The 108,175-nt window shown below is 37.2% G+C and overlaps 5 protein-coding genes across 5 annotated transcripts; 2 read left to right on the top strand and 3 right to left on the bottom strand.

Moving 5' to 3' along the window:
* Positions 1–1,047: 1,047 nt before the first annotated feature.
* Positions 1,048–37,909, bottom strand: vps37d (VPS37D subunit of ESCRT-I). The gene is made up of 4 exons (XM_084114322.1): positions 37,577–37,909; positions 22,755–22,926; positions 9,181–9,263; positions 1,048–2,515 (listed from the first exon to the last, which is right to left on the bottom strand). Exons 1-4 carry the CDS (start codon positions 37,742–37,744, stop codon positions 2,033–2,035), a joined length of 906 nt encoding a protein of 301 aa, XP_083970448.1. The 5' UTR covers positions 37,745–37,909; the 3' UTR covers positions 1,048–2,032.
* Positions 37,910–39,118: 1,209 nt separating this feature from the next.
* nup88 (nucleoporin 88) lies at positions 39,119–53,379 on the top strand. The gene is made up of 17 exons (XM_084113236.1): positions 39,119–39,372; positions 39,450–39,619; positions 39,700–39,825; positions 40,219–40,305; positions 41,310–41,483; positions 43,077–43,263; positions 43,352–43,502; positions 46,334–46,432; positions 46,521–46,611; positions 46,795–46,899; positions 47,755–47,907; positions 48,948–49,073; positions 49,903–49,968; positions 50,177–50,257; positions 50,406–50,532; positions 50,677–50,795; positions 53,101–53,379. Exons 1-17 carry the CDS (start codon positions 39,136–39,138, stop codon positions 53,162–53,164), a joined length of 2,163 nt encoding a protein of 720 aa, XP_083969362.1. The 5' UTR covers positions 39,119–39,135; the 3' UTR covers positions 53,165–53,379.
* A 1,192-nt stretch (positions 53,380–54,571) lies between these two features.
* On the bottom strand, positions 54,572–87,013 carry rabep1 (rabaptin, RAB GTPase binding effector protein 1). The gene is made up of 18 exons (XM_084114792.1): positions 86,834–87,013; positions 85,395–85,523; positions 82,034–82,237; positions 79,659–79,819; positions 79,415–79,534; positions 78,868–79,003; positions 75,465–75,643; positions 74,755–74,865; positions 72,038–72,496; positions 70,466–70,570; positions 70,243–70,359; positions 69,440–69,538; positions 68,783–68,923; positions 65,410–65,599; positions 60,214–60,269; positions 59,232–59,330; positions 58,853–58,969; positions 54,572–57,110 (listed from the first exon to the last, which is right to left on the bottom strand). The coding sequence occupies exons 1-18, from the start codon at positions 86,877–86,879 to the stop codon at positions 57,009–57,011; spliced, it is 2,571 nt and encodes an 856-aa protein (XP_083970918.1). The 5' UTR covers positions 86,880–87,013; the 3' UTR covers positions 54,572–57,008.
* Positions 87,014–94,934: 7,921 nt separating this feature from the next.
* On the top strand, positions 94,935–105,141 carry scimp (SLP adaptor and CSK interacting membrane protein). The gene is made up of 5 exons (XM_084114794.1): positions 94,935–95,231; positions 96,382–96,493; positions 99,046–99,106; positions 99,194–99,276; positions 102,607–105,141. The coding sequence occupies exons 2-5, from the start codon at positions 96,382–96,384 to the stop codon at positions 102,843–102,845; spliced, it is 495 nt and encodes a 164-aa protein (XP_083970920.1). The 5' UTR covers positions 94,935–95,231; the 3' UTR covers positions 102,846–105,141.
* derl2 (derlin 2) lies at positions 103,257–107,769 on the bottom strand. Its single transcript, XM_084114793.1, has 7 exons — positions 107,608–107,769; positions 107,131–107,196; positions 106,077–106,150; positions 105,878–105,971; positions 104,642–104,837; positions 104,370–104,460; positions 103,257–103,726 (listed from the first exon to the last, which is right to left on the bottom strand). Exons 1-7 carry the CDS (start codon positions 107,698–107,700, stop codon positions 103,621–103,623), a joined length of 720 nt encoding a protein of 239 aa, XP_083970919.1. The 5' UTR covers positions 107,701–107,769; the 3' UTR covers positions 103,257–103,620.
* Between the last annotated feature and the right edge of the window lie 406 nt (positions 107,770–108,175).

The raw sequence follows: 108,175 nt of genomic DNA, 5'->3' as shown, positions 1-108,175 counted from the left end.
TCCCTTACTCTTAGATATGCGTTTCATTGGCGCTGAGCACATTACTAAAATGGATTTTATGCTAAGCCACGTTTATTTGTAACCCTACTCAACTGTAGCTTAAAAATAAAGGCATAACCCTGGAGCAAATCAGCCGCGTCTATGAGAACTTAGTCAAAGACAACAGCGTGTCCATACATTCTGACTACAGACTCCACTGCAATGGCTGAAAAACCTGAAACAACAAATTGTTGGGCTTTCAAAGACTTCAGCTTCAGCTGTGTAAATAATAAATAAACCATCTGAACCGTTCTCATTGTAAAACGAGTCTTGCACAGACAAACATACATAATCAGTTCATCTAATACACTTGTACATCTTTTTTCTTTTGTATTACTTGGAAGAAAAATCCTTAATAAAACAAAACTTGTCTGATGACAGAAAAACAATAACGAATAATCTCTGGGTCACATTTCACCCCAAAATAAAAAAAAAATAAAAAAATACTGCACTTTATTTTCCATCAAGAAAACTAATATTTTTGCACCGTGACATTAGTTTTATGTACAGTTTAACATGGTTTTTATTACTGTAATGAGCCTGAAATTCACAATATTCTCAATTAATAATGAATTTTTTCAAAGAATTTTACTTCTTGCATACATAACAGTACATTACAGTACAAATATATATATATAATTGTAATGAGAGTTAGGGGAAATTTTTCTTAATTTTCATTAAAATAATGTCACAACCCATATATTTATATTATGGTTCTTTTCTTAATTAATTATTTCATTCATTTGATGTTGAGGTGAAACCTGACCAGATTTGTGATTGTTTTGACAGATTGTTTTTATTTTACCCAATATAATATCAATAAAAAAATAAAAAAAACTCATGAAACTATTTAATTTTTGAATCTCAGGTAAATTTGTTGTTTCAAGAAAGATTCTCCGTGTAAAGTAGCGCAGTGGAATGCAAAAACACGTTGTGTGTGAACAGATTTTTATAGAATAGTAAATTCAAGACCAACACCAAGGAAACAGAATACAAAACAACCAAATATTGGTTTAAAATAAACATCATGATTAGACTTTATTTAACATCCATTAACATTACAAAAAGGTGCCATTTCACAAGTCCCTCAGCGGTCCGAAAGACCTTCCAGTCAAAAAGTAGTGTCTCATGAAACAGGGCCCTTCCCTCATTCAAACAGCAGCTAAACTCCTGCCACGTCCCGACTAAACCCACACAAATACAAAACACAACCAAGTTAAACGAACAAGCCACAACGACAAGCAACATTAACAAATACTTTATGGCTTTCTGCTATCCTCCCTTTTTGGGTACATTAATGTTTGATGTAGGGCTGCACGCTTAATCGCAATTTCCACGTAATAGCACTTAAACCGATTTGGCTTATCGCGATTTTGAAATCGCAAAGGCTGCGATTATTTTTTATGCTCTGTAAACGCTGCTCCATCTGAAAGCACTGTGAGTTTGACTCACTTATAACGTGCATTTGAAAAAGCAACACGTGTCAAACATCTTTCCAAACATGAGCATTTATGAACCTCTTGTCCGACAAAAGACAACATTTAATAACATGCTTTTACTCCAAACTCACTTCGTAACGACAGTTGAGCATCCTTCTGAGATGATGTGGCTTCTTACACAGAATAAGGCAGTCGTGTGTTTATTAGTCATGTTTAATCAATCAAAGCGTTTCAATCTTCTGTTTATTCAGCTACAGCCTGATAGGGATTTCCTGGAATGATGTGCGTTATCCTACTTTTACGGCGAGGCATGTTTGGCGTGTCTGTGTGAGAGCGCCCTCTGGTGTTCAGATGGAGCAGTATTTACTACCGATCAGCCGTGCTGCACTGACGAGCTTTGCCAAATCGCGTGTGGTTTCATTGCGATTGATTGTGCAGCCCTAGTTTGATTTCATGGCAGCATCAGTATTATACATCGACTCGATGAAGGCTTCACGTGGTCATTGCGTAATCTGTGGACTTTTGCTTTCACGTCAAACTCGCGATGCTGAGCGTTATCGACACGGAGGCTCGGACTGATGGGGACTGGGCCTGTACAGCTGCTGCAATCGGACCGGTCTCACCGGCCAGCCGGGTAACTGTCCTATTACTCTCAGGCCAACGGGCTGCCCGGGGCAGGAGTGAGGAGCGCCAGGCCCTGAGACCTGCGGGTGGCATGAGCGCGAGTCCAGAGGAGGTAGGACTGAAGCCGAGGAAGAGGAAAGAGGCAGCAGGATGGCCGGGGTCAGGCCGTATCTGAGCTGGAAGACGCGAGGAGGGCCGTGGTGAGCGCTGATGCCGTTGGGACGGGAATCCTTGTGCTCCTCTTGCCTCTTCTGCTCCTCCTCCCGTTTCTTCGCTTTCCTGTCGGGTCTGTTGAACTCCTGGAGCTTCTCGGCTTGAGCGCGGCGGATATGGTACGTCTTCCTGTGGCTTTGAAAAGAATCAAGGAATTCCTCCAGGGGAACGTGGCCCTCCATGAACCTCTCCAGCAACTCCTGTGAAGGTCAAATGACAAATAAACAGGTATTAGAGGGCGGGAAGTCAAGCCGGATTCATAACAAGTGTGACGCAGTTGTCTTTTTGACTCATCATGTTCCAAGGCAAATAAAAGCACAGTTGCATAAAACAAGTTATTTTTACACCTAATATGAACCTTAAAATGACTTTTAGTGGCATCATTTCAAGCTGTCTGATTGGTTCTATTTTTGAGTTTAATAAACCCTGCTGGGAAAAAAATTGCTTAAAGGTAGAAAACAGCCTAAGGAAGATTAAGATGGTCTAGCTCTGGGGAAACCCTTAAATGTAAAATATTTACTTAAGTAATATTTTAATAATTCAACAGCACATTCGTATGTTGGTTAATGATCACAGGGCAAATAAACAGATCAAATGCTTTAATATTTTGTCATTTTTTTAGTAAAGGTTTAATTCTGATTTATTTTATTATAATTAATTCATATATAACACTACACGACCAACCTCTCTGTGTTTTAGGAACCCAATCAAATTGCATATAATAATAATAAAAAAAAAATATAAGAATATACCGAATAAATAAAAGACCGAAATATACTAGTGTTGTAAATTATAATTCTACTGTAAAATGAATGAATTAAAATGAATATTAGATCATAATAATAATTATTTTATTTTACACTACAAGTGGCAATACTAATATTTAGACCTTTATTTCTTGAATTCTTCACTTTCAAAGGTTCAAAACCTAAAGCTTTTAACATTTTCAAGCTTTTATTTTTGCAGCCTTTGAATTGATAATTGCACTGAATAGAAAGAATTGCACATTTCAGTTTTAAGTTTGGCCTATTTATTTATTTACATTTTTTCGTGAACCTCTGTTTGGGAAATCTGGTCTACTTTAGTTGATCTCCCATCCTGACCAGCATAAAAGTTCCTAAAACCTCTCTAAAACCATAAAAACTACTTTAGGCTTGTTTAAGATGTTTTTTGTTTGTTTGTTTGTTTTTTACAGCAGGGAAAATCAATGAATTTAGTCATTGTTTTTTTGCATTGTAGAGTTTAACGCACAAACATGTCTGCACAAATAAATGGCAGGATAAATTTAACATGAGCTCATGTGTCTGCCTCTGGTGGAAGGGGCAAGTGTCTGCACTCTGTCTGTCTCAGTATGGGGGGACTGAATAATTAATAAGCCTAGTCTGCACAAACCCACCCCCAAATGTACTCGCAGGCAAAACAATAAAGTCTTTTAAGACACTGCCCTTGGCAAACTACACATCAGTGTAGGACAATAACATGCAATGTGTGACTCAAATAAATAAACAAATAAATTAATTAATAAATGAGGTTCCGCAACATGATGTCCTACCCCATCTCCGTCACATTGGCATTTTATAATTGCAGGTAAAGCTACCATTACACAAATATAAAGTAAAAGGATCCAAAAGCTATTGCATGCATACAAATAATAAGTCTTCTAAGTTCCTCTTGTCCTTTCAGAAAATATAAATATAAATGTGATTTGTACATTTCAGAAGTAAAACTTAGTGGTTGCCAAGGCGTTGCGATACGTTTACTCAGATGTTCTGACTGTTTTTAGCATGTTAACATGAGGTTGCTATGGGTGTTCTGGGAAGTGTTGTTACTGTTTACTAAAACTAAAACTATTAAAAATAATTTTCGCTATTTGAAATAAAGCAAAGTAAAGTACAAAAAACTACATGAAAAACTTTTAGTTTAGAAAATTATCACACACACACACACACACCGGTGATTTAAGTGACTTTGAACATGGGATGGTTGTTTGTGCCAGACAGGCTCAAGGTTTTCTGAGCCTTTCAGAAACTGCTGATCCACTGGGATTGTCACGCACAACCATCTCTCGTCATGTCAGAAAGCTTAAATCATCTCAAACTTTTTTTTTGAACATGACAATGAGTTCACAATGCTCAAATGGCCTTCACAGTGACCAGATCTCAATCCAATAGAGCAGTCGTATTCAAATGGTGGACCACAGTCCATGTCCGGACCCAGCAAAAGACCAATACGTACTGAACAGCATTAAACAATATCAATAAAATAATTTTAAAAAGTCAATAAAATCATTTTAGTCAGCTTTCAAACAGGATCAGCACCAGCATAATGTCTCGCTCTCTATGAGTACGGCTTGTTCAAAGAAAAGAAAAGTTGATAGTGAAAATGGACAGAAAATAATGCATTCATTCTCCCCGCAACAAGTTCAAAACCAATGTGCCTTATATACTCAGAGTCCATAGCGCTCGTCAAAAATGTCATATATTATTAGCTGAAGATGTGCTAACTTGATGAGGCCATTAAGAATGCACCGTGCATTTCTTGAGCTGTGGATGAATCAACAGACACCACTGATAATGCCCAGCTTCTGGTATTTGTGAGATTCTAAGATGAAACAAAGAAGGAATTCTGTTGGGTTTAACAACTCTTGAATCACACACAGGAGCAGAGGAGAGGACATCCATGAGGCCATCAAAGGGATGCTGACAAAAAAGAGGGATGGATCTGAAGTCGTGGTCTCCGTCATCGCAGATGGATGGTGTCTATGATGGCTATGATGACTTGCTACTGCACAGCAATGTCAGATGGCTCAGCAAAGGCAAGGTCTTAGAGCGCCCTTGGGCTATTCGGGAGGAGATCAAAGCTTTCCTATCAGAGCAAAAGAGTGAAAAGAGTTTTTGGAAGATGTGGAGAAGATGCAAACAGCTGCATATTTGGCAAACATTGCATCACATCTTAATGAGCTCTGCAGGGATAGAACAACACAGTATATGATTTGATAACAGCTGACCGGGATTTCCAGAAGAAATTGGAGATTTTCAAGACTGATCTCCAAGGTGAACTTGTCCACTTCCCCAAACTTTTGGAGCAAACCCAGGGAGAGAAAGATATGACCTACCATGCTAGCTTCATACAGAAGCTGATGGACAACTTCAAGACTCAATTTGAAGGAAAATGCTTCTGATCATACAGAACCCCTTCTTGGTCACAAATGAGTTTCCAGAGGAAGCAAAACAGAACTTCAGATGCACAAATTTTGCATCACTACAAATGAAGTTGTCTGAACTGCAAGAAAATGTGGCTTTGAAAGAGCAGGTTGGTAACTGTGACCCTGCCACTTTCTGGGGGGTAGATGGTGTCGGCAGGTGATTTCCTTGTTCTAAACAAAGTGATACTACACATCCTGACCATGTTTGGTTTCACATACTGCTGTGAGTCAGCATTCTCCACAATGAACATTATTAACACCAAGTACCACACCAAGCTTAGCAATGAACAGCTGCACCACAGACTGTCTTTGGCAGTTGCACTCACACCATTTTTTTCCCCACAGTTCAAAGTATTGGCAGGAGAAAAAAAAGTTTTTCCCATCAGTCATTGATGCGAGGTACACTGAAAAAAATGATTAGTTGAATTTAATCAATTTTTTTATCGTATGTGGTTGCACACAATTGATTTGACCTACATTTAAACAAATGCATTAAGTAGAACTAAAATTGATTAAGTTCAACTTAATGCATTTGTTTAAATGTAGGTAAAATCAATTGTGTGCAACCACATACGATAAAAAAATTGATTAAATTCAACGAATCATTTTTTTCAGTGTACAGAGTGACTGGTGCATGCATACAACAAAATCTGTGCAGTCAGATTTTTTCCTCTATTGGACTCTCCTTTGCTCTCTAATAAATGTGCACTTAGATATTATTATTATTTATTCAATTTAGTGAAATGCCCAATGCATGTACAACAGTGACTTTTTTGCATACAGATTAATATGCAACCACTTTTGCTCAGATATGTTGTCACAAATGTGTAGTTTAGTTTATTTTTGTAAGTGTACCTCTTTGTTCAATACTTTTAGTTTTACTGTAATTTCCTATTTCTTCTTGATGCAGCAAGACAAATAGTAATAGCCTACAAGTACAGCCTGTACAATTATGTCCTTAAAATGTGTCTGAATGGTCTCATTTAATATATTTAATAATAGTCCTGAAAACAACTGATCCCAAATCATAGTTCGGACAAGTATGGTTGTTACTGTGCTGTACTAAAGCACTGATAAATGACAATATCTATCCGGACCTTTCCCATTAAGGAATTTTGTGTAACTGGATGTTCTCAAATTGTGTTTGAATACCCCTGCAATAGAGCACCTTTGGGAATTTTTGGGAAAATTGTGGGGTTTTTTGGTCCAAAACCCCATTTCAATGCAAGTCTATGGGATTTTTTTCACTCGTTTAAATGTTTGGCAGGCAAAAATCAAATCAAAAATATCAAAACAATCATGGCAAACACTACATTACAAGTTATTACTTAGGGTCAGGGGTTTGTTGAAATCGCTCAAGCATGAGCAACAGTAATGATGCCTTACCTCAGTGGGGTTTCCCAGTGTAATCAAAAGTACAATTACTATTGCATGAACACAAAGTTACAAGTATCCAAAAGTTATAAATTCCCCCAATTTTTTTTTAAAGGACTGTTTGTATTCATGGATTAAGCAGAGCCCTCCGACAGTGTTTCATGTGGTCTCCTGCTGTTTATTAGCTCTTAATAATTCCTCAATCAAGGCATCATTAAAATTTTATAGTTTCATATAACAGCAGTCTATGAACGGCTGCTGTCAGTCCTTTTCCAGACTAATAGAATATGCAAGTCCTGCGGGAATCCACGGCTTTAAACACGTGTCGTTCTGATGTTTTGTCTGGCACGGGTCCTGCTGAAGGCTGGCTCTCCGTACAACTTACTTACGACGGAGTGAGATCATCAATCAGACGGCAGGGGCATAATGACAAAGTCACAGAGCTATCGATCGGGCCTGCGTGAGGTGGAAGACACAGTGCTTGTTTACAGCTTGAAGACGGATAACCCAGCGTGGATCAATCAGACACAGCTGAGGGAGGCTGAGGCAACAACAAGGGAACACATATAAGAAGTATTTGTCCAATGGCACACGTTGTGCTGAGCTTTTTTAAGCCCTTTGTTGAATAGTCTGTGATGCTAACATATCACGTAATGATTAGCGATGTTCAATTTGCGGAGAAATCGTTCTTCTGAGTCAAATCTTTTCCACGAATCCATTCAAATGGTTTGTAAACACGTAGTTTTGAGTCAACAACTCACTGACTCATTGATCTGTATGTGAAACAGTTTTAATAAATAGCATTTTATTAAAATACAAAGAAATTATTTTTTGCCTTGCTTTTTGTTCATTATATTTAGGCTCTAAATTTATCATTTTTACATTGTTACGAAAGATTTCTATTCATCAAAGAATCCTGAAAAAATGCATCATGGTTTCCTCAAAAATGTTCAACGCTGAAATGTTTCTTGAGCAACAAATATGCATATTAAAATGATTTTTGAAGGATCATGTGACACTGAAGACTGACAAGTCAGCATTGCCATTACAGGAATAGATTACATTTTAAAATATAAATAGAAAACAATTCATATCATTGTAAATGTGATATTTCACAATAATACTGTTTTACTGTATTTTTAATCAAATAAATTGACTTTTTTCAAAAACAAACAATTCTTACAAACCCTGAACTTTTGAACAGTAGTAATTTGCAACAAATACCTGAATCCTTTTTGTTTTTTAACCTGAAACCGTTCAAAGGAATCGATACGTGCAAACAAGCCTGATTTCCCAACACTAGTAATGAATGTTAACAAGGAACATGAGCACATGGATGAAAAACAGGGATACACAGACATTCCAAGGCAAAATGAAAAGTGTAATTATATCCATACAAACAGATGAAACCATTTTCATGCTTCTGAGACCATGAGGGCTGATATTACAACTGTTGTAATCATATTGAACAATTTGTACAGTCTATTAACTTCAAACTTGTCCTTCATCAGTGCTACAGATGCGAATGACAGCTCAAATTAAACAACTTCTTGAGTACTATTACTTTAAGCAATCAGAAATGCATTTTTTGCCTGGTGGGCAAAAAAAGTCTCATAGACTTATATTGAAGAAGGGAATAATATTGAGACTTATTGAGTATGGTATGACTTGGGCCAATAAGCAACCACCCTAGCAAATGCATGACATTACACTAAACTTCACCCAGAACACCTGCTAATTCCATATAGGTTTAGTTTGTATATCTACAGTAGCAGGAAAAACAGTTGAACACCACGTGAGGAGAAATGTTCTTAATGAAATGTTGGGAGTGCTGGTTTTCCACTTCTGGGACAAACCACAATGCTGGAGACATGACATCAGCTCTGATGTGTTAGCCTCATCTCTTATTTATGACATGGGCTTTATGGGCTGTCAATGCTTTAAATCATTGATTAGATCACAGATCCATCTTTGTAAGTAGTTTAGAGGTTAGTGGATTTTTAGAGTGGATTTTCACCTTCATGTCACCCTTATATTCAGAGCGGTTCTGTGTAAACACGGATTGTGTCATGTAGAGTAAGGACTTTCTGCACTTTTGTCAGGCTTTCATTCTGCTTTGTTCTGGTTCAGTTCACAGGGCATGTTCATTCAACAGTGCATTCAATGCTAAAAAATAACATGTCAAAATTTTGCCAGTCTTTTGATACGGAGCGGGGAGGGACTGAACATAAAAGACACAGAAAGAGTTTCTGGAGATATAAAGGATGCAAAGGACTTTCAAATCACCTCAGACTGTTCTTCGGCACGTGCGACCTCCTCCTGGAGCAGATTGTGGGCAGTCTGAGGGCTCCGCTTCTCCGTGAGGGCCTCTGGAAAAACCACAAACATTTAATCTCAGTCAGTTTCAATTCTCAACATGACACTGGCTCAGAACTGTGAGGAGTGAAAGTTGTTTCTATAGATATCATTGTGACTCTGTAGCACCCCAGTTGCCCCGGTGCTGAATCTACTGCCCCACAACAACAAATGTGAAAGACAACACAAAATAATGGAGATCATAAATAGACAACCTCCTGTTACAGAGTGAGTGAATGATTCTTTTGAGCCAGCTGTTTTCAGTCCATTGGTTGAACAGATTCACAAAACGACTCGATCACTCACTGCCGAGTTATCATCTCATTTACCACAATGAGCCGTTATCGATATCTGCAGGGGGAAAAAAGTTTTGCATTGTGTATTTTATTTTGCAGTAATGATATTCACTAATGAACTAAAGGCCCACATGGAAATTTTACAAAAAATTCAAAATAAAAAAACACAGACGGGCTGAATAGCCAGACTTCACGCTTTGACAGTAGGTGGCGCTTACAGAGAAACAGAAATACAGCAGCACAAAATGGCAGCAGTACGCAAATAAACGTTTCTAACACCAAGAGTACAGAGACAAGAGAGCCGGTTCCGGATTCTTCCTCTGCTATTCACTGTCCATAATGCTGTATACCAGGGATGGGCAACTTCGGTCCTGGAGGGCCACTGTCCAACAGAGTTTAGCTTCAACCCTAATCAAACACACCTGAACAAGCTAATCAAGGTCCTCAGGATTACTAGAAAGTTACAGGCAGGTGATTTTTTTCAGGGTTGGAGCTAAACTCTGTAGGACAGTGGCCCTCCAGGGCCGAAGTTGCCCATCCCTGCTGTATACAGTACGTGAGCGCCAGCTCTGAGCATGTGACCAAAGGCATTAATCTCATTACTTGGCCAGTTTTCATTGCAGTGCGAAGGAAAAGTAAACACCTCCTCATAAAACTGAACTCCCCCCCCAAAAATACCAGTTATTCATTTATATTTAAAGGTAGGGTAGACTATTTCAGAGGCTAGCAATAGCAAGCTAGCTTTGAAAGCATAAGAACCCACCCTTCCTTTAGAGCGCTCTCTAAAGCCACACCTCTTCCAAAACACATGAACTCACACACAGCAGAGTCTGCAAAGCTTAACGAGAGACGGCATTAAACTACCTCATGTCTCAAAGCACATAACGTTACAATAATAATGAATGTAAACAACTTAAAGAGCTCTGACTTGCACCACCTGACTGCTGCAGATTCATTTCGGCGTTGATAGTGTTGCCAATTCTAGGACAGCTCAGAGTAGAATGTCATGGCAATTTTGTTTTTGTCAAAAGATTAAAAAAAATTGTAACACTAACACTGATCAACATACATTATTTCTATCTGAACCAAAATCCAAACTCAAAAGGAATTAATAATAGAATTGCGCAAAGCATAACAGTCCAATGCAAATGAAAGGGAAAAAGACTATATACCACAGTTTTGAGTAACTTTACACTACACATAAATCATTACAATGTTATCATAATATAGCATAGATCATATTACGATAACAATATCATTGGAAACACTTTCAGAACAATTTTTTCAAGCTGATAAATGATAAAAACATTGACAGCCAATCAGAATCCACCCAGTTTAAAGAGCTTGATAATTTACGGTGACAGATACTGTAACCGCAGAGTGCGGAGTTAACAGGTCACCCACTAAGCTGTCAGTCTGTCAAGAACTGTTACACATTTGAACGTGCAAGCGCGAGCATGAGATTTAAGAGCTATGCATGAGAGGATTACCAGAGAATAACTTTTAATTTTCTATCTGTTCTTCGCATAAAGCTGTCGTATGACTAAATAAAGATCTGAAACATCAAATCAAATCAAATCAAGTATATTTGTATAGCGCTTTTCACAATACAGATTGTATCAAAGCAGCTTCACAGTATTAAAATAAAATAATACAACAAAGTTTGTTTCTAGTGGAATTTATTGATTGATAGAATAAAATTAAATATCCCCAAAATATCCCCAACTGAGCAAGCCAAAGGCAACAGTGGCAAGGAACCGAAAAAACTACATCAAGCGGCCTAATGGTGTCCTAAAACTCCATCAGGTGACCTAATGGAGAAAAAAAAAAACCTTGGGAGAACCCAGGCTCAGTTGGGGGCCAGTTCTCCTCTGGCATTTATGAACTAGAGGCCGGATTGTAGTTTGAAACTGTGAGATTAACAATATTATATGAATGCCTGGCTGAAAAGATGCGTCTTTAATCTAGTTTTAAACTGGGAGAGTGAGTCCGAGCAACGAACAGTATCAGGAAGGCTATTCCAGAGTTTTGGAGCCAAATGTGAAAATGCTCTCCCTCCTTTGGTGGATCTGGATATCCTAGGTATGACCAAAAGCCTTGAATTTATTGATCTTAAAGAGCGCGATGGATTATAGGGTGATAGAAGATCCGTTAAATAGACTGGAGCTAAGCCGTTTAGGGCTTTATAAGTCAGTAGCAATACCTTGTAATTAATACGGAACTTTATAGGTAACCAATGCAGTGATGATAAAATCGGTGTTATATGATCATATTTTCTTGATCTAGTAAGAACTCTAGCGGCTGCATTTTGGACTAACTGTAGCTTGTTTATTGAGGATGCAGGACAACCAGCTAATAAAGCATTACAGTAATCTAGTCTCGAGGTCATGAATGCATGAACTAACTTTTCTGCATCAGAAACTGATAGCATATTACGTAGCTTAGCAATGTTTCTAAGGTGGAAAAAGGCTGTTTTTGTAACATACGAAATATGATTTTCAAAAGACAGGTTACAATCGAGTATAACACCCAGGTCTTTTACTGTAGAGGATAAAGTAACAGGACATCCTACGATGTCAAAGTTGTATTGTGAGAGGTTCTGTGGGCGGTTTTTTGAACCGATAAGTATTACCTCTGTCTTGTCTGGATTTAATAATAGAAAATTACGCGTCATCCAATCTTTTATATCTTTAACACACTCTGTCAATTTGGATAATTTAGCGTTTTCATCCGGCCGTGATGAAATATATATTTGAGTGTCATCAGCATAACAATGGAAACTAATTCCATGTTTCCTTATAATATTTCCAAGTGGCAGCATATATATTGAGAATAATAGAGGGCCCAACTCTATTAATACCATGTTTCTATGTGAAACATGGTATTACAACACTTTTAAAAATTACGTTTTTTTATTGCCATCTATGATTCCATTGGAACATCCATGGAAACTTTTCATTCCACAAAAGGTTCTTTATAGTACAAAAATGTTCACTGAAAGGTTCTTTGGGGAACCAAAAATGGTTCTTCTATGGCATTGCTGTTAAAATCGCCTTTATTTTAAAGAGGCCATTTTATACCCTTTTACAGTGTCTTGATTTTGTTTTTAGGGTCTATTACAATAGGTTTTCATGCTTCACGGTTAAAAAAAAGCAAAAAAATTTCACATACTTTACATTGTTGCAGCACCTCTCTTTTTAGTCTGTCAGTAACGCTCTGGTTAATTCCTGTCTCTATGAAGCCCCTCCTTCCAAAAAGCTCAGTGTGTTCTGATTGGTTGGCTGGACCAGTGTGTTGTGATTGGTCAACCGCTTCGAGCGTGTTCGGAAATGTCACTTCCCTTACCATAACCACGAGTTTCAACACACTAACGCAACTTAAACAGGCCTGACATGCACGTTCCCGGAAGAAAACTCAAGACTACAAAGGGGAGTTCCGAAACACTGATATAGAGAATAACACCTTTTGGAGTGACTTAGTGCTTTGCAACTTTTCATGCTCAAACAGCAACATTACACACTAACGTTAAAAACAAATGTAAAAAAGCATAATAGGTCCTCTTTAAAAAGTGTACTTTTGTAGTTCTTTTGGTGCATGTTGTAATAAATGGAACATTAATGTATTAAAAACAAAACTTCAGCTGACAGTGTCCCGCCTGCAAACAGATCTCTCAGGGGCTGGTAACTGTGCCAGCACGACAAAAGAACGCCACAACAGTGTGTGAAAACATATCATGAGTGTGTTCAGCTGTGAAGAAGCTCCACTGCTTGAGTCTTTGTGTAAAGTGCAGGACTGAAGCTGCACTCAGGTCTCTTTACAGTGTTATTGCAGTGCCCAGAGGGTGAGGGTGGACGCAATCACTTTTTGTTAGCTCATGTCCACTGATGAGAGTGAGGGGCTCGGGACCTCTAAGTGTTGTGCTGGGGTTGCTATGGCAACCAGCAATTATGCTAATGTGCAGATGTGTTGAGTCTACAGGGGATGTGAAAAGCTGAACAGGTCAAGGCAATGACACCATTTGCGCTCCAATAAGCCAGGGCTGCTCAACAAACAAACCTCTATTACAGGACGTAAATGCTCTTGAGAAAATTACTGTGGAGGAACCATGGTACAATGAAGGTATCAGATGGTAATTCAAATGGTACTGTATGATTATCATAATCTCCAGCACGGTATCCCAACACTGTAAAAAATTGCTCATTTTAATTAGGATTTTTTTTTTTAAAGTACCACAGTAAAAAGTTATTAACTGTACCATTTATAAAGTGAAACATTACAGTATATATCATTTAATTTTAAAAAGTATGAATTGCTTAATAATGGTATGCTTCAATAGAAGAATGGTATTACCATGCCAAAGGTTTAGAAATGACACAATTATTATATATAACAATTTTTTTGTGTAGTGACCGAAAACATGACAACACCATAATACCACGTCCAAATAGCCATGGTAATACCATTCTTCTATTGAAGCATACCATTATTATACCATTGCCATTCCATTCTATATAATCTATTTGAGATTCTCCCACTGACTCATATATGATGAGCTTCACAGATCAGTCAGGCACACGCCTTGCCAATATCTCATAAAAAAGCCTTTTATATGTCCTGCTCTCAGAACACGAATAATCAAAGGCCCACTATGTCACATGCATTAGTGTGTATCTGTACGTTGTGACCCTGTGACTGCAGAGGCATGTCAGCGTGAGCGAGGGGGGAGTGGCACACCACGTGAATGACCCCGGAGACCCACACGATGAAATGGTAATGGAAGGCGACAGACAGCCAAACAAACACTTGGGGAGCAGCTGTGGGTGACCTACATACTGGGGAGAAACCATGTAGATGTGCTGCGGGGCGTCCGTTCCACGGCAAGAAGACTACTGGAGCCAGAGATATGACCTGGGGCTTCTGTGATCTCGCAGTCACAATGGCTACTGATGGATATGAAACTAAGGACCCAACACTATTATTGTGACATTTCAGATCACGGCCCTCTGCTTGAACTGGTCACGTGGATCCAAAACAGAACCATTTCAACCAATTAGAAGCATGAATGGAATGGCCAATCAGAGAAAAAAATCAGCATTCATCTGAGCTGACCTTCAGAGATCAATAGACCAGAGACAGGTTCTGCCCGCCCTCTCCATGAATACATAATGCTAATTGATTTCATTGACTGAACACAATTGTTTTGTTCCAAACAAAAGGTCTTTTGAGGTCTGACTTTAGAATTCTGTTAGCATTTTTAAAAGAAATGCATTCATATTGAATGTCTCCGGAAGGGGAAAATGTTTTTTTTCTCACAGGACAAACCTTGCAAAAAAGAAGTACACTTTAGCATACTTTTAAAAAGAGTACTTATAACGGAAATAACGTAATTCCTAAGAATGTACTTAGATGAAAACAATGTTATTGGTCACTTAATTGAATGTTAATTTCAATTAAATGTAAATACTATAGTTTAAATGTATATGAAATGCAATGAGCTGAACTTCCACTTAAGTAGAATGTGTAATTTCATAATTACCTCTATGTCTTATAATCAAGCACATGCTTTGGTGTGTTAGTCAACACATCAAAATAAGTGTACTTCTTTAAAACTACTTTGAAGTAAAACCTTTAATTTGACATTATTACAATGTAATTACTTATTTGAAGTACAAATTCAATACAATTAAGCACACTTTTTCAAAAAGGAGTCCTTAAGTGCTGGAGCAATGATGTATTTTTGTATTCTTGTATTTGTATATTCAAATTTCTGATCTAGCCAAGTCAGAAGTGTGACAAATGAAAACAGCATAAAATATTCATGCCACATTGCATGCTGGGTACTTTCATAGTACACATGCACTGTAGAAATACAGTATGATATTGCAGACATTTCCAAGAGTGCAGTTAGATACAAGAGAAAACCTACTGTGGAATTACTGTGAAAGTAATGCAATTAATAACCTGGAATATACTGTAATTACATACTAAAGAATTTAACAGTGTACTATTATATTATCTATTAATATTTTGAATTAGCTTTTATTATTATATTTTCAGTTCATTTGATATGTGCTTTTGTCATTTACACTATTATAATATTTAGAACTAGCGTTTATTGTTGTATTTTCAGTTCATTTTAATTTTAGTTTAACTTTTAGTAATTTTGTTATGTGCTTTTTCTATTTAACTTTAATTTATTTTTATTTCAGTTTTAGTTTTTAATAATTTTAGTTAACAATAACAACACTCTATATCAATAGCCTATTTTATTGCCGCTTATTGACTTTTATTGCCGCTTCCAGTGGATGTAAATTAACCTGATTTTACTTGCTCACAATCAGTTAATAACCTACTTTTTTTGTTCCAATAAATAATATTTTTTGTCATGCCAATAAAGCCTTTTGAAGTGAACTGAAACCTAATTATTTTTATCTAGCTAGGTGAGTATCCTAATTATTGTGTCAGTAAAATATGCATGAGCATGCCTCTAAGCACGAGATATTAGCTCGAGCTTGTGAATGATTAATTGAGGATAAATGAAAAATGAGAAAACAGATTCTCCAAGTCTTGAGCAGTGAAAAGGACTTAGCATGCAAGACTCAGTGGACCAGTACATTTTTCAACGCTACACACCCTGTCAACCCAAGTCACATGTCAATGGATTGGACTCATTACTATGCACGGAAGGAAAGTGCTATTTACACAAGGACTTCTGTCAGTGTAAAGCAACCTTGAAACGCAACACTTTTTGTTGGTGGCGCAAGCTAATGCTCCTGTGTCATCACATCATTCATTCATTCATTCAAGAATATTTCCACTTTCTATAACTCACCTTTTCTTTCTATGAATAATGCTGTGTACTGCCACAATGATGAACGGTATACAAGTACAAGAGTGACAACTGTTTGGAATAATTGATTATCTGAAATTTATTCCACACAGTTTAGTTCACATTGGCTTCGTTTAATGGAATTCTTGGCACAACTAATTCTAATAGGCTTGATAAATGTGTGAGCATATACACAGAAAGTTGAAGCGCTCTCTTCTCTGCAAGCGTGTGCGCACACACTCCCTCACTTCCTGTCAAAATAACAGAACGGTGGGTGTTCTTTTGTGGTCTTTACAGATAAATACCACCGGCTGCTTTCCTGTCATCAGAATGAAAGGAATAACTTCAGATGGCGTATGTGCCCCGTTGGGTTTGCACGCGAAAACCTGCACATCACATCCTCTAAAAGGCTATTTCAACCAAATCTGTATCAATCAGTTTGCTGTAAAACACAAAAGAAAAAAAAAACTGCATGACAGGCATCAAAATGAACCATAAAAGCAGTCCATATGACTCATGCACTATATTCCAAGTCATTATTCACCGATTCAGGAGAAAGTCATAGTGGTTTGGAACAACATGAGGTGGAGTAAATTGTAAATTTTCACACTTCTCCTTGATCAAACAGACATCTGCTTCTGCACAGCAAAATTCTGTTCAAGTGTCACTTCTGATGTAGAATCAGAGGGGAAAGTACACCAGCGCCCTTCTGAAGAATGTACTTGTGGAGGCCTTTTGTTCAGGTTTTCCTCGGGTCAAAACAGACAATGTGAGGACGCCACGCAAGCCCAAACACAGGGATACAGGTGCCTGAGGAGAACTTTCTGGCTAATTAAATGCTTGACAGATAGGTCAACACATGTTTTCTTCAAAAGAATAAAAAAAAAAAAAATGGCAACACACTCAAAACTGACTCAACATTACTAAATGTCTTTCAACAATCTCGTAATGACTCGACAAAAATAGACACTAACAAAGAAGTACTGCCGCATTATGTTTTTTGAACATGTATCATGGTTCAATGTAGTCGAGATTTGGAACATCTAAAATTGTATATATATTTAAGATTTTATATCTATCATTATATACACTACCGTTCAAAAGTTTGGGTTCAGTAAGATTTTCTTTTAAAAAATGAATACTTTTATTCAGCAAGGACACATTAAATTGTTCACGGTCACTTTTGATCATTGTTACAAAAACAAAATTTCAAATAAATATAATTTGTATAAATAAGTCACTTTATATAAAAGTCTCTAACTCTAAATGTAATTGCTGCTCTTTTGAACTGTTATTCATCAAAGAATCCTGTATCACAGTTTTAACAAAAAATATTAAGCAACATCTTTGCCATCAAAGGAATAAATTATATTTTTAAAATACATTAAAATAGAAAAGAATTGGTGAGCATAAGAGACTTCCTTCAGAAGCATTAAAAAAGTTTTACTGACCAGAAACTTTTGAATGAAAGTATATGAGACACCGCTAAAGGCATGACGCACAGTCTATTAATACAATATTATATTACACACGTTCATTAATTACCGTCCTTCAGCTAAACAAGACAGACATTATAACACATTTGAATAGCTGTCCAGGTCATCCATATAGTAAACATGTCTTTCAAATCATAGCTTTTACTATATCACCATGCTAAAACTGATGCAACAGGTATTAGATACAGTATGACAAAAATGGATCATTAAGAAATACTGTCTAATACCTAGTATATCAAGGTATTACCATTGAAGCTTTTTTTTTAAAGGGGAGCAAACAATCTACCATATTACAGTTTAAGCTTATTAGTCAGATTTGTTAAGAAAATATTTAGGTATTTCCCTAATATTCAGCAGTGCATTTAGTTTCCCTCCTATTCAGTGTCACTGAGCTTAAGCCAATGTGAAAGAGTCAAACAGAAATGTCAACATAATGTATCAAGTTTATTTTTTCTAAGGGCTTTTGGCATGGAGTTCCCAGTTTGGGTTGGATTCTCAGGAGATTGATTTCAAAAGAGGCCCCTTTCCCCACTGAGTGATTAAGGCCTCATGTGTGTGGTAGCTCAATGGACCTAATCCAGCTTTGATAACTGCCCCTGCATTCAAACACTGAGAGACGGCCAGAGCGACTTCACATCCTGTTAATTACCAACTCCTCCATCAGTAAGAACTATGCGCTCTTACAACGTTCCCCGGCCTCTTTGGCTCCCCCAACATGCCTCTTGGCCCTGTGATTTACAGGCACTTTGAGACAAATATGCCCTTTTCTCACTCGCAATTACGGCTAACCCCCCTCTGGAGGGTTTTTCTTTTGTAAAGGGTGGAGCGGTTGACAACCAGTTTGGTGAGAGTTCTGTGTGTATGTGTTGAGAGGTCAATGACAGGGTTGTAGTGTTTGTAAAAGGTCATCGGTTCGGGCCTTGGGTAAGCAGTGTCGTTACGCTAGGTTAACAACAAAAGGGCACTCATGGTGCTCTTTGCTTTTGAAGCAGGATGGATAGTGTGTCGTATACCAGCGCCGTTTCACCCTCCAGAAAATTTACAGGTCAAGAATGTGCCATTGACCACATGTGAGGGGGAACAGAAGGATTAGAAGCAAAAATGCCGAGAGCATTAGAAGCAAATGGGAAAATCTGAGTGGGAACAAAACTGGCCAACATGGTAGCGCCGGGACTTGTATCATCAAGCTACACTGAATTCATATCAAGAAACTAGTAGTGCACCTTCCAGAGCCAAATTCTGCTCCTAACGTCTGTCGCTGCCACAGCGTATTACGCAATAACTCGCAACCCTCTGAGCCACAACTTCGGCCTCAGCTGATGGAGCAATCCAAGAGTTTTTCATTCTTGCTTTTGGCTCTAACGAAATGAGAATCAGATGTTTGCTGTTGGGGGGAACAGTCTCTCCCACCCATCCAGCTGCAGCTGGAGGCACTGGTACATGTGCACTTCATGGTGACAGGAAGGTGAACATTCCACCCTCCTTCCGTCACTGGCCGGCAGCTGCAAGGGCGAAGAAAAAAAGGTCCTGTGAAACAGCGTTTCTCGAGTGGACCGTTGCCCATGTGGCCATGGAGATGGGAATTTCCTGTACAAGCTCTGTCAGAGCGTGTAAGCGGACTAGCAGATATCTCCGCTGATCTTTTGTTGCTCTGTCGGACACCGAAGGAACCCCACCGTCTCCTCCTCTTTTCTGCCCGCTCACGACAGTTCAATTTCCTGCTGGCATTTCACTCCGGCAACTTTTTTCATCAATCTCTCTCAAGACTTCGGTTCCCAGACGCTGCCGGGCTCTCGGGTGAAGGGGTGGGTTCGGCAGGTTGAGACGTTCTGACTATCATATGAATCTTTGCCTTTTCTTTGAAAGGCACTGGAGGTGGGGTCTCAAACAAAAGCCCTTTCATATGGATTTGCATCACTAGTTAGGCAGCACAATGGTGAGGAGGGGCCAAAAACAGTCAACAAATAATTCATATCAGCTTCTTTGGTCAAAGGGCTGGAATGCAGGCCCAAAAGTACAATGGGTGGGTTGATGTTGTGGGCTACAGCGGAAATATACAACCTCATCGTACATGAATTAATGCAAAAAGAAGGAAAAGCCTAATCTCGTAGTCTGTAAAGCCACCACATGCCTAAATGATTTATGCACACAGCAGGTTGCGAGGGTGAATACACTAAACAGGCCAAGAGTGACGGCGGAGCAACAATTCCAGAGCAAGACTTCCAGAGTTCCAACGTCTTCCTTTGAGGTCCCAGCTGGGCTACTTCATTTAAGCAGTTTCCCTTGCAAACATCACAACAGATACTTGTTGTTTGACTTGGCCTAAAGACACAGAGAAGCAAATTAACTAAATATTTGCGCCACTTTGTGTCGAATTTCACTAACCACCCACATTCCAAGACGCTAAATACACTTAAATTGAGCTTCAACAAGTTTTATTCTCATTCAGTTTAATTCATTGTTATTCTTTTAGAGCAAAAACATAGCTCAATTGCAGCCTATTTAAAATAGTCTTATTATAGATCTTATTCACAAAGCTCAAAGCTATTTGCCAGCTGCAATTAAAGATGTGACTGTTTTAAATCACGTTCCACGCACAATTTCATTTAAATGAGATGCTTGTGTACAACTTCTATTAATCATAGCAGCACTTATTCAACAAATAATAACAAGTAATTTTTTCCCCCCGATAACCAAGTTGGGCCAGTTGCTTTCCCTGCAATAATTTTCACTTGGCACACCACAAAAGAATGATCTATTTTTATTTCATGGCCCTGTAAACCCAGCAAACTTTCACTTTTGCATGATATCTGCTAAAGTAAAACTGGAAGGTATGTTACATAACTATCCATGAAGCACTGTTTACCTGGAACAAATTTCTCCCACAGGAATTACAGTAACGCTTTAACCAGAAGTTCATCCACCCAGAAAAGTAGTCAAACCTCAAAAGGCAGAGATAGGCAGCTTCTCAGAACTCCAATCAAACACATTTTTACTGATTAATTCTGGTCTTTGCATACTGACATTACTGAGTTTAAATTGCCCAACACAACAGTCTTCTATTGTAAGTGCCTTATTATAAACATGTTTTTGCCTGTTTTTCCAAACTGAAGTTAAACTAAAGTCTAAGTTATTCTTTTCAAATTAATTCTCCTTAGTTTAATAAACATTCAGAACACCGTGACTATTTAACCATCGAAAAGAGTCGACACTCAAATCCTGACCGAGTATCGTTATGAACTCTGAAGCCTAAAATAATAAAGAAAACAATAATAAACGATGATTTCTAACCCACAAGCGCTCTGTTGTACAAGCTGATAATCGACATGCGATGTCAGCGGGCCAATAAAAAAGATGGGGCGTGAGAAACTATCATGCTGAGCGTTCAGCCAAGAGAGGAAGACCAAAGAAGAACACAATAATATTTCTCTTATTCTGGCCACGCTGAGAGAAAAAGGAAAACAAGTCCCAGTGAACCCACGAGGAACTGTTTGGGAAGTGAAACCTGAGCACCTTAAGTACGTCTGGTCCAGATGAGGGCAGTTATTCCTGGCTGGTGTTGAAAAGAGGTGGGAAAGCCAGGTGGGGAACTTGTGGCCCCAGACCATCCCTATGGGACCTGACCGCTACACTCCACCCTGGTGAGGGTGCGATGGAAGGTAACGCCGCTCCAGCGCTGGGGATATCGCAGCTGGACGGATCCAGGCATAGGTCAACCATTGTCAACCATTCTCGCCTTGAATAAGTGAGGAGCTCCGGATGTCAGGGTGTGTTATTATGGAACAATGTTGCCTGGTGATATTAAAATATATTACCACCAGAAGCACACGACAGCAGTGTCCCGATGCTATTCTTGAACTACTTAGTCAACAGCTGGTGTATCATCAGGTATCAGTCATCAGATTAGCGACAAGCTTAAATGAATGTATCTAACATTGCTTTAATTTGGGGGGGGAGCACAGAATACTTTTTCCCTGAAATGCGTTCTGTCCGGACACATTTGGGTTGAGCTGACATTTTAAACAAAGCCTAACCAGAGAGACAGCATAAAAAAGCAGGGTGGGCCGGAGTATGTGACTGGAGCAGTTCTGTAATCACTCCACGCTCATCATATTAGAAGATCGGAACTATTATATAACATGGCTAGGGCAGGGCAATATATTATCGCAATATTCTCATATAATTAGATATATCGTAATATTCATTTCATACCATTAATGTGGAAGGAAGAGGATTTTGCATGTTTGTTATATCTTAAAAATGAATGTAAACAAAACTTGCCCCCCCCCCCCCCATATATTAAATATGGATTTAATATATATATATCATTTAAAAAAGGTGTCTAATAAAAATGAATTCATAAAAATATAACAACTGAATCAAACTTAACATTAAAAATATGTTCAAATTAAAATAAAACAATTTACAACAAAAATAGTTTTTGTATACTGTATAAATTAAAACATAGATGAAAAATATATTGGTATTACATTATTTTAATTATTACTGATAATAAATCAATGTATGATGATGTTTATTATCATTATTATTAAATAATATCATACAACCAAGATATTTTCATCCATGTTTTAATGTATAGAGTTTACAATTTATATACAATATACTATTGTTTTATACAACAATAAGTATTATCGCATATTATCGTATTTATTAGTACATTTCCGAACCAAAACTTTTATTTTGGTTTATCAATATTTCAAATGTTTTTTTTTCTTTTTCTGATGAATATCGATACGGATTTATCACCCACTCATGAGAAGCAAAACATCCAATGTGTACTGAACCATGAGGAAAATGAGGAACGCTTGGTGTAATTTCACAGCATCACTTTCACACAAGTTAAAGCCCTAAACTTTTACTCACCAAGTCGGCGTTGCTTTTCCCTGCAGGCAGTGGTCAGCTTTGCCAGCTCCCCGTACTTTGCAGCCAATTGCAGCTTGCCGTTTTGAAGATGAGGGCGATTTGAAAGGCTGTCTTCAGCAAGACTCCGATTGGTTACTAACAAGGTTTCCCTGTCCAGCTCGAGTTCCTGGAACTGAACACAAATCTTAGTTATTCGTCACTCAAGAAAAGAAACTGGAACAACAAAGACTGCATCTTTACAAATGCCATCTAAAAACACGAATCAATCGATTCTACAACCTAAAGAAAGACCAAGATGTGTTATTCTGTTCTGAGTATCACTGGGACAAAACATTAAACATGTCTACTACCGTAAATCAAAGTCCATTTCTTGTGTATTCGATCTTGAAGGGAGTTCACACTGACAGAGCTTAAATCACAGAAGGTCACTAGCTTTCCAGCTTAACTGCTGTACCCACTGTATCAGGTGGCGGATCAAGCAAGCCAGTTGCTTTCAGCTTTTTGATGCCAAGGACCCCCAAATGTGATAAGGGACCTGCTTCCAAAATTATAAAGGCAGCTACATATGTACTGTACATTTATATTGTGTGTGCACAAATAGCAAATGTGATATTATAAAGTGAACATTAAGTGGTTAAAATATTACTAGAAACTAGAAAAGGTAAAGTTTAGTAAAATTTGATGACTTGACAAAGCATGGCCTAAAAGTATGAAATAGTTTTAAAAAATTTGAGGTTTGATTGTTTTATTGTAAGAGAAAAGCAGAAAGAAGGTCAGATGAAGACCTAGGCAGGCCATATTAGTCCACTTCAGACCCATTTGACCTCATTAGACCCCAAGAAACCTTATCAAACCAGTTCAATTCCTAATAAACCTTTTCAGACCAATCAGATCTGAGAGACTGAGCACTAATATTACTAAGATCCCTAAGAAAGCACATCAGACCACATGTTTTTAGGCATCGCTACCATGTTTCTTAAAGGTGCTGTATGTAATTTAACTACTAAAGCATAAAAATACCATAATATGTTTGCAGAAATTTAGGAAACATGCTGAGTTCACATACTTGTTCATCTCAAAAACGATACTGAATGCTACAGACAGTTATTTTACTTTGAAATGTGTGTTCCATGTCGGAATATCTGTTTTTGTTTTGGTCTGTGTGATCCCGCCCACTGCTAATTTACCCAATAGTATTTCGACATCCCGGGTTGGTGGAAAACACAGCTTATTTGCAGCCATGGAAGCCAGCAAACGAACTGGGTCAGAGATTGCAGATTCTACCAGACCTAAAAAGCCTCAGCCTCCATCTAAAAATATTAGCATATTAGAACATATTAAAACGCGGATAAATCAACTCATCATCTTACAAGTGTGTAAGTCTTCTTGCCTTCCATTGTCAATTGTGCTCGCTCCTGTTGCGTGTCCTCAATCTGGCAACCCACGTGAAGATCGAGTCTGAGGAGGAGGGGCCGGGGCCGGGGGAAACAACTGTCGCCAGTATTTTGAATTTGGACTTCAGTACCCATTTCAACTGTTAACTGTCAATATTACATACTGCACCTTTAGCACACTGACCAACAGAAAGCCGCTTGGTTTGAAAGTGAGTTCTATGTGAGCTGTGCTTTATACACCGCTACACTATTGACAAGAAACAATGTACTTTTTTGTGAAATTTAATCTAAATCTAATGTGAATACTTTAATAGTTAGTATTTCTTAACAAGTGTTTTGTAGGCATTGTTAGCATGTGTTGCTAGCATAATTTAACATGTTTTTAACACACAACAAGTTTTGGCATGTTACTATAATGTTCCCCAGGACAACATGTCCTGTTGCTTGTCACGGTTGCATCATTTACAAGAGATAGCTGGAAGAGAAAGCTTTTATTTCTTTTGGTATTTATCACATTGTGCTTAGTTAGGGCCAGATTTACTAAACAGGGCAAATTAGCGTGAGAGCGCAATTCCAAAAAAGCGCAGATGGGAGTGGAAAGTTCAGCATATCATCTACTGACAAAACGCAAATGAAAGACCACAGATTCAGCCGGAACATTTCCATAAAGACCAACGCAATCTACCAAGAGCAGTGCAAATTAGCGTCTGGTTTAAGACATGCTTTTTTGGGCCGTTACATAATGGCGCAAATACCAGTAAATTGAATAACAAACCTTGTGTGATTCATTTAAATACTCTCCTCCCATAAATTTTGCATCTGAAAGGGAAACTCCAACAAATGCATATGCGATAAGTTCAGACGCAAAAATAACTGTGAATAATAAAAAATTTTTTTTTTACATAGCAACTGAAGAAGCACGTTCCACAATTGTGGTGTTTTTTACTCATTTGGAGCAGATGGACCTTAATTTCAATGTAATCCTGTATAAGGCCGTTAAGAATGCAGCTCCTCATTCAAGATGGCCATCAAGGTCAAACCACAGAAGTCAGGAATGCAAGAACACAGAGAACTCACAATTTTATTCAGGAATTATGAGCCGTACAGAGTGAGTGTGAAAAATGCAACTCAATACATCAAATCCTCAGGGGTCATATGAGGTTAGCTTAATATGCCAGGCACAGAATCCATGAACGTCTTCAAGAAAGATTGAAGGAAATCTAAGAAAGAGAAAATAATAGCCTCCAGCTTTTTACTAATGGGACTGAAGACTTTAGCTAATATGTTTGATTTGTAGAGAAAAGCTCCTTATGTTTCATAAAAACAGTGAGATCTGGGAATGGCTTGGGCAAGGGCCCATATCCGTGTGTGAACAAAGACATTGAACATTTTGGCTGAGTAAAAAAACTTCAATTAATCATAATCTTCATTTGAACAATTTCCATATCAATTAATCAAATAACGAATGAGAAATGTAAACAAGTAAGAATGACATGTGAAGGCCAAGTATGGTAACCCATACTCTGAATTTGTCCTCTGCATTCTAACCCATCTAAGTTAGTGCACACACATTTGGAGTAGTGAGAAGTGAACACACACACACACTGCAAAGCGTAGACACACACACCCGGAGCAGTGGGCAGATATTTTTTCTGTGGCGCCCGGGGAGCGATTGGGGGTTTATTTCCTGCTGGTATTGATAATCGAACCAACGACCTTTGGGTTATCAGTCTGACTCTATAACCTTTAGGTCATGACTGCCCCCAAAGAATCTAAGAATAGAAATTTAAGAATTAAATCATATAAAAATAAAATTAATAATAAAAACATACAGCATTACCATTGTGGTCCAATTCATGAACAATTGACTCTTAAATGAATTGGTTCTTTTTAGAGAATAAAATCATACAGTATAGCCAATGTGGTCCAATTGATGAACAAATGATTCTTATGAATTGGTTATTTAGTAAATAAAAACATATAGCATAGATAGTCAAAGTAGTCCAATTCGTGAGCAAATGATACTTATGTACAAGTTATTTTTAGTGAATAGAAACATACAGCATGACCAAAGTAGTCCAATTCATGTACTCTTTAGAACCGGTTAATTTAGTGAGTAAAAAACACACAATGCAGTTCGATTAAAAAACAAACGAGTCATTCAATTATTCAAAAAGACTCACTTAATCAGACTGGTGGATCCTTCGTTAAATTAACTTACTGAATCTGTCAAAGCGGTTATGGAATACTTGGAATTACTATGGAATTACTTACAGTGATACATTTTAATATAACTGTTTTACTCAAAAGGCAATTGAAAGCTTACTTTAAACTCTTATTTTTTGGTTGTGTTCATTATTATATCTGTTAAATAAAATCAATAGAACTGCATAGTTTGGGCCACCAAGTTAGAAGGTTATAGCAGTGGCTGAGAGATAAGTTTTTTTCATACAAGAAAAAGTTATATTTTAACTGAAATTTAATCAAACTGAATCAATTCCAAAACTATTGATTTAAAGACCTCACTCACCACAATTTAATTCTTTATGAACACCACTAAATATTGACATTCAACAATATTTCTGTAAAAGCAAGTTGACGATTTCCAGATGAAAGCGACTGAGCATTCTTTCAGTGATTTGCCATTGAAAAGGCGACAGCCTGGAGCGCCAGTGGAGACAATGCTCGATTAAGCAACCGCCTCAGTCTACCACGTCTTGCATAATTACAATAAAACAAGGTTCCATGATGAAATAATCCTTTTGGAATGACTGCTGGACAACTCTGTCCACATGTCCTTTACAAAAAGCACCATTATTCGCTCTGACCATCCTGCATGACATGGCCCAAGACCACTCTCTAACCATAGAGGGAAAAGGAGAGACAAGTCCAAACCAATGTCCTCATGGAAAGCATTCGCAAAGGCCCAGACATCAGTCAAAACCACAGACCCCTACTTTCACTGTAAGTGAGGGTTTGGGTCATAACAGAACTTCATTTTTCTTCTCCTGTAGCTGCAATGAATATTAACTGCCGGTTTTATGCATTTCAAAACTTGGGGAACATTATGAAGACTGAGTGTGCTTAGTCAAGCATATAAGAGGATTAATGATTCATTCGCTCAATTAATACGAGAATTTTGCCTTCCTACTTAATGCTGTGTGAGACCCTCAAACATGGTGGTGATATTCCCACTGGTGGCACATCTATCTTCTGAAGACGATGAAACTGGAATACTTGAGCTGCTTAGAATAACTCAAAAGAGCATACGTGATCAGAACATGGTTAAGGTTATGTGAGGTTCTTTTTGTTCGGAAATAACTTCAAATTTTTAAGGTCAATTGCTTGGTTCAACTATCGACATAATTGCTATTTACACGGGGACGTTCCATCAACGCCTCAAGATAGTGGGTGATGGTTGAATGTTTCTCTTTAGAGACAACTTCTCTAGAAGGGTAGAGCACAGAACGAGCAGATAATCATTTTCTAATTAAAGGATTATTATATACAGTATAAGCAATGTAAATATTCAGAACTAATCCCTCATCAAATTGAAGATGGAAAATGCCAAGCAGTTTTTTGATCACATAATGCTAAGTGATTGCAAATTACACGCATCAGTTCTGCATGACGATTGAGCCGTGAATAGTAAAATGCAAACACATGAGATGTCTATGCTGTCCTAGTTTGACTAGGAAGCTTAGGCCTAAATTTTTGAGTGCAAAGTTTAGGCCTAAGATTTAGAGTTTGGTCCAAAGGGTCAAGTTTTTGTTGGTTTTCGCACCATTAGGCCTTGCTAGTACATGTAATTTTTTCAACAAAAAGCTAATTTTCTCGATGGATTGCCAATTAAAAATGTATAGTGCATTTTGACAAAATAATTTTTTTTATTTTAAGTAAATGTATTCAATTATATTAGATATTTTACCAGTGTCAATTCTTACTTAAAAGCATTAAATGCACTTGGATAGTCACTAAGGGCATTTTCAGACCTGTAGATCGTTTGCTTGGTTCCGAAACAGGGATTTAAATAGTTACAATGTTGCATTTTATTCTTGATTCGTTTTGCTTTTGTTCAACATTGTTACATTTTTATGCAAGTCACATGTGAATAAAACTGTTCTCTCATTGGCCAGAGTGCACCTCTTTATGTTCCAGGATTCTGCTAATAGTGTCAACCATCAAGATTGATTGACAAGAGAATGGGAATCAAGGCTTCATCGGAACAGTATTCCTGCAACTTTTTTAGAGAATTGCAATTACATGACAATTTAAGGTAAACAGGCACTCTTTGGTTTGCTGCAATGTCCTCTCCAAAAGAATCAGACACATTTTCCATTTGTTCGTCCATTGGGCATTGCTTTATCACCGCAACCAAAGCCCTCCAGAGTAGGGTTGGGAATCGAAAATCAATTCCAATTCCAGATCAAATCAGATACTTCAGGTCAGGAATTGGATTCTTAAAATTTAGATTTTGCTTATCGATTCCTGTGTGCATATTTTAATGTAATTGTAAACTATTCAAGCACAAGAAGACAGGAATGAGAACTCAATTTGACAATTATGCACTGTTTTCTTTGCTGCACACACATCCAAATCAAGTCTCCTCTCATGTAGAGTGCGAATAATGAATTAAGTTGTCTTTTGCATTTTCTTGAGCTTGAACGGACCAATACACACACAACTGTCTCAAAATATTCTCAAAAATAATTGAGTTCTCTTTCGCATTTTCTTGCGCTTGAACAGCAGCACACAGACATGCCAAATAAAAATAAAAGGATTACAATGTAAAAGATTAATATTGTGTACATAAAGATATGGTGGAATCCGGCTTGTCCCGTAGATGGTCGCACGCTTAGACTCACTAGTGAAGTGTTTGGGACTGAGTTTCATCATTGTCATGAATAATTAGCTATACAACTGCCATTGAGAGGAATGGGAATTCTAATGGATGCCTCAAACCAGGTGTTATAGACCTCCTCGGTTAGGCCTGAAACAGGCCTGTGAATCATCTAGCTATGCAAATTTGCATTCCAAAATGTGTCAGCACCACGTATGTATGAATTGTATTCTTAGCATTCTGAGGCGCCATTAGTGTGTGTCTTTTCTATGGTCAGTTCTTTTTCAGATCAACTACTACAACTATATTGGCCCTTCGAATACTGAACTCTGCTACCGCTATGCAAGAATGCACAATAAGTATGTACAACGGGACCACTCGAATGCAATGTGGTGGCCAAGTATTCATGTCTGCCTAGTGTAGAGTTTCCTACCATTTGTCTTTGGATTTAGGAGTTGGTTGTGTTTAAGATTAGGAATAGAGTTAAAGCTATGATTGTTTGATAATGGATGTAGATCCAGGAACCTGTACTACTTGGGAAAATCATGTGGTGCAATTTACACCACAAACTAAAACATGATAGATGTTACTTGTTTCATGACAGGACCAAGCAGAGGAAGACTACAAGCTCTCAGCTCTCATTAACTGTTTCACATTACTCCAGCCCACTCCAACCAGGCAAGCATTTCCATGGTTTCACAGCAAACAAAGAGAACACTATCTTTCCAAAGAGTCACTTAAAGTTTCGGAATCTATTTAAAGATGATACAGATGTTGTCGACCACTAAATGAGGGTATATGATCAGTGAAGGATCGTTTAAATTCTTGCAGAGCCATTTTGGGGTTCTTGACAAGACGATAAAGGATTTGGGTAATGAATTGGATATGGGTTGTCACAGATTTTCCTACAGTGTATTCATGATCCAAAGTGAGGCTTTGGCAGAATGGCGTTCTTCTTATCTCTCCTGCAAACCTAATCTGTTTGCATTTAACACCCAGAAATTACACTCACTCTGATGCTCTGCTTAACAATTATGACTGCTCAGAGGGACTCAGTATTCATGTCATCTTTTTTAACTACACATGGAGGCAAAAGTATGAATATTTATCTTGTATTCTAAATAAGATAAACATATTCCAAAGCATGCTGTGCTAAATATGCATAAATGTTAATGTTTAGGTGACATGTCTGCGATTTGCTAAAAAAAATATAGAAACAAAAAGTATAAAACAAAATAGGACAATAGCAGCTTTATAACTCTTATTTTTTTGGTCACACTTTAAGGAACCCTTGAAATTGCTTGATGAGTGCAGTTTTATTTCTAGTGTTGTCAAACTTGTTATTTCAATAGGAAATATCTCAAGACATATCAAAGAGTTTGTAGCGTAGAAATCTAGACGCACCCTAGCAGCAGCAAATGCAATTTGCAGCCAGGGTCGTCTAGCAACTCTCCGTTGGCTTGCGAGCTTGAAAAACCAAACTCCAGTCAGGCCAATCACATCGTGTATAGAGTCGGTGGGCGGGCTTAACATAGTGACGGCAGAGTTGCGACGGTTCCGTGTGAATTCCCTGCTACTTGAAAACAAAGAAGATGGGTCTTTCGAATCGGCTTTGGCCGCGACTTTGAAAGACTTGGAGTTAAGCTTTTCTTTGAGAAAAGAACAAAGAACGGCACTGAAGTCATTCTTAAAAAAGCAAGATGTGTTCGGAGTTTTGCTGACCGGATACGGCAAAAGTTTAATCTATCAACTAGCTCCGCTGTTGGGAAAACGCTCTGGTTGGTTGAAGCGCTGTCCTATTGTGTGCAGAGGGAATTTGAAAGACAACCGTTTATCCCGCCCCTCGGATTGAGCCCTGCCAATGGTGTGTTCCATTAACCGATGTTATGCGACTGAAACATAATTTTTTCCTCTAGCGATAAGTCATTCCAATAATTATGGCAAAGGATGTTGGTAGGTTTACATATATCCTAGCCACTGCACTAGCCATTATTTTTAATCGAAGGAGACGTAAGCATGTTATCCATGCATTAATAGCAAGGAAAGCCCCTTATAATTGGGTGATTCTCCCTCATATCTGCTTCAATGTCTTGATTGTGTCATTTCTTTGTGGTTTAGAATCCAGTATTCCCGTAATTCTTTTGTTTTTTATAATAGTTTAATAAAGAACTCTGTCTCGTCTTCTGTCCAAACATACCGCGCCATCTCAGGTGACCTGTAAATGCGCAAAAACTGTTTCTATGAAAGTTTTGCGAAATATTCCTTTTTCATATTGCCTGAAAAACAACCTCATGCGGGAGTAAAAGTTGTTTTGCGATATGGGAGTTTTTGTGAAATTGACGTGTTTTCAATACGCAATTTCAATTTGAGCAATTTGAAGGGTAATGGAAACACAGCTACTGTCATTTACAAATCCTCTCCCGTGGCCTAATGGGATAGTAAATCGTATGCACACTTCAGAATCTCGCCGGAAGAAGTAGGTCATCTGGGTAATTATTTCACTACCCTTTTAAGAGTACAGTGAATTCAGACATACTTCTTTTGGCACATACTGTTTTTCGTCTATATAGTAGGGAATATGCGATTTCGGATGCAGCCCAGGATTGTCAGTTGCAGGTGGCTTTTGGGGAGGGGCATATTTATTCTACAGATCATTTGATTGGACAAATATCTGTATAGTACAACATGACTCATTAATATAAATAATAGATAGAACAGTGTTATTTCAGTATTAGCCTATTTCTATACTATTATAGTATTTATAAAATATTTTGAATGCGCTTTTATTAAAGCTGCAGTCGGCAAGTCTGGCAGATTGAGGGGACTTAGCCAAAATTTTGAATGTTTACAACTCTCATGCCCCTCCCCCACTACCACGAGCACCCTCCCATCGAGTTCGTGCTCGTCAGTGTGTGTGCACCAGATTTTCTGTGAACGCGTCCGTCTCTTCAGCATCGAATAACACCATGGAGTACTCGGAGGTAGGCTGCCCTGGCTAATCTACCCATAGATAGCAATAACCGAAGAATTGGAAGCTTGTTAGTAGATTTTCTCTCCGCCATCACGCTTCGTACAATCCAACACACCTGCGAACTTCAGGCGTGTGCATGTGATATTGTAATGTGCGCGGGGAGGGGGGATCTGTGGCGTGTGCACGAACTGTGATTGACAATCAGATCTCGCACAGCCCTGCGCTGATTGGACCCGATGATCCGGGAGCGGTGGATTTTTGCAAAACAAATAACACGCTCCAAGTGGAGGTAGAAGCACGTTTTTTTTCCTAAAACCGGCTGATTTATGTTGTTCTGTCCGAGCATAGTGTAGGTTTCAGTGAATATGATCAAAAAAATCTTGCCGACTGCAGCTTTAAATACAGGTATTTAGCTTACATTTATTTTTATTAAAATTTTAGTCTGAGCAATTGTAGTACTTTAACTTGCACTTATTTCAGTTAGTTGCCAAAAACAACATTTCTAATTTTCATTTAAGTTACGTTAAGGTGATGTGCAACTAGTTTATTCTGAAATAACTTGGTTTTGCACTAGGTAGGCAGCTCACTAGGTTTTGACACAGAGCTAATAAATCCGTCAGAAGAGCATCTCTTTTAAACTTAATGCAGTTTGTCACCTAGACAGAACATATTAATCTGAGCATTTGCAACTCCAGCAAAGGATGTGGCTTACGCTATGATAGCAAGGATGTGGCTCAGACACCTAAGACACGTGCTCTTTCACATTTCACAGACCTATGATCTATCTTTTAGTGACTAGGCGCTCTTTCCTTCTCTGGTTAGTATTCCATACTGCTGAGTCTGCAGCATGCGTCATAAGTCACCCTTAGAGCTAATAACTGTCCAAGTCCAGCCCCTGCTGATGTGCGTGTCTTTCACACTTGTGGTCGGATAATGCACATTCTGAAGACGGAGGGCACAGCAGGGTGTTCGGCCCCCTCTCCAAAAGAAGGCCCAAATTTCTCCAGTATCTCTGATCTTTGCCCATTTCCTCACTCTCTTGCTGTTAAATGCAAAAGTAATATTCCCAGACATCCAGAGAGCGTTTTCCCTAAACAGGAATTGACACAGACTATCCATTTCCGCTTGCAGCTGCCTGTGTTTCTGTTTATACACTGTGCAGATGCAAGACCTCTGGAGACCATGTGGGATGGGTGATACAATGGTCATAAAACAAATATGACAAATCAAATGCCTGCAGCTACAAACTGGAAAATACCTTACAGGAATAGTTCATTAGACATCTCAAAAAATGAAGCTTCTGTCATTATTTACTTGTGTATTTATAAACCCTTTCTTCCAATAAACACAGAAAGAAAACTTTTGAGGAATGGGGAGATTGGGGACTGTAACTTTTTTTGCTCACCAAGTTGGTCTAAAATACATTAAAACATTAATATTGTAACGTATTTATTTTTAGTTATTTATTTTAAAATGTAATTTATTCATTAATCCAGTCTTCAGTGTCACATGATCCTTCAGAAATCATTCTAATATGCTGATCTGGTGCTCAAGAAGCATTTATTATTATTAATGATTAGCAGTGCTGCTAATATGCTTGTGGAAACCATGATAATTTTCAGTATTCTATGAGTATTCTCTAGTTCAAAAGAACAGCATTTATTTGGAATGCAGAACTGTAGCTCTATAAATGTCTTTACTGTCACTTTTGATCAATTTAATGCATCCTTGCTGAATAAAAGTATTAATTTCTTTAAAACAATTATACCGACCCCAAACTTATGAATGGTAGTGTATGTAGCTACTTAACTTGTGTGATTTGTTTTTATAAAATTTGTATTAAAAGTGTTCAAATATTTAAGCAATACAAAAAAAGAAAAAATTACTATTTAAAAAATATATTATTTTCCTAATCTATTATTAAATCACAAGCATATTTTACATTTGTCCTGTCTGCTACTGGTCGACAAGCAGATGATGACCTTGCCTTAAACTCACAGTATTGGTTGAGCCAATGAGATTTAACATTCAAGCTTGAGATGTTTTCAACACGAAAGCAATACAAAACAGCAAAGGTAGGAATCTATATGATTAATGATGGCTGTACACATTGAGCATGCAGCGTAAGCACAATACATTAAGACCATCTGTTTAGTCCAATATAGTTCAGCTTGGTCAATAAACCATGAATGACCAAAGAGCTGCTGTTGCTGATGAATTCAAGGAGTCTAATGAGCACATAAAGTTAACCATAAAGGCCGTCTCATTGCTATTCATAGGAAAGAGCACAGCCTGGTATTACAGAGCCTTTTCCATTTAGTAAAACCACCACAATCTCTTGTTAGAGAGTGACACTCATGCATACAAGAGCAATGACTGTATCTAGAGCACTAGACCATTGTGACCCCTTCATTGCGGTTGCCTTTGGAGACCTCGGTGTGTTAATGAATTGACCAGTTTGTGATGGGAATAGTGATGGGCCTCACCGATCACAAGTCGTTTGGTGTTTGACCTCGACGACCCTATAGCATATCTCTAGTGCACGGATATCAATAAAGGCCATCAATCCATAAGATGTAGAGCACTAGAGTCTGCATGTATATTTGCAGTTGTTTGTGTTGGTATAATTCTTATCTTTACCACATGGTGCTGATGTTACAAACACATGTTCATTATCTTCTCTGGCAAGACTGATCAGTTCAAATGATAGTAAAATCATTGGGTCCTGGGTTGTTATTGTTAACTAACACTAAACTATTTTTGGTAATTGAAATAATGCTGAAATTACATAGGGCCTATATATATATATATACACACACACACACACACACACACACACACACGTAGTATATTAGACGGAAAAACCTAAATAAATAAAAAAAATCTTATGTTTTAGTAACTAACTGGAATAAGTTGAAGTTGAAATATTAAATCACTAAAACTGAAACATTTAAAAACAAAAAATACATAAACTAAAATTAAAATGAAAACTGAAAATATAAAAAGCTAATATTAATAAATACTAAAATAACACTAATTATGTCATTATTCGTGTTGTTCCAGACCTGTATGATTTTTTCTTTCTTCTGTGAAACATGAAAAGAGAAATTTAGCAGAATGTGCCGCCTGCTCTTTTACACACAATGAAAGCGAATGGTGACGGAGGATGTAAAGCTCCATAAATGACCACAAAGTACAGGAAAATAACCATAACCATAAATGTCATGCCATATTCCAAGTCAAGTTCTTTAAATTTCATATACAGTACATTTAAAAACAGTGACGCCACCATTGGATCTCACTTGTCTTGTAAAAAATCGTGACGCGAAGTTTAAACGTGCAAGCATGAGATTTAAAGGGTTAGTTCACCCAAAAATGAAAATTCTGTCAGTAATTACTCGCCCTCATGTTGTTCCAACCGCGTAAGACCTTCGTTCATCTTCGGAACATGAATTAAGATATTTTTGATGAAATCTGAGAGCTGATCACTTCTCCATAGGCTGCTAGGTGACCGAAACTTGCTGGCCCAGAAAAGTTATTAAAGAGATCGTTAATATAGTCCAAGTGACTACAGTGGCTTAATCTTAAGTTTATCAAGCGACGAGAATACTTTTTGTGCGCAAAAACAAACAAAAATAACGACTTTATTCCACTTCCATTTCCTTCTCTCTGGGCCTCGTAGTGTTTTTGCGCTGCGCGTCTGCGTTACACGTCATCACGCATCACACACATGACCATCGTCGGCCTATTGTGAGCCTACGTGGTGACGTGTAACACAGACGCACTGCGCAAAAACACTACGTGAACCAACTAGAGGCCCAGAGAGAAGGAAATGAATAGTGGAATAAAGTCGTTATTTTTGTTTGTTTGTGCGCACAAAAAGTATTCTCGTCGCTTGATATACTTAAGATTAAGCCACTGTAGTCACTTGGACTATATTAACGATCTCTTTAATAACTTTTCTGGGCCAGCAAGTTTCGGTCACCTAGCAGCCTATGGAGAAGTGATCAGCTCTCAGATTTCATCAAAAATATCTTAATTTGTGTTCCGAAGATGAACGAAGGTCTTACGCGGTTGGAACAACATGAGGGTGAGTAATTACTGACAGAATTTTCATTTTTGGGTGAACTAACCCTTTAAGAATACTAACTTAAATTTTGGTCTGTTTCTCCTCTGTAGACTTGCATTGTACCATGGTCATTTTTGACATTTTTTCAGCTTGACATCCTCAGTCCTAATTCATAGCCAGGACATCTCCTGTTGCGTTTCACATTTAAAATAAAGTAATACAGGTTTAGCATGAAATCAGGAGCCAAATCCCTTAATTGATGTGTATCATATTTTATGAAGACTAAGATTGTATTTATGACCTAGTAAAAACATATTTGTCCTTATATTTCAAACAACATGCTCAGGCTTCCTGCAGGCATGCAGCGATCTGGTATCAGACTACAGCAATCTAAGTCTCAGATGTCATATATCCCAGTCTACAGTGACACCAGATCAGTCCTAAATGAGAAACGATTTTCTAAGCTGAAAATGAATTATGCACCTTAAGAGCTCTCAAATAACCTCGCTTTGTCTCAATACATGAGAGAAATCGGCTATAGCCTAAACAAGGCGAGCCAGAAAATATATACAACCATAAAAAAAAAATGCATTTCAGATCGGTTTATAATGTATATTGAACATTGATTGCATTACATTTACAATGCAAGATACATGCCATGCTTAAAATGCAATATGTAAGAGATATTGTACTATCAGTTGGTCATTATTGTGACTGTCAGCCAGTCTATATGAAAGATTGGGGGGGGGGGGGGGGGATACACTATCTATACATTAATATATAAATAAATGGACATGAAATATTAATTTGAGATTTTAGAAAAAAGCTTTCAGATTAGCCTGAAGATTCGACTAAGTAAAATATTCCATAACATCTATTAAGAAAAAAAATAGTTCATTGGGAAAAGAAAATTGCAACAACATGAACACTGCAACAACACTAATTTAATAATCTGCAACTTTGTGTAGCGTTTCTGTTATGTTGATGTACACAACAGTGAAATATACAGTTGAGCCGTCACTGTACATAATGCGTAAAATATTTAATACATTAATGCGATTGACTCATCAAAATCTTTAGACCTGCGTATGAAAATCTGGCTTTTATTCCAAGTGTGTAAAAAATACGCATTTTGTCAACAGTTTATGTTGCAAAACTACAACGGAAAATGAAATATGTTGAGCAGCATATTACTTAAATGCGTTATTTACTTTTAATGTAAAAACTTTAACATTGACCATTTTCAAAGAATTTTTTTTTTGTCTGTAGGCTACAAAAGATTTATTTGATCAAGTATATGAGTCTTTGTAGCTCGTCTGCAGTGCAATGGTCTGCAGTGCTGTATACAGTACAGGATGAATGTATGTGATTATGATGGCGTGTAATGCATATAACATGCTGCACAAATCACTCGACTGGAGATGAATGGAATAATCTACCGCACAGTTTTGGTAAAATGTACATCAACTGTTCAGAGAGAAAAATGAGAAACGTGCAAAGAAACAGTTTGGTAAAGCTCTAAAATGAGTGTGTGAAACGAAGAAATACCTTTTCACTGAGTCGCACGACCTGATTAATTTTTTCTTCATCTTGAAGGAGCTCCCGTAGTTCACTGCTACTGAGGACCCTGTACCCATCTGGGTAAGAGTTCACGTCCCTTGTGTGGGACATTCTTGTCCCCGTGAGGCGCACTAAACAACTCCGTTTGCCAGCCATTTAACTTCCATTTTGCTCACGCTCGGCGCCAAATGTACGCGAACACGGGAGTGGTGCTGGAGAAGCTCTCGTCGGCATGAAGGAGCTCCACGGACTGTTAGCGAAGACAATGCGCTGAGAGTATAGCACACGTTTACAGATTCATCCAGTTCCGCATTCCACCGCGAGGAGGCGCTGCGCCGCTGCGGTTACAACGCCGTACACACTGTACAACATACAGACATCAGATACATTCTGCAGAGATAGCATAATACGATTCTTTATACAAAATAAAATAAAATAAACGACTATAACTGATCCAAGTTCTTTTTCTCTGAAGCAAAGGGATGTTAATTTATTTTACTCGTTATAAACGTATCGATTTCTAACTATTCAGATTTGTTAGTGTTGATGGGTCAAAAAATCATCATGAAGTGCCTTTGAGACTTCACAATTTCCCAAATAAAAAGCTGAGATTTTCCATTTAACTTCATATTTTTTTGTATTAAGGAGACATTAGGCTGTTAGAAATGCACGTTGGTCACTTTTTATTTTTTAAATTAACTGCAAGTAGGAGCAAACCACAAAATATGTCCACCCTGCTATCATGGACACATTCAAAGTGGAGTAAAAAACATTTAATGATTATAAAATTTAGATTTTCAGAAAGATATTTAGTCCCTTTCTCAACAATGCATTTTAGTTAATGGGAAAAGTCTGCAAAACTACTGCAAAATATTTGTTTCCCTATAAAATATGTGATAGTTGCTCTTTCTTTTTCTACATAAAATCTGACAACAATGGTTAACTAAAACTAAAAAACATAGTTTTCGTTACTTGGAATAAATAAATGATAAAACAATAAATAAATATGAATTAATAAATAAAAAATATATTATTATTTATATCTATTTTGCCTTGACAACTTATTGAAATCAGTGTAGTCACCATGAAATCAAAATTGACAATTATTTTTATGGAATATTGCAGTGTTTATTATTAATGATTTATCTATGCACATTATTCTTATTCTTAAATTCATGTGCCCTCATAATCTTTCATGGTTGTTTTGTTTTCTCTGGGGTGGTCATTTTACGCACATTACAGTAAACAACAACAAAAATATACAATAAAATATGCCATTTTGGCCATTATCGCAAACTAAACAGAGAAGAATATTTTTATTCTAAAATATTATTTTCTAGCTCAATGAATGTAAAATATTATTTATAATGTTTAAACTGTATTATTTATCCGCTTTTTCACTGTATGTCCAAATTAATATATTCTTCTCTTTTAAGTGTAGGCACTCCTTAATAAACTACAAACCCCGCGATTCAACAGAAAATGTCTAGCGTGATCCTATTGGTGGATTTCTATGACGTCTTTATTCTACGACAAGACAGACAAACATGGCGTCGTTCGCGGGAGATCGCTGGAGGGAAGCGCTCAAGAACCACGATATCTTTAATAAATTACAAGAGAGCCTTCATTTAGAGCCTCAGGGGACTAGCAAAAGAATAGCCAAGAACCTAACGTTTTGTCTGAACGGCGACCTGTTTACATGGGATACTGTTGAGAGTGTGTTTTACACCACAAACCTGCGACAGCTGAACGCTGACGGCGACACAGACACTTCTAAATACCAGGTGAGCGTCTTTAAATAGTGTCTGTCTGGTGTAGTTATTTCACGGACAGTGTGTAATAGTGACCGAACTCTCCGCAGACTCTGCTGTGCATCAACCCGCCGCTGTTTGAGGTGTGTCAGGTCCTCGTCAGCCCGACGCAGTATCATGTGGCTCTCATCGGTCAGCGTGGAGCGACTATACTGGAACTGCCGCAGCGCTGGGGAAAGAGGTCCGAGTTTGAGGGTGGACGTCTCCAGATCAACTGCAAGTGAGTGAACGTCGGCTTTAGGAGAGCTGCATTCATTCCTCCATCGGGTCCTTTGGTTTTATATGTTTTCTTCTTCACAGGACGATTCCAGTGGCTGAACGCTTCTTCACCAGTTCTGCTTCTGTGACACTACGACAAGCTGCCTGGTATCCCAGTGAAACTGAGGAGCCTCATCTAGTTTTACTGACCTCAGATAACACCATCAGGTATCTTAAATAAATGACTGACACCGGTGTTAAAGGGATAGTTCATCCAAAAATTTAAGTTTGTCATCATTTACTCACCCTCAAGTTGTTCCAATCCTGTATGAGTTTCTTTCTTACGTTGAACACAAAAGAAGATATTTTGAAGAATGTCAGTAACTAAACAGGTGATGGAAGTCAATGGATGCCGTCAACTGTCTGGTTACCAACATTCTTCAAAATATATTCATTTGTGTTCAACGGAAGATAGAAACTCATACAGGTTTGGAACAACTTGAGGGTGAGTAATGACGACATAATCATTTTTGGCTGATCTATCTCTTTAAAGATGTCTCTCTGAACAATAGAATTACTGTTATTATTGTACTGGAGTGTAAAAATGTATCCCCCCCCCAGATTTTATAATCTTAAGGAACCGCAGTCCCCTGCCAAAGTGTTATCAGTGTCTCAGTTGGATGAGGACAGTAATATTCATACAAGAGGGTAAGACTGATTGTTTTCTACCAAACGACAATTGTGCTGCTATATTATTACTTTTTATCAGGAGGTTTTGCCAGAAGCTATGAGTATTTTACTTGGAATGGATCAGGGCAATTATTGTTAGATGAAACTAAAGTCATTTGACATCAAATAAACATTAACTGAAATAAAATAAAATGTTAAAAACAGCTTATTTTATGTCAGCTAGTTGCCAAGGCAACATTTCTCATTTTCGTTTAGTTGAAGTACTAAAATAATTAAAAATCAATAAATTAAAGCTAAAACTTGAAAACTATATAGACATATTGGTAACACTAATAATAATGTTTCATAATTTAATGTTGGTCAATGCATTAACCAACAGCGAGCAGAATATTTGTTACAGTATTTTTTAACATTAGTTAATAAAAATACAACCGTTCATGTTAGCTCAGATCCATTAAAAATTAACTGATAAAACTTATTTTTTTCTTAATTTCATGTAAACTAATGTAGTTAATTAACAAATGAAAGCTTATTGTAAAGTGTTACTGACATATTTTGAAAAAAACCTATAAAAAGACTAAATGTGTAACAAAATTTCTAAACCTAACTAAAAGTAAAATGAAAACAGCAAATATAAATATAAAATCTAATTCAAAATATGAACAAAAAATATGGTAACACTTTATTTGACAGTGTCCTTGTTATGTTACATGTAGTTACTGTAGTAATAATAACTATAAATTATGCATAATTACATGCAACTAACTCTAAACCAACTCCTAGTCCTAACCCTATAGTTAGTAAATGTAGTTAATTATTATTACTTGCATGTATAATTACACTGTAACATGGACACCTTATAATAAAGTGCGACCAAAACTATAATATAAATTAAAATAATATAAAATGTATAATATGAAAAATGATATAGTAATAACACTGGCTTAAATCTAAAAATGAGGTGTTAAGATATAAATGTGCTGATAAAGACTGAAAATAACTGAAGTGTTGTTTCCGTGCAGACGTTCCTATGCAGCGTCTCTGGGAGAGACGGCTGTGGCGTTTGACTTCGGACCGCTGGCGGATTCTCCTCATCTGAGCAGTTTGCGTATGAAGGCAGAGCTGCTGGTGTATCCACTGTACATACTGTACGGGAATGGAGAGACATTTTTGTCTTATATCTCTCTCACACACAGGTAACAATCACCCTTAAACAATACTCATTGGCAAATACAGGGTTCCTACGTAGTTTGGAAAAATATGGAATTTGATTTGAGTAATTTCCAGGTCTGTATAAGTATGGAAAAAAGAAAACAGAGTATGGAAAAATATTTGTCTTTTCATACCGTCTCCACTATTGCCACAAATTTTTTTGATGAGAGTTTTTTCATGGCAAAAGTTTAGTGATTGTCAAACTCGACTGAATGAATTCAAGGTGCACATTTTCATTAATGTAAAACCGTTTGTCTTTACCTTAAGATAATCTCTTTTGAGCTTCACTAAAAAATGTTTGGTCATCATGCAACATCAAACCACATTTACAGTGTCAAACTGATGTGTCAGAGGTGAATATATGCAGGTTATAGAACGTTTTGGGTTTCTTATCATGTAAGCGCATGTAATCACTTCGAGAAAACCAATGAAAAACAAACAGAAAATAAAAATATTTACAGATGACCTTACAGTATACCAAATATGATGCTGAAAATAATGCTGTATTTTTATGTTTTTATATTTTTATGTACATTTATGTTTAATATGGTTTAATAAAATGGAAAATATGTAGGAACCCTGCAAAAATAGTAACAATTTAAGTATTATGTAGATCCATACAACTAGTATACAGTATAATGATATGTATGGGTGAATATTATGAAACCAAGAATATGTCCATGAAAATAATTTATCAGAACATAGTTCAAAATCAGGAGGAGGTAATATAAAGGCTTAAAGAAATTTGAGTGCATTTATAAGACTACCGGACCGGTATTCTGCATTTTTCCAGTGTTGTTATTGTTAACTAAAACTATTAAAAATAATTTATTAATTTAAATAAAGCTGAAATAAAATATATATTAAAATATAATATAAATTGAAAAATATAAATATTAGATGAAAAACTTTAACTTAAAAAAATTAAAATTGGCAACTTGGCAACTAACTGAACTAAAATAAGTATAGGTTGAAGGACTAAAGCTAAAACTGAAATATAAATTAAAGCTGAATAGATATTTATCTTCTTTATCTTTAAATTTATCTTTAAATATCTAATTTATCTTAAATTTAAAATTTATCTCTATTTTGGATGACCATGATGTGGAAAAAGTAAAAGCAATATGTATTTTGAATATACATCATGATAGTAATTATTAGTACTGACTTTTTGAAAATGTGTGTGTATCTCTAATATTAATTCCAATATTTACTACATTATTATACATTATTGAAATCAAAATTATTTAACGGACTTGCTAACATGGATTAACAATGAACAGTTTTATTTTAATTAACTTTTTTTTTTTATAAATACTGTTACAACTGTATTGCTGTATAATTTTGTTTTAATTTTAGTTAATGCATTAACTAACGTTAACTAATAGGACCTTACTGTAAATAGTGGTATATATATTTATATACACCTTTTACATTTTTTTTTTTAAAGATTCTGCATGTTTGTTTTGTGGTTATAAACATATTTTTCTTGTTTCTTGTCACACTGAAAAATGTATTGATGTGTAGCCTAGCCTGTCAGAGAGATTTGCTCCATTAATCTTCAGTCTTTCTCCTAGTATCAGCAATTTAGGGAAGCCGATGGGCCCATTACCCATGTATCCCGCGGCAGAAGATAACTACGGCTACGATGCGTGCGCTGTGCTCTGCCTGCCTTGTGTGCCCAACATCCTGGTTATTGCCACTGAATCAGGAATGCTATACCACTGTGTGGTGCTGGAGGCAGAGGAAGAAGAGTATGGCCGAGTAAGACAGAATTCAGTCCATCTTACAAATCATCAAATGCATCTTTTACAGTGTGAGAGATGCTGAGCCCCTGTGTTTGTGCATTCAGGCTGTAGAGAGATGGTCCAGAGGCTCAGAGACTGTGCCTTCACTTTATGTGTTCGAGTGTGTGGAGCTGGAACTGACGCTCAAACTGCCTGCTGGGGAGGAGGAGGAGATTACAGAGTCAGACTTCACCTGTCCAATCAGATTACATCGAGGTAAGGAGGGCACACAAGCACTCACCATACATAGGCTACATCCCAATCTGAATACTTATATTACGCCGTAAAGATATGTAATTTTCTGGTACTGAGAATAAAATTGCTTTTCACCATGTACTACTATGTCCTAAAATTGCATTTTGACACCTCAAACCTTTTTTGTCACAATTTAAAAATCCACTGAAAATAGTTCAGAAAATTCCATTCTGGAACGTTTGGCATAGCTACTATTTTTAATGTTGTTTTCCCATTCAAATTAAAAAGAATTATGTAACAACACGTTAACTTTAAGTTTAGCTTTACAATGTGTAATAAAAAAAAAAATGAAATGTCCGACAAAATTAAATCTCTCCGGTCAAATTGTCCGATTAAAATTGCCTAATAATCCCGCCCCCCTAACACAATCTGAATTTGAGAATAAGCCTAAAATGTATAAAGCAAAAATACACCGACCTTTGGCTATGTTATAAAGGAACAGTCTCTACCGTTTGAAAGTTATTAAACATTATTACATGGCTTGGTTGAATTCCAATGTGTAATGCGGTCTGTTATTTCTTGATATCAGACCGCTGCGAAGCATTAGCGGCACCAGGATTTTGATTGTAGGTGGGCCTCCAGAAAACTGGATGGGCCAGTTAAAATAAGCCAAAAAATAAAATAAAAACGGGCTCCCCTTCATCTCCGTTTCAGCGCTTTTCTGGGCACTGAGGACAGCGACTCAGTAGCCTACCTGAATTTAATGCGTAATTAGCATAGGTAAAAAAAAAAAAAAAAAAATTAAACAGGATTTTTTTTTTTTTTGCTTTTTTAATACAATTACAAATTCATTTAATTTATTGTTTAAGAAAATTATAGGCCTATTATTTTTAGTTTATTAACAGCAACAACAGCTGTATAGATGAAGTTGACGATCGCCATCTCCTAGTGAAAGCGCCTAGAGAGAAATGCACATCATGGATTACATAATCAGATAGTAGCCTATTTATTTTCGTTTTAAATTGTTAAAAAGACATTTCAAGCTTTCTTAAGATATATTTCATGTCTGTGAGGCATATGCTGAGTTTCGTTAAGTTAGGATGAGATGCGCTCCAGTTCACGAGCAATGCAAGTGACCGCGCGGGCGCCTGCATGATTAGGCCTATCGTCTGCTATATTTGCTATTTATTAAATCCAGGCAATTGGTTGATAAATTTTTTTATTAAAATTATTATACAATTTATACAAAACGAAATTCACTTCAAAAAAGTCTTTCTACAAAACAAAACTTAAGTGGTCAAAATCATGTCTGACCCGCTCCATGTCTCTCGATATTGCGCATCCTATCTTACTCGTGCGGTTCACTTTTCATAATCAACATAAATTAAAAAATAACATTATAATATTTGAACAAATATTAAACTAAATGAGCTTATTTAATGGCTACAACACGTATAGTAGACCTAGACTCTCTATTTGTACAAATTGCTGCACATTCATTTTATTCTGAATTTTGCACACATAAGTTGAAAGGCATTTGTTTGTGCATGCATAGCAAAACATATCTGCAACATTTATCAAGTTCACTGATAATTATGCGCGCATTTATTAATTATTATCTTAATGAATAATGAAACGAGGACGAAGCATGTAAACTGCGTTGTTTGTTTGGAATGGAATGGATCGCAAATAGATCCGAATGAAGAAACGTACAAAACCATAGTAGAAAATGTTTTTTTCCGTCTATTTGAAAGTTAGGCTAATAAACATGTTGTCATTATTGTTGATTATGTCATTTTTTAAGTTACATAGCCTGCCTTGACTGGCATATCATCAAAATGTCCGGAAAACGAAACCTCTGGCGGTCACTTTGACCAGCACCATTTTTTTCTAGCGGAAACTATATATATATATATATGAGGGAAGAGGCAGGCTAAATACACATTAATTGCGCAGATATTAACATAAATAAATACATAATCTCTGTATTACATTCATAATAAATTACATACATAGTCTCCAATGCCATCTCTCTCATGTTCGTCCATCCTTCGCGCAATTTTTTTCCCCCCAAACTACTTCAGCGGACCTTTAAGTAACCGGGGTTAAGGAACCTTAACCAATGAAATTAGCTGCAGGGCAGGATTTCTGCTTAACTGGTTTGCGCTCAGTGGGATTTTTAAAACTTTTTTTATAGAAAGATTAAAAATACGGGAGAAATACAGGAAAATATTTAAACGGGATGATAGCGGGATAGCAAGGTAAAATACAGGAGAATCCCAGGAAAAACGGGAGGGTTGACAGCTATGTATTAGAGCTGCATGATTCTGGATAAATTAAGAATACTTTTTTTTTTTTTTTTTTTTAAATAGAGATCACGATTCTCCCACTGTTGCAGTCTATTTTTAAAATATTTCATTTGAATGATTTAAAAAAAAAAAAGGGTTTGAATGAATGATTCAATGACTCACTTGTTTCATTACTGGATGAATCAGCGTTTTTCAACGAATCTCTTGAATGACAAGACAATGTCAATGACAAATACATTTTTTTAACAGTCATTTCTTGCACTTGCCACCTACTGGTGTAACGATGTAATTGATACAGTATCTGAAGTGTCGTTGGTGCTCAAGAAACATTTTTTGTCATCAATGTTAAAGATGGTATTCCTGCTTAATACTTTTGTGGAAACTGTGATAAAAAAAATTCAGGTTTCTTTGATGAATAGAAAATTCCAAAGAACAGTGTTTATCTTTTGTAACATAATAAACGTCTTTACTGTCATCTTTGATTCCTATAGTGCATCCTCGCTGAATAAAAGTATTAATTCCTGTCAAAACCCTCTGTTTCAGATCCTCTGTGTCAGCGCAGGTATCACTGCACCCATGAGGCCGGCGTGCACAGTGTAGGACTCACCTGGTTCAAGAAGCTACACAAGTTTCTGGAGTCTGGTGAGCACATTTACTTGCATTGAATGATTTCCATTCACAGCACTGAAGTGGAGTGTTTGAGGAACTCTATATATTGTATGTTGTGCAGATGAGGAGGATAAAGACAGTCTGCAGGAGCTGGCGGCAGAACAACGCTGCATAGTGGAGCACATCCTGTGTACCAGACCTCTCGCCAACAGGTTGATTAACATTTCAGTGCTGTGGTATCAGAATCAGCATTTAAAGCTAAAAACACAGATCTCTTGTGAAACAAAAGCCCGATTTGCAAACGTTTGAGCAAACCTTAAGAGACGCTGAGTAAGCGCTGTAGATTACTGGTGCTTATTTAAATTCTCCGCTCGTCACATGTCTCTTTCTCTCAGTTTGCCGGCTCCTGTTCGTGGGTTTTGGATCGTGTCAGACCTGTCCCTTGGAGCCACCATGATCTGCATCACGAGTACCTACGAGTGTCTTCTGCTCCCTCTTCTGTAAGTGACCAGCACTTTCTGCCTCTTTCCATATTTGTTAGATCAGGTTTTCCAAAACAGGATTCGTGAGGGAACTGTAGGGGGTTCTTGAGTTGATGAAAAGCTAATAATTAATTCTAATGTGTCAAATTAAAATAAATAAATGGGGCTACATGATAATCGCGATTATAGCTTAATTTAATATCTGTAATGTATAGTTAGTTGTGCTGCATGTTTTCAGAGTTTCTTTTTTTACAGTACAATTGTACTTTACAACTAGTGTTATTTAAGTATCATTGAGATGCTATTATAGATTTTATTAATATTTTGAATTAGTTTTTACATTTTCACGTTTCATTTGAAATTTATAGTAATTTTGCTATAAAAGTTTTTTTTATAAATGTCTATATAGTTTTTATTATATTTTATTTTATGTTTTTGTTATTTTAGCCTGTCAAATTAAAGTAAATGAAAATATAAAGTCTTTCATTGGCAACAAGCTGAAATAAAATAAGTTTGTTTTAGTCTATTTGGTTTTATTTCAAGTAATGAAAATGTTTTGTTTGGTTTAGGTTTTAGTTAATAATAATAATAATAACCCTGTTTACAAAAGGATAATATAATAATATTTTTTTATAATTAGAGTTAAAACGTACTAATAATAATAATAATTGTTATTTGACATCAGGGACCGTGAATTTGCAAATTTGTTGTTTAATTAGTAAAATATTAACTTCTAATCTCGGGGTACTTAACTAAACGGTTTAGCTGTCAAAAAAGTTTGGGAAGCGCTGTGTTAGATTTTAATTGGAAGTAAGTTACTTGCTATCAGATTTTTTGTTGTTAGTAACAGTTTCTTTTTAAATCTCCATGTAGAAGCTCTATTCGTCCCCCGTCCCCTCCGTTGCTCTGCTCTCATCTGGGGGCGGGGTCAGACAGCTCTCCTCTGCGTGGATTGGCTGAAGACTCTTTTGAACAGCATATTCGCAACATCTTGGCACGCAGCTCCACCAATCCATTAATGCTGAGGTAAAATGTGACCACTTCAATTAATTTTTATTGACACCTTAACTCTTTATGGTACGGCGTTGCCATATGGCAACAATTAATTTATACTAATTTCCTTGTTATTCAGAAAAAAACTATTAACCTCATTTCTAAACATCTCTTCTCAAGGGGGATTTTTTTGCAGCATCTTTGATAAGTAAATTAGATATTTTTATTCACAAATCAACTTTGTCTAACATAGTTTTACTGTAAATAAGTATGGCAGCGCTGTACTACAGTGGAATTGCAGTAATGTATTTCCCCATTCGGATTTTTTATAGATAGTAGCATCAACAATATGATTGGTCATTTATTTATTTAAAGTGTTTATTGTAGTATAGTTGTATTTATGTATAAATAACAAATTGATTTCTCCTTTTCAGAAAATTAATACAGCAATATTTTACGGAAAGGCCAATAGGATGAGTTAGCGGATGAGTTAGCGGATGAGTTAGCGGATGAGTTAGCGGATGAGTTAGCGGATGAGTTAGCGGATGAGTTAGCGGATGAGTTAGCGGATGAGTTAGCGGATGAGTTAGCGGATGAGTTAGCGGATGAGTTAGCGGATGAGTTAGCGGATGAGTTAGCGGATGAGATGGGGAATGATAGGGATAGAAAATTATCAATTTCTAAAAGAAATGTGCAATTAAATAGAAAAGAAAATCATAATTTATAGAAAAACTACATTTTTGACCTACTTTGAAGTAGGTCTTTTTTTCAGGAATCTTTTTTGATTTGTATGTTTGAAGCTATTTTGTGTAATAAAAACTTATTTGAAAAATATTTCATGGTTAGAACATAATGCGTACCATAGAGGATTAAGCTCAAACCAGCTTAAGATTTTTTACATGGTTCTAAATGATTGATTATCTGGACTATCAGCTGGAAGAACTGGTTTTGACCTAGAAGATCATCCTGGTCTTGCCCAGTAGGGCTGGTAGACTACCTTAAACCAGCAATAAACCACCTACTATTACCCAAAAACCAGCTTAACTGCCTTAACATGTTTGTGTGTGTTTCAGAGCAGGGGATAAGGACTCGTCTCCTCCTCCTCCAGAATGTCTGCAGCTGTTGAGTCGAGCCACACAGGTGTTCAGAGAGGAGTATATCCTCAAACTGGGCCTGGCTCATGAAGAAATGCAGAGACGGTACAACATTTTCAGCTGATATTTTGAACCAGATCTTTATTTCTTAAATGTTAATATATATTATATATATGCGCAAAGTAATATAGTAATATAGCAGTATATATGCGCAAATTGAGAGCCAGTATGTAGTCTGATTTAACATGTATTGACCTAATTAAAAAATATTATGAATATGAATTCAAACAGCATTAATATAAAAAAAGAGTTGTATTCAACAGGGATGCATTAAATTGATCAAAAGTGACAAAGACTTTTTCATTGTTACAAAATATTTATATTTAAAAAAAAAATGCAGATCTTTTGAAGAATCATTAATTAAAAATATCAAGCAGCACAACTGTTTTGAACATTAATAATTATAAGAAATGTTTCTCAAGGACCAGATCAACATATTAGAATGATTTCTGAAGGATTATGTGACAAAAAATTTGCTAAAAACAATTTAGCATTCTATTACTGAAATACGTTACATTTAAGATGTATTAAAATGGACACAGTTATTTTAAACTAAGAATATTTCACAAAATTACTGTTTTTACTGTATTTTTGATCAAATAAATGCAGCCTTGGTGAACATAAAACTTCAAAAACATAAAAACAAATCGTACCGACCCCAAACTTTCAAACGTTACTCTAAGCACTGTAGTGTTTCCAAAATGCTCCAGTTTAATTCTGAAGTAGAATATACTCAGTAGTGTATAAAAGTCAATATAATTTTGTTCCACAAACAGTTTAATCAATTTCGTCTTTAGTAGTGTATGATTGTAATCCGTTTAGTTAAATACAGCTGTTGTATTAACAGTTAATTTTCTGATTCTCTCCCTTGTAGAGTAAAGCTCCTGACTGGACAGAAGAATAAGCAGCTGGAGGATCTTGCTCTTTGTAGAGAGGAGAGGTGACCACAGCACTGCCCGTTTAACACCAATCACAACCACACGTACAGAAACACATTTATCTCAGTTGAGTCACTCAGAACTAAATGAATGAGCACTACAACCTCATGATATTACTGGCTGAGAACAGGAGAGTCATTGAAGCTGTGGTTTCCTGCGATCCACTAGATGCACTGTGCTAAAGTTGTAAAACATGTTGGTGTGTTGTAGGAAAACCCTGAGGGAGGCTGCAGAGCGACTGGCTGATAAATATGAAGATGCCAAGTACCGTCAGGAAGCCATCATGAACAGGTTCACTTCCCTGTGAATTTATTGAATAGCATTTTTTTTGATAATGGGAATGTTTAAAATTTCTGAACTCGAAACTTCCTCCTCAGTTCAAAAAAAGCATTATTGAAACTAAGCTACTAAAACCACTTGTTCATGTGTGTGTGTGTAGAGTTAAACAGGTTTTGGGAAGTCTGCGCAGTCAACTTCCTGTGCTGTCAGACAGTGAGAAGGACATGAGGAAGGAACTGCAAACCATCCACGATCAGCTCCGTCACCTTGACAACGGCATTAAACAGGTCTGTTTTTCCTTACTCTATTTACACTGCTTTACCATGTGTCCTAGTTAAAACCTATTTATTTTGGCTGCATTTCTCCGTTGCCATGAGCGGAGCAGATGTACGCCGTTTCCCAAGTGTCTGTGTGCTGTAATGTGTTATCAGGTGAACATGAAGAAGGAATATCAGAAGAAGCAGATGAATACAGGAGCATATCCAGCTCGCTCCAGCCTCGCGCTCAACGCCCACCAGAGGAAGTGTGTCCAGGGAGTGCTGAAAGAACAGTACGTACAGAGAGGGTGCACTATTTAGATCTGCGGCATTTGCCGAGGTCTATTGTTGGCCCATGACACATCTCTTATTCAGTGGTGTTATTGGGTCATATTAAACCCCAAACCAAAATAAAAATAGAAATTATATTTAGCATAAAGAAAACAATGTTTTAGAAGCATTAAGTTTACTTTGTTTAGCATTGTGACCAAAAATAGAATTGTCTGTAGCCTACTGTGATGTTGGAAAAACCTTATACAAGTTATTGTAATGCAAAAAAAAAAAAAAAATTCCTGTTACTGTTGTGCAAAAAAACTGTCTGAGTACACAATTTACTGCGGAGTGGAGTATGAAAACAGGGTCAGAGCACAAGCCAAAAAGTTCTCATCATAAACCTCAAGATTTCTTATTTAATGGAAATGGGTTTTGACCAGGTCTCCTCACCCCTGTTACAGCCCACCCCCCACCTTTCAATTCATATCCACTTCATACTTATTTACTGCTGGGCTTGAGATGAAATGAATGTGTTGTCCCATTGTCAATCCACTGATGCTCATACTAACAAACTCTTCCTGGAAATTTTAAATTCTGTTACTATAATGCAGAAAAACGTATCCCTGTTACCAATTTTGCGCAGAAAACCCATCTGTTAGTGTACCACGCAAAAAAGTATCTCCATTACAGTAACTCTATTATTGTTATGCAAAAAAAAGCCTGTTACACGTTAAATCACCCCACTTACTGTTACACAAAATCCTCATAGCTTTTACGCAAAAAACTCATCCATTGCGATTGTGTAAAAAATGCTTGCACAAAAAACACATCCCTGTTACTGTTGCCTCACCCCACTTACTGTTACATAAAACAACTTATCCTCATAGCTGTTATGCAAAAACCCATCAGTTACGATTGTGTAAATATATGCTTGCACAAAAAAACATCCATGTTACTGTTGCCTGTTAACTCACCACACTTCCTGTTACACAAAACAACTAATCCTCATAGCTGTTACACAATAAAAATGTCCCCATTACCAAAAAAACAAACAAATCCCTGTTACTGTTATGCAAGAAAACTTTTTTTTTCTTTATTTTGTGTAAAATCAAGTGATATACATATATTATGTATATAGATTATGTATATACATGCACTGTATGGACAAACGTATTGGGACACACCTCTTGATTATTGAATTCAGGTGTTTCAATCGGACCCACTGTCAAAGGTGTATAAAAATGTAGTATCTAGCCATGCAGTCTACATTTACAAATATTTGTTTAAAATGTTTCGTTCTGAAGAGCTCATGTGAATTCAAGAGTGGCACTGTGATAGGATGCCAGTTTCTTCCCTGTTAGCTATCCCATGGTCAACTGTAAGGGGTATTATTGGAAAATGGGAGTGTTTAGGAACAGCAGCCACGAAGCGGAAGACCACGTAAAGTCACAGAGCGGGGTCACCGAGTGCTGAGGTGCATGGTGTGTAAAAGTCGCCAACTGAAAGGGTTCCAAACTTCCACTGGCATTAATATCAGCACAAAACCTGTGCGGCGGGAGCTTCACGGAATGGGTTTCCATTGCCGATCAGCTGCATGCAATCACCAAGTTTAGTGCCAAGCGTCAGATGGAATGCTGTAAAGCACCTCACCACTGGTGAGTGGTAGTGGAAATGTGTTCTCTGGAGTGACGAATCCTGCTCTGGGTTTGGTGGATGCCTGGAGAATGTCCCCTGCCTGACTGCATTGTGTCAAATGAAGTTTGATGGAGGAGGGATAACGGTGTGGGGCTGTTTTTCAGGGGTTGGGCTAGGCTCTTTACTTCCAGTGAAGGGAAATCTTAATGCTTTTAGCATTACCAAGACATTTTGGACAATGCTATGCTTCCAACTTTGTGGGAATAGTTTGGGGAAAAGCCCTTTTCTATTCCTGCACTGTTCCCCAGTGCACAAAGCAAGGTCCATAAAGACATGGATGTGTGAGTTTGGTGTGGAGGGCGTTGACTGGCCTGCGCAGAGTCCTGACCTCAACCCCATCAAACACCTTTGTGGTGAACTGGAATGAAGATTGCGATCCAGGACTTCTCATTTAACATCTCATTCAGCCTGACCTCACAAATGCCCTACAATGGGCAAACATTCCCACAGAAACACTCCAAGCTCTTGTGGAAAGTGCTCTTATAATGAGATGTCATTACAGTCCCTGTTGGTGTAATGATCAGGTGTCCAAAAACTTTGTCCATATAGTGAATGTGAGATTACACCCTTAGGCCACTAGCTTTTGACTGTTAGTGCAGTGATCCTGAATTTCTTTCTTCTATCCTGTAGGGGAGAGCACATCGCTGGAATGATGAAGCAGATCAAGGACATCAAAAACCATTTCAGTTTCTGATCATCAGCAATCAACAGATCTCAAAGGCCAATATATTTTCATCATGTAGCATACAATGAAATTACAGTAGAACCAAAAGGCATCTCCATAGACCCAGCCTGAGCTCCATAAAGAACTGCATTTGACCAGACATTTTTGTATAAACTAGGTTGTCTATTTTTATAAGTGGTATGTACATGTACACATCTCGACAATAAAGAGTTTTGTACATTGAAGTGACTCTTTCCTGTGTATGTGTTGCTGTGAGAGTTTATCAGCTGTGAGACAGCAGCATTGGACATCGGCGTTATTTCCTGAACTGAGACAATGGCTTATCTGAAGAGGTCATGCTGGATATGAAGACTTTTCCCTCTTTTCCTTCCCTCCGCTAATCACAAGGCGGAATGTGACGAGGGAAAAGATCATGTCAAGAACAAGGAGCTTGTTTATTTACTGTAGTCGGAGGGGAAAGAATGTCCCGGGTTCAATACATGTTGAGCTTTATCAACAGTATCTGCTGTTTACAACCAAAATTAATTTTTACTGGTCCTTTAGTTGGTAACAAGAAAATATTTGGAATTTACAAGAATTTCATTTACAATGGAAGTCTATGAGGCAAACCTATGGAAGCTCATGTCCTCCATAAAAAAAGATAAAAAAAACATGAATTAAAATGATTACGGTTATTATGACAAGTAGTCAAAATTGGGATACCAAGGCCTGGTTTCACAGACAGGGTTTAGATTAAGCCAGGATTAGACCTTAGTTCAATTAGGACATTTAAGTAGCTTTTATAAATGTGCCTTAAAAACATTTTTATGTGCATCTTGAGAAAAAAACAATGGCACTGAAATATTTTAAGATATATCAGTGCAAGTTGCTTTGTTCAGACAGCACAAACATGCATTTTAGTCTAGGACTAGACTTGAGCCTTGTTTGTGAAACCGGCCATATGTCAATTATGAGCCATTTGACAAATAGTAATTAGCAGTCATGATAATGTCAAACTTGAGATATTAAGTCAATTGTGAGACAAAAAGTAGAAATTATAATAGTCAATTATGACTAATTATGCTTTGTCATTATAGACAGTTAACATTGTCAATTAAGACTGTCAATTTCAACTTGTCATAATTGACATTTTGTTCCACAACTTTGACGTCATTTTTTTAAAACTTTTTGTCATTTTTCTACTTTTTATCTTATGACTGTCAAATCATAATTTCCTCATAATTAGTCTTAATTATAATTTTGTCTTAATAATGATTTACCAAAGCATGAAGTCTTAATTCTTACGTGGCTGAAATGTAAACAAATGTAATGCAAAGTCTTTAAAACCTTATATGTTGTTTACACGAGATTATGATTTATGTGATCTTCACTAACCTTGCGAACTGGATCGGCTACTGACTAAAACTCCATATAAAACTTGTTTCAATTTGTTTTATTATATAGATATATACAGGGATATGTACACAGTACAGTATATAAATTTGCCAGGGCTTCTGCATTTGCAACACAGCATGCAAAAAAAACAAAACATAAGTGTTGTTATGGTGAATGAATCTTAACTATCACTCTTCACAGACCCATTAGAAATGACTGTCATGAATTATAAATTATACTGACTGAAAAAAAAACACCTTTCAATAAAAATGGTAGTTTCCTAGCCCCAAATTTGTTATTAGAGTTCCGACAGTGTCTTCTAAAGAAAAATGTAGTTCCTTAAATATTGTGATGTCAAAACTATGCTTCTGTTGTTCTAGTAAAACATGAAACAATTGAAGTAGCAACTTCTTTACGTGTGTTTGCAATGTGAAGACGGCACGGGACGTGTGAGCGTTGTGAAGTGAAACTGACAGGTAATAAAATGAACACCACCACAACACACATGGTCTTAATATAATGCACATATTCACACAGAAGAGCTTCATCATCATCATCAGTCCATGTACAGATCACAACAGCAGCACTGGTCATACTATAGTAGCGTTGGTAAAGTTCTGTGTACTCGTCAGATGGAGTCGTTAAAGTGGTCGGCTTTGCTCAGGAAACTTGATTCATTGCATTCGTTGATTAAAAAAAGATGCATATTTTAATACCTGGAATACTTGGACTGAATTAGTTTTTCCATTGTCAAATATCTCTGATAACTGTCTCTCTTTTAATGACAAAATTAGCAGACATAATGTTCAACATGCAGGTACAGGGCTTTTTTGACATGGATTTCGACCAATTGTCAGACAATTTTTGTTTTCAACCAATGATTATTAACAGACTTTGTTAAAGGGATAGTTCACCCAAAAATCTAAATTCTCTCATTAATTACTCTCCCTCATGTCGTTCCAAACCCGCAAGACTTTCATTCATCTTCAGAACACGAAGATATTTTTGATGAGATCTGAGAGCTTTCTGTCACTCCTTTGACTGTCTATGTAACTACCACTTTCAAGCCCCAGAAAGGTAGTAAAGACATCTTTAAAGTAATCCATGTGACTCCAGTGGTTTAACCTCAATTTTATGAAGCGGTGAGAGTGCTTTGTTCTTTGTGAGACAGAAAGATCTCAGATTTCATCAAAAAGATCTTCATTTGTGTTCTGAAGATGAATGAATAACAGGCTTGGAACGACATGAGGGAGAGTAATTAATGACAGAATATTCATTTTTGGGTGAACTAACTCTCTAATCTGAACTAAAATACAATTTATTACCATTTCATTATTTTTATTATTATTAATAAAACAAACAAAAAAACATGCCAAAATCACATGGCACTTTTGGTCTTGTAAATAATAATAATAATAATTTTTTGCCATTTAACTGAAATGGACATAAATCATACACACTTTTTTCCTGTAGTTGAGTTATATTGTCTCATATCCATAAAAAAAAAAAAAAAAAGCAGCAAGAAAATGACTTAAAACCATTAGCCCTTTCCATGTTCTTTTGATTTTGATTTAAACCATCCAAATATGCTGCTTTGAATATTTAAGGTCAACATGATCAACTTTGGTTCTATATGAAACAAGACATACACATATTATTGTACCGCTTAATGTGGTACACAAAACACAGGATTCGGTTTAAGACGCCACTTAGCCTGTGACAGTAAATCATTAGCATAGTGTGCTTTCATTAATACACAGACAGCAGAATGATGGGTAACCACCTTCTAAAACAGAGCTGTTGCCTTGTACTTGACGCAAATATCAAAATTCAGCCCAAATGTAAACTGTAAATTTACTGAAATATCCTTCAGAAAGAAAGAAAACAGAAAAATAAGCAAAAGCATCAGTCCGTTCCAACAAAAAGTAGCAGTGGCGTTAAGAAATGGTTGTCAAATTGTTAGGAAGTAAAAGAAAAGATTTAGGGAATATGGAGAATCTCCTAAAGACTGACGTTGAGGATAAACGACACGACAGAGCCGGTGAAATGATTGGTGGATGAGGAGAAAACGTAGGAGGCGGGAATCAAAGTCTTGTGTATTATTAACTTAACTAATGCAATATACACATAATCTGTATACAAGTATGTACAAAACACTTCGGAAGCGTCTGTTTCCTTCATAGGTCGCTGCGTGCTAGTTCAGCAGACGGAAGAGAAGTAGAGCGGTGTCAGAAGAAAGACGGGAACTTTGGTAGGGTCTGGGAACGGGACGGTCACATTAGTTCTCGTTTCCTGAACTGAGCTCCTCGTGGCATCTCGCTGTGCTCTTGAGAACGCATGTACAAGCTGGACAGATAGCAGTAGTAGGTCAGTATCAGTAGTGTTTCTCCAAGACCTGCAAGCTCTTCGGGCCGAAGATCTGAGGTGCAGGTGGAGTGTGTTTGTATGTGCACGATGGAGTCGTGAGGAGGAAGTGACATCATGTCTCGGGAAGCTGGCTGATGTCTGTGAAGTTGGTGTCGTTGAGAATGGCACGGATCCGCTCTAATGAGTCCGCTTGCCGAATGCGCTCCAGTTGCACCTGCAGGGGAACAAAAGCATTGTATTTGCAGCTGTGTGTGTGTGTGTGTGATGTGGTGTAGCTACACAAACTGCCTTTCCATCCACTTTTATTAATACATTTTTTCCCAATTTAAAAATAAAAATGTACACTACAGTTGAAAATGTTTGGGTCGGTTAAGTTTTTATTAGCTGGATAAGGTCTCGTCTGCTCATCGAGGCTGCACTTGTTTTATCAGAAATACAGTAAAATCAGTGACACTGAAATATTATTCCAGCTTCAAATAACTCTTTTCTATTTGAATATATTTTAAAATGTAATTTATTCCTGTGATCAAAATTGAATTTTCAGCATCATTACTGCAGTCTTCAGTGTCACATGATCTTTCAGAAATCATTCTAATATGCTGATTTGATGCTCAAGAAACATTTCTTATTATCAATTCTGAAAACACTTATGCTGCTTGATATTTTTTTGGAAACCATGATAAAATGTTTTTAGGATTCTTTGATAAATAGAAAGTTAAAAAGAACAGCATTAATTAGAAATAGAATTTTTTGTAACATTATAAATGTCTGTCACTTTTGTTCAAGTGAATGCTTCCTTGCTGAATAAAAATAGTAAACTCTACAAATATCTTACTGACTTAGCAGTAGTGTAATTACATGAATCACGTTTCAAATTTCCAAATTAACACACATTAAAACGTTTAATTCATGTTTAAAACTAACAATATAATACATTTATAAACCACTTTTGAATTGGACAAATAAATAGATAAAAACTATTTATTAATTTATTAATTAAAAATGTATTTATCAATTCCTCTTTGAAATCTAATCACATTGCCACTCTGAATCCTCCAAAATGTTTTATACTAATTTTGCGATATTGCATGAAAAATGGACAAAAATTGCACTAAAGAGGACTTTTTTTTACTTATGTATCAACTTATACTTTACTATTGTACTTTTTACATTTTCAACTTTCTTTAGTGTGTAATTTTGCAGTTTGGGCATGAAAAAGGTTTGAAAAGTACAAAGTCACTCCAACGCAAGTCATTCTCTATATCAGTGCGCACTGTTTCTGAACTCCCTGAAACACCTCGACCGTAGTCTTGAGTTTTCTTCCAGAAGTTGCGCTAGTAGTGTTGAAACTCGCAGTTATGGTATGCGACATTTCCAAAAACACGCTCAAAGCGGTCAGGCCGACCAATCAGAGCAAATTGTGCTTTTCGGAAGGAGAGGCTTCATAGAGACAGGAACTAAACAGGGCTGCGTTTCCCAAAAGCATTGTAAGCCTAAGTAGATCGTAGTGAACATTGGTGGCAATGGTCTCACAATGCTTTTGGGAAACGCAGCCCAGAGCGTTACTCACAAACTGGGAAGAGAGGTGCGGCAACAATTTAAAATATGTAAAGGTGTTTTTTGAGCATCAAAACCTATTCTAGTAGACCCTAAAAACAAAATCAAGACTTTGTAAAAGAGCATAATATGGCCTCTTTAAAACATATACACCCACCTGAGGTGTTTATTATTATTATTATTTAGTAAGACAACGTACTTCACTATGAAGGAAACATTTACTGAATAAATTCCTAGATATGCATCCAATTTTTGCCTCAAGTCATGTGATTAACTCGCTTGGAGCAGAAAATGTGTTGCTCTGGCCAAAGCCGCTATCATCTCCCAGAACCTGCTGTGTAGAAACAGTGTTGTGTCTCTAGCACTCTGTGCCTTGTTCTACTAGTGAAATTTGTTTACCTGAAGGGTCTGGGACAGCTTGACGAAATCTCTCTGGACCTGCTCGCTGACGTCCAGCTCCGTCTGAAGTCTCTGTGCCTTGTCTTTCTCTTCAAACGCCTGAGTCTCCAAAGCACTCTACAACGCACACATTTTGACTTTCAGTTTACTTTATAATTCATGCTTGTATTAATTAATACAAACATTCAATCTTTTGTTTGATGCACATCCTGTTGTTACTGTTGTTTACATGGACTTTCTGAGAATCCCGCTTATCTGATCGGCTGATTCATCACATGCACAGGAAGCGCTGAGTAGACTATGAACTTTGCAATGAGTTTTTATGAGAAACATAACTCAAAACTCTGGCAGAGCGCAGTGGTCATATAAGATTTCACACCTTGCTGCCGAGGGCATCTTTCAACTGTTCCTCCAGACCGTTCTTCAGGCCCTGGACGTTCTCCAGCATGTGTCTCTTCTCTGCCAAGCTGCTCTCCAGCTGTTGTAAAGATCAACAGTCAGTCAACAAGTACAGTAGCAACACAACAGATGCTCGATATACTTCAGTCCAAAAGTTAATTACTAAAACTTTATATTTGTTAGTTGGTGCACTGTGAACCAATATGAACAAACAATGAACAACTGTATGTTTATTAACTAACATTAACAAAGATTAATAAATACTGTAACAAATGTATTGCTAATTGTTAGTTCATGGTAAGAAATTAGACCTTACTGTAAAGTGTTACCAAAATAAATAAAACTGGAAATAAATTAAAACTAAAATATATATTTTTTTAAAAGTAATAAAACGACAAAAGCACACAAAATTACTAAAAATGAATCTAAATTTAAAATAAAAACTAAAAATATAAAAATGAAAGCCAATTCATAATACTACAAATAAAACTGGCCCCCAATTCTGGTTAAAATAATGCAAAAAACTAAAAAACTAAAGCCAAGTCAAAATATTAATAAAACTAAAATAAAAACTAAAATAAAACTGGCCCTCAATTCTGGTTAATATTATGCAAAGAAAGAAAAACAACAACAAAATCCCATTCTTATTACTGCAACAAAGAGCCAATCATTTTTTGGTATAATAAAAATGTATAAAAATAAATAAATGAAAAAGCTCATATTATAATATTGTTAGAAAAATGCTTATATTATGCATAAATACCACCGAGTTTAAATAATATCAATTATTTCATTTATCAATATTATTTATTATTACTTAATACATTGAGAATTTTGGGGGTAATTTTCCCTTTTGATTTTGGGATCAATTATATCTTGGACATGACATGTTCTTAACCGGTTTTGTGACATTCGAGCCCAAAGACTAAAAATCATTAGTATACCTTGAACTTCTGCCCTACCTGTTCCTTCTCACTCTTTACTCGTTCCAGTTCCGTTTTCAAGCTGGAAAAAGATGCTATAGGATGGAAGAAAGACAATAACAGAAAAGAAACAGTGTCACATGCTGTTGCTGTGTTTTGTATTAGTCAGACACATGTAGTCAAAGCATGGCCAGTTCCTCCTATGACAAGGCGAGCGTTCTCCTCAGTAACAAGAGGAAGTATTTGCTCAAAGATCCGTGTGTTAGCGCTGCCTGAGCCAGAATGAAAATTGAAAAACTGTGACTTGTCAATGAATTAAGCATGACTCTTAAAAAATTACAAATACTACATCTCAAGCATGGCGTACTGTATTCTGCACTGTGTCACGAGCAGTAATAAGCTTGTCACTGAACAGTGCCAATACAACATTTTTCAGTAGCAAAAACAGCTGAGATACTGTTTCAATACAATGTAGCATTTCCAAGTACTTTAACAAGTAACAAAGCACTACAACACCATGTTTAAAAAAACAACAACAGCTGAGCGAGTTGAGGTAACAAATGTCCTCACTCTCTTAAAGGGATACTCCACTTTTTTTGGAAATAGGCTCATTTTACAACTCCCCCAGAGTTAAACAGTTGAGTTTTACTGTTTTCGAATCCATTCAGCCGAACTCCGGGTCTGGCGGTACCACTTTTAGCATAGCTTAGCATAGATCATTGAATCGGACAGGACCATTAGCATCTCTCTCAAAAAAATGACCAAAGAGTTTCAATAATTTTCCTATTTAAAACTTGACTCTTCTGTAGTTACATCGTGTACTAAGACCGACGGAAAATGTAAAGTTGCGATTTTCTAGGCTGATATGGCTAGGAACTATACTCTCATTCCAACGTAATAATCAAGAAACTTTGCTGGCGTACCATGGGTGCAGCAGACGTAATGATATGACGCAGCGCCTGAAAATAGGTCTAATAGGTTAGACAAACTTAGTCCCGGTCACGTTGGAAGTTACCGAGCTGGGGACTATTTTCAGGCGCTGCGTCATATCATTACGCCTGCTGGACTCATGGTACGGCAACAAAGTTTCTTGATTATTACGCAGGAATGAGAGTATAGTTCCTAGCCATATCAGCCTAGAAAATCGCAACTTTTAATTTTCTGTCGGTCTTAGTACACGATGTAACTACAGAAGAGTCAAGTTTTAAATAGGAAAAATATCGAAACTCTTTGGTCATTTTTTTGAGAGAGATGCTAATGGTCCTGTCCGATTCAATGATCTATGCTAAGCTATGCTAAAAGTGGTACCGCCAGACCCGGAGATCGGCTGAATGGATTCGAAAACGGTAAAACTCAACTGTTTAACTCTGGGGGAGTTGTAAAATGAGCCTATTTCCAAAAAAAGTGGAGTATCCCTTTAAGTTCTGTTGAATTGAACTTGTAATGAAAAAAAAAAAATATTATAATAAAAAAATAAAAAAATAAAATAAAAAAATACTACATCTTTGCATAGGAAGTTGCTGCACTGCATTTTCTTCTAGACAAATATTTAGTAAAATATTGTCATTCATTACCATGTCTTTTACTTAAATACTGTATAGTAGACATGTGCCGATATACGGTATTGCGATATATCACGATAATGAACATGCACAATATTGTTCTTGTGGGCACTGTAAAATACTGTGTACAATTTCTTATTATGAATTATTTGGATTGTTTTGCTGTTTGCTGCGTCAATGTAAACAACAACACGGATGAGAAGTATGGTGGAACGAGTGAAGGAGATGTGCCGAATGAAAATGCACATTCACTCTCTGACAGTAGATGGCGCCGATGGAACAGCAGAAATTCAGCCGTTACCCTGGTAACCCCCGTAAACAAAGCAGCTGTGCTACTTTCTGTTTCTGAACATTAATGTTTCAAACACTCATTCAGATGTTTGTATTTGCAATGGTGTTCATTACTTAATTTTTACTTGAATACTTAAAGGATATTTATTTTCAAACTTAAACATTTTTACATTTTAATCTAGACTAAAACATATCCTAGCCTAGATATTGTTTGAAAATATTCTGACGTTAACATTAGTTAATTTATTAGTTATTAGTAACTTAATTCAATACCGTGATAAAACCTTCATCAATTATTATTATTATTATTATTATTATTATTATATGTAAATTTGATACGGTCACATGCCTACTGTATATAAATTAGAGTGTTTTCAAGTTGTATTTAGTGTAAATTATAACCCTAATTTAAATAAATTATAACTAATTTAAATATCCAAGAAATATTTTAAGATAAATACTGCTAAATCAAAAAGGGGGGGGAAAAAAACAGCAAAATTACTAAAAATGAATTTTTTGGGGGGATTACAGTACATCACCAAATGATCTTGTTCTGATGGATAAATTTACATCCCACCATAACCTGTTTCACTTGGAAATGTGCCACATTATGGAAGTAAAATACTACTGCTCAAAAGTTTGGGGTTAGTTAAAAAAAAAAAAAAAAAAAAGTCTGAAAAATTATTTTTTTTCAAATAAATGCTGTTCTTTTGAACTTCCAATGAATCCTGAAAAATATATCAGTGTACACAAAATATTAAGCAACTGTTTTCAACATTAATAGTATTAAGAAATATTTATTGCGCAACAAATCAGCATATTAGAATGATTTCTGAAAAATCATGTGACACTGAAGATTCACTTTGCCATCACAGGAATAAGTGACAGTTTAAAATACATAAAAATATATAACGGTTATTTTAAATTGTAATAATATTTCACAGTATTACTGTTTATACGGTATTTATTCATTTAAAAAAAATCCTACCAATCTCAAACTTTTGAATGGTACTGTATGTTGCTGGTACTGCATGCTTCATGTCGACTTCACCCTTAACCCGACTCAATTACTCATTGTCTGACTTGACCATAAATAAACTGCTTTACATCCTAAGCAACTTGACAAGAGTTTCAGAGTAGCTTCCACAGCAGAGAGATTGACATGAGTATGCAGATAACATTTCAAACGCACATAGAAGTGTTAGGCAATGCATTTCTATCAAGTTATGCACATTTGAAGGAGCACGAACACATTCAAGTTTCATTTCTCTTCCAAATGCAGAGACTAACCCAAGGTCACATGAAGTTATATCTGTATTAGTACAGTACACTACACAGCTAAATTAACTAGTATGAAGTGATAAGGATGTGACTGAGCACACACACACACACACAGTGCTGATGGGTTTAGGGGTGTGTGTTAGGATGGCATCGGTGGTTCCACTATAGACAGACACGACCTAGACAAACACACAGTCAGGCAAAGATTCATACCTTCCAGGATGTCTGAACACAAGTCACCAATGCAGGGAGAAGTGGAGGAGAAAAAGACAGTATTGAAATGCAAAACATGAGAGGTAAATAAGTAGATAAATGGAGTTTCACAACCCTTCAATGATTTTAATCAGTTATTGGAAGCTAAACAAAAGGATGAAGGAGTAATTTCCTTTAAAAAGAGAATTTGGATTTAGTAAAATTTTTCCAAACCGCTAAAAGCCTCACATTTCAAAGCCTCAATGTAAGCCAGTGTAAGCCTTCAGTGCTGTTTAATCATTCAAGTTAAAGGGTTAGTTCACCCAAAAATGAAAATTCTGTCAGTAATTACTCACCCTCATGTTGTTCCAACCGCGTAAGACCTTCGTTCATCTTCGGAATATAAATTAAGATATTTTTGATGAAATCTGAGTGCTGGATCACTTCTCCATAGGCTGCTAGGTGACCGAAACTTGCTGGCCCAGAAAAGTTATTAAAGAGATCGTTAATATAGTCCAAGTGACTACAGTGGCTCAATCTTAAGTATATCAAGCGACGAGAATACTTTTTGTGCGCACAAATAAACAAAAATAACGACTTTATTCCACTATTCATTTCCTTCTCTCTGGGCCTCTAGTTGGTTCACGTAGTGTTTTTGCGCAGCACGTCTGTGTTACACGTCACCACGTAGGCTCACAATAGGCCGACGATGGTCATGTGTGTGATGCGTGATGACGTGTAACGCAGACGCGCAGCGCAAAAACACTACGAGGCCCAGAGAGATGGAAATGAATAGTGGAATAAAGTTGTTATTTTTGTTTATTTGTGCGCACAAAAAGTATTCTCGTCGCTTGATAAACTTAAGATTAAGCCACTGTAGTCACTTGGACTATATTAACGATCTCTTTAATATCTTTTCTGGGCCAGCAAGTTTCGGTCACCTAGCAGCCTATGGACAAGTGATCCAGCACTCAGATTTCATCAAAAATATCTTAATTTATGTTCTGAAGATGAACAAAGGTCTTACGCGGTTGGAACAACATGAGGGTGAGTAATTACTGACAGAATTTTCATTTTTGGGTGAACTAACCCTTTAAGGGTGGGCGCAATGAACAATTTTGTTGTTTTAAGTTACTTGATATCACGGTAGTTGTACATTTCATAATGTACTTATTTTGCCTTGAAATTCGTACGTATGTACGTATGTACATATATATATATACATATATATATATATATACATATATATGTATCTATATATGTATATATGTATATGTATATGTGTATCTATATATGTATATGTATATATGTATATGTGTATATATATATATATATATATATATATATATATATATATATATATATATATGTATATGTATATGTATATGTATGTATATATATATATATATATATATATATATACATATACACATATACATATACATATATACATATACATATATAGATACACATATACATATACATATATACATATATAGATACATATATATATATATATATATATATATATATATATATATATATATATATCAGGCCAGTCAACTTCCTCCACACCAATCTCACCCATTCATGTCTTTATGGACCTTGTTTTGTGCACTGGGGAACAGTCATGCAGGAATAGAAAAGGTCCTTCCCCAAACTATTTCCACAAAGTTGGAAGCATAGCATTGTCCAAAATGTCTTGACACTAAGATTTGAATCCACTGAGCTCTTCAGAACGACCCATTTTTTTCACAAATGTTTCTAAATGCAGACTGCATGGCAGGTGTGACTGGTCCAACTGAAACACTTGATTTCACAATACGTTTGCTCATATACACAATTATAGCGCCCCAGACGTAAGATTTCTATGACTACACAACTCAACTGACATGTCCAATCCACTCACCAATCTCTTCTTTACAGCCCTCTATCTCCAGCTGTAGTGTGTCCTCTAAGTTTTCTTTCAGGCACTGCTCTGCCTGAATCTGCTCCTTCAGGAACAGAATTTCAGCCTTCAGCTTCTCCTCCAAATGCTCCGTCGCTGTGCTTGCAGAAACAATGTCCTCCCTGTACTGCAACACCAGCTTCTGAAGTTCCTGTGTGGAAAAATTACATTAAAAAAAGACTCTATAATGTTGTTTACAGGATAAGCATTTGAGTCTTATTTAAAAAATAGTTGGCACTGACAAAACAACTTTTTTACATAATTTCTAAGATTTTATTATTCATTTCCCAGATTTTTTCCCCCATCAATTAAGGTTTTATTATTCTTTTCTCTATTTTTCATTTAAGATATTATTAGGGCTGCCCCCTAAAAGTCAACTAGAAGAGGCTTGGTCGACCACAATTTTATTAGTCGTTAGTCGCATTCACATAAAAAAAAATCCACAGGAAGTGGCGAATACACACATTGTGTGCTATTATTAGCTGCATATCTGTGTTTGTGTGAAGAGCGCGCTTACTGCTTGAGCACGTCACAAAAATGAACCAAAACTCAGTGTATCGGGCCAGTGCAGCAGTCATGAAAGTTAATCATTTGCATGTGTTTTTAAGCCTTGCCAATGTAAATATTTAAGCGCAAGATAAATATTTACCAGTAGTGGAAGAGCCTCTCCTCAATATTATTAACTCATCTTTATCTTTAGGTCATGTTCCAAGAACATTTAAACTGGCAGTTATAAAACCTCACATTAAGAAACCACATTTAGATCATAATAATCTAGCAAATTATAGACCCATTTCAAATCTTCCATTTATGTCTAAAATACTAGAAAAAGTTGTGTCCGCTCAACTGGGCTCTTTCTTGCAAGAAAATGATATCTATGAAAAGTTTCAGTCAGGATTCAGGCCGCATCATAGCACTGAAACTGCGCTCGTTAAAATCACAAATGATTTACTTTTAGCTTCTGACCAAGGCTGCATCTCAATACTAGTTTTACTCGATCTAAGTGCTGCGTTCGATACTATAGATCACACAATACTCTTAGATCGACTACAAAATTATACTGGTGTTCAAGGACAAGCATTAAGCTGGTTTAGATCATACTTATCTGACCGCTACCATTTTGTCTATTTGAATGGAGAAAAATCGATCATAACTCCAGTAAACTATGGAGTGCCGCAGGGATCTGTGTTGGGCCCTCTATTATTCTCAATATATATGATGCCACTTGGAAATATTATAAGGAAACATGGAATTAGTTTCCATTGTTATGCTGATGACACTCAAATATATATTTCATCACGGCCGGATGAAAACGCTAAATTATCCAAATTGACAGAGTGTGTTAAAGATGTAAAAGATTGGATGACGCGTAATTTTCTTTTATTAAATCCAGACAAGACAGAGGTAATACTTATCGGTTCAAAAAACCGCCCACAGAAACTCTCACAATACAACTTTGACATCGTAGGATGTCCTGTTACTTTATCCTCTACAGTAAAAGACCTGGGTGTTATACTCGATTGTAACCTGTCTTTTGAAAATCATATTTCATATGTTACAAAAACAGCCTTTTTCCACCTTAGAAACATTGCTAAGCTACGTAATATGCTATCAGTTTCTGATGCAGAAAAGTTAGTTCATGCATTCATGACCTCGAGACTAAATTACTGTAATGCTTTATTAGCTGGTTGTCCTGCATCCTCAATAAACAAGCTACAGTTAGTCCAAAATGCAGCCGCTAGAGTTCTTACTAGATCAAGAAAATATGATCATATAACACCGATTTTATCGTCACTGCATTGGCTACCTATAAAGTTCCGTATTAATTATAAGGTATTGCTACTGACTTATAAAGCCCTAAACGGCTTAGCTCCAGTCTATTTAACGGATCTTCTATCGCCCTATAATCCATCGCGCTCTTTAAGATCAATAAATTCGAGGCTTTTGGTCATACCTAGGATATCCAGATCAACCAAAGGAGGGAGAGCATTTTCACATTTGGCTCCGAAACTCTGGAATAGTCTTCCTGATACTGTTCGTTGCTCAGACTCGCTCTCCCAGTTTAAAACTAGATTAAAGACGCATCTCTTCAGCCAGGCATTCATATAATATTTTTAATCTTACAGTTCAAACTACAATCCGGCCTCTAGTTCATAAATGCCAGAGGAGAACTGGCCCCAGACTGAGCCTGGGTTCTCCCAAGGTTTTTTTTTTCTCCATTAGGTCACCTGATGGAGTTTTAGGACACCATTAGGTCACTTGATGGAGTTTTTTCGGTTCCTTGCCACTGTTGCCTTTGGCTTGCTCAGTTGGGGATATTTTGGGGATATTTAATTTTATTTTATCAATCAATAAATTCCACTAGAAACAAACCTTGTTGCATTATTTTATTTTAATTTAATACTGTGAAGCTGCTTTGATACAATCTGTATTGTGAAAAGCGCTATACAAATATACTTGATTTGATTTGATAACACTAACAAGAACTCAATTCGGTACTCGTGCACTGTCAGAGGATTTGTGCGCACACATCCGAAGCGTGTGCCCTGAAAGCTACGTCTCAAAAATAGAACTCAATTCAGTATTCGTGTGTCTTCTTGCACTTGAATGGACATATTCACACAAAATTGCCAAAATGCCCAACTTGGCAAGTATCCTAGTAAACAGTCGGTTATGCCTTAAGTGAACGTAAACAGTTGAGAAATAAAACTAATGTTTAACAGTATATTGGATTCAGTCTGTCTTAAAGTGACAGCACTCTAATATACTGCTGCGGTCTGTGTCAATGTTAATCAAACAACAAAAGTTAAAGAAAAAAAATGATTAAATAATTTTTGTAACTTTTAAGGATTATTCTATATTTAATTTATACAGTCAGTGAAGAATATTCAGTGTTATTTTACGTTTGATTACTTTCTTCAATTATGTACCTGAAAACCTGTTAGACCAACCTGAAAAGTAGTTTATTTCATTTGAAAATGTGTTCTATTGTATTTATTTGTGTTATTGCTTATAATTTGATTATGTGTTCTTATTTTTTTAATGACTGTTTACTTAATAATCTTAATAGTCCTTAATAATAACTTAATTTTATATAGGCTAGTTTTTGCTGTGGTATCAAAATTGAAATCAGTGAAATTTCACTGGCATCTGAAATTTGGTGTCATAACCTTATTTATTAAATTTGCATGGGTCAAACACAATGAAAACAATAACTATTTGAATGAACTGATTTATTTTGTGTGGTGGGGCTAGTGAAAATATAGGCAGGGCAGGTTTTTTTCCTTAAATCCTTAACGTTGAACCCTGGCAACTCTCATGCGTGCTGTAGTACCTGTACTGTGGTCGGCATGTGAAAGTCCTCTTGCTGCTGCAGCGTCATGTGAAGTCTGTGTTTGCCCTGAAGACTCTCATTATCTTTCTGCAGTCTGTTCAGCTCTTCAGTCACCTGCTCCCTGGACTGTAGCAGCACAGCCTGGATACACACACACACACCACTTAACCTACAAAACCCACTGCAAGCCACAAATGTTTTCTAAAGCATATATCCATTTAAAGTGGAAAACGATCCATTATAAAAGAGGATTTTCAAAGAAAACTGCCAATGAAAATATCAATGCGACCCTGAGAGATTCACCACGCATTCCTCAGGTAATAAATAACCGACAGAACCCTTTCCAGGGCGATTTATTCGGGGATCATGTCACACCAGAATAAAGTTTATCACTTTAATAGTGCAACTTCAGATTTCAACCAGATGTGCCTAAAGCAAGCGCAGAGACCATGAACATATTGCAGTCAATAGTGAATGCCAAAAGACACTTTAGAGCATTAGTACATGAAAACATTGAAAATAGGTCTAGATCTATACCGAGAGGTTCTACATTAGATGTTTTTCTATGGAAAAAACTAAACATATGCTCTCTAAAGTCCTCAAGCAAAGCGAGTGAATGTTTTTGTGTAGTGTGTAAGTGAGAGTATTTGGTCATACCATCTGTTCCTGGGTGTTCCTCTTGGCCTGGCTGAAGGCCTGTTGGAGAGCGTTTACGAGAGACTCAGACTCCTGAACCTTCTGCTTCAACTCTAAGATCTGTGAGCCAGACAAATGAAAATTACTGAAGTCGTTTGACTTGGAAGAACAGTAACATTCAGAGCAGTCTGTGCATTCTTCCCATTTAAACACTGGCTTTTTTAAAACGGTAGTCAGCAAAGCGATATTGCCTTGTAAGGTACACTAGTGTTAAAAAAAGGGTCTGTAAGAGTCTTCTTTTAAAAACATTTTAAAAAAAATCTTATGCTCACCAAGGCTGCGTTCATTTCAATACAAATACAATAAAAACAGTAATGTTGTGAAATATTACTACAATTAAAAAAAAAAAAAGTTTTCTATTTTAATAAGTTTTTTAAATGTAATGTATTCCTGTGATGGCAAAGCTGAATTTTCAGCATCATTACTCCAGACTTCAGTGTCACATGATCCTTCAGAAATCAGTCTAATATGCTGATTTGCTGCTCAACAAACATTTCTTATTAATATTCATGTTTGAAACATTTGTATTGCTTAATATTTGTTGTCGTCAATCAAAACACACTTTTTTTCAGGATTCTTTAATGAATAAATGCTGTTATTTTGAACTTTCTGTCTTTTTGATGCGAGGAACCATTTTAAAGATGTAACATTACAGCACTTTCTTCACTGTATATGATGCCCCAATTAGCACATGTGATCCCATCCTTGTTTACCGTGTCAATGGGTTTGCGCTTGCCTAAATCCATCAGAGAGATCAGCTTTACCTTGGCAGTAGTTTCCTCACTGGCCTGTTTGATAGAGTCCTCTAACTCCTGCCTCTCATTCATCGTCCGTTCCAGCTGATCGTTCGCCTGCCGCAACATGACCTGAAGCTTTTTAACCTGAAGGCAGAGGAAGTTCACCGTGTAATATTTACTACAGATAATCCTTTTGAATGATTACAATAGGGGTCCTGTACGTCATTTTAAATGGCACAAAAAGTCAAACCTGTTCTCTTGTCTCTGCCTCTTGTCCCTGTATGACCTGCAGCTGTTTCTCATAATTAGAGCACATATCACATCGGCGCCCCAACTTCCTTCCAGCGTTCTTCAACTGAGGTGAAACCACACCAAAAACAAACATAAGATGTGTTATGAAAGGTTGGCATATTTGCTGATCCATTAAAAACAATCGCATGCTACACTGTCACGTGAACTTGTTACATTGCATGTTTAATTCAGCAAGCAGTGTCAGCTTATCCTCTCACACTTTATCACCTAAAGTTCACAAATCTTCATCACACTGATTCAAACAAGTAGCTAACTTCTGAGCTTGTGAAATTTAACAACTTACAAGATCCAGCTCAAGAGTCATTTGTCATTTGAATTGAACTATACTACTGGTTGTGCTTTGTTTCTGATTCACCAAAAATAACCAGCTCGAAAGATTCATACGTTTATGAAATTAATGCCCTGTCCAAATACCCACACTTGCAGTCTTTTCCACTTGAAAGCGTGCACGTGACAGGAAGTGCGTGCGCAAGACTTCCCCACGTCTTAAAAATGTCAAAGTGCAGTGCCCTTAATATGCACTAAACCCACACTATTGAGGCTAAGCATATCCCATCATGCATTATGTTCGGCGACTCATGTGCCCCAAAATCGCGAGATGTTGAGGATAACATTCCACTTTAAGTTAAATTAATTAGATATTACATATACCCTACTCATCCTTGCACCAATAAAATGTGCAACACTATGTTTTACTACTAAATTATGTGCAATTTGTACAACATTTGCAACTGCTTTTTATCGCTTAATTAGAAGCACCACAATTTTAAAAGTTACATAGTGACTACTGAACAGACATTTAGAAGTTTATTTTAAAAGTATTGAAAATAAAGCTCTGTAAACTCTGCTAAGCTCTGTATAGTCTCTGTAAGACTATAAGTGTGTCCCATCGGGTCATCAAAAGTTCTACACGCACTTGCCATCTTCACGCCTACTTGAACACTTGGGCCAAATACAGAAAATACATCATGCAAAGTAGACAAGTGGTCAAGTGCAAAGACCGCAAGAGTGTGTATTTTGGACAGGGCAGAACTACACTGGTTGGGTTGGACTTCTGATTCACTAAAAATAACCAGCTCAAAACAGTCATTTGTTGGTGAATTAAACTACCCACATACTGGTTGCGCTTTGTTTCTGATTCACCAAAAAGGACCAGCCAAAAAGAGACATTTGTGTGCGCTTTGTTTCTGATTCACTAAAAATAACTGGTTTAAAAGAGTGTAGGTTTCTGATGGCCATATAAAAGCATAAGTAATACAAGTAGGTCCTACATAATTTCAAAAGAACTGACATAAATATAAATACTGTGTAATTCAAAAATATTACAAGCAATATAGATGGTTTTTGTTTGCTATTCCAAACAACCTTGAGTCTTCTTTTAGATCACAACATATTTTCACTAACAAGGCTACTGTACAAAAAATAAAACACAGAGTTCAAACTAGACAGCTCAGTCATCGAATATGAAGAAATAAACAAAAACAGCAATTCAAAGCATTTACTATCTGACCTCTTGCTGCAGCAGATTCCACTCGCTCTCGCTGACCATTCGGTAGCCAGTCGGAGGCAGGTAAGCCGTATCGGCCATATGAGAGATGCTGGACAGGAGTGATGCGGTCTCCTCCTGCTCTGGGGTCATGGCCTTAATGGCCTTCTCCTGGTCCTTGGTGAGGAGAAAGTGTCCCGGCTGGAGGGATGATATGGAGGAGGTGTCCATGCTGTCAAAGCCCACACAGTCTGCCCCCACTAGAGGACCAAAGTCTGACTCGTCCAGCTGGCTGGCGGACTTGGCCTTGTTGTTGTGTCCGCCCAGACCGTGAGGCTGTAAGGTCCCTCCTGAAGAACCCAGACTGTCTGTGGACTGAACCCTCCGAAGCCCGTCTTTATAAGGGTCAGAGCCGTCCGGGCGGCCCGGGGTGTCTGCGTCCAGAGAGTGCAAAGAGCTGTGGATACTGTGGCTGAGGTGGGACTGAGATCAAAAAGAGAAAGAGAAAACAAGATGCCCTGACTCAACTGTGCTGAAAGATGCTTTAACAAGTTAGGATAAAGAACTTGGTACAGTTCATAGTAGTGATGCACTAAAATTTTGGTGACTGAGAACGCATTTGAAAACGAAAAAGTTTTGGAGGGCCGAAATCATTAACAGAAACGGTGACATTAAATTGATGCTTCTCCGATGGCACGTTTTGCCTGTGTCAGAGTCTATTTTGTGCACACAACGTGGATAAGCTATAATAGGTAAATACTAGGACACTAGGGCTGTCGACAAATCACTTTCTCAATTCAATCTTCATTTTAGTGAACTTTTTCGGATATTACCTTTCATGTAATGTTATATATGGCTGTTTGTGAATGTAAAAGGTCTAAGATCAAAGTGCACAATAAAATGAGTCATCAGTAATTCCAGTCTTACTTCCTGCACAAACCTACTTAACTTTAATCCTCAAACACTGCAGTTGTAGCTAAAGCCTGGAAGTTTAGTTTGTGTTGTTGACATGTTGAGAAGACACTATTGCGGTTACGTTCACATGACATTGCTGTGCTGCGCGGTTGCGAAAGTTTATCATTTGCATGCGTTTTTAAACATTGCTGTTTAAAAACAAGTTTTTAAGCTTGAAAGGTTAAATACACATACTTATGTGTCAAAATGGCTGTTTTCAAGTATCCTCTTAAGCACTGTTGCTCATGTCTTAAGTGAACATAAACAGTTGAGAAAGAAAACACATGTGAATGAATATACTGGATCCGTGCATTGGGTCTTAAAGTGACAGAAGCCTAATATCCCTGTTGTTGTCTATGTCATTAATGTTAAAGGTCCCGTATTATCCCCCTTTTCACAAGATGTATGAGTGTGAGTGTGAGACACATGTATGTGAAGTTTCAGCTCAAAATACCCAACAGATCATTTTTTACAGCATGTCATTTTGTCATTTTTTGGGGCTCAGAAAAACGCGCTGTTTTAGTGTGTGCCCTTTAAATGCAAATAAGCTGCTGCTGCACGGCCCAGGGGGCGGAGCTTCATGAGCTCTCACTCAGTCTCTCAGGGCAATCTCATCTCACGGAATGATGATAATATCAGAAACTCTCAGTAACGGTGTTCATTTCGAGTCAGACAATAATGCCTACAGAGTCAGAGTGCTGTATAAAGATGGAACAGGTATAGTTTAGTAGTTTAATTACAGTTGTAACATATTTGTCATCTGCTTGTATGTATCCATTATTAATAGCCTACAAGTCTGCTGTTTCGGACCAGGTCCGAATGATGATCAAACATATACTGATGAGTTTAATAAAGTTTATTGTACATCACACAAAAGATGAAGCGTCAGTTTTACTTCAGAAAATCACCGTAAGAGCTGAGTAAACACAGTAAGTTATAAGTGCGCAAGTACATAAACGAAGTTGAGGGAGCATTTTCTTTAAAAACAAAATAATTCCACCTCGTCTTCAGCGGCTGCCTCAGATTTCGGGAGTAAATAGAGAGAGCTATGTGGATTAATACATCCAGCCACACAACACCTACAACACTTGGCAGACATTCTCATCTATGGCTGTGAACTCGATCAGGGCGGGGCTATGTTGAAACGGCAGTGTCTGTCAACACTCGTGGGCGGGGCCTGTGCTTAGTGACGTCACAAAAACAGCATTCTGAAAACAGGTCGTTGGGAGACAGTGCTGATGATTTATGGGGATTAATAAAAAAGGAGTGAGTGGATTTGTATCACTATTGGCTGGTTGTGTACACACACTGCCAACACACATTTATGTCCAAACAGCATGCAAAAGTGAATTTTGCATAATAGGGGACCTTTAACAAAAGAGAAAATCTCTCACTGCTCTTGACTGAATCACTTTGGTAACTTTAATAAGAATAAATGTAATTTGCACAATGAAGACTATGCAGTGTTTTCTATATATTTAATTACTTTATATAAATATAGTTATTATATTATTATAGTTATATTATTATATTATATTATATTATATATTATTATAGTTTGTTTTCCTATATGCTTGTCATTTGTTTCTTTGATCCCTGTTTACTAGTCTTCAGTAAGCTTGAGATCCAGTCATATACATACACACACAAACAAAAAGTATTTTAGCAATAACTGTAATCAGACCGGTAAAGTTACATAATTACAGTAACTACAGTGTTACCTTTAAATGAATTAAAGGCACTTTTAGTTCTAGCTTTAGTGAGGTTTACAGAAGTGACATGGATACCTCTTCTATAGAGAGTCCGAGCAGAGAGTCCTCCACTGTGTCTGCGTGCTCCGTCCCATCATCCTCACTTGCCTCTTTAGCCTGACTCAATCGCTCTTTCTCATCCTCCTCCTGGTAAAATGTATAAATGTTGGCCGAAATGTCAGAATAACACTGAACTATCCAGATGCAACACAATATAGCACCAAGATAAATCCCCTCACTTTACATTTTGGATGGGTCACCCAAGTAAATGTCATAATTTACTCAAGCGTAATTTGGTTTTAAATGTGTATGCTGTGACAGAACACAAAAGAAGATATTTTAAAGAATGCTGGGGTCCAAAAACACCAAGGCCACCACTGATTTTCAATGTACGGGGCGAAAAAAAAAACACTTTCAAAAAATATTCTAAAAAAAAAAAAAAAAAAAAAAAAAAGAGTAAATGGTGACAATCTTCATTTATCCTTTAAAAAAAAAAAAAAAATTTTTCATTTCTGCTGAGTAGTTCTGCCTACTATGAAATATCTACAATCCCACCAACCTAAGTTAAACATCAAATATGTTCTGCTTGTCAGAACTGTTGCTTCATGTAGCATTTTTTGGCTTTAGTGAGTCCAAAAAAATTCCTCATGCATGCTTCTATACTTCACTTGAGAATTGCTTTGAGTCTGCGTTTATAATAACTGATTTAATTAATGCTTCCAGTTCATTAAAAAAAAAAAAGGTACCTGGTCCCTCTTCTTGATCTCCTCCACCTGCCGCAGCTGCTCGGAGGACAGCACGCTCTCAATGCGCTGCATGTCTTGCATCAGAAGCCGCTGTGACTCCAGGAACTGATCGTTGGCACGCTGCCAAGTGTGTTTCAGCTGATTGTGCTGCTGCCGCTCCAACTCCAGCAGGTGAACCACTGAGAGAAACCAATTCAATCAGCTGAAATCAACCGACTTGCTACTAAATATATAAAGCCCTCTGACCTGTACAAGCATTTTACTTGCATTTGTGAGTGAAAATTACTGTGTGTATTGTAAACAACAATTTTTTCACGCCTGTGTGAATGACATCTGACCACTCGTGCATAAATTACATTTCACACTGTGATGAACAGAAGTTGAATACCAATACAAGTCAACAAAGAAAGTGTGCAAACGTTTATTGGCATGTAGAAGAGCTTTCACACAGGATGCATTCGTTCTCGCGAATGTTTCATATCCCTGTTTTCCGAGCAAATAACACCATGAATGATGAATTTTATTTTCCTTAATTTTTTTAGGATGATGAATTTTTGTTAAAAAGTTCAACTCTTAAAAAACAAGTTGTTTTTTAACAAACTTAGTGCATTATATAAAACACTATACCTTAACGTCATATTAGGAGGCGCATACAAGGTAGTGCTTGCTAATAACTAAATTATGTGTTATGACTATATAGATAGTACCAATTACAAATTTGGGGACAGCAAGAATTTACGTTATGACAAAAACAGTAATTGCGTGAAATATCATTACAATTTATAATAACTGTTTTCTATTGTAATATATTTTAAAATGTAAATTATTCCTTTGGTGGCAAAGCTGATTTTTCAGAAGTCTTCAGTCAGTCACATGATTCTTCAGAAATCATTCTAACATGCTGATTTGTTGCTCAAGAAACATTTCTTATTATCAATGTTGAAAACTGTTGTGATGCATAATATTTTTTTTCTTTACTGTCACTACTGATCAATTTATTATGTTAATGTTTGCTTGCTGAATAAAATATGTAATTTCTTTTAAAAAAATTATGTAATGTTATGTTAAAAAAAATCTTAATACATTTTTGAAAGGTAGTGTTTAGTCACCTTTCAGGTTAACTAAAATAATAGAAAATAATAATAATAATAATAAAACAATAAAAGGAATAAAACAAGAAGAGAATAATAATAATTTTTTAAAAGTTTGTCCTACATCATATATCAGTTTCTCAACCGGTGGGTCATGACCTAAAAGTGTGCAACGAAAAAAGAACTTAATTCTAAATGTTTTTCTGATGCAAAACTTTTATTTTGAAAGACATGCATGAAAGCTGTTGACTCTTCTACCAGATGCAGTTTATATGTCAGTGTCATTATCCAAACTTGTTACAAAATAAAGTCTCTCATCTCAGAACAATGACGTTATACAGACATAATACTGTATATTTCATATCACAATAAATAAAGAGCAAATTAAATTACGAGGATGCAACATCAATTAGTAAGTCATGATATTACCAAAATGTTTTGTAACTGGTCATTGTGTATTAGCTAGGAAGGATTTGCATGCAGTATGATCTAGTGATCGATAACTAAACACAGTCGCTAAACACTAAACACTGATTAAATTCTAAACAATGGAAGAAGAACAGTAAAATATATACGCGCAGCGCTTGACAAAGAAACATGCATGCATGAGAAAAAGACCTGAAGCGCACGCACACGCCTTTCACACAGCATGCGATCGCGACTTAGTTCTCTTTTGCGGATTATTAGGTTTGAATAGTCAAAATTCTATGTAAAAATGCACGTCCTGGCGAGTATTCACGTAAACATATGGACATAGACCACTTTTAAAAAGAAATCCAATGGGTTCCAATGTATTGGCTACCTGCAGGTCATAAAGGGCCGGACCAGCAGCATAATATTCTGTGTGATTAATGTTAATCCAACAAATTGGAAAAAGAAAATAGACAATCACCCAATGCTTGACTGAATAAATGTAATCTATTTATTAAGAATCAGTCTAAAGTTAATTTATAGAGTGAAGACTTAATTTTTTCAGCTACAGTAGGTCTAGCATTCAAAAAAGAAATTAAGCACGTTTAGTTTATTTGTCATATTGTTTGTAATTTTCTTTTTTGCTTATTTTTAATAACAAAGATAAAACCTAATTAATTATCAATACTGTAATTATAAAATGACATTTAAAAAATATTAAATGACTCGTATCTTGAAATAAGATTTTGGTCATCCCAACCTGTTCAGAATTGTTAGCAAATGTTAGCATGATTGATAATAATGTCAATGTTGCAAATATCTCTGTAAGGACGCACACAATGGCATGTAATTATTATTATTTTATTTAATAAAGGGGAGGGAATGGTCAAAAAGCAGGACAGGAACATCATGCTGGTCAAGTGAGTTTTAATTATTATTTTTTTTATTAATTTATAAAACAATGAATTGTAAGTTCTGCCATATTTTTCAATTACTTTTACTGTTTTCGTTTTTTTTCCCGTGGTATGGATTCAGTATCGGTATCAAGGTATTTTTTGTCTGGTATCGTATCGAAGTCATAATTTTGGTATTGTGACAACACTAGTATGATCTTTATTCTATTCATCAGGATAAGTGTCCATGTTTTATTAACAGTCCATTCATATTGTGTATTTACCATGGTAACTGTAGTTCCTGTAAACTTACCCCAAAATGTATCTTATTTTCTATATTTTTGATGACTGTGGTGGCTTATACCAACTTAATAACTTTATTTAAACTAGTTTAGGACTGCTATTTAATAGCCTTACCTTATCCTGTTTATTCATAAGTGTTAGTGATATTCTGAGTGCTTGTGTGTACGTCAAGCACTTTTGAGAAATAAATTTGCTTGGTTCAAATTCCTAAAAATTTGGGTCACGGCTTAAATGACCATGGGAAAATGTGGGTGCCATGGCTAAACCAGTTGAGAACCACTGTTATATTTCAAGTATAATTTATACCTGTGTACAAGTAAGTAAATCGGTTGCACTTTATTTTACAGTATGTGCACTTTCAATGACACAGTTTTAGGGGTAGATTCGGGGTTAGAACCTAGTGTCATTACTACAACAAGGACATAGTATGTTCATGCGAAACAGGACTGTGAAATAAAGTGCTACCAGTAAATCAATCAATCGATTGGGCCCCTAAATACTTGGCGGTGCACTTTGGGGTCACAATAGCGCATAAACAAATGTAAATAGAGACTGTACAAAGCACGATGCAACCTACATGAAATGGCCAACCAATCAAGCAAAATAAGAAGAAAATGTAGAATTACAAAAACAAATACAATATTCTATGAATTATAACTTTTCAGAAATGTTTGCGTATAAAAAAAGAATATTTTGTTTGCATACCTTCATGGAGTTCTTTCCGAAGTTTCTCTGCATCCTCTTGAAGGACAGATTTCTGGGTGTTGAGGACAGCAACATACATCTCTAAGTCTGTACGGCATGATTTCTCAGCCTCCAGGACGTGATTGAGCTCCTTCACCTGGGAAATAACCAAGCACATGTTTCAAACTTCATTTATCATGATGAAAAATAAAAGCACCCATTAACAGAAGCATAATCTTTACATTTACATAATTAAACATTTTATGTTTGGAAATAAACTGGCAGACTTCAGATCTACAACCTTTCGACTTTACGGACACTGGCTCATTGATTTCCGCCAACTTTTACAAGACTCGACTGATTTATTAATCATTCCTGAGGCCAAAACAACATCAACAATCATAACTAAAGGCTGTAATGCAGATGCAACCTTGATTTATTTGGCCAGGTGTGAATTTGCCTATCAGCAGGTCATGGCATAACCACATTAAAGGAATGCGTCACGTCTAATAATAAATGTGAACAAAACAGTCTAGCTCTCAGTTCCACTTTTCTATGCACGTCTAACCTTGGCAGCCTCAAGTTCCTTAACTCGATCTTCTGAGCTTGACAGTTTGGCCTTCAGAGCTGCGATCTCGCTCTCCATTGGCATCACCACTGAACGTAACTTCTCTGCGTCCTCCTGAGCCTAGATTGATACAAACCCAAGCTTGATTAAGAGACCAACATAATGCAAACACTGGCTTTGAGTCACGATTCCCGAGACTAAAAAAAACCCCCAGAAAGTAGACATATTAAAAAGCAAACCAGACCTTCTTCATCTCGTTCTCTAAATTCTCCTCCTCCTGTCCATCAGTAAGACGACGGCGTAGCTCAGCCACCTCTCGCTCCATCCCATCTCGGTACTGTGTCCACTGAGCGCGATCCTGCTCCAACTTCTGCTGGAACTGCAACTTAAATTCCCGCTCTGCATCTGAACACGCACGCCAAGATAAGGATGCATGCATCAAAACCACGTTCACAGCAGATCTTGCTAATCCTTCCTTGTCCAAATATAGTTTACTTATGACGTTTATGATTTAACAAGAATCTGAACCCACAGTCTGCACTTCTCTCTCTGCAAATCATGCGTCTCTTGAATGTTCATTTATTGAAGGGGTCATATGAGGCTTTTTAATATTTTCCTTTAGTGTGTAATGGATCTGTTTGTGCATGTACACGATCTGCGAAGTTACAAAGCTCAGTCTCCCACAAAGGGATTTATTCAATCAGAGAACAGTCATCCAGACCTGCCTAAAATGCCTTGATTGAAGTCCAGATATTACTTCCGCTATGCCCATCCAAAGGCAAACGCAAAGAAAGAGGATTAGGCTTCAGTGAATTGCGGAGACGCTGTGTAATTTCAAAAGCAAAACCGCTTTCTTTGGCAATCCAAAAATGGAAGAAAATAGGAATCAGTGGTTAAGATTTATTTATAACGCTGTTCCTGAGCAGCTCAAAACAAAAATGTTTACTTGTGTAAAGCACATTTCACTGAAAACAGTTGAACATGGGAGAGTACAACGCCAGCTTTACACTTTACACTTATTTTTTGCCACCTCAGGACTTAAATTTGTTACAGAGAAGATGCCATTAAACCTATAACATCATATCTGAAAGAGTTACAAAAAAAACAAAACAAAAAAAAACATTGTGAATTGTTCTGCACTATGTCATTCTTTAGTCATGCCTGATCATCCTTATTTTTAGAATCTGACATTGGCTCGAACATTATTAACTGTGTGGTTATATTTGCTTTAGAAGCCTATTATGGCAAGGGGAGTTACATTTCAGACACACGCTTCATGTGTCATGTGTGAGCATTAAAGCATGATCCATTACACCCAATAAATAAAACAAAAAAGAACTTTTAAAATATCATCATATGACCCCTTTAAGTATATTGGCTAATATGACAATACTGTCAGCTACCAACCAACATGAGTGAAGTGCTTAATCGCATTAAACATTTTACTGGAGATAGAAAGGTATGTTTTGCAGTTCTATACAAGCTTATACAAGCACATAACTAGAAAAACATACCTTTAAAAAATACACACACTGCTGGACAAAAGTTTGGGTCAGTAAGATTTTTTTAAATGTTTTTTGAAAAAGTCTAAACCAAGGCTGCATTTATTTGAACAAAATCACAGTAAAAACTGTAATATTGTGAACAAAGCTGAATTTTCAGAATCATTAATCCAGTCTTCAGTCATATGATCCTTCAGAAATCATTCTCATATGCTGATTTGCTGCTCGAGAAACAATCCTTATTACTGTTGAAAACAGTTATGCTGCTTTTTTTTGTGTGTGTGGAACCTGTGATGCATTATTTTCAAGGTTCTTTGATTAGAATGTTTAAAAGCAGGGTTACTATCTTCAACTAAAACTATTAAATCTAATTGAAGTAAAGCTGAAATAAAATATAAATATTAGATGAAACACCAAAAACAAAAATTAAAAACAAAATAAAATGAAAAACAAAATTTAAATGTCTTGGCAACTGATTGAAATAAACACTAAAATTACTAACTGGAACTAAATAACTAAAACTAAAATAAAACCAAAAGAAAAGAAATAAATTGAACCAAAAATAGTAATATTAAAAATAATAAAAGAAATTCGCATGATAAAATTACTAAATAAATTAAAATTAAGATAAAAACTGAAAATATAAAAATAAAACCCAATTCAAAATAATAATAAAAAATACAATAGTATACAAATAATACAAAAATAACTGTTTAAAAGAGCAGCATATGTTTCATAAATAAATCTATTGTAAACATATGTCTTTACTGTCTCTTGATCAATTTAATGTGTCTGCTGAATAAAAGCATTTAATAAAAAAAAAAACACATTGGTAAAACTAACGTAGAAAAACACCAATAAATGGTGCCATCTATTAAGTGTTGAATTGAGTGGCATAAAATTGTGCTATTTAACATTTTGCATTGTGCTTGCTTATTTCACTTTTTATTATTCCTCAAAGCCATATTAGTATCATAAAGCAGTTCAGCCAACTTCAGGGAAGTGATGAATGATTTAGTTATCGTTTCAAATAGCAGAAACAGCACAATAAATAAAACTTGGTTCTGAATATCGGCTATCAGACACTTTAGCATAAAAATAATCAGAATCCTATTACCTTTCATAATAGCCTGCAGTGAGGCCACCTCCTCCTGCCACTGCCGCTTGACCTGGTCGATGGCTTCCTGCTTCGTGCTCTCAGAGACGGTGGCCACCGCTTTAATGGTCTCCATCTCTGCTCTAGCCTCGGCCAGCTGGTCCTGCATCTGGCTCACCTCTGCCTGGGCCTTCTCCAGTATAGCAGTCTGCTTCTTCAGCTCCTCTGACAGATTTACAGGACAAGCACAACGGTTCACGTAGAGGAACCGACAGGTTCAGTTCTGTAAGGCCTCCTGCATTTGTTTCACTCCTGCACTGTGTCCTAAATACATGATCTTTATCTAACTTAACTGGACCCTGTTTGGACCTATATTTATTGCTGTTCCTCTTGTGATCTGATCACCTGACACATTTATACCAGGTGTAAAAGGAGCCTTGTGTTCAGATCCCTGGTAACGTTGTTTGAAATGTTTGAAACTTATCTGGTTTAGTACTTTCGTCCTGCCCCAGAACAGATTAACAATGAAATGATGAAACAAAGATCTATGACAACTGAACTGTTGTTCAGTCTGTGTGCATCCAGGCGCAATGTGTAATGGATTTGGTTACTGTACATGTCTATAGAAAAGGTAAGAACTGGTTTGAGAAAAAGTCAGCGAGTGTAAAACCCACATGTTTTTTTCCCTTTAAAAGGTGCAGTAAGCGATTTCTGAGAAACATTGTTGAAAGTTTTCCTGGTCGTTCGCTCATCACCTGCGCTTTATTTTTCGCAAAGCTTTATTTTTATTCGCTTCTGCTATGATAAAGAGACATCTACTCTTCCACTGCATGTTCATGCATTTTGGGGGCGGAGCAATGAAGGGAGGGGTGTGTTTGTTTGGGTTGATTTCAAATATCAAAAGTGTTCAACAATGATTCTAAGGCCTCGTTTACACTGTCAGTGAAATGTGACCCAATTCCGATTTTTTGCTCATATGTGACACAGATCGGATGTGTTCTATGACAGTGTAAACAGGAAAAAAACGCATGCATTTGGATATTTCGAAATCGGTTTCAGGCCTTGTCCATATGTGGAAATAAATCAGATATAAATCAGATATGTGCCAATGCGACTGTCACGCAAACAGGCAGATTGGATTTTCTGAGGCATTAGGCTACGTATCAGCGGTTTAATGACGAGAGAAACCCCGACGTGCTTCTGCAAAGGGACGGCTGGCCTGATGAAACGTGTTGTCGTAGAAGAGGAATGTGGACAAACACTGACACAACATATCAAAGGTTGGCTTGCTCATCCTAAAATTTCGGACCCACTGCTCCTCGTTAAAGTCCGCCACGATCTCATGAAAGTGTGTATCTATAGCACAAATTTTATTTCTTGTGCCATTTACGGCAAAAATAGCTTTTGCGAGCATATGGCAGTTTTCGCGTGCATATGATATGCACTTTATGGTGTGTAATACGCACGCACTCCACACCCCTAATCCTACCCAAGGGGTTTACAGTGCGTATCATGCACGCAAAAACTATTTTTGGCGTATAAATGGCATGAGAAATACAATGAGTGGTATAGATGCGCACTTTCATGAGATTGCGTTGTATGTTTCCACCAGTCCTGAGATCTCTCTCGCACACAATAACTGAAGCATATGCACAGGCTGCAATGATGGCCCTTTTCCTCCGCCTCAAAATCATGGTGATGTTTGGCGAACTTCGCATATATTGCAAAGCTAGCATCAAGAATATTTCACGTTCGTCCATCTGTGCAAGAACCCCCTTTAAGCATGCGCGATGTTTCAGATAGTATGTCAAGTGTAAACACATGAATCGGATATGGGTCACAATTGAAAGAACGTGTAAACTGACGGTCAAAAAAAGAAAATCGGATAAAGGCAACAAATCAGAATTGGGCATCAAGACCTGCAGTGTAAACGAGGCCTAAGAAATCGCTTACTGCACCTTTAAAAACACACACATAAGGCAGAAATTATTTCCTAGAAATAGTGTTCAAATTTCTTGGAATTACAGTGGCTCCAAAAAGGACACTTAAGCCACGCATCAAAATATGTGAAAGTCACTGAATTAGATAACGTTTCACAAAATGAAGTTAGGTTAGGTTTAATTGATTAAACAAGAGATACTTTTAGTAGGCTATATACAGATATACTACAAAATGAAGGCATAAAGTGAACACATTGGAGACCTTGAGGTTGTCAAATGATAGTGGAACGTGTTCATAGCTAATGTGATGAACTACACCCCTGGTTACTCTGCAAGGACACCTCATGTAAACTTCATACAGCCAAAAACAAAATTAAATCAAAAAACAAAAAAATAAACAAATAATAAATACTAAAAATAAACAAATAAAAGTAAAACAAACAAAAATATTTAGGCCTAATAAAAATAAAACAATAAAATAAAAGTAAATAAAACAAAAATAAACAACCAAAACAATAAAAATAAATAAAACAATAAATAAATAACACAAACAAACACATAAATAAATAAATATAAAGCGAAGTTAGTTAAAAAAAACTCTAGCATAATTATTTGAAGATGCAACTGATGTTAAGAAATTCAGACCCTTTCAGATTCAGTTTTCTGTCTCTTACTGGTTCATCACTAGCCTGGTTAAAACCAGACCATTCTCAGTAGTAACTGAGTTATGGTCTGGCAAAGCTTCATTAATAACTCATTTCCAAAGGGGCGTCACCAACGGACGTCACTCAAATGCCTCTGGGCGCAATTGGATAGACCTAAAAACCAATCAGAGCGATCGTCATCGTGTAAAGCCATATGCTGCGTCCCAATTCGCCTAAGTTACACTACGCCATAAAAGTATGTACTCTTTTTGTGAAGAAAAGGTATTTACTTTTGAATGTGTAGCAAAAAAGTAGGCAAGCTTTGGGACATACTACTTCGTCATCTTTATCGGACGGATCTGTCGCGTGCATCCTGTCACGTAAACTGCCCTGTCAATCATCTTTTTACATTTAAAATCCTCTATAAAATCTCATTTAATTTCCTACCGTTTCGGAGAGAAATGTAGTAGCACGTTCATCTGCCAGTGGGTCTTTCATGAAGACTGTCCTCATGTGTTTGCAATTTGAATATAATAATGCATTTAAAAGTTGGTGCGCTTCACCAACGGACGTTGCTCAAATGCCTCTGGGCGCAATTGGATAGACCTAAAACCAATCAGAGCGATCGTCATTGTGTAAAGCCCGCCTCAACGTTTCTGATTGGTGCTGCGATTAGAAATGAGCTTGAATGAGCTCTTTGCCAGACTACTTGCAGAGCAAATCTAAATTTGCCGGAAGTTGTCTGGGTTTTCCCAGGCTAGTTCATCAGCAGTTATTGTAAACAATATAGCCTATTACCTTCTTTAGACAGATAAAGTTCCTTAAACTTGGCCCGCTTCTGGTTGAACTCCATCTCCAGCTGTTGTTTGAGCTTCAGGAAGTCGGTTCGGTCCTGCTCTTGCTCGGCCGCGCGCTGCTCCAGAACTCCTGCCAAAACAACACATCGTCCATCGGTGCCACACATTCACAAACATCTACACCTCCAACCTCTGAATGGCACTTTGGCTACGAGTAAAACGTGTAAATAATGCATGAAAATGGGACATTTTCAATGGCAAAAAGAGAGACTGAGATAACTAAGATTATCACTGAGATAAGGATAAAGCAAATTCATTTAAAGAACTGAAACCTATACAACCAAACCCACTTTCTTCAGTGAAGATCATTAAATCATTGTAGACAAGCAGTATATTATCCACATAAACACGCACAGACTCTAGTGCCAAGTCCAAGCCAGTACAGCCACATATGTCAGTCAACCGCAAGTCTGTCCTGACAGTTCACACATCTCTATCATTGGGTTTTACTGTTATTAGGCCTAAATACAAGATTTTACAAAAACATATTTGCAGCAAAATTTTTTGTTGGATTTGTAAAAGACGACTACACCCCAAAGCAACATCAAGCCTTTAGGGATGACAGATGATTGTTATTTGGTTACACCAAAAAAAAAAATGTAACTCAACTGGATCAAAGCAGCAAGTGCATGCACAGATTTGCATAATAATTAGCTTCCATAAAATATCACTTGAGCTATACCTAATCATCATATTTTGAAAAAAGTATAAAAACTGCACGTTATGGAGCACAAATAAGTCCATCTAATCACAAACTTTTGTGTAATATTTTGGTTAAAGTGCTAAAGTAGACTTATGCATCATATTCTACTTCATATACTTTTAAGTATGTCCAAATAATGGCATGTTCTAAAAAACATTTAATACTTTTTTTAATGCTTGTGGCATATACATCAATCCATGATTAAAATCAATATGTGCATCAAAACACTATATGAAAGTAAATGCAGGCAAACAATGTCATCAACAGCAACATCACAAACAAGAACCTGTAGACATGATATGAAATCACTTTAAATATATTAAAAAAACACAAACCACATTCTGTCCTGATAGTCTAAAAACACTGTCAGTCCAGCTGTCATCTGCTTATCACTGGATGCAACATCATCATGTTGACCATATAAACACTTTTCTGTACACCGAAAGATCAGCATAGCAAATGTTTTGTGCAAGAAGAGCTCTGTCAGAAGCATCGACACATATCAAGCATTAAAGCAAAATTTGAGAACGTTTTAATAAATATGCAAATAGAGGTGCAGGCTATCTGTCAGCCGGTTGACTGTTGCTGGCTAATCCGTGGACGAACAGGCCGCAGGCCTACAACGAGCACAGCTAAATCAGCACAATAAACCTCTCTTTGTGGAGAAAGGCGCTTACCGTCATGTTGAGGCGGCCGGGTGGATCCCGAGGCCTGCTCGGCCATGGCTTCCCGGGGCTGAGTTAAAAAAAAGCGGCTCTCTGAACGGAAAGTGAGAAGCGCCCAGCAGAACAGGCTAATAGAGACAGAGCAACGTCATTGTAGAAATAACACGCACTGCGCATGCGCACACCAAATGGGCGGAGCTGTCTTGACATTACATCTGCGTTATTGCGATTCATTTATTTTATAAAGCAATTTTAATTATACTATTTGTACTGTATATGTGTCTAATTTATCATTGATTACATATATTAGTCGCATTTGTAATAAATACATCAATAAATAGTTCATTGAATATTTAGATGCAACACCCAATTTAGCACAAAAATGCACTTAAACAAATTAATCAATTAATAAACAACTCACAAATCATTCAGGAAATTTTACACAGCACAGCCCCAATAAAAACAACCAACCAACCAAACTGAAAAAATACTGAATGTACAGCTGGAATTGCCACTATACCACGATAGATAGATAGATGAAAGTTTGTGTTTATATAATGTATGTGTGTGTACATATACTGTATATGTGTGTGTGTGTGTTTATAAATATATATATATATTTATACTTTTATAAGTATAAATACACACACACACACACACACACATATATATGGATATATATATATATATATATATATATACAGTGAGGAAAATAAGTATTTGAACACCCTGCTATTTTGCAGGTTCTCCCACTTGGAAATCATGGAGGGGTCTGAAATTGTCATCGTAGGTGCATGTCCACTGTGAGAGACATAATCTAAAAAAAAATCCAGAAATCACAATATATGATTTTTTAACTATTTCTTTGTATGATACAGCTGCAAATAAATATTTGAACACCTGTCTATCAGCTAGAATTCTGACCCTCAAAGACCTGTTAGTCTGCCTTTAAAATGTCCACCTCCACTCCATTTATTATCCTAAATTAGATGCACCTGTTTGAGGTCGTTAGCTGCATAAAGACACATGTCCACCCCATACAATCAGTAAGAATCCAACTACTAACATGGCCAAGACCAAAGAGCTGTCCAAAGACACTAGAGACAAAATTGTACACCTCCACAAGGCTGGAAAGGGCTACGGGGAAATTGCCAAGCAGCTTGGTGAAAAAAGGTCCACTGTTGGAGCAATCATTAGAAAATGGAAGAAGCTAAACATGACTGTCAATCTCCCTCGGACTGGGGCTCCATGCAAGATCTCACCTCGTGGGGTCTCAATGATCCTAAGAAAGGTGAGAAATCAGCCCAGAACTACACGGGAGGAGCTGGTCAATGACCTGAAAAGAGCTGGGACCACCGTTTCCAAGGTTACTGTTGGTAATACACTAAGACGTCATGGTTTGAAATCATGCATGGCACGGAAGGTTCCCCTGCTTAAACCAGCACATGTCAAGGCCCGTCTTAAGTTTGCCAATGACCATTTGGATGATCCAGAGGAGTCATGGGAGAAAGTCATGTGGTCAGATGAGACCAAAATAGAACTTTTTGGTCATAATTCCACTAAACGTGTTTGGAGGAAGAAGAATGATGAGTACCATCCCAAGAACACCATCCCTACTGTGAAGCATGGGGGTGGTAGCATCATGCTTTGGGGGTGTTTTTCTGCACATGGGACAGGGCGACTGCACTGTATTAAGGAGAGGATGACCGGGGCCATGTATTGCGAGATTTTGGGGAACAACCTCCTTCTCTCAGTTAGAGCATTGAAGATGGGTCGAGGCTGGGTCTTCCAACATGACAATGACCCGAAGCACACAGCCAGGATAACCAAGGAGTGGCTCTGTAAGAAGCATATCAAGGTTCTGGCGTGGCCTAGCCAGTCTCCAGACCTAAACCCAATAGAGAATCTTTGGAGGGAGCTCAAACTCCATGTTTCTCAGCGACAGCCCAGAAACCTGACTGATCTAGAGAAGATCTGTGTGGAGGAGTGGGCCAAAATCCCTCCTGCAGTGTGTGCAAACCTGGTGAAAAACTACAGGAAACGTTTGACCTCTGTAATTGCAAACAAAGGCTACTGTACCAAATGTTAACATTGATTTTCTCAGGTGTTCAAATACTTATTTGCAGCTGTATCATACAAATAAATAGTTAAAAAATCATACATTGTGATTTCTGGATTTTTTTTATTTTTAGATTATGTCTCTTACAGTGGACATGCACCTACGATGACAATTTCAGACCCCTCCATGATCTAAGTGGGAGAACTTGCAAAATAGCAGGGTGTTCAAATACTTATTTTCCTCACTGTATATATATATATATACACACACACACACATTATATAAACACAAACTTTTATGTTAGATGTGATCAATCGCGATCAATCGATTTGACAGCACAATAATAATAATCTCATGAACTATTCACTAAAAGTCTAGTGGCCCTTTTTTTTGTATACACACACACACACACAAAATAAATAAATAAATACCTCAATGCAGAGGCCACACCCATACACCACTTAAAACCTCTAGGGTGTTAAAACCTCTAGTCATAGCCTACTTCCGCTATTCTGCATAGAACTGAATCAAGCATTTAATATGCTATGCTTCTCTCTCTCTCTCTCTCTCTAAAAACACAGTTGACTAACAATACACAGTCTCACAGACCTAAAGAAAAAGATATATTACATATTCACATTAAAATTAGCTGCCAGGAAATAAAAGAAATACAAATAAATAAATAAAAATATAAATATACAAAATGAAAATTACATACAATCAAAATCATGTTTTCAGCGCTTTTTTTGTTTGTTTGTTTGTGTCATTTTTAAAATGTGAAAAATTTGGTTTGCATTGAGCCCACTTTTTATGTATATGGTATTTTCCTAATAAAATAAATAACTGTATAACATGTTCTTGGCAGGAGATCAGGGCAGGCGGATAGTCCAAAGCAGATAGTCCAAAAGGCAGGCGGCAGAGAATCATGAATAGGGAACAGACTGGGTCACAACAGGTAGGCAATACAGAAATAAACGTTCAGAAATGCAAAACGTGGTAATACAAGACTTCACAAGGAAGAGTGGTGGAGAGACAGTTTATGTCCAAGAATGAGCTACAGCTGAGCAACATAATCAGTGCCAGGTACGGGGCTGATGGGAATTGTAGTGTGTGAGTGAAAAGTCAATATTCGGGTGAGGGAGCCCTCTGATGGTCAAAGGAGGGAATCACGGAGTTCGTCTCTGTGACAGAGTCCCCTCCCTGCGACAGAGCCCCCTCCCTGCGAGCGACTCCTGGCGCAAGGAGGCAAGCAACGCCGGGGTCTCCCACGTGGTCGAAGGGCCGGCCTCTCCGAATGGGTTCGGTGGAATTCCTCCACGAGATTGGGGTTGAGTATATCGTTAGCGTTGACCCAAGAACGGCCCTCTGGACCATAACCCTCCCAATCGACCAGATACTGGAGAATTCTTCCCCGGCGTCTGGAGTCCAGCAGTTCTCTGACCTGGTAAGCCTCCTCGCCCTCCACCATGATGGGTAGGGGACCCTGACCACTGGACACCTCCTCCCCCTCCTCATTTGGACCAACGACGGGCTTGAGCAGAGATACATGGAAGGTGGGGGAAATACCTAATATAATGATTAGGCAGGGCAAGGCGGAACGAAACAGGTGTGATTTGACTGGTAATTTGGAATGGACCCACGTACCTGGGACTGAGTTGCTTGCAAGGAAGCCGAAGATGTAAGTCTCTTGTGGACAGCCACACCCATTGACCAGAACGGCACTCAGGATCGGGACAACGATGACGATCAGCCTGTACAATTTTTCGGCGAATGGCGTGTTGGAGGTGAATGTGAGCCTGATTCCATGTCTCCTCACTTCAACGTAACCAGTCATTCACTGTCGGGACATTAGTGGGTTCTCCAGACCAAGGGAATAGAGGCGGTTGAAATCCCCAAATGCACTGAAAGGGGGTCAGTCCTGTAGATGCCTTTTGTATGGAATTCTGGGCGTACTCAGCCCATATTAGGAAGCGACTCCAATCATCCTGATGCTGATTGCAGTATGATTGAAGGAAACGGATGAGCTCTTGGTTTAGTCTTTCAGCTTGACCGTTGGATTGAGGATGGTATCCAGACGTAAGACTGACATTGATATCAAGTGACTTGAAGAATGCAGACCAGAGTCTCGACATAAATTGAGGGCCTCGATCAGAAACAATATCCTCTGGTAATCTATAGAATCGGAACACCAAGTGACATAGATGTTCAGCTGTCTGCTGGGCGGTAGGTAGCTTGGGTAGAGGTATGAGGCGGCAGGCCTTGGAGAATCTGTCTATGACAGTGAGAATTGTGGTGTGACCATTAGAGACTGGTAGATCTGTAACAAAGTCGATGGCAATGTGGGACTGGGGCGTTGTGGAAGGGGAAGAGGTTGCAGCAGGCCGGCTGGAAGTTGTCTTGATGGTGTCTGTGTATTGCAGGTTTGACATTGGTGGACAAACATGGTAGTATCTTTGCACAGGGATGGCCACCAGAATCGGTTCTGAAGGAGATGGATAGTGGCAGTAATACAAGGGTGACCAGAGCTGGGCAGAGAATGTACCTGTTCTAGGACTCAAATTCTGAGGGTTTCAGGTTCGAAGACTTTATTAGGTGGACATTCAGCTGGAATTTGGACCCAAGCGTTGGCCTGTTCAATTTCAGTCATAATATCCCACTGAACGGGAGCAACAGCGAGGTCGGGAGGCAGAATTGTTTCAGGATGTTGGGGAAATCGATTGAGCTAATACTGTCTGGAGAGAGCATCCGCCTTTGTGTTCTTGGACCCAGGACGATACGTGACCACAAAATTGAAGTGGGTGAAGAACAGAGACCAGCAAGCTTGCTTGGGGTTGAGTCTTTTGGCAGTTCGTAAGTATTCCAGATTCTTATGATCGGTTAGGACTGTAAATGGATGAGTTGAACCCTCTAACCAGTGACGCCACTCCCCAAAAGCTGCCTTTATGGCCAAAAGCTCCCAATCCCCAACATCATAGTTCCGTTCTGCTGCGTTCAGTTTTCTGGAGTAGAATGCACAAGGGTATAGTTTGGGAGGTGACCCCTGTCTTTGAGACATGATAGCCCCCAGGCCAGAGTTTGAAGCATCCACTTCAACGATGAAGGGGAGTTCGGGATTGGGGTGATGCAGAATGGAAGCAGAGACAAAACGTTGTTTGAGTTGTTCGAAAGACTGGGTGGCTGCATCTGACCAGTTGAGACGGTTGGCTCCTCTCTTTATCATAGACGTTAGGGGGTCGGCAACAGAGCTAAAGTTTCTAATAAAACGTCGACATAAGTTGGCGAACCCCAAAAAGCGTTGGAGTTCTTTCAAAGTTGCAGGCTGTGGCCAATCAAGAACTGCCCTGTTGTTCATTGTTTATATGTTAATATTGTTTATTTTCTAACAATAAAATGCAAGCAGTAAAATAAGTGTAAATCATAAAAGTAAAACCGTAAAACAGCAAGTCAAGATATATTAAACACCAAAGAATATAAATCCTATGAATCCTATGGTCTCGCTAGGATTCAGGTTAATTCGACTGAAGCGACATACTCCAAGTCGTGAAGGGCCATAGCATGGCTGTGTACGCAATAACTTGTGCTCTGAATGGCTTGAGGACAACTTTAGAGTTGTTAGGCCCAAACTCAAGGCAGGAAGCGCTGACGGAGAGCGCTTGCAAATCGCCCACTCACTTGACCGATGCTAACACTGGCAGGAGTAACAATTGGTTAAGCGAAAGTGGGCGCAGCTCAGCTGATTGAAGCGGCTCGAAGGATAGGTCCCAAGAGGGTATGGTACGAGGACGAGGCGGGTTGAGCCTCCTTGACCCTTTCAGTAAGCGAACAAGCGAGGGCTGAAGTGGTCCTGCAGGGTTTAGACAGATGAGCTACCTTGGATTTCTATTCAATAGCAGTGGGCGGACAGAGGTGCCCAGCCACGGCTTCCTCGAGAGGGGGCAGCTTCTCGTATCCTTTCTTCATGGTGCCGTTGATAGTGTTGAGAGAGTTGGATGTGGAAGTGCGTAGGAGGGCTGAGTAGGGGGCACGCCACTACTTGGTGAGCTCATCGTGAACTTCTGGGAAGAACGGCACTGCTCGCTGATAAGGGGCCTTTTGCTGGCGCCCCTGCAGGAACCATTCGTCCAGATGGCTGCGTGTGGGCTTCTCTGGGGCAGACTACTCGAGTCCGAGCTCCTCGGCGGCTTTGGAAAGGACGCGGAATAACTCGGTGTACAGTCCAGCTCTGTTGTCGCTCTGGTCTCTAGGCGGTAAGAGGGGGTTATCCACTGAGCCCGACCAATCCTCTGCTTCAGAAGCAGCCAATGACATGGTGTCATCATGAAGGTCCTCTTCAGAACCTCCAACGAGAAGAGGCCACTCACATCACACAAGGGGCACTAGTCTGCGCGGGTGAGGAGCACGGGAGAAATCTCTCTTTGAGGAGAGTGTGAGGCATGCGGGATTTGTGCCGGCATGAGCTCACTCATATCCATTCGCTCAGTCCTCTGGCCCTGCTGTTTCTTGCTCCGAGGTTCCTGGGAGGCGAAAAACGGGAGAGCTCGAGGGGCCACAATCGCGGCTCGACATTTGTATCAACGTCGGAATTTTGCAGAAATTTGCTCTTTTAATTGTCGCGGGATGGCCACAGGGGAATGCTGAATGAGCTGCGAGCAGCGCCAAGTCAGCTTGCCCACGAGTGCGCTGGAGTGTCAGGCTGTCTGCTGCTGTATTTGCTTGATTGCAGAGGAGAAGATTCAGCTTGTTGCGTTGCTGGGCTGGTCAACTGCGAGAAGGCTTTTTTGCAGTAGAATCAACGCGATTTGTGAAGATCATCGCTGAAGGAGAATAAATCTGAATCCTATGGTGAGATAGGCTGCTTATATAGGCAGATGCCCCGCTCCCTTTGGCGGACTCTGTGCTCGGCTTGGCGGGAGGTGCCCCCATTGGTTCGCGCAGATACGCCACATTACCATAGGCTCGTGCAGTTCCCACTGCTCAGCCAATAAGTGTGCGCAGATCACTGCACTGTTATGGCTGTGTATGGAAGTAAAATAATGCCAAATGTTTTTGAAACAAAAAAGCCTGTTGAATTGCTCTACTTGGAAACAAATATGCATTGAATTAACCATGCTTGCATTTTAATGCATTATATTTTTAGGGCTTGCATTTTTATGGGCTGAAATTCAACATGGTTGAATATTTAAGCTGTGAATATTTCAATTCAAAACATTTCAAACACATTTTCATTAATAGAAATTCAATAATCCATATTCACCTTTCATATTTCACTTCCAAAATATTCAAAATGTTTAAAAATACAACCTATAAGATTCAACAGGCAATTTTCGGTCCATTTTATTTCGCTTTACAAATTCGCTTCCACAAATTCAGTGGTTCAAATTCGAAAGTAAATTCAGTGGTTCAAATCCGACACTCAATTCAGTGGTTCAAATTCGACAGGAAATTCAACATCTACATCCAGGAATTGCAGGAAAAGTAGTAGATTACCGAGCATAATCTCCATCTGATGTAGTCGACCTCACCAGCAGGTGGTGCAAGCGCGTGTTGTTGACGAAGACCAACAGTTAGAGCAAGCCATTCAATTCATAAAAACTGATTTATAGAAATGTAAGTGTATTTGTGATTATTATGAGGGCTGTTTTATGTTTAGTTCAGTGTCTTCACGGTCCCTGTGTAGCCTACATGCATCTTTCTCTACCGTGAACTTGATTATAATGGTAGCCTATTCCCCGATGCTGATGTACAGATGTTACATTTGAGGTAGACATATATTTCCCTTGGTTGTTTACTTGCCTTAACTTTTTATCGCGGCGATGTGCTGCAGGTTTCCCTTATTTTATAAAAGGCTTCAATAATCTGAGAAAAAAGGAGTTTCCCCATATCTTCTAGCAGACGCAATACGAGTAAACGTTTCGAAAGTGAACCTAGAGGTCTATTCCACAATAAATAAAAAATAAATAAATTCCTGGATACAGAGGCCACACCTACTACATCATTCTAATCTACATATAGAAACCCATCTTTAAGATGACAGCGAATTATATGCCTGGATTCAGTTCTCTGAAGAATAGCAGAAGTACTATTCCTGTTTTACACCATAGCTCAGTCTCTCTCTCTCAAGTTCAACTCCCCAAACCATAGTCGATGTACAACTGACTAACACACTTCTGAGTCACACAGCAGACTTACTGCTTCTGTGGAAGAAGGGTTTGGTGGGTGGGCACTGGGCAGAGAGGCTAGAAGTTCTGAAGAACTTAACCTATTTAAAAATTCCAGATGTCTGTGACATATCTGTAATCCCCACTTTAAAGAATATGTGCAAGACTGATGTGATCTATACAACAGACAAAGGTAATTATGTTTTATCTTATTATTTTAATCTTCACAAAATGTGAATAGACATTATAGAATAGCTGTGCATGTAACACATTCTACTATTCTAATTTGTTGACATTCTACTAATTATAAGTAACTTAGAGTGTTGACTATCTATTTAATATCTGCTATTATTGTGATGGTCCACGAACAGGCATTCTACTGACTGTAAGTAACTTTGCAACTATATGTCAACTTATTCTACCAACCCGAACCCTAACAACTAACCCTAACGGTCTACTATCAATCTAATGAAAGTTAGTTGTCGTAGTTGCAAAGTTACTTATGGTTATAGAATGTCTAAAGTGGACCATCAAAATAAAGTGTAACCCGTGTACATAACTGCGGTTTTATTATGAAAACATAAATTCAAATAAAGTGTAAAATACAAGTTAATAGCATTATCAGTGTGATTTAGAATACAGAAATATATTATGCCAATTGTTAAGTTTGTGGTTAAGGCCATGAGTTCATTGTGAGATATAATTAGTCAATATGTGTTGCATTCTATTTCCTCACAGATATAACATTTTGGCTTAGTTTGATGTAAACCTTAAAGATCCCTTGTGTGAATCTGTACTTCAACAAATGAATATAATTAAATGTATGTATACCTGTCTATCTGTTAGTTTGTGTTTGTGAAGAGACATAACTATTACAGTAAATTAATCTCTAAATTAAGAAGAGGTCAGTGAAGTGAAACTCACTAAGCCAGTGCTAAGAAAAGAATGATGCAGGAAGTCGGTTAATCATATGCAAAACTTGTGCCTTTGCAGGATGAGTGCTGTGGGCATGATAGAGCTAGAGAAAAATGTTGTATTCATGTCATAGATCGAGATAAATCTGAAATATTACAAATGACAATTGCTGTATTCGTTCCCACATTTTGATTAGTCTTCTGCCATTAAAACTAGATTGTAAAAGCAATTAGAAGCATATTAAACAGTCTCTACCCAGGAAACACAGCTGACTGGAAAACAAGAAACTTCAAGCAATGCCTGAACTATGCTGAAAAGCAGAAGTAGCTGGAGTTTAAACCATTATTGATGTCAATATGAAACTAAATGCCCTTTATTTGTTAGTGATATATTTGAATCTGAACATTTTTCTTTGTTTCATTTCACAGATGGAGTTCTTACGTCAACACTTCTGGTCAATATTACTGCTGGCCATCTTTCTGGTGTCTTTGGTGATAGTATTAAGTTTCATTTTCATCAATATTTGCATCAGTAAAAGAGGTAAATCACATATGACAGGTTCTGTTCAGCCACACAACAATGTAAATATGTAGAGCATTTAATAAGAGTGGTTAGCCACAAATGTGAAAACTGTGCAGCACACTCTCAGAAAAAAAAGGTACAAAAGCTGTCACTGGGATGGTACTCTTTAAAAAGTTTCTAATATGTAACATTTAGGTACTAATGCACATTTGGGACCAATACCTCTGAGGTACTATTATGCACTCTTTAGGTACAAAGCTATTTTTTACAGTCTATGGTACAAAGGTACCTTTTGAAAGGGTACCGCCCCAATGTAACTTTTTTCTGAGAGTGAATGAAGAACTATTAAAATATTCATGTGATTGTAAAGCTGATTTTTAGCAGCCATTACTCTTGTCTTTAGTGTCACATGATCCTTCATAAAAAAATCCAATATGCTGATTTGGTGCTCAAGAAATATTTATTATGATTATCAATGTTGAAAATGATTGTGCTGCTTAATATTTTGAGGAAATCATAATATATTAGGATTCTTTGATGAAAAGAACAGCATTTATTTGATATTTTGCAACATTATAAATGGCTTTACTGCACTGATAAAATGATTCTGTGGTGAAATAAATACTACAGAAAAAAAGTAATTTCTACCTGAATAAGTTTGTTCTATTTTAGTACTCAATAGAAATTAAAGCGTAAATATCAATGTTATAAAATTAAGTAAAACCTACTCAACTTTCTGATACTGGTGTTCCCATCATGCTCTGGGGCATAAATCATTTCTAAGGTAGCATTTTTCATTGTTGCTATTTACACTGTTTTATAATTGCTTTTGTTGTTAGGTTTAGTAACTTGCTGTTCTGTGACATCTGAAGTTAATTTTCTACTCAAAATGGCACATTCATACTGAAAAATTATTCATCGAATGTTACCGGTTTTGTGTATTTTGTGTTCTGTGTATCTCTGTGTTCTGTAAGTGTTGTCTACACATTACCTAACGTATTATTTACTTCGATTTTCTAAGTAAAAATTAACCTTTAATTACATGGCTTAATTCAGTGTTATATTGTTTGAGTAAAATGTAGGCCTACTAGTAAGTAGTAACTAAGTAAAAATTACTACGCAAACTTTAACTGGCCAAGTTAACTTAGTTAAGTACATTTTCTTAATTCCATATGTGAAATTTTATCTGCCTGCAAAAGAAAACTTAAGTAAATTTTACAGTACAGGTCAAAAGTTTGGAAACAGTACTATTTTTAATGTTTTTGAAAGAAGTTTCTTCTGCTCATCAAGCCTGCATTTATTTGATCAAAAATACAGAAAAAAATTTAATATTGTGATATATTATTACAATTTAAAATAATTGGTTTTCAATTTATTATACTTTAAATTATCATTTATTTATGTGATGCAAAGCTGAATTTTCAGGATCATTACTCCAGTCTATCACATGATCCTTTAGAAATCATTCTAATATGATGATTCATTATCAAAGTTGGAAACAGTTCTGCTGCTTAATATTTTTTCATAACCTGATACTTTTTTAGGATACTTTGATGAATAAAAAGTAAAAAATGAAAAAGAAAAAAAAGAAGCAATTTTTTTAAAAATAGAAATCTTTTGTAACAACAATATACACCACTGGTCAGTAATTTGGGGTCAGTAATTTTTTTTCAATAAAATAAATTAATACTTTTATTCAGCAAGGACGTGTTAAATTGATAAAAAGTGATAGTAAAGAAGATTTATATTATTAGAAAATATTTTTTTATTTTGAATAAATGCAGTTCTTTTTAACCTTTTATTCATCAAATATATTAGGCAGCAGAACTGTTTCCAACACTCATAATAAATCAGAATATTAGAATGATTTCTAAAGGATCATGTGATAGACTGGATGTCACATGTGACACTGAAGACTGGAGTAATGATGCTGAAAATTCAGCTTTGCATCACAGGAATAAATTATTTTTTAAAGTATATTCAAATAGAAAACTATCATTTTAAGTTGTAACAATATTTCACAATATTACTGTTTTTTTTCAGTATTTTTGATCAAATAAACGCAGCCTTGATAAGCATTAGAGACTTCTTTCAAAAATATAAAAAAACTTAATGTTTCCAAACTTTTGACCTGTACTGTATATATATATATATCTATATATATATATCTATATATATATATATATATATATATATACATATATGACATATGGACATGTATAGACAAAAACATTGACGTAAGAACTCCACAGATTTAGTTTTTACACTTTTTACTCCATTATATAATGATATTATTGAAAAGGAAAACGTTAGTTAATTTAATAATGCAATATTAGTTTTAAGGAAATTATTCTAATTTAAAAGTGGTTTTGAAGTAGATGTTTGAAACCGACATACAGCTACAGGAAACAAGCATTTCACATAGACTTAACCTCATAGTTACTGAAAAATAGGCCGTGCGACCACTTCCTTATTATAACAGTTTGACTTATGTAGGCCTACCACTGTTTGATTAATTTTATTTAACAATTTTCATGTCATTACTTCAATTTTGTTTGCTCTTTTTCTAGCTGCTTGGTACAGTACACAAGCAAAGCAAAATCATTACGATGGCACACATTTGAAACAACAGTAAGTCCTGTCAAGGTCATTTAAGTCCAGATCTTTATTATACTCAAAAATGTGTTCACACTAAAATAAATGACTTTTCCATTACAGGGACAAACAAGTTTATCACATAAACCTTGAGAATGAGAAACCACCCTTACCTCCCAGAGATCAGTTCATGTCCATGGAATCTGGTCAGTTTTGTTTTTATTGATGCGTTAATTTACTTCACTCTATAGCCCTGCAATGACACACAGCTTTTGTAACATGTCTGAACTCAAGAGAATGAGAAGTCAGGGGTGGGTGAGATGACTTTCAAAAGCTTTTTTTAATTTAAAAATAAACAGAAAAGGCAGCTTTTCAGATCCACACAGGTGATCCGCGATTTGGTAGTCTCATGTAGCCAGACCTTCAGATTGACGGCAGAAGGTCTGGATTTCATAATAGATTTCATTGGCTATAGGACCACCCAGAGGCCCTCTGACTAATATGTAAAAGCAACTACAGTTCATTTCATTCAGCGTCATGTTCGGGGGCATGAAAATGTAAAGTCAGTGTTTCTACAATAACAGACCAAAAAAAAAAAAAAATCATTCAGGAATATCATGCAAATTTACTGCAGCAATTTTTTTTAAATAAAAATAATTGATCCTGATAAGCATTCATTGTCACAGTTTAAACACAACGACTTCCTTCTTCCATGAGGGGGATTGGTGTCACGATGGCTTTGTTTCTAGAGGAACTGTTAAAGAACGCAACATACACATCTCCCAGAAATCCTGTAGAATACAATCAGTCGGATAATGACTTCACATTTTGCGTGCCTCACGCCTGTTTCACACATACTCCGTTTGCAGTGCGTATTTTCTTTTTCGTACCCACGTTAACAGATTAGGTCTTTCACACTGCACAGTGTGTTGAGGCAAGTTGCAGGACAGTGGCCCTTCAGGAGCAGGTTTGGACACACCTGACCTACCGGATCGCTAAACATACTTTCTAGATGGTGCTCATCTATCTTGCTTCCCTCTTTGAGAGCTTACGGGTGAGGTACAGTACCGGGGGCTACTCTCCCTCGACCACCTGCGAGAATATGGCTCCCAGCACCACGTCCAGTGTGTCTGTCTGCAACATAAAAGGGAGATGAACAACTCTTTCTCAATGTCGAAAACTTGTGGTTGAGGAGGTGTGTCAGTAAGAGCAAGCAATGTGATGTGAAAAGGCTATCTCCCAAGCAAAGCAAGAGCAGTGGATGAGCAATAATGTCCTCCCATCTCCAGTGAACCTCAGCAAATGGTACAGAGAAGATCATACATGCCCCCTCTGCTCATCTCCTGCGAACCTGAAGGACATCTTGGTTGGCAGCAAGGTAAGCTGATGCAAAGGCGCTATACTGTACGTGGAGGCACACCAGGTGCTGAAGTATCTTGCAGTGTCATTGGACTCCAGACAGACCTCCAACAATGCCTTACCTCTCCCGTTATGATTTTGTGCTCCAGTAAAGGGGTTTATGGGGGGAAAGGGCAAGGGAGGTCAAAGTGAAGACCCCAGATACTGACCAGTTGGGTGGAGCTTGTGATTGGAAGCTTTTAGTTGACCTAAATCAGAGATTTTGTTTCCCACCCAAAGTAGTAGTTACCAATCTCAAACCAGACCTTGTGCTTTGGTCCTCCACACTTCGCACTGTGTATATCATAGAGCTTACTGTGCCCTGGGAGGATGCTGTGGAGGAGGCCTACGAACGCAAGACCCTTAAGTATGATGAAATAGCAGTCGATGTTGAACAACGTGGCTGGAAAGCAAAGGTTTGCCCTGTCGAAGTTAGCTGTCGAGACTTTGTTGGTAGATCTGTCATCAAAATTCTTAAGGACTTAGGAATCCTAGGCCAAGCACATCAGCAAGCTGTTAAGGCCCACTCCAGTGTCGCTGAACAAGCGAGTCGATGGCTCTGGATTAAGAGGAGGGACATTGGTTGGGCCCTGTGACAACAGAGGGACAGAGTGGGGTAAAAGCAGAGCTTTTAGCTCTGGAAGCTTCCCAACTGGAATGCCAGATGTCGCTAATGAGCCCTCTGGAGGTGTCATGGGCATTTATAATTGCCCACCTGATGACCCCAATGAAGCCTTGTACTTCCCTCCCTCTATCCCTTTCACCTCCACATCTGTTCCCCATTCATCTCAGGAAGCTGCAATAAAAGCAAGGAATATTACCATCTAATCCTAAAATGTAACTCTCATCCTCACATCCTTTTTGGTCTTAGGTCTCATGTCGGCTGCAATCTCTGCTGTCTTATTATTTTGGCAAAGAATAACACGCAGCCACCTGGTCCTCATCCTGCTTGATGGCCTGCGTCAGTAACATCAGGTAGTGGCACTGGACCCCTGGATACGATGCCACATGGTCCTCAGCCTGCTTGATGGCCTGCATCAGCAATGTCGAGTGGTGGCACTGGACCCACTTGGTCGTTGTAACACAGTTCGTTGTTATGGGAAGAAGGAGACGGGTCCTGGGCTGGTGTGGTTACACGGGGTCTGTGGTTGTGAGGCCAGTTGGATGTACTGACAAATTCTCAGAAACGCCTATGTAGACGGCTTATGGTAGAGAAATGAACATTCAATTCACGGGCAACAGCTCTGGTGGACATTCCTGCAGTCAGCATGCCAATTGCACGCTTCCTCAAAACTTGCGACATCTGTGGCATTGTGCTGTGTGATAAAACTGCACATTTTAGAGTGGCCTTTTATTGTGGCTAGCCTAAGGCACACCTGTGCAATAATCATACTGTCTTAATCAGCAACTTGATATGCCACACCTGTGAGGTGGATGGATTATCTCGTCAAAGGAGAAGTGCTCACTAACACAGATTTTAGATTTGTGAACAATATTTGAGAGAAATAGGCCTTTTGTGTGTACATAGCAAAAGTCTTAGAACTTTGAGTTCAGCTCATGAAAAATGGGGGCAAAAACAAGTGTTGCGTTTATAATTTTGTTCAGTGTATGTTTCACTTGTTATGTATCCAATTGTTTGTTCAATCAAATGCTTTCTAGAATGAAAATGGCCTTCCTTCAATACCACCCTCCTCTGACTAATAATTGTATATTGTGGCCAGTTGATGGTCATGACAAAAAGAATCAACACACACTCCACGCTCTCCCAGAAAATTAGGTGCTGAGACCTATATATCAATCCAAAAATGCAAAAAAGCTGCACTCTAAAAATCTTTTATTGTAAACAGGAGATAAAGTTAACAAACTTTTCGGCTGATGACGGCAAAGAGCCGAAACGTTTGTTAACTTGACCTCTGTTTACAATAAAATATTTTAGAGTGCAGATCTTTTTTGCTTTTCATGACAAAAAAATGAATAACAAACTCTTTAATACGTCATATTTTTTCCTACTTTAACAGGAGAAAAAAAAAGAAAAAAGTTTTGCTCTTCATGCTTCTTTCTCTCAGCATATTACATTAAGCAAAAACCCTCTGCAAAAGAAATGTAACCAATCTATTATGATATGTTCAAATTTCCAGTGGATCAGAGTTATGAGGATGTGGAGCCCGTGCCAGACTATATTGTGGTTGAGGAGCCCGTGCCAGACTATATTGTGGTTGAGGAGTCAACCCCTCCTGCACCACAACAGCCCATCTTCACGCCACACTACACCACAGTCGAGAAAAAAATCCAAGACCAAGACCAAGACAGCGAGGATTATGATGACGTTGAAACCCCTGCTAACCTCGACAGTGAGGATTATGATGACGTAGGGTAAAAGACACAAATCAACAGTGGCTCTACCTACAGCTGAGACACATGAGAAGGCCTAGAAACCAGCTACCATATTTCCTACAAAGTCCTATTCGACATATTTAAAAAGACGCAAGTACTAATAGCATGTAACCAGCGTTTACTTTCATTTATGTAAAGCAATCTTTCACTTCCCATTAGAAATGCAATACATCTTCCAAAACCAGCATTTTCTGTTGAAGTACCATATTGTTTGGAAGAGGTTGTGCAAAGATGTTGATGAAACTTCTTAAAATAATGAGAACTATCTTAATGCTTATAAATGATATTTTCATGTCTGATACTACAATATGCATTTTTGTTTTATCCCTGTAAATCTGTGAACTTGAACTAAATGATTTTTGTAAAACAACAACAACACACAATCAAGCAGTACTCAAAACTTTTTACATACATTTATTCTTAAAAAAAGAAAGAAAACAAGTAAAATGGTGACGATCAATAGATATTTCTCTTTCACAGCTGCTCGATTTGTGATCGCTGTTGTGCAGGGCAGCAACAGCAACATAGCAAAAGTCAGTTCTTTTTTTTCTTAAACCCATGCCCACAGTCAGAGGAGCATTATGGGCCTTGCAGACATTTCGAGGCAGATGATTTCTGTGCACACAAACTGCAAGTCTCCCCTTTGCTCGGTGAGTAGAGCTCATGTTCTTTTGTACACGAGAAACAAGTAGAAAAGATATTTTCTTTCTCTTGCTCTCAGAGATGTCCATTAATCGGCAGGCACGCGGGTGCTGAGACTAGCCTCCTAGTCGCTGACCCTCACCCCAGGCAAAGCCTCCTGGACGCTCCTCAGGGAGAGGGTTGTAGTTGGCATCTTCCTCAGGTGTATCAAAGAGCATCTTACTGGAAAGGATGAAAAAAAAGGGGGTTTTACTTCAAAGTAAAATATTAACTGGAGGTTTTTATTTTATTGTTTTTGGGATTGAAAGGATAAAAATGGCACATTGATGGCACACCAATCAACAGCTTGAGATCAGCACAATATTATGTTTTTGAAAAGAGTCTCTTATGCTCACCAAAGCAGCATTTATTTGATATAAAAGATACAATAAAAACTGTAATATTTTGAAATTACACTTTAAAATAACGCTTTTCTATTTTAATACATTTTAAAATGTAATTTATTTGTGATGCCAAAGCTGAATTTTCAGCATCATTCTCAACATTGATAATAATAAGAACTTCTGTTACCCGAGTACCAAAATAAGCATATTAGAATGATTTCTAAAGAATCATGTGACACTGAAGACTGGAGTAATAATGCTGAAAATTCAGCTTTGCATCACATGATTAAAATGACATTTTAAAATATATTCAAATAGAAAACAGTTCTTTTAATTTGTAGTAAAAATACAGTAAAAACAGTAATATTGTGAAATACTGATTAAATAAATGCAGCCTTGGTGAGTACAAGAGACTTCTTTCAAATGTTCCAAAACTTTTGACAGGATATATAGAAAGACATTGTGAAGACATTATTACTCACAGGATAGACGGTGTCCTCAGCCATCTGCCGCCACCTGGTTGGTTGGGAAACACATCCTCTAGAAAGTAGTACACGTGTCCCACTGCAATGCCTTATATTAAAAGGACAGAACATATAAACTTACAGTGATGTATACAAAATTTTTTTCCACATAAGTAAAAAAAAACATTACGTCATATTAAAATCTGAATTGATCATGAATAAAATTTGACCTCTTTGTTGTCAAAGAGTGTCGGCACAAGAAAAGTGAACAAATCACTATAAGTTTCTACCTAAAAGGTCCACAATGATGGAGTTTCCCAGCAGCAGAGAGAATCCCATGAGCACCCATGGGAGGAAGGGCGCCTGGAAATTCAAAAGGCCAAAGAAATTCATGCGCACGTTTGGGTTCCTCCTGCTCCAGATATACACCAACATGATGGTAAAAGCCTGACCTAAGAACACAAGATTCACAAACGTGCCAAATATCTGCACAACTATTAAGAAAATCACTATGTATTTGAGCAAAATGTAACACAAAGGCAATGTTTATGTTTAGAAGTCTTGAAATAAGGGAATATTGTATGTATATTTGACAAGTTTTAGCTGTTGTTTCTTCACATGATTTAATAAAAGGCAAAATGAGGTCAAACAGGATCATCTTTCATGGTTGTTTCTATATTTGTTTAAGTGTCAAGGTTAGAGTAAGAGAAACATCATCTCTGTAAAGCTGCTTGAAAAACAAACTGTATTGTAAAAAGCGCTATATAAATAAAGGTGACTTGACTTGAAATAGTATTTAAGTCAAAATTCTTGTAAAAATGTATTGTAAAATGCACTCTTCGATTTGAATGGCATGGCAGAGCAGCTAAGGCTATTCTTAAGGCCTGTTTAACACCAAGACCGATAACTCTAAAGATAATGATAACTATAATAGCGTCCACACCAGCGGTTGATATTGTTCTGTTTATTCTAAGTGCACGCAGTAGTTTTTAAAGCGAGCTGTTTAAAGCAGGACATGTTCTGATTGGCTGTCAAAGTCATTGTTCATCCGCTGAAAAAAAATTGTTCTGAAAGTGATTCCAACAATATCGTTTCTCTGTGACTATTTTTTAGTTGTGGTTTTGGACTCTGCTATTCTTTATATTTATATTTGTCCTTAGTGTGAACAGGCCTTGACGGCAATGGTGAGTTACTTTACCACAAATTACATTTTCTACAAATTGTATAAATAAAATGATTCAAAATATTTTAAATGTATGTACAATAAAAATTCTTAAGCTTTTTCTGGTAAGTTCTACAAGATCTCTATCAAACAAGAGCTTACCACGTGAAATTATAGAAAAAAAAAAAAAAAAAAAAAAATTATGTATGCGCCTGTGTAGAGAATTTCGAATGATCATTGTGAATAAAATGTGCTAATTAAATACCTAAACTTGCCTACATCTACATTTTAGTCTTCCATTTTCGACATCAATTGCTGTTCAATACAGAGAAATGTTTCTCTTTTGAGAAAACGTGAAGGATACAGTCATGAGAAGGCCACCGAAGAGGAACATAAAGACAAAGTCAGCGGTTCTCCCTCTGAAGGATCCCTCCTCCAGCATCCGACAGTACCGGTACCTGTGAGACTCAGGTTAAGGAACTTCAGACTCTATCCCTTACACACACTGCCACCTTCACAATCTACTGATTTAATATCAATATATTATGTTTGAATAAGGATACAAAAATATCATGTTGAATAAGAAGTTGAACCCAACCGGACCAAAAAACAAAAAGTTGGTTATTAGCCGCCATACCTATGGACACACACACACACACACACACAAATAAATTAGAATCACATGCTGCAATATTAACCCTAGAATTATTAACCCAACTATAGCATATTTGATACATGAATTTCCAAGGCCTCTAAATTATCAACATAAGTTGATAATCAACATTATCAACAAAAATATCACCATTTCCACAAAAACATATGGAAATGTTATCACATGCTGCAATATTAATCCTATAAATATGAACCCATACTGGATCATATTTGAAACATGAATTTCCAAGGCCTCTAAATTATCCATATGATCAAAACTCACAATCAACCTACATTCCTTGTCATTTGATTGCTAGTTTATACTTTTTTCAGTAAGTAAAAGGCCTTTTAGTAGGCTATAATTCTAAAAACACCCCTTCAGGTCGTGATGCATGTGAAATATTTACTGATTTTTATAAGAATAACTATCAAGATGAACTTTTACTGGACTGGAAAAATCACATGTTAAAAATATGAGTATCAAATTTGATGCAACAGGCTTTTGGGGAATTTGCAATTATCCATCTCTCAATCATCATTGTATTGCATTATGTTTTGCCATCCTCATATCCACAATACAATCTACAGACCTTTGATCATGAATCTAAGCATTTAAATATCATGCCACTAAGACATAGAGAGATGACATACTGAAAATGTATCATATTAAATATGCAGCTTATATAAGGAGTCTGTTAAAAAGATCTCACTGATTAGAGAAATTGCATATTTTGTTCAGTGTGGGCCTCTGAATAAAAGTATGATATTCTCAGTATATCATACTTTATGGGCCATAAAAGCCCGATGTATCAAAAAACAGACATGGAAACTTTTTTTAAAATTCTTAAAGTTTCAATAAACTGTTCCATTTTTTCTGACTACGATATTATTGTATATGTCAGGCTTTACATGGGCACAACTAAAACGAGGTACAAAACTCTTGAAAGAAACACAGATGACACTTGCCTGATAATTCCTCAATATTAAATCTGGGTTGAAGTAAAGCTGGAAAGGTGTGATGAGTTCTAATTGCTGTGAACACAAAGTAAACATCACAGTCAGATGCGCATGACAAACAAACAGTGCTTAAGGTTACATTAATACTACACTCAAATAACAACCGAAATCAAAAGTAAAAGTTACGTTACTTTTAGCAGCTCGTTTGAGGTAAGTCAGCTAAATGAATGTAAATGCATGAATTTAAGACATGAAAATGCAGAAAGCGCAACTGGAAGCCAAACTAAGTGATATGTAGACCTAGACCCATTACACTTAACAGGACTTAACATAAATACACATTTTACAGGCGGGTTTTACGTAAACGTGTCCTAATAACACCACAGCCAGTCTGGCACAGGATACCAGGTTTGTTTCAACTGTACAGGGACGAGGCCACGGATGGCAATAGCGCTTAAGACCCTAATATTCGTCAAATTTACTTACCACGGCTGCTGTAGTGAGTACGCAGGCGGTGGTATAAGCTCTAGTAACCACAGGAATCTGTAAATATTCCTGTCGGATTGTCTGGTATGCCATTTTTTGGAGGGACAACGCGGCTTCCGGCACCTTCTTGACACGTCATCACCTGGGCAAGCAAATGAAGGAGGCGGCTTTAGTTTGTGATGTTTCCAATTGGTCAGCGCTTTGTGAATTCACTGCTCTGATTGGTCGCCTGAAGTGTCGATCATTGCGTTGTCCCGGTCATTTGAAGAATGGCACTTTTTGATTTGTTGGTGAAGATTGTCAATAAACGTATGCAAATATTGTAGTGTATGTTGACAGTTTTACCTTTGGACTCCGTTATATGGAAACTCTACAAATATTATTCATAAACAATACTATATTTTTAGGATCGACTTGTTTAACAAAGGTTTCAAGTTTGTTACAGACATTAAATGAATCACGTGATCTATATAACGACACTGAATTTGATGAAATTCTTGGGATAAATGTAGCGTATCTCAAAAAAATAAAAAATAAATAAAATAAAATCCGTTCGTTGTGAAATAAA

Source organism: Abramis brama (genome assembly GCF_963993115.1).
Source record: "Abramis brama genome assembly, chromosome: 5".
In the NCBI taxonomy this organism is placed as follows: domain Eukaryota; kingdom Metazoa; phylum Chordata; class Actinopteri; order Cypriniformes; family Leuciscidae; genus Abramis; species Abramis brama.
Note: the sequence above shows the minus strand (reverse complement) of the source record. Positions and strands in the feature narration are given on the sequence as shown.

Excerpts from the sequence above, each read along its gene's own strand:
- nup88 (XM_084113236.1), top strand. The coding sequence starts at position 39,136 with ATGGCGTCGTTCGCGGGAGATCGCTGGAGGGAAGCGCTCAAGAACCAC. Across the intron at positions 46,433-46,520 it reads ACACAAGTTTCTGGAGTCTG|ATGAGGAGGATAAAGACAGT; the intron begins GTGAGCACATTT and ends TATGTTGTGCAG. Across the intron at positions 50,258-50,405 it reads CAGGAAGCCATCATGAACAG|AGTTAAACAGGTTTTGGGAA; the intron begins GTTCACTTCCCT and ends GTGTGTGTGTAG.
- derl2 (XM_084114793.1), bottom strand. The coding sequence starts at position 107,700 with ATGGCATACCAGACAATCCGACAGGAATATTTACAGATTCCTGTGGTT. Across the intron at positions 105,972-106,076 it reads TTATTCAACATGATATTTTT|GTACCGGTACTGTCGGATGC; the intron begins GTATCCTTATTC and ends TGAGTCTCACAG. Across the intron at positions 104,461-104,641 it reads CATCATTGTGGACCTTTTAG|GCATTGCAGTGGGACACGTG; the intron begins GTAGAAACTTAT and ends TTTTAATATAAG.
- scimp (XM_084114794.1), top strand. The coding sequence starts at position 96,382 with ATGGAGTTCTTACGTCAACACTTCTGGTCAATATTACTGCTGGCCATC. Across the intron at positions 96,494-99,045 it reads TATTTGCATCAGTAAAAGAG|CTGCTTGGTACAGTACACAA; the intron begins GTAAATCACATA and ends CTCTTTTTCTAG. Across the intron at positions 99,277-102,606 it reads GTTCATGTCCATGGAATCTG|TGGATCAGAGTTATGAGGAT; the intron begins GTCAGTTTTGTT and ends TCAAATTTCCAG.
- vps37d (XM_084114322.1), bottom strand. The coding sequence starts at position 37,744 with ATGGCTGGCAAACGGAGTTGTTTAGTGCGCCTCACGGGGACAAGAATG. Across the intron at positions 9,264-22,754 it reads GGAAAAGCAACGCCGACTTG|AGGCCCTCACGGAGAAGCGG; the intron begins GTGAGTAAAAGT and ends TGGTTTTTCCAG. Across the intron at positions 2,516-9,180 it reads GTGCCGAAGAACAGTCTGAG|GAGTTGCTGGAGAGGTTCAT; the intron begins GTGATTTGAAAG and ends TGACCTTCACAG.
- rabep1 (XM_084114792.1), bottom strand. The coding sequence starts at position 86,879 with ATGGCCGAGCAGGCCTCGGGATCCACCCGGCCGCCTCAACATGACG. Across the intron at positions 79,820-82,033 it reads ACTGCAGGCTATTATGAAAG|ATGCAGAGCGGGAATTTAAG; the intron begins GTAATAGGATTC and ends GTGCGTGTTCAG. Across the intron at positions 68,924-69,439 it reads GGAACACCCAGGAACAGATG|GCTGTGCTGCTACAGTCCAG; the intron begins GTATGACCAAAT and ends GTGTGTATCCAG.